Raw genomic sequence first — 121,313 nt, forward strand, 5'->3', positions numbered from 1 at the left:
TCATAGAAAAGATATTCCAGCCCTCTGATCATTTTTGTGGCCTGCTCTGGACCCACTCCAAAAAGCTCACATATGTCTTGTGCTGAGGATCCCAGAGCTGGACATAGTACTGGAGGTGGCATCTTACCAGAGCTGAGCAGAAGAGCAGAATCTCCTGCTTTGACCTGCTGTCCATGCTTCTTTTTATGTGACCCAGGATATGGCTGGCTTTCTGAAGTGGGATGAGGGTAATGGGTGCCTGGGAGGACTAGGCATCTGCTCCCTGCGTCTGGAGGATAGACAAGCAGCAGGCTGCAGTGATGGAGGGGAGCAAGCAAGTATTTCAACCATACTTTCTCTTCCTGGGAAGGCAATGCTGATGGTTAAGAGCTGGAGGGAAGCCAGGTGGCCATATGTCATGAGAGAAACCCCAACAGCAAGATCTGTGGAAAGATCTGGGAAAATTCCTTCTGAAAGAAAAGCCTTATGCTGGAGGACACATCTGGATCCCATTTGCTCTCTGCTGTCTCTGACAATGCATCAGATTGTTCAAAACCTTCCACCAACCCACCCAGACCATGAGAGACAGGGAGCTGGGGCTGGCTGCATTTCTGTAGATAAAGTCTGGAACAGGACCAAGGTCTGAAACTCATCTGGGGGAAGAAGTTCAGAGAGGCTTGTGTGTCCTTCAGAAGGCACTTCACTGGCCTTTGAAAGAAGCTCAGAAGCTCAGCTGAGGGGCAGCTTGGCCATGTCTGCCCCTGAAATGACACAGTTTCAACAAAGGGGTGCTTTTAAGGCTTTGTGATTAAAAGTATGGAGATTTTTTTATCAGGTTTGATTTAATTTCTTTTATTACTGCTTTTTGTGCCTATCCTTCCTCTACTCATCACCCAGGGATAATGCAGTGTGTGGCTGCACTGAAGGAACCAGACCAGGTGACCTTCAGGTCAGATTCCTGCAGGAAACCAAGAGAGGTGCAGTGTTCCCATTGCTCAATGGAGAAACTCGAGCATACATAGGTCTATTGCAGTGCCAAGTGCAGGGCTTTTTGTGGCTCAGCAGGTGCACTTGAGGGACAGTGACAGCTTCACTCTGAGAAATGACAGAGCAGCTCAGGTCACCCTAAGCACAGCACCAGTTCCTAGCAACCTCCAGCATCTACCTATGGAAATGGAGGAAGAGATGGGCCCAGAATGTCTATCTGGACCTCATAAGGGGACATCTTTAGTGCCATGGTGGAGAGAAGTGAGATTTCCAGCCATGAAGCAGATCACCCCAGTGCTGGTACAACACAGTCTGTCGCGTTGCTTTGTGAACTGCAGGCACTTTGGGGCACAACTGCCACCATGATGTCTGACTTCACAGTGACACCAGCCTGAAGTCTCTCTACCTACTGCTCACCAAGCACATATGAAATGACACAAAATACTGCAATGCCTGTTTTCTTTGGTTCATAATATGAAGATGTAAGACACTACATCTCATTAGTATACTGGGTTAATCTTCCCCCTTTGTTCTATTCCTTCAATACTGGTTTCCACCAAATACATTTTCTCCTTCTATTTGGTAGCTTTTAAACTGAGCTCTCCCCAGCTGACAATATTGTATGCTTGTAAAGAGTTAACCCTCTTGGGAGAGTGGTCTTGACCCTGACCCCAGGTCCTTGGGACTCCTCCCCAGGGGTGAGTCCCCACCTTACTCCAGGTGTAGTGCTTAGCCCATTCCCACTTCCTGTCTACTCCCTATAACAACAGAGGAACTTTCTGGTTTGTTCTCTCTTGCCCTGCCTCCCTGCTTGATTGACAGCACCACCCTCCTGCTCTTCTTTGTTTTACCATATGGCCATTAGTCCACAAAGTGGACAAACCCCATTGCCATCAATCTGGTTGTGTATATATATATTGCATCTTACCTTGTTTTCCCTTCCCTATACCTCTTTGTAACTCCCCTACCTCAAATATCTTTTATTTATTGTTAAAGTTTTCTCTTTTAACTTCCAAACTGAAGTGAGACTATTTATTTGGGTGTGTTTTACCTTTTCCTCTCTACATCTAATTCTTTTTCTTTGAAAAAAGGGGGAAGAGGGAAGGGCATCCTATAAATTGTTATTGGTTCTATTAACTATATTTGAGTCTCTGGGAAATTTAAACTAGAACAGAGACAAGGCTGTAGAATTTTCTCTGCTCTGCCAAACTTCTGGTTCTTTCATCTCTTGGTTCTTCTCCGGTGACTCAAAAAAGCTATACAGGTTCACCCTCTTGTTCCATTCTCATTTTCCTCTTCTTTTTCTATGTCTTTTGGGCCATACATTCACCACTAGGCAAAATCCCCATAGTTTTTCAGCAAACCTCAAGACAGAACCCAAGCCTAACACAAAAACACTCACAAAAAATACTGAGATAGTGTCTGGATGACAGATCCTCCCAGGGAAAGGATGCTGAGTGTTCCCTGGGCAACACTGGTCTCAGGCCAGTGGCTTGAGAAAAGCCAGATAATGCACTATAACCCTGGAGAATTTGCTTCTCAGAGCTGTAACACAGAAACAGTGCCATTACCAGCTCGAAGTAACCTGCTGATATTCAAAGTGCTTTTAACAAGTTAATTAGCTACAGCTAATGCATTTCATGGCTAGCTCACTACATCTGCCCCGGACATTTTCAGAGAAGAAAGCCAAAGTTGTTGCCCTTTCTGCACCTTCTTTTTTATGTTCTCTACAAAATAAGGCAGGTATGTTGGTTTTGTATGTGTTCTTTGCTGGGTTACATATCTCCATTTCTGCTTGAAGCTGTACCCAATACAAGACATCTCTATGGCTGCTCATATGTCATGGACATGGATTCATGGTGGTGGAGTCACCATCCCTGGGGCTGTTCAAGGCAAGATTGGACGTGGCACTTGGTGCCATGGTCCAGCCTTGAGCTCTGTGGTAAAGGGTTGGACTTGATGATCTGTGAGGTCTCTTCCAATCCTAATAATACTGTGATACTGTGTGATGGATTCAGGTATTCCTGACAGGAAAGACAGGAGATGGAGATACATTCCTGTGGACAAGTTGAGCTGGTGGACTGATAACTCTTTATTCTGCCTCAGGAAGAATGTGCTGTCATACCTGAGGGAATTCTAGAAAAGGGAACTGGGTTTGTTTCCCAGTCCCATCTCTTTTAAGAAAACCCTCCTGGAGGAAACACCACCCTAGAAAGCCCTTCCAGGGGTCATGCTTTGCATGTGCGATCCAAAGCACACTCAATTGCATGGTAAGTGGGACTCCAGGATGTAAACTTTTCCTTGTAAGCAAAGAAAGCACAAGTGCATTTCTTCTGCACAGGTGCAGTTATGGTAAGATGGTTCCTGTCAAAAGGTTTCAATTTTGAGGGAGCTTCTGCATATGTGCAGCACTTAGCAAAGTGCAGGTCCTAATTCACAGCTACAGCTTCTTTGTGCTATGGACCAAGCCATCATAAATACATACTAGCTTTCTTCTATCCAAACACTGAGCTTGGGCAAAATTACACCTAAGTGACCTGTTGCCAATATCCATGTGTTTATTGGTTTCCACTTAGCTTGGACAGTGAAATGAAGAAGTCAGATTCACTTTGTGCACAGTTACACAACTTGAGCATAGAGTTTTACCCTGTGGGTTCCCAACAAGCCCTGAGCTCTGCTGGGCAAGGTCCTGCATGCTCAAGGAGGTGGTTCCTGCCTCCCAAACAGCTTTGATCTCAAGACAAGGCAGAGACGGGTTTTTAAGTGCACTACAAAAGTACCTCTGGGGGTATCCGGCTCCAGCACAAAAGCATTTCATCTGGATTTCCAGCATGGCAGGGGAATGGTTGTGTTTCAGATACAGGCATGAATAATTCAGTTTTCATTAACTTGCCTGACTTCAGAAGGACTCCTGCTGATTTCAGCCTGATAAACTGTTTTCCTTTCTAACCACTACTGCTTTGAGAGAAAAGGCAATGGCCCTTAGGAGAATCCTCTGACCCGGGGCAGGGGGAGAGTGCTGCAGGGCAGTAGCTGCAGCCCCCGAGAAGTCTCCCCGGTGCTGTACACTGGGTTCTGGTGAGCGCTCAATCGCAGGTGCCTGGGATACAGCCATGAGTGCAGATGGGCACAGGGACCGGAAGAGACACTGCTGAGGAGGGCAGGATTTGTCCCCTCTCCTCAGCTCACTTCCAGCCACAGGCTCCACTCTCTCCCTCGCAACATACCCGACATTTGTCTGACCACAAGCAAAGTTGGTTGATCTCATTCACCTACCCCCAAAATGAGCTTTTCAGCTATTTCAGGTAATCCAACCGTACCGCGATACCCGGCGTGGGCTGCAGGCTGGCTGCCCGCGGCTGGCGTTACGAAATAACTCACTCAGCCCTTCCTCCGCCTCTCCTGCGCAGCCCGGCACAGCTCCGCTGCCTGCGCCGCTTCGCTGCCTGCCGCAGGCGCCGGGGGAACAGGCTGAAGCTACCGAGCGCTTCATAGGGTGGCTACCAGCGCCACCTGCCGGCGCCTCTTTGCTCTGCAAAATCATCGCCATGGCCGGGAGCTGCCGGGCTATCTGATACCCTCAGCCGCAATAGCTGCCTGCGCTTCTTACCCGTGCCTTGGGGACAGCAGCACGGCTGATGCGCACACTCCCGTGACTGAGCTAAGGTTTCAGCCCAAGGCTCTGCACTGCTACAGTTTTCATCTCCCTCCCTGTCCCACCCTGCCTACCTCCCTGCTTGTCAGCCTCACCTGTACTATGGGCATTCCTGATTGCTCTTATCCCATCTTCAGGTCCCCTGAGAAAAGCGTTTTGGCATTGTCTGTGGCTTGGGTTTGGTTTGGTGGGGGATTTTTTGTGTGTTTGTTCTTTGGGGAGGGGTGGGGTGTCTGTTTGTTTTGGGTTGTTGGGGTTTTTTTGCATTGCCAATCTGAGGAATGGTATTTTTTGCACAAAGTGCAAAAACAGGCAGGAGGTTGGGTGAGGTTGGCAGGATAGCCCTTGGGTCAGAGGAGAAAAAAAGCCTTGGTGCTGGGAGGAGACCAAGGTGAGACAATCCATTGGGAATTTGGTACATTTTTAAGGGGAGGGGATTTTTAAGGGAACCAGCGGATTTTTAAGGACCATTTCTGAACCCACAGGGGCTTGGAATCCAGGGAGCACTGAGGGGATGAGTAGTCATCACAGTCTTCTCACCCACAGTCATGTTTGTGCCTGGCACATGAGGAGTCTAGCACAAATTGCTAGCAGGATCCACGCCAAACTTTTCAGCTCACTCCTCAGGACACAGCTCTCCATCTCTTTGGGGTACTGGGGACACCAAGAACCCAAATTCTTATGATATTTTGCAGTATCACCTGAGCACATTCAAATGGATGCTTCACAACCAACCTGCTTTGCACTTTATCACTATGCATGAGGCATAGCTCCTATCTGCATGATGCCCACATGGCCCTGATGGACTGGCATCCATCCGAGGACACCAGAGTGGAGCTCAGCTAGTATGACTGAAAGGAGTGGCCCTTCAGCCAGAATGAAACCCTGCAAGCTCTACATGCTTACAACAGATGACACCTAAAAAGGGCTGCTTGTTCTACAGAGAAAAAAAGATTATTGGCATCATTTGACCCTCCTATTTCCTCTTCAGCAAGATGATTTCCTTTTATTTGCAAATATGAATGAAATAGGCTTCAAAACAGCTCACCAAGGCTTAAGTCTCATTAGCCTCCTTTTAAAAAAAGGAAATAAGATTATTTGCATCATTTGACCTTCCTGTTTTCACTTCAGTGAGATTATTTCCTTTTATTTGCAAATGTGAATGAAACAGGCTTCAAAACAGCTCATCACGGCTTAAGTCTCATTAGCCTCCTTTTAAAAAGAGTGGGATGTGAGTGGAAAGCTGAGAGTGCAGAGCCCTGGAATAAGGTCACACCAAACAGAAAAAGACACCAGGCCAAAGACTGAGAGATACCCAAGGCAGCCATGAATCCCTGATTCAGGAGCTAGGAGCAACAGGGCTCATACTTTCTAGTGAAAATCCATGCTCATTCTAGAGTTGGCTCTTCAGAGGAATCATGACCTGTTGATAAAGTGTGGCAGCCACAGACTAAGCAAGGGGAAAGTGCAAAACAGAATCATAGAATCATCCAGGTTGGAAGAGACTGCTTTGTCTCTTAATGACACAGATGTGCCAAGGAAAATTTAGATTATGCACTAACAGATAGGTCCAGAACATATGGACAGAAAGGAAAGGAATCACTGCTGAACAAACAGCCTTTATTCTGTCATTTCTGAACTTGTGAGCATGTGTCTTTGCTGCTTAGGTGCTGCCCACGCCTAGATTTTGCATAGATAATTCAGACACACGTCAAGCCTTGCCCATACAGAAATTCTCTTTCACTCAGTTTTCATTTTCCCTTTTCTCAGCTCACTCATTTTCTGTCACCTCACTGCACAAAACCCAGGACATAGTCCATGAAATTAAACAATAAGAATTAATGACCAACCTTTAGAGCAAAAAGATGATCATTTATCTGCCAGACACTCAACCTGCAGGGTTCACTGCCTCCGAGGACAAATCTGACATGGTAGCTTGATTCTAAAAATAAATGGACTGTTTCACTGCCCATTAATCTCACTGCTAGCTCATAAGTCTAGGACCACCCATTTATTGCATAGGCCTGGGTCTGCAGCTTGTTTTAGCAAAAAAATGTTTCTTCTGAGGAATGAGTAACGTACGGAAAGACCATGATGGCATTCAACTAACAAGTCAGTAAATGATTAAGTGCAAGATACAGATCTCTCTAAGCTGCTAGACTAAGTCAGTCTGACTTATCCTGATTTCATAGAATCATAGAATCAAGCAGGTTGGAAGAGACCTCCAAGATCATCCAGTCCAACCTAGCACCCAGCCCTAGCCAGTCAACTAGACCATGGCACTAAGTGCCTCATCCAGGCTTTTCTTGAACACCTCCAGGGACGGTGCCTCAACCACCTCCCTGGGCAGCCCATTCCAATGCCAATCACTCTCTCTGGCACAAACTTCCTCCTAACATCCAGCCTATACTTCCCCTGGCACAGCTTGAGACTGTGTCCCCTTGTTCTATTGCTGCTTGCCTGGGAGAAGAGACCAACCCCCACCTGGCTACAGCCTCCCTTCAGGTAGTTGTAGACAGCAGTGAGGTCTGCCCTGAGCCTCCTCTTCTCCAGGCTAAACAACCCCAGCTCCCTCAGCCTCTCCTCATAGGGTTTGTGCTCCAGGCCCCTCACCAGCTTTGTCACCCTTCTCTGGGCACGTTCCAGCACCTCAACATCTCTCTTGAATTGAGGAGCCCAGAACTGGACACAGTACTGAAGGTGTGGCCTGACCAGTGCTGAGTACAGGGGCAGAATAACCTCCCTCGTCCTAGTGGCCACACTGTTCCTGATGCAGGCCAGGATGCCATTGGCTCTCTTGGCCACCTGGGCACATCCAAACTTTCTAATACTAGCACTAACTGCATGAAATGAAGGCTTGCCATTGCCTTCCACTGAGATGAAGCTCTCAGAAGTGAGTGCCTCACATAGCAAGCTAAAGCTACGTCAGTGACTTGACATCTGGTGAGCAGCTGGTACTAAGTGCCACAAGAGTTGAAGCTGAGGCCAGTGTTGTTCAGTATCTCCGTGGCAACCTGGATGATATGACAAAATGTCCTCTCAGCAGATTTGTGAGTGGTACTAAATTAGGGTAAGTGGCTGACATGCGAAATGGTGGAGCTTCAATCCAGAGGCACCTGGAGAAATTTATGGATTAGGCCAGCAGATGCATCCTGCAGCTCGGCACTGAGAAGCATGAGTCCTGCATCTGTGGTGGAATAACCCTATGAGTCAGCACAGGCTGGAAGCTGACTGGCTGTCTACATGGTGGCCCAGATACAAGTGCAGTCAGCAGATCAAGGGACATTAGTCATCCTCTGAACTGGACACCTGTGAGGGCACACGTACAATGTGGCATCCAGTTTTCTGACTCCCATAAGCTCAAAAAGGAGTGGAGGAACTGGGGAGGGTCCAGGGTGATGAAGCTGGTGAGAGGCCTGGAACACAGCCCTGTGAGGAGAGGCTGAGGGAGCTGGGGGTGTGCAGCCTGGAGAAGAGGAGGCTCAGGGCAGACCTCTTTGCTTTCTACAACTACCTGAAGGGAGGCTGTAGTCAGGTGGGAGTTGGTCTCTTCTGCCAGGCAACCAGCAACAGAACAAGGAGACACAATCTCAAGTTGTGACAGGGGAGGTATAGGCTGGATGTTAGGAGAAAGTTCTTCACAGAGAGAGTGATTGGCATTGGAATGGGCTGCCCAGGGAGGTGGTGGAGTCACCATCCCTGGAGGTGTTCAAGGAAAGACTGGATGAGGCACTTAGTGCTATGGTCTAGTTGATTGGATAGGGCTGGGTGCTAGGTTGGACTGGATGATCTTGGAGCTCTCTTCCAACCTCTTGATTCTATGATTCTATGAAGAGAGCTCCTAAGATGGTCAGAGGCCTAGAGAATGTCACCTACCTGAAGAACCTGAGGAAATTTGTCTTGCTGAGTCTGAAGAAAGGATAGGAGGTAATTTAATAGCAGACTACAACTCTACAAAGGCAAGTTATAAAAATGATGGAGCTAGCCTCTTTGGCAGGAGCAGATGGTACAATGAAGGGCAACAGTCACAAGCTGTGACTTGAGAGGCTGGACTTCAGGAAAATTTCTTCAGTGCAGAGAGCTGATGGGCTGTCCATCCTCAGTGTTTCCAAAGACTCGTTGAGACAGTCCCTGGTGATCTGATCTAGTGTGGGGAATAGTCTGGCTCCAAGGAGGGGGTTGGATTAGAGACCTCCAGAGGTCAGTTCCAAACCACACTTTAGTGGTTGATGATTCTCAGAGTTGTCTGTATTTATTTCACCTCTGAAAACAAAAGGACTACAATGCCCTCAGGCCCTACGAGGAGAGGCTGAGGGAGCTGGGATTGTTCAGCCTGGAGAAGAGGAGGCTCAGGGGTGACCTTATTGCTGTCTACAACTACCTGAGGGGTGGTTGTAGCCAGGAGGAGGTTGCTCTCTTCTCTCAGGTGGCCAGCACCAGAACGAGAGGACACAGCCTCAAGCTATGCCAGAGGAAATTTAGGCTCGAGGTGAGGAGAAAGTTCTTCACTGAGAGAGTCATTGGACACTGGAATGGGCTGCCCGGGGAGGTGATGGAGTCGCCGTCCCTGGGGCTGTTCAAGGCAAGATTGGACGTGGCACTTGGTGCCATGGTCTGGCCTTGAGCTCTGTGGTAAAGGGTTGGACTTGATGATCTGTGAGGTCTCTTCCAACCTTGTTGATACTGTGATACTGTGATAATGACCTGGAGAGCAAGTTCGCACTGCTGAGGGGATCTCTGGAGGCCTTGATCACTCCCTGTGTCCCAGGAAAGAGCAGGAGAGACTGAATAGCAAACCTTCTGTACAGTCAGTGAACTGGTATGATAAACCATGCCAATCCAAACAGGTATTTCCATGCAGAGGAACAGTAAAATCATTACAGATTCTGTTGTGACTCATCCGTGAGGGAATTTCTCCTCAGATGACGATCATTTAAACTTGGGTATATAAGCAAGGCTTATCAGCAAATTACCAAAGAAGGATTTTATGTACCCTCTGACACACTGGGCTATCCTTGACTGTCCCCAGGTAGAGCTTATCTCTGATACTCTGAGGAAGTCAGGAAAAGACCGAGAATACATTTGACTTTGTGTACTAAGCTGGTCATGATTCTGACTGGTGGTTGCAGGTTAGCAGCTGAAGTATGGAATTCAATTATACTCAGGGTCTTGAGGTGAAGTGTAAATCTTATGATTAACTTGAGGGCAATGCTTATAGTCCAGTTGTCCTCAGAGCTCACGGAGGAAGGGACTAAGCAGAGGTCACAGGGATCCAGAGCTTCAGAGACAGGACCAACATGATCTTATAGTGCAACACAATGGCAGCTATAAAGCTCTGCCTGCCATCACATTTGTTACTGTGCTGTAGGTGTGGACAGTAAGGGCATGCTGCCTCTTCCTGACACTTGTTTATTATCTTCATAAGTGATCTGGATGATAGGATCAAGTGTAACCTGATGAAGTTTAGTGATGACACCAAACTGAGTGGGCAAGTACACACTTCAAAAGGGACAGCCACCCTGCAGGAAGACCTGGATAGATTGGAAGAGTGGGTTAACAAGAACCTTATGAAGTTCCACAAGGACAAGTATAGAGTATTTCACCTTGGAAAACATAATGCAGCAATGGAGACATCATTATCCTGGTCTGCTCAGCATTGGTCAGGTCACATCTGGAATACTGCATTCAGTTTCGGTCTCTGCCGTACAGACACATTACGGACAGGCTGGAGAGGGCCCACTGAAGGACCACAAAGGTGATCAAAGGATTCAGCAGCTGCTACATGAGGATAGACTGAGAGAATTGGGTTTATTCAGCCTTAAGAAGGCTTAGGGGAGACCTTATTATCACATTCCAGTATGTAAAGAATGTCTATAAAGAAGATGAACCCTCCCTTTTAATAAGGAGTGACATGGAAAGATGAGGCGTAATGGGCACAAGTTACTCCTGGGGAGATTCTTATGGACACTAGAGGAAAATCTTTAGCAATGAGAACAATGGGCCACTGGAATAATCTCCCCAGGGAAGTGGTGGAGTTCCCAGCACTGGGCACTTTGAAGATTTGGCTGGACAAGGGTGCTAGACCAACTAATCTTGTCTAGACTGTGCTTTTGCTAAGAAAAGTTGAACCAGATGATCCTTGAGATATCTTCCAACTTGTTATTCTAAGATTTTACTGCAAATGTCTGAAGAAGGAAAGGGAGATTCTAATTTGCATCTGCTGGAGTTGAAATAGATAAGCAATCACTTTGAAAAACGAGTGCATGCACATGTAAGTGCCCACGCATGTAGTTAAACCTTCCATCCAAGGAGAGATGAGCCTGATGTTGATTGTTTTTCTTCATGCAGTAAGATTTCTATTAAATTGTTTTTTCTTGGATAAAAAAACAGCAACAATCACGTCAACTCACTTCATCTTAATGTCCATTTTATTGTAATTATCTTGCCTTTCTCTTGTTTTGGCATTCTAAACATCTCTGCTTGCAAACCCTAGGCGACATAAATTAAAAGAAGATCTTGTTACAGTAGTATTTATAGAAAGTGAGAATATGATACCTGCAGCCTTTAAGCTCCATTAAATGTATACACAAAACAGTAACATACAAAGGCTACTTACCCAGAGTGTTAAACCTTCAAATGTTCACTATTATTGTTGGTATGTCACAGGTGCTCAGAAAGAAAAGATGGGCTGCATGATAAGGTGCTTGACTGGACCTTGGCAGCAACAGTCACATTCTCCACGCATTTCCCATGTGACTTTGAGCAACTCACTTAATCCTTTCATCTTCTCATCATCTCTGTTATACTACACCCATAATATCAAACTGTCAATAGCTGCTGTTCCACAAGAATTATGTGCAGACAATAACAACCATGATTCTACTTAAGTGCACAAGGATAAAGCGTAAAGCCACAAGTACTGTGCATGTCTAAGCTTTAAATAAGTCTTTAAATTCCCACTCTGTGGATATGGCTTGTAGAGCTTCAGCACAGCACAGTCCCATGTGGTAAACTACATAAATATGTGAAGGAAATAGATAATGTTTTTAAAAAGTTATAATCGGAGAACTAATATCCTAATTTTTAGATTAGTAACTCAGATGGAGCTCCTTCAAGAAGCTTACCTGACATCAGATGAAGAGCCTAGGAAAGCTGTGTGAAGTTAACCCAGAGCTCCTAAACTCATCAGTCTTTAAAGTATACTCTCCATCAGGGTGTACAGGGAGGAAAGAGAAGGTGGCATCTCAAGAATTTTTCATTGTCATAGGATTCAGAAAGGAAAACTACAGAATGAGATTGTAATCAGATACACAGCTCTGAGATGCACTGCAAGAGTCCTGGAGGATCAAGTGACCCTGTTCCAGGCAGCAGTGTTAGGTTCAGATCTGCAGAAGAAATGTGGAAAGAACATTGACCTGAAAAACATTCAGTACTTTGAGACATTTTAGGGACTAACACCTATTTTTAACCTATGGCAGGACAGGTCCCATGTAGGAAAAGTCTGGACCAGTGGAAAGAAAACAGCGTGTAATGTCCTTTTCTCCTCTAGAGCAAGAGAAAAAAAAGTTTGAGCCATAGAGTGATGGGAAACAACAGCCATTGCAGTGTTAGGTGTGGATGAGAACAAAGTCCATTCATGGAAACTGGTAGTAGTGGCTGTGATGGAAAATCTGATGTGGCTGAGGTGTGTGGCTGTGATGGAGATCTGAGATCTCACCACCTTCCCACACACTGCTCCAGTGTTGCACTGCCCACATGGCAAAGAAACTTTTCTGAAGTCCATCCTGAACATCCCAAGCAACAATTTGTGGCTGGTGTCCCTAGCAGCTGCTATTAAGAAGAGCCTGTCTCTGCTGTTTTCACAACTCCCTGCTGAGCAGCAGAGCCCAGTACTGGATGCAGTATTTCAGATGTGTCTTCACCAGAGTGGAGTAAGAGATGGAATCTGTCCTTGATCTCTGAGGCACAATTTTCCTACTCTAGACCAGTATATGGTTTCTTTAATTGACAGTGACAGTATCTTGCTGCCACATATGCTGTAGATTTGGTTTTTCTCACCTTCTCACTAGAGAAATTATTTGTCTCTGAGGAAATTACAGGAAGGGCATTAGGTGGCTGTTGGTACTTGAGTAATACCACCTGGGTCCTTACCATGAAAAGATATCCATTCCTAGTGAGGACACAGGTGACATTACTCACATACCAGATGACAAGTGCATTCTCAATCCAGTAAGCTTGAAGTATTTCTTAATTTATAGAATCATAGAATCAACCAGGTTGGAAGAGACCTCCAAGAGAGGTTTTCCTATGGGCAATATAGGATGATATCTGAGATGAAGAGCTTGCAACTGTGCAGCTGGGACTGGAAGGAGCAATGGAAAATTACAGTCTCAGGTGAATACCTCAGTAGAAAAGGGTTGGGTTTTTGGGTTTTTTTTTGGTTGTTGTGAACATGACATGCCTGTGCTTTATTTATTTGAGAAGATTTGTGGTTATAGTGGGTGGAAATAGGTGCAAATGATTAAAGGCATTGCCAGGAATGGTTTAGGGTCATAGTCTGCTATAACATTTCATTTTCAGGCTTTTCTTGCCTATGGCCTTGAAATAGAATAGCTCTCCTTGGGATGGAAAATGCAAAAGCACATATTCCTTTGGAATCTGTATGTAATCTGCCAAGGCAGAGCTGAAAATGAGGAAAACATGTTCTCAAAATGTTAAGAAAATATGAGGAGTCATGGGCTCTAGTCCCTTTCAGACAAACATTTTAGTGATACTTTCATTCTACTCATTCTCCCTCACAGAAAAATGTTTTCTGAGCCTTGAAAAGCAAGATTCTGGGATCAACTGTGACAGGCAGGCAGTCAGGAGGATGCTATCTCAATTTGCCAGGAGGATGTTATCTCAATTTGCATCCCTGGTGGTTGGAGCAACTTCCAGGAACAACTGGAGATGTAAAGTTAATCTCTGTAAAAAGCGAGGGTGCCACTTGAAGCGAACCAGTGGGAAATAAAGAATGACACCACTGAAAATGAACAGGGCAATGTAGAGGATCTCAATTTCTGGTTGATCAATGATGGGAGCTAACACCAGGTAGACAGCTGCCATCAGCACAATGATTGGGATGATAATTGGGACCTGTGAAAAAAAAACATCAGTATAAAGACTCACATAATCTTGGGCCACTGTGGGCCTGGACAACCCTGAAACTTCTGCAGGAGGCTTTTTAGATGAAACCCTGCTGCAACGTGAGGCATCATCTAAAAATCCCAATTAATCCAGACATCCTGTTTCCCAGCCCACTCCCGCTACAAGGCTGAGCATCCCTGCCAGAGCTACACCACTGCTACAAACCCCTGGTCTCCTCTATCCTCCTAGACCTGAAGACTCAAACTACTACTTTTAGTGCCCTGTGTGTTCTTGCTGTTCCTGTTGCCTTGGATCTAAAAGTTGAACTGTAGACAAAACACACAGTAATGAAGGGGTTTGCATAACTGAACCTTAGCACCCTTGGGCTAAACCCTTCATTCATGTGTTGACAGGCAATCTCAGAGTCTGTTCCTGTAAGCCTGGTCAGTGAGCATTTTAATTTAAATTTGAAGCCATTTTCCCTCAAAGGCTACTGATTGCACAAGACAAAATATTTCACAACAAGGTGAGATTCATTTCACTGCTCAAGCTGAGATTTTCCTTTTGCGCCTTTTGTGCAACACAAGTGATATTGATCAAAGGTGTGAGCATTCACCTGTGAGAGCATGGAGAAGACCTGCTTTTGGCTTCGCCTGTCTTGTGCTCTCCTCTCTCCACTGTGTTCTAACACTTTTGGCAAAGTGGTATTAAGAATTACTGTTTTCAAACCAAGGGAAATCTTTCCATTCAGTATAACCCTGCAACACGCACACAGATCTTGCAGGACATGAGCCATTGTGAGTTGACTTGGAAGCTTCAGCCATGAGATGCTTCTAGTTAAGGAAATTCAGGCCAGCAAGCCAAAGGCTGCAGCAGGCTGACATCCTCGCAGGAGCAGGATTGGAAGATTGTAGGAGTTTTAAACAGTGTATGAAATGCTACTGCAGTGACAAAATTTCTTTTCCTCAAATCCCATTCAGCCAGCAAGTTGGATGATCATTCTCATTCAACATCCTAATTCCAGGACAGAGTCACAGAGGCTAAAAGACTAGACTACTGCTCTTATCATGCTAAGTCCAATAGGATGCTCAATATTGCTTTGCATAGCCTAGCAGTGTCGGCCTGTCCTCTGTCTCCTGGAGGAATCCCGTGAAAACCAGGATATTCAGTCAGCTTGCCTCAGATAAAAGTCACTGTCCTGCATTCTCATAGATATCCTGTTCCCAGAATCTCTTCCATAAAAATAGATTCCTCACTCACTGAGGGAGTGCTGCAGCTCATGTGGTTCATGGCACTGGGGGAAGAATAGGTAGTTCTTGATTTTCTTCAATTCATCTGTTCCGTGGGGAACAAACTGCTCCTTGAGCAGTCTTAAAGGACTTGGGACATTCTGCCTGACCTTTTTGTCTTCTGAAAGGTTTTTACACCAGGGCTACCCTCTGAGGACTGTGACCAAGTTCTGAGAGCATAAACACGGGATTGCATTGTTGATCAGAATCATCCTTAATTTTCCTCTTAAATCTCTCAGAAAGAATGAAAGTATGGTAGATGAATTTTCCAGAGTGAGGAGGCAGTGCATTATTAGCTTATCAAGAGAGAGAACTCAGACGTGACTTACGCCTGTATTTTCACACTATCTTGCCTCTTGTTGACTTTGCTGAGACAAAACATGAAATGAAAAAAAGAAGGATAACCACACTAAATTCATAAGCAGCCAGCCCTAGTGCTCTCTTCCTTCATAATGCTCTCTTGGTCATTTGGGCACTACAGAAAAACGCCTTGAAGGATTAATGTTATTACTTCACCTTGTAAGCTCTTGGAAGTTCTGGTTTCTTGATTTTTAAATACAGGAGACCAGAAATAGTCATGCCATAGAAAAGCCATGCTATAAAACTGGAAGAAAACAACAACAACAAAAGGCAGCATTACACTGGGAGTGAAAACCCCAAAGGATATCAGGCCAAAATCCCAGATGTTCAAATCTCCAATTAAAAAGGAGAATATTGATGCAAATTGAGTAGTTCTCCTATTAGTTTCCTTTGCAGCACAAGCAATGAGAACTTTAGAATTATCTGAATATTATGGATTTCTTGCCATATGAGGATTAAGTATATAGTGACAGAAGCACTCATGTATTGCAAAGATGCTGGTTCCTGAACTCTTTCTTTCTCCCATCCTCCCCCCCCCCCCCCCCCCCCCCCCCAATATTAGAAAGCAATAGCCCAGGCTCAAAACAACAACAACAACAAACAATTTAAAGAAAAGACTTTTAAAAGAATATACTTCTAAAATAATGTCAAAAGCCAGGAGCACAGGGGATGCCAAAAAGAAACACTCTACAGGAACGTTCTGCATACATACCTGAAAAAGTTTACCATGCTGGTGAAGGTTCCTGATGTTATCATAATTAAAGACATAGCTGATGTAAACAGCAGAGCAGGGCAGGGCGTGAGGCATCGCACATGAGCCATAGACAGAATGTCTGGCTGAAAGCCAAAGCAAAACAATATACCATCATGTCATGTACTCAGACATCCTTACTCATCCACCTCAGCTGCTGGTAGGATCTCTGCCTGCAGCCAGAGACCATCTTAGTCATCAAACTAGTATAAAGGCAACTCTGAGGATTGTAAACATGCAAACCTCCCTCAAGAATTTCTTTATTTTGTCTCACTGGTTTCCTATCAAATACACTCAGTTTAGGCAGGCAAAATGAGATTTTCTAAGTGCTAGTGCAGCAGTCTAAGGAATTCTGAGGCAAATTATCTCTCATTGTGCTCGGGCCCTCTGTCATGTCACTCTAGGACTTGACTTCTCTTGGGTTGACTAGAAAATTGGACCCTCTGTCATGTTGCTCTAGGGCTTGACTTCTCTTGGGCTGACTGGAAAATGAGGTAAGGACTAGTCTTGAAACATTTATGCAACTAATCACAAAGCAAATCAGAACATGAAAAGAATTGTCATCTTCTTTATTGTTTGGTTCATTGGGAAGGTTTAATGAGAAAGGGTTTTTTTGGGATTTTTCCCCAAATAAAATATGATGCAAAGATTTCTGCTACAGCTGAATGTTTGAGAAGTGGCATAAATGCTCAGCTTTTAGTCTGGTATGGTCAAATTCAGACCATATGTGAACTGCTAAGAGCTTGCCACAATACAGCAGATACTGTCATCAGTAAGAGGAGCTGTGGAACCAATAACTATTGAAACCAGTAACCACCAACCCAGTCTTCTCCACCAGCCTGGTCATTCATATACATAAAAGATTTCCTCCTATGTACAAGGAGTGGAGCTGGTGCAGAATGGAATCCTTCACACTTGAAATCAGAAATGCCAGGTGGCATGGGGAGAAAGGATCAAGAAATAACAAAGGTCCAGCAGGAACACAGCATACCTGCTCAACACAAAGGAAGGCAAATGCAGCTCAACCCAAGCACTAAGAAGGAGAACGATTGTGGGTAGATGTGGAGGGATGTGCCTGTGAGTAAGGGAGTCCTTACCAGCACTTGCAATTGTGGTAGTGGCCTCAGGAACTTGTATGCCCAGGTACCAGCAACTGGGGAGATTGAGATCCAGGGCAGTTACTGGACTGAATGTGTCTGAGCCCAGCTGCTGGAGGGACTCACACTACATGTATGTTTTTATATATATATATGTTTCCCACTAGCAGCCCCCGATCAGATGGAGAGGAACAAGATGAGGTCCCCAGTGGTGTTTGTGTGAGCAGTGAGTATGTCTGTATCTGCAGATCTGTGTAATCTGCTACCTGTATCTGCATATACACATATAAATATGTATGTGTCAATGTGTATCCATGTTGTATACTTGTGTTTGTGTCTTGGGAATACACACAGAACTTAGCAGTCAGAGCACAGGGCTGCAGCAGTCTGACCTCTGCTTGTCTACCGGTTTTGGCCCCATCTAACAAAACCAGGTGAAAACCCCAGCTAGGGAAGATGTAAAGCTTGGTGTCACCTTGTAATTGCTGTGGATCTTAAAGAGCATAGATCCTGTGCTGTATCTGAACTGGACTGCCCCATGGGAAGGCTGGAACACCTTATCAGCTTACATAGGCAGACTTGCATGCAAAGGCAGCTTGACTGTGCTGGGATACCTTTCCTGTGTGAGCAAAGGTGCCTTATAATATGCAAGCATGGCCAGGTTTATTACTTGAAGCAGGTTTATTGAATAGGTCACCCCAGAGCCTGCGTCAAGTGCTCTGATACAGCAGTATTTCAGTTGTCCATTTTCAAAGCTGTTCTTAAAATGTAATTACGTATCTTCCCAAAATTCCATGACAGAAGAAGAAATTCAGGAGACAACATACACATTATGTGTTAAAAAGATGGGCAAGAAAATCTTTGGGCAAGAAACAAAGTGGCCCTGAACAGCTATCACTCTACTGGTTGAACAAACATTGTGTTTTCCTCTCTGTTTTAGTGTCACAGCAAGGTAAAGTTGCTCAAGGCAAGACAGACACCTTTGTTAATGTCCTTACCATGTGGCCTTCCCTTGCAGCAATGTAGCACACACGACCTCCGCTAAAGAATGTGCCGTTCGATGAGCCAAATGTAGACAGTGCCACCGACAGGGAGATAAGCCATGCCCAGCTGCCCAGGACTTTGTCTCTGAGGTAGGAAAGAGTTCACAGCATAACATCCAAGCCTGTAGGTGCATCGAATACTAATCATAGAACCAGAAAGGTTTCCTCCTCCGTTATTTTCAAGTAATTATTTTCCCCAAAGTCTTTCTAATGTTTTAAAGTCTTCTTTGAGTTTCCATAATATTTAGTCACTGTTAACTTTGTCTTGTACAGACAAGGCAGCTTTTTGCCTATACCTTTCCTGTATACCTTGCAACAGTGTACAAAGCTGTCACAATGGGCAAGCTCCCATCTTTTTGTGTACAGATGTCGCGGTGTGAATCCTGGAGGTACTGATACTACAGTCAACAATATGAGCTTGGAAATAGCTGAAAAATTGTTCCTACCAGACCTTACTCTATGAATAAGAACAGGTGGCTGCAGAAGGACTGTTTACAAGGGTCTGCAGTGATAGGATCACTGAAGATCAGAGAAGGACAAATTGTTTACTTTTTGGCTTTTTCTCCCTGTCAGCAAACCGATGAATGATGTAGACTTGATCATTGTTTTCTTTTTGCAACCAATAATCTAACTTCTCCTCAAAATATTCCAATTGATCTCAAACTAGCACAAGGAGATTTAGATTAGATGTTAGTAACAAGTTCTGCACCATGAGGATGGTGGAACACTGCAACAAGTTGCCAAGGGAAGTAGTCAAGGCCCCATTCCTGGAGATATTGAAGGTCAAGCTCAACAAGGCTCTGAGCAACCTGATCTAATGGAGGATGTCCTTGTTAATTGCAGGGGGGTTGGACTGGATGATCGAGATGCTTGAGCATGTCCAGAGAAGGGCGACGAGGCTGGTGAGAGGCCTGGAGCAGAAGCCCTACGAGGAGAGGCTGAGGGAGCTGGGATTGTTTAGCCTGGAGAAGAGGAGGCTCAGGGGTGACCTTATTGCTGTCTACAACTACCTGAGGGGTGGTTGTGGCCAGGAGGAGGTTGCTCTCTTCTCTCAGGTGGCCAGCACCAGAACAAGAGGACACAGCCTCAGGCTGCACCAGGGGAAATTTAGGCTCGAGGTGAGGAGAAAGTTCTTCACTGAGAGAGTCATTGGACACTGGAATGGGCTGCCTGGGGAGGTGGTGGAGTCGCCGTCCCTGGGGCTGTTCAAGGCAGGATTGGACGTGGCACTTGGTGCCATGGTCTAGCCTTGAGCTCTGTGGTAAAGGGTTGGACTTGATGATCTGTGAGGTCTCTTCCAACCCTGATGATACTGTGATACTGTGATACTGTGATATTTGGAGGTTCCTTCCAACCTAAACCATTCCATGATTCTATGAAGAAATATCCTGCATTATAGCCTCTTTCCCAATACACAGAAGTTGTTAAGCCTTTAACCCTACACGCACATATTTCTGCTACTCTATGAGTCATGATTAAGCCAAAACTATTGTTTGAATCCCAGAATTCTGTTTGAACAACATGTTCAGACATTCATAGTTTGCTTTCTCCATAACAGGTTTACAAGTAGAGTTTGAAGTAAATATTTGAAAGATACATTAATCTTCTCACCTAAAAGTGAAACTTGTCATTCAGAATGAAGCAACATGAAGAATACTAATTGAGTAATGAATTGTGCTAGTTTGAAGCAGGTTAGAATGTTTTGGTGAGAAGAACTATGTTACAGGCTGTGAAAGGAAAACAATGGTGATGTCTGCTTCCCTCAGAAGTCTCGCTGAGGAGTTTGGGAAGAAGAAATGAAAACATTAGATAACACTCTCACCATTTTCTCTCACTCTTGCTTGGGCTGCTGGCTGAGCAACATTTTACACCCTAACCTCACCTTCCATTTGGCCTAACCCACTTTGCTTCTTAACCTCTTGGCCGAACCTCCATTCTTCCTTGGGACTGGGGTAAGGTTAAGAAGGGCAGGGGGAAGGTGCAGGGGTGGTTGAGAGCCCCTCCTGGGGACTCAGGTTTCTGGGAGGGGAGTTATGTTTGTGTATTACCTTTTACCTTGTATATTTCTGTCTATAACTGTATATACTCTAAATATCTGCTTGTATATTGTGCTAAGCTGTAAATATAAGCTTCATTCATATTCCCAGAGCTGGCTGAGTCTATTCTGGGTGATTTCTAAAGTGTGGGGGGGCAGGTAACACCCAAACCATCACATAAATGTAGGTGTTTGGGCTGATTGTCACATACATGTACACACACATACAAAACTAAACACACTAATTGGAAAAAAAAATTATTCAGAAAAAAAATACAAATTCAGAAGTTTTTCTTTATATCAGTACAGAATGTCTTTAAGATGCGTTTCACCTATCCCAAATGTTCATAAAAATCAAGAAATAAGGTTTCCACAACCACAGCAGAGGCTTAACTACCTCAATAATCCTAAAAATGTGTAATTTTTGAAGCTTAATATCTGGTTTACGGTTCTTTAGGATTTGAGTTATTAAGGTACTTGCACTAAACAGAACTGTTTTCCCTTTTTCAGAGTTATGGAGTCTAGGCATCTCCTATGATCATGAGGCTCCATAGTCACAAGATGGCAAGGGAAAACAACATGTGTCACAAAACTTGCAATAAAATCTTTAGCAAGTGTGTATTTTGCATTTTTGAGACTGGTGCTCTGCTGGTTTGACCCTGAAATTGGTACACACTACAGGTGCTAGTGCAAGTTACTTCTTATAAGTAGACAGATCTGTAGCTGCTAAATCACAGTCATCAAAGAAATGCTGGGGGGGAGTTTCATAAGCTCCTTCTATGGCTGCATCTCTCAGCACTGAAGAATGCTTCCCTCTAGCAGTTTTCTTATATGCTGTATGCATTCAGATGTGGTATGTATGTCCTCTTCTGGCTTCTTTATACCACTCCCATCCTTTCTTAATGTCCTGCATAGCTGCGTATCTTGCTCAGGAACCACAGCCACAACACTCTCCTCAGCCTGTGGTTATCTACCTGTCGTCTAGGCTTTTGAATGCCCAGCTTTCTGGTTGCTAGTTCAGTGTATCTTCCTGAATTGCACTCTTGAGGTGAAAAGGTTAATCGGGCAGGGAAAGGAGATGTGTTAAAAAGCAGGAAGCTCACAAATAGCTAGCTAATCAAGAATGAAGGGAAAGGAAGTGCAGGGAAAGTTCATGACACTGCAGCTTAGTGAGGCTTTGTAACGTGTTCAAACAAAGCAGCAGAATTTTGGAAGCTCCTACTTGCAATGACATGAAAGGCTATTAGAGAACACATCCAGCCAGAGCTCAGTCAGATCTTCAAACTGGAGATTTTGTGAAATGCACGCAGAAGCAAAGCTGCTGATGACTTTTTAGGAAGAGGATGAGCAGCAACATAATCTCTGAATATAATGTGTCAGCATTTCTGCCAGACAACTCATTTAGGGCTCTCATGGGTTCTTTGTCTTTGGAAATATTTAGACTAAGGCAAGGTATTCTGGTTAGGAGTCAGTGGTGCCTGTATCTCTCATATCCCTTCCTTCTCTTCCCAGAATCTTTGTCTTGCACAGAACCTATTTAATATCACCAGATATTTCAGGCAACTCTTGAAAAGCACAAGACAAAGATACAGTTACCAATCCATCTATACAATCCTTCTCAAAGGTGCTGCAGAAGTCAGTATCATTTTCCATTTACCCACAGATGGAGAAACTGAACCAAAGTACTCTGGTCTGGTCTGATTTTCAGGTGACAAGTGGACAAGACCAATGCAGTTGTCACCTATCTCATTCCCAAACCACTGTCTCTGCATTAATGAGGCAGCACACTGTCCTCTCCATCCTTTTGGGAATACCTAAAATGTGAACATCTCCTAGTCTCCAGGTCTGGATATGCACCCTTGCTGTATTCTCACCACCTGTGGGGAGACGTTTCTGGTGTGGACTTCACCCCCTCTTTATGACCACTATCCATGGGAAAAATCATGAGCTGGAGTGGAGCCACAGGTTTGTAGTGGGAATGGTAAAAGGTGTGCTGCAGAGCACCCTATCTTGGCAGCCTAGGTGCTCCTTGGAGACCATAGGTCAGATGAGTGTGGTCAGCCTGAGCCTTTGGTTGGGTAAAGCCCTCAAGGCGACAGAGCAGAGACTGGCAACACACTTTCCTACAACAGAGCCTGACCAGTGCAATGCCTCATTCTCAATGGGAATATCATTTGAATCTCCTGAAACACACAAGAGAACTCGTATAATGAACTGGACTTCATTGACTGCATTGCTACATGCATAGCTCACCCCCAAGTGACAGCCACAGCTCCTGAAGACAGCAGTTCAGATGGAGTCATGGCTGCTAAGTAGCTCACATTTACCAGCAAATACAGGCATGTCACCAAAGGAATGGCAATCATGACAGCCCTGGGAAGTGTCACCTGGAAGAGGGATGATAAGAGTGTTAGGTGCAGCACGTTCATGCCTCACTGGCATTTTTTTGTTTTGGTTTGTTTTTTTTCTGTCTTTGCCACCATTCACATCTCTCACTCAAACTCCTTCCTTCACTAAGTTTTTCTACTTAGATCCAGATTCCCAGGTTTTACATCAGTTTCTCAAAGATGTCAGACAAACAGTAAATGTGTACATTTCAAAAGTCAGGGTTTTAGAAAGAAAAGAAACAAGAACAACAAAACAAACAAACAAACAAACAAACTCCAAAAATCTAATTAAAAGTATCTTGGTTAAAAATAGTTGGTTCAGAATGTCTGTTGATTTGTTACCAGTGTATTATGTCTTCTGCAGTGTTGCATCTTCCTACAAATAACCCACTGACATGGATGAAGTATTAGCATGTGTTGCATCACATTTAACTCCTCCACAGGCTAGATCAAAGTATGGCTGAACAAAGAAGATTCACTCCAGGAAGGAATTATTTTTTCTTAAGTGACAGGATGCTATCTTGGAACACCACAGATCACATCAAGGCTCAGTAAAATCAGCAAATACTACTTTATGCAGCTGAAAGATGGGGCAAAAAACAACTGGTAGAGTAATCATAGAATGGTAGAGTTGTTTAGGCTGGAAAACACCTTTAAGATCATTGAGGTCAATCGTTATCCTAACACTACCAAGTCTGCTGCTAAACCATATTCCTAAGCACATGTCTACATGTCTTTTAAACAGCTCCAGGGATGATGGTTTAACCATTTCCCTGGGCAGCTGTTTCAGCGCTTGACAACCCTTTCAGTGAAGAAACTTTTCCAAATATCAAAGAAATCATAGAATCATAGAATCAACCAGGTTGGAAGAGACCTCCAAGATCATCCAGTCCAACCTATCACCCTGCCCTATCCAATCAACTAGACCATGGCACTAAGTGTCTCATCCAGTCTTTTCTTGAAGACCCCCAGGGACGGTGCCTTCTAATGTCAAAAGTAGAAAGACTGTGTATATTTACAGGCCTGAAATATCTGTCTTTGTATTCCACATTTGCACCACAGGACAAGATACAAAGGCCTGTGATGATAGGACAAAGGGCAACGGCTTCAAGCTAGAGAATAGCAGATTTAGATTGAATATTAGGAACAGGTTCTTTACTATGAGGGTGGTGGAACACTGGAACAGGTTGCCCATGGATGTGGCTGGGGTCTCATCCCTGGAGATATTCAAGGTGAGGTTCAACAGCACTCTGGGCAACCTGGTCTAGTTGAGGAGAGTGGGCTGGACTAGATGAACTTTGGAGGTCCCTTCCCACACAGACCATTCTGTGATTCTATGAATTCCTTTACATTGTTGCCTCTACTCTGCAAGAATCTTAATATCAGTGCTCAGGATGCTGTGTTAGGGAGTCCCACATGATCCTAGGATCTTTGCTGCCATTCAGGTTAATATTTAACTGCATGTTTTCATTTATCTATAAAATCTTGGGTGCTATACTGGTAGAAAGCATAATCTATAGCTCTAAAAAGGGATGTTCACTGCTGTAGCATCTAATCTGTGAAGAGGCAATAGGACACAAAGAGGGCTGATACAAGTGAGATATTTCAGGGCATACAGCATATAGAACAATGCCTAAAACCCAGACATTTAAAGATGAGGGTCATTCAGAGTTAGATTCCCTCCCTTAATGTGGTTTGATGTGCTCTGAAGTTCTCCCTTCATGCAATGAGGGGAGGTTAGTGAGGTTTTGATGCATGCATGGTTCAAGTCTTTTAGGGAGTATATGGTGTTAAGAAACCTTTAATGATTATAGAAGCAAGTGCTTTTCTGCATAAATCTAGGTGTCTACAGTGAGATCCTCTAAATACTAAGATGAAACTTTATCTCAAAATAAACCAAGTGCTGCCTAACAGGTTTTTTTTTTCTAGTCAATATGGTACTTCAGCAATTTCTCGTAGTTTGGCTGCTATTTGGCTTCAGTGTTCATTTTTATCCTTTCTGGACACATCCACAGGTTGTCTTGCCACAGAAGACAGAATGAATCAGAAGAAAAGCTCAGCAGTCTTTCTTCAATGCTCTAATTCTATGATTACCCAACTTAACACAGTCCTAGATAGAATCAAAAATATTGGTAGCAGAATTAAATAGAGTAAAACCCAGGTCACTAACTCACCTCAGGCTTTTTCAGTTCCTCAGTTACATAGTTCAGATTGTTCCACCCATCATAGGACCAGAGTCCCTGGTAAAATGCCACTCCAACTGCCCCAATACCTGCAGTGGTGTTTTGAAAAGCATTTTGGAAATTCTGAGTTTGTCCTTTGGCAAGCAGCACCAATCCACCCACCACAATCATCAACAATGCCAAGAGTTTGGCAGCTGTAAAAATGTTCATAATAGACATTGCCAGCCTCACATTGAGACAGTTGATGATAGTTAAAATCAGGATGCAGGCAGCAGCCGTACATTTAACGACAACCTGTGGAGATGAACATCCTGGGTAGAACGGCGCAACAGCATATTCAGCAAAGCTCAGACAGACAGCTGCCAAACCAGCTGGTCTCACCAGGATAACAGAAGTGTAGGCAAAAAGGAAAGCAGGAAAAGAACCAAAAGTCCTCAAGATGTAAATATATTCTCCTCCAGACTCTTTAATTATGGTTCCAAGTTCAGCGTACGACAAGGCTCCAAACATGGCCAGGACACCACACGCTGCCCAGATAAGCAGGCTGCTGGCAGGGCTCCCCATATGATGTAGCACCCACTCAGGGGACATAAAGATCCCTGAGCCTATCATGGTGCCTGCAATTAATGACACTCCACTAATCAGGCCAACCTCTTGCTTCAGTCTTAATTTCTCTTTTCCTTCACTCAGATCTGTGGAAGAATGAGGAGAATCTCTTGTCCTTCTCTTCATTGTGGAATTGTTTGCAGATGTTGTTGTTACTAGATCATGCGGAATAAGACTGAGGCATTTGAATAAGGACTCTATCAGGGTTTTAGGGTTGAGTTAATAATTACAAAAGTCATACTGAACACTGTCAAGAAACATAAACCTACCTCCTGTGTTTTACATTTTCATTACCTGCCTTATCTTGAGAATTTACTGTGGTCAGATTCTGCCAAGGCTAATGATCTTTGAGTCTCACTGCAAGCAACTGTAATGGAAAACATTCATCCCCACCTCAGAATCACTCAGCACCTCACTGGACTGCGTCCCCACTTACCTCACATGTAAGTTGTGCTTTGAATAGTACCTGAAATAAGGATCAGGGAAGCAAAATCCCCATGCAAATATGTACTTTATATATTCCTTGATTAAAAGGCAATGTTCAAACACGTGCTTTAGTGCTCAATCATTTTTGTCATTTCTCACTATAAATTGAACAAACAAACCTGTCTCCCAACATGTTATGGTTTTGCTCAACAAGAACTTTTTCAGTGTCTTAATCAAAGAAACTCTTTTTCTGCACAATAGTAGGGAACAATTCTGGCTTGAAAAAGGAGGAGGAGAAGAGTAAAAAAAAGAATAAAACAGCTTTTTTACAGTCCCTTCTAGGAAATGTATATGAGGCATACACATTCTCATCAGAATGATCTTCAGAGGACTTTGTTGTTATGTACATATAATGCAAAGGCAAGATAAACATACCACAAGCTTTTAGAAATGCCAATGGCCACTACATAGTTATCTAACACCTAAAATTTCAGATTTTGGGGAGGGTTCTGCCATCAATATGAGCAAAAGTGAATTTCCATATGGATTCCTTTGAACTTGAAATAAACTTCACTAATGCAGCTGTAAAGAAGGAGACTTAGTGCAGTCTTTTGCAGACTGCTGTTATGATAGATACCCAAAACCAGGAGTGATATTTTCCTCAGCTCTTTGTGGAAACAGCAGACCTTGAATCTTCAAAACCATCTTTCCTGCTCGACTGAAAAACTATGAGTACAATCAGAGAAGTATTTTTATTGTTTATTATCTTCCAAATATTTTTTATTTCTCTTTACTTTATAAAACAAAACACAAAGGATCTCACTAGTTTTGCAGTTACTGTAAGAGTCCAAGAGTTATCTTTGTAAAATTCATGGGCCCACAAAAAAAACCCAACAAAGCAACACCTATACAAGCAACATAATTTCTTATGCTAAAGCAAATGAAGCTGCATAAATTTTAGCCAGAAGCCTTTAATTTCTTCAAAGACACACAAACCCCCACCCAAACCACCAAATCTCACTAAAGAGTAAAAAGTTTTTAACAGTATAAATCCTATTATTAGATGAAGGATTAATTGGACTAGATGGTCTCTAAAGGTCCCTTCCAACCAAAGCATTCTATAATTCTGTGAAAGAAATAATGATAATGGTTAGGGGTTCATTGTTTTGATTTGATTGTGGAGTGTGTTGGTTGCTGGGGGATGGGGTGCATAATTGATAGTAGAAGCTGTTGCTAAAACCAACTCATAATATTCCTTAGGGACTGATCCCAGCTGGATTCATCCTAATTTCAAAATCACCTATGAAAATTCAGAATTGATCAAGCTGTAGTTTTAACATAAGCAAAAGGTTACTTTATCTGTACCAGGCAGGTTTTTAAGCCTTCCTACCAAAGAGTGAGTTTCGAGATTAAACATGTGCACCTTGCACTGCCAGGGCACAAGTTAATGTGTTTCAAGTTAATGGTTTGCAAAGTACTTGAGAACTTGGAGGGAGGCATTCCAGTAATGCAGAGTATTTCTTTTCACTTGTGTTAAGTGATAGTGCTCTTCTCGTTAGCTGGTTTAGCTATTTGTAGCACATTGTCTTTAAAATGCGTAGTCACAGTGTTAGATGATGCTGGAATCCTTCAGAAGCCTAAGGGTCTGGTTTCTTCTTCACTGTCGACACTCTACTTCTGAGTGCATTCATACATTATTATGTATACCAAAACTAATTGACAATGGATTTGTGGTTAAACTTAAGGAAAACTCGATTTAACTGCAGGCAGTTAAGTATCCTTCCAGTAAGGTAACAAATACACCTCCCTAAGTGTTCTCCTAATGGAGAAGCTTCTTTTCTAAAGTGCAAATAAAAAGTTCTCGGGGAGCTCGAGAGGATCTTCTCAAACCTTTACAGTTCTTCCTCCTGGGGGACTTCAAAAAAAGACTGGATGAGGCACTTAGTGCCATGGTCTAGTTGATTGGTTAGGGCTGGGTGATAGGTTGGACTGGATGATCTTGGAGGTCTCTTCTAACCCGCTTGATTCTATGATTCCATGATTCTAATGTTGGCAAAACAATCAGAATTTCTTTAAATTTAATCACATAAAAAATTCTGTAAGATCATCAGGATTAATTACTTGGTGAACCAGGCAGTCTGATTCAGTCCTGAAAGGAAGATCTGTTCTCAAATCCAAGATCATTGTTACTTAGTTTAACCGCTTCTAGCTAAAGTAATAATGAATCTAATTAATCATGATAAGAACTTGAGGCTATTCCTGTGGAAGTTAAAGCAGTCTGATTGCTTTGGATTTTCTGGACTGGTAAGATATTTTAATCAGTCACCTTTTATAATTTGTCAAAACTGGGTATGTAAAAGGGCATCTCACTGATTCCCTTCAAAAGATGAATATAAGCAAGTGTAAAAATTGAAGTATTGTTTTTTTCCTCTTAATGGAGTAGCAGAGCTTTGTTCTTCAGGCTACCACACCATAAATCCACTAAACAACTCTTACTTTTTCATTTACCTTTGACATTGCAATGGATGGTTGCCATCTGCTGGTGTCTGCTGAAAAAGGCAGCCTTGTCCAGTGAAGCGTGACTCAGTCTGCGATTGACTTTGACATTCTGCATTGCTGATTAAAAAGACACGCTGCAATAAGTATTAGTTCTTTAACATTAAGGTAACACAAATAGATTATACTCGAGTCACAAATGCAAATTCTTCTTAATGTCCTTAGGACTATTTTTATCTCAGAAGTAGCTTCAAGGACTAAAGAAAACTAATTTAAGGTGAAGGTCAATGTCAGAGGTAAGAGCTAGACAAAACATGTGGGCAAATACTTTGCAACATTTATTTATGAGTCCCAGGAGTTGTCTTTAGAAGACAGGTATGGGCCTGGCTTCCCTGACTCATGTTTAGGAAAGAATTATGAATCTCAGAATGGGGATTAAAAATTACCCCCAGTTTGAGGATGGAGTGGCCAAAGATGGCCATGTTGGCCACAACTCTCTTTGAAGGTAGGCACCGATGTTATACTTAAAAAATTGTGCAGGGATCAAGATTTCATTATCAGTATTATCAATAAACCCCCCCAAACAAACCCACAAATGAACAAAAAAAAAAGAAACAAAACAAAACAACAACAACAACAAAAGGGAAACAAACAAAAAGCCTACCAAACAAAACAACATCCAAAAGTTGTCTGAGATGTTCTAATGGTTAAAGAACTAATGCAGGACATAATATGTGGGTTCAATGGCCTCCTTTGCCTGAGGACAGGGAAAACAAATCTAAGTTGAATACCCTCACCTCCAAAAATGCATGACTTGAACTGCAAGTGCAGACAGATTTGGAGCCTGCAGTCATGATATAAGTAGAGGTGCCTGCTTGAAAAGAGGGAGGAAATAAAGGCTAGGGAAGTGGAGCTCTGATGTAAGTCCTGAGCCCAAAAGATTTGAGGCAAAGAAAAAACTCAACTCAGGTGCCCTGTGTAAAAACAGGAAGAGAAGAGGCCTCATTAGAGGTATGTGTTGGTTTTGGCTGGGAGAGAGTCAATTTTCTTCATAGTAGCTGGTATGGGGCTATGTTTTGGATTTGTGCTGAACCAGTGTTGATAACACAGGAATGTTTTTGTTAGTCAAGACTGCTTCTCACAGAGGGTAAACTATAAGTGCAGGAGAAGCTGGGAGGGGACACAGCTGAGACAGCTGACTCCAACTGACCAAAGAGATATTCCATTTCACGTGACATCATGATCAGCATATAAAGCTGGGGAAAGAAGGAGGAATAGGGGGGGATGTTTGGACTGATGGCATTTCTCTTTCTAAGTAGCCGTTACACATGATGAAGCCCTGCTCTCCTAGAGATGGATGAATATCTGATGGGAAATTGTGAATTAATTCCTTGGCTTGCTTTGTTTGTGTGCACAGCTTTCCCTGTACCTCTTAAACTGCCTTTATTTCAGTCCACTTTTTTTTCTCTTTCACTCTCACTCTTCTGATTCTCTCCTCCAACCCACTGTGGGGAATGAGCAAGCAGCTGCATGAGGCTGAGCTGCGGGCCAGGATTATGCCAGGACAGAAAGTCTGCCTGGGGAGATTCTTCTACAGTGTCTGACTCTAAGCTTTTACCTTTCCAGTGCATTCTGGCTCTTCTCACATTTGAGCCCTGAAACCGTTCAGCTTTGGGTCTTCACTCCACTGGAGATGACCTGGAGCCAGAGGTCTCTTCCAAACCCTATCATTCCATGATTCTGTTACCCAACAATACCCCTTGTGGTGCACCCAGGGTCCAGCAGTGCTTGGTTGCCCCCTAAGGACCAGTGCCTCCAGCATTCTTTGCAGCAAAGGAGCTCTGGTTGGGATTGTATAATTGCAAAATGGGGGTGCAGGTAGCAAAAGCCCAGCTGGGGCTACTAGGAGTAGACTGGAGGAGGGGTTGGGGTGGGGCAGGGAAGGGGTGTAGGGAATGGGGAAGGCATTACTGAGAATGTGTGAGAGCCCAAGGCTGCAAAAATGAATAATCATATAAACAGAGCTTGTTTAAGTTTGGACAGTAACTGTCTTTCCCTGTCATGTTACCAGAGCAGATCTGAGCTCAGGGGATTAAGACAGAATCTCAAAACCAAGAATTTACCATCAACTGGATTAGTGCTTCCTGCCTGAGTTTGCAGATAGCCTGCAGCAGAGTTGCAGAGGTGAGCCTGAGGATTCAAGGCTCACTGGTCTTGCTCAGTAAGGACTCAGCACATTCTGGTTCTGCAGCTATTGAACTTTGAAAGATTTGCTTTTGTTTTACGGATGTTCTGCATGAAAGTGTATCTGGTATCCCACAAGCTGCCAATAAGATACTGAATATTTTGTTTAGTTATCTTACTGTATTCAGGAGGAAACTATTGGTGTTGTACTGCATGTTCTCTGGGCTGCTCTACTGAGCAGGACATAGGGCAGTAGCAGTCCCATTCATATGTTTCATACAGGTGCACCCTTGAATAAAAAAACCTGTTACAGAAAATAGGGATAGAACTGTACAAAATAAAAACCACAGCTGAAAAGAAAATTACAACTTTCATGAGTATTGATCCCACTGCTGCTTGCAGTGGTTGAAGAGTTGTGACAAAGTTCAGTTTACAAACATTTTCTTTTTAATGGAAATTTAAAAAGTAATTATTAGCAATGTTTATAATACAACTAGAAAAGATAATATTACTTCTGCTATGATCAGAGTAGCATTCTGAAACTAAAGAAGCATTTTTACCACTAGACACTGCAAATATTAGACACCAGTACGATCACAGAAGATCCTGTCTCCCATTGAGATCCACAGGAGAATATCTGTATGAGGCTTCATACCCCAGGCTGCTGGAGCAGTGACTTAATTAAAACAAAACAAAGCAAAACAAAAGCCTCCAACAACAACAACAACACAACAACAGCAACAAAACACCCAAACAAAACAAACTACAAAAATCAACAGTCTAGCTAGCTCTGCAATTCCTCATTTTGGAACTCCAGGCTATTACTGTATCAAGTGCCACAGCTGTATTTTCTTTCACCCACTAAGAGAATAGTATACAAATGTCCTCTTTCATTCATCTTTGCATACATATTTGCGTATTTCCTGATTTTATTGAGATAGATACACACACACACATATATATTTGTGCATGTATTTAGAGAGAGAGGGAGAGAGAGAGAGAGAGAGAAAGAACATTCCCAACCTGTCCTGTTTTCTTTTTCTTTTCCTATCAGCATTTTAAATTAACCTCGACAACTTCTTTCACAGGATCACAACATCACAGGATGTCAGAGGTTGGAAGGGACCCAAAGAGATCATTGAGTCCAACCCCCCTGCCAGAGCAAGACCATACAATCTAGCTCAGGTCACAGAGGAATGCTTCCAGGCAGGCCTTGAAAGTCTCCAGAGAAGGAAACTCCACAACCTCTCTGGGAAGCCTGCTTCAGTGTTCTGCGACCCTTACAGCAAAGAAGTTCCCCCTTGAGTTGAGGTGGAACCTCCTGCAACTTACATCCCTTGTTCCTAGTCCTATAACAATGAGCAAGTGAGCAGAGCCAGTCACCTCCCTCCTGACACCCAGCCCTCAGATATTTATAGACATTTATTAAATCCCCTCTCAGACTTCTCTTCTCCAGACTAAAAACCCCAGGTCCCTCAGCCTCTCCTCACAAGGCATCTGCTCCAGTCCCCTAATCATCCTTGTAACTCTCCACTGGAACCCTCTCCAGCAGATCCCTGGGGTAAAATACAAAATATGCCAAGCAAAGGGTGAGCTGCTAGTGCAAACTGCAAACACATGGCTGTGGCGATTCCCAGTTAACCAGCCACGAGTGGGGTGCTGCTCCTGGTGGGGGTCAGTGCAGAAAGGTGGGTTTCTAAATCACCCCCTATTAAATACATTGTGAAATGAAACTGGCCAATAGGCACTAGCACCATTGTTCTGGCCAACAAATTCAAAGCTTTGTGCCTCCTGTGGCCACAAGGGCATGTTGAGGGGCAGGACAGGACACCTGACAAGTGGTGCTAAGCCCCTAGCCCTCAAGGCTTTGCTGAGGCCAACTCCTCCATTGTTTACTCATCTACTGAACACCCAGACCCACAACAGAAGGAGAGCAAGGGTTAAACTGCCCTGGCAAAATTTATACTCTACCAGGACAGTAACTGAAGATACTAAACTCAGTGTCTTAAAGGATTTCACCTAAACTGATTACTATTGTTTCATCCTAGACCTGGAGAGACACTTAAGGCCCATGGAAGGCAACTCTATTCTCCTACTTGCCCCACTGCCACAAAACCATCTTCATTCTGAAAAGCTAAAGACCAAAGGAATGACTGCTTGCCTGCCTCTTTTCTTAGTTGCTGGGGCAAAAAGGAAGGGAGCATCCAGCTTTTGTAGGATAGTAGAAGCAGAGGACATGCTCTACAACAAGGGCATTAGAGGAAGCAGAGGACAACAGCCAGAAAGAAAAATAAGGTAACATTGCATGCAGCAGCCATGAAAGTTTTGTGGGCCCCTTCTGCCTGTTTGCTTTTTCTGGGTCACAGTATGGAGTGCAGGGTGGGGCTGGGTAACCTTATCCTGCATCGGACTAACTGCTGTCAACATGTGTGAGGCAGATCACTCTTCCACTGCTCTTCCCCCACACTGGGGTAGGATACGCTTCAGCAGAGAGCCAGGTCCACTACGATGTCAGGCTTTGTCCCTACGTGCCCAAAACATTTCATTTGTGGCTTAGGTATAGGCTGCAAAATTGACTCTGGGATATACTTAGAGCACTGCGAAGTGGGTCTCTTGGAATAAACTTAGTCAGGGACAAGGAGGCTCAGCCTCTTACTGTGCCAGTTGCTGCCTACCTTCTCAAAAAGGTATGACAAGGGATTAATTTTAACACTGTTTTATTACAACTTCACTTTGACTTTTCCAAATAGCGAGGGAAAAAATGCTTTCCTGGAAAAGTCACATAGGTAATGACAGTCTTTCAGATCTCTAGCTGGTGCTTTATGAAATTGCAACAGGTAAGTATTTTGAGGCTAACGCTTCATCAGGTTCAATTTTACCAATAGGGAAACTAATCATGTCAGGAAGAGAGTGATGTGTTGAGATTGTAACTACTCCCACCTGTATGCTTTGATTAAAGTTATAAATAGATACAAATAAAAGGAAGGATGAAGTGGATTACACATCTTTTCCTGGCCTTCCAGGGGAAGTATATGTGTGGGCTGGGGATCAGGTTTTAATTCCATTTGGTAAATTTTGATTTGAGATTGTTTGAATAAAACAATTGTGCTTAAAGTCTTGGAGGACTCTTTCTGGTTCCACATCATAGTTTCCTAATCGCTGTTGTCAGTGATGTAGTCCGCTGATAAATTCATGACATAATGAGGGTATCCAAGAATCACCCTAAATTAGTACTGTTCTCTCAAATGCAAATTGGATGAATCTACAGATGTTGCCTTCTAATTCTTAGCCCTTAGCCAAAATGAGTGGAAAGACTCTCATGTACCCATACAAACTTCCTGTTTACAGTCCACTAACAGGATGCATTACAAAGGAAGAAGTTTCCAGCTGAACTGGATTTCCGTCTGGAGCTAGCTCAAGCCAGCAGGCAAAGTAAAGCCCCAGGCTGTGGGGTGTGGTCTGGTGCCTACTTTTCCTGTGCCAGGGAAATAGGAATTATTCCCATTGGAGTTAATAGGACTGTGCTGCATTTTGCTATTCAAATATGTGTCCACTCATGTGGACATATCTTGTGGCTTGTGGTCAGTCCCCTTGATACTGTGCAAGGAATTGATTATTCCCATCTGAACAGCTAATCTCTGCTTCCCACTAGCAAAACTCTTTGCTTCTAGTGTTACAGGAACAGGAAAGGTATAGCTAAGTGAACAGTGGGTTCCTCCCCAACAGCTCCTGCAGAAAAATGAAATGTTGCCCTTTCTTCTTACACTGCCTTTTCCATTTTCTGCTACAGACTTACCCTTGGGCCCCCACCCAGCACTGGGGTGTGCGGATGCACAAACGGCTGTTGGGCCCTGATAGGAGATTAGCTGAAGACAGGGGTTCTGTATGGCAAGAAAGGGAGAGGACTCAGATGAGAACATTAGAAAAAACATTACCTCAGCTCAGCTAATTTTTTTTTTGCTTTGTTTTGTTTTGCTCTGTGTTTGACTAACTGCCTAGGAAGAGGGATGCACTGGACACAGAAGAGGTACTTCAGAAGTCTGTAAAACCTTCAGATATAATTACAGGTAAGCCCACATATGTATGAATATGCTGTCACTATTATGTAATACTTTATGCAATACATGCATAACATTGACACCTACTTTTCAGTATTACAATGCTCAACCATTTTGTTTATGCTCAGAAAGGAAGCTAGGATTTCCCTTCCTGAATATATCCCTGGCACTGTACACTCACTGTGCTATGCCTTGTTGCTCAGATGGGATGGCTGGCAGAGAATAAAGTTTGGGTTCTCCATGTGGAAGTGGGGGTAACGGATATGTCTCCATGCTGTAATGGTGAGTCAGAATGGGGGTCTTAATTACCTCCTAACTAAATGGCTGTGCTGCATTTTGGTATTCAAATTATGTGTCTGCTCATGTAGACATACCTTGTTGCTTGAGGTGGGTGTCTTTGACACTGTGTAAGAAATTCTGGGGAGCTTCATGTATGGTTATGACAGAAGAAAAACCATATAATCTAGTGATTGCACTAGAAGAGCAAAGATGACTGCAGATGTTCAGTGTTACCCTACACAAAGTCCACTTGGCGTTTGGCTGCCTGGTCAGAACCCTGTGAGAAGAACCTACTGCAGCTGTATGGATCCTCGTTAGGAACAAGTTCTTTACACAAGGGTAATGGAATAGGTTTCCCAAGGAGGTGACTGGGGCCCCATCTCTAGAGATATTCAAGGTGAGGCTTGACAGGGCCCTGGGCAAACAGATCTAGTTGAGGACATCCCTGCTTATTGCAGAGGGGGTTGGACTAGATGACTGTTGGAGATCCCTTCCAACATAGACCACTCTATGATTCTATGATACAGTAATAGGTAAAAAAGTGTTGATGAAACAGGGGCAATATAAATTATATAAGCTGAAGTACTGTTGCACATCTTTCTTATATTTTATCCTCTGTAATATGGCTTCTTATTTTTGAAGATGTGGAGAATTTCTAATTCATGCAATTTGGTGAGACTTTATGCAACAAGATTCAAACTTAAGAATATGCTTTTAGGATTCTTAAAATGTTTTTCTTCTTTAGAGAAAAAATAATAAGAAGAAAAGAAACCAACCAAACTTTTCCCCCACTCTTTCTTTTCCTGATATGGCTGAACTATGTTATTCTAGGCGTTCTTAAAATATGTTGCCTCTTATTCAGAGCTCTTCTGATCACTGCCATTGCCTGGGATATTTCTTTGAATTTTTTTATATTTTCAGAAATTGCAGTGTTTACTTATTACTGCTTACTACACGAAATGAATGAGAATCAACTTTATGTTCTTCTTTGAGGTTTCATTCCCTGTAATGAGTGTAACATGTGATTTTTGGTTCTAAGAGCATATTAAACATGTGAAGAGTTCCTGGAATCTCCACTAGAAAGAAAAATGCATTTCTATTGAGACAGGAAGGCTTTTTTCTTATGATAAGCATTGATAGATACTCAGTTGTGAATGAAGTGAATGTGAAGCCAAAAAACAGCTGGTGTTATTATTGGCTTTGACACTTCAAAGCTCTTCGCATTCATGTACATGAAGAGGTGCCACTCTTGTGTTACAATGATTCTCACTTGTGGTTGTGACTCTAAAGTATGTTTAGGAAATCTGTTTATACCTCATCCAGTTATGAGGGGGTGAATGACTCAGGACAAAAATTATCTTGCTGGTGAAACGAGTCTTCAGCTGACAGCTTCTTGGCCATTCTACCACAGAATTACTTAGTAAAGTACTTCCATGAGCAACACTTTTTTATCAGGACAAGTTCATGAAGATCATGCTGCTGGGCTGCACAATCCATTTGCTGACACCTTGTTGCATGCAGTTCCTTTACACCTGTTGCAGAACAGCTTCTTTGGAAAAGCTAATCAGGTCTACAAGAGCAATGTCCACCACATAACTGAACAGCAAGCCAGCATCCCCACATTTTAGAGCAGTTGGGTAGCATGAGTAAGTCCAATAATGGGATTTGTGACAGTATTACAGTTCAGCTGTGGATTTTCTGTTGGTCCTAAACTGAAGTGTTCTCATGTGCACTAGCTCAGTATGATAACATGCCAGTTGCCAGTTAGTCCAAAAATAACCCAGAATAGATGGTCTTCCTTGACAAAACTTACAGTTGTACAGACACATAGATGAACCAGATGGAAATATTGCCACAGTTTTGTGCAATTGAGAAGACTGGGCTTTTCAGCCCACGGAGAGCCTGGCTGTTGTCAAATGGATTTACAGGAATTATACTAAAAGAAGGTATTTTTGTAACAGTTCTTGTGTTAAACGGGAGATCTGAAAGATGTTAAGGTAACTCAGAAGAGCTCTTCCCACACATGGGAGAAAAAGCTTAAAGATGCTTAAACATTAAAATTGGACAGTGGATGCAGTTGCATTTAGTGGGCTAAATGTTTCTGTATTACAAGTGAGATGGTTGATTAAGACAAGAATGGGCTGTAAAGTTTGTAGCAGTTGAGGCTACAACAGGAGTTGTCCATATCCTACAGAGATGCAGCTAACAAGGGACTTAATTGAGTCTGAGCTGCAGTGCTGCCCTTCTGAGAAGGTGGTAGGAAATTAACTGCAGTTGTTATTTCAGAGAACTGAGTGAGATTCACTCATTTACGACTGCTCCTATTAAGCAGTAAGATTGCAAACTAGGGATTCAGCTCGGGGTAGTTAGACGTGGGAATTGGAGTAGAGGATGATTAAAGATCCCCTCTATGATTCCATAACTGCAAGGCCAGTGAGGCCATTAAGATCTGAGATGAAGATCTTAAATTCTTCCCTGCAGAACAGCCTGGCTACAGCACTGGGCAGATGAAGTAGTTTACTTCCATTCAGCACTCTAAGAAAGTCAGACCAGTGAATTTGGAGTGGAGAACTAAGTCTTCAGCCTAAGGAGTGAAGGGTGTTGTACACCTTATTTTAAAAGAGTGCAATCTTTTGTAGGCACCTTCATGGTTCTTTGAGATGCTTTGAGAAGGTCTACCACATCTAGCTGTTTCATTTCTGTGGAGGAATACTATTTTTTACAGGTTAATTATTTATTACTCTAACATCACTGTCTGCCAAAGCTGCAGGAGGATGTGGACATCACAGCACAGCAGGACAAATTTTATTCATGTTCAGAGTTTTAGGTTCTGAAATTCTTGGCTTTAAAAAATGTAGACATCCTCAGAATTAGACACTAGCTGAGCTGGGAGTGGTTAGGACTCTAGCTTTCAGTTTCTGTGAGTTCTCTTAAGTACCTTGCCAAGGTACTTAAGAGGACTGTGGAGGAAGTCAACATCATTCAGGCGTTCCATACCCTTGGCTACTTTTCTAACTTTCAGACTGTATATTTGTTTTAGTATTTTTCACAGAGGTGTTTATTCATAGAGGAAACAAACATCACAACAAAACAAAGCAAAAGTGTGTTAATGGAGTTTATCTGAAATGGATGGAGTGTAAGCACCTCCTTAAAAATAGAAATAACTAAGAAAAGCATTTTATAATGGAGAGACACCGAGTTAAACTGTTGAAAGTATTGAGTGCTCTTAAAGGTGTCACTCAGGACAAAGGTAAGAGAGAAAGATTTTCCTTGCACTATTTTAGCCTGAGCCAAAAGCTTTAGTACTATTACTAAAATGTGAGGCATGTGGTAGTGGAGGGTTTTTTTTGCCTTGTTTTAGAATATAGAAAACATTTGTATTTCTCAGCTCAAATCCCAAACTGATTGCACTTAAACATTTTTCTCTTTCATACTGAGGGTGGGTTTTCAGTATTGAGAAACAGGCTGACGTAGATGTCATTCAAGCTTATGCTTATCTAATGTATGTTAAGATTTCCTGGACATTTAATGCTTCATACAGACGCTAATTTAGAATTATCCAGGACAAACAGGGATCCCAAAAGGGTCTGAGCAGGAGTGTTGGTCCAGTGCAGACCAGCTGCTTTAAGTGTTCAGGATGCCAATAGCATACCAGGGTTTTCTTCAGTTCCAGCCAGTTTGTGTGAAGGGCTGAATTTGAGGTTGTGACCTAAGGCAGTCTTTGAAAGCCTTCTCTCCTCAAGTAAGCAAAGAAATTGGTTTTTCAGCCCTGCAGCCTCCCTAGAGACAGCCCGAAGGTGGCAGTGGGGCAGGACGCTGGGGATCACAGGGATCAGCCATGCGTGCAGCCAGCAGCCAGCAGCCATCTGGGTACTTTAGCTGACTAGTACCAAGCCAAAGAAATAATTTTCATTTCTTGAGAAAATGTTTCTATCTTTACCAAGAGCTGGGAACTTTCACGTATTTAATCATGTCTATAAATACTGGAAACAGTGAAGGGTTTTTGCTTTGAGACATCTCTATTTTTAAGAATGCAGTTGGTAGTCACAGACATTTCACCCCCACAACTGCAGCTACCAGCAGCAGCACCAGCACACATGGCATTCCTGCACCCTAACTCGCCTACTTTCGTCCTGCTATACTCAGAACAAGTCACTGGCACTGGCAGAGCCTCCTTTCTGCCTACAGAAATACAGTCAGTAGCAGCACTCTGAACGGCCACCACAAGACTGATAACCATATTTCGTCTGAAGGTTTCATCTGTGGATGACATCTGCACGCTGTTTCCTGAAAGGGTCTACTCTCAGACAGACTTCTTTAAGAACTGGCGAAACGGCAAAATTTTCTCGTGAAATCCGTGTTTTAAAATGTCACTGATAAGCAAAGATGTCTCTTTTCCAGGGGCTGCTAAGTAAGCGCAACTGAACCATCACTAACAGCCTTCACTAGCATCCAATACAGTATTTACCTACAGCAGCAACCCAGCTTTATGGGACATCCTGTATTCAACTGTTTCTCTCTCTCAACTCTTTCCCAAAATCATCAGGCAGCAAGTACCGGCACAGTAGTTAATCAATAACTGCGGCGATGCGTCTGTTTATTGTAAAAGCACAGTAACCTGCCCGGGAGGGCGGCGCTTGAAGCGAGGTCCTCAGGAGCCACCGGGCACCCCTTAAAACAGGCCTCTCCTTCTCCTTTGTCTCCCACCCGCCGGCAGGATGGGGAGGAACACTGCTCCAGCTGCCACCTCCCCTCCAAAGAGAAAAACGGAAGTGAGGAAAAGCCTAGCAGGGCACAAAAGCCGCGTTCTGCGCGGACTGCTGGGTGGGACGGAGCCGACGGCTCGCTCGCCGCGTGCCCAGCCGGCACGGCAGCACGGAGCGCCGGCGGCAGCAGCGGAGGGGCGGGGACGCGCCGGGCGCCTGGCAGCGCATGCGCTCTTGCGCTCTGCCTCCCTCCCGGGCTAGGACGCGCATGCGCTGTGGCGGCGGCAGGGGCGAGCGGCGGCGGCGGCGGCGGCGGGGGGAGGTTTGCCGCGCTCTCGCTGTCCCTCTCCCTCCGTACGAGCCGGGCTCGCCCTCCCGCCATGTTGTTGTGAGCCCCTCGCGGCCCAAGGGGGGGAGGGGAGGCGAGGCAGGAAGGCGAGGCAGGAAGGAGAGGCACCGAAAGCGAAGAGGAGAAGGAGAAGGAAGAAGAGGGGCGGCGGGCCAGTGGGCAGGCAGAGGTGTCCCAGGGCCCGCTCCTGGTCCTTCGCAGTGAGCAGCGCCGCCAGCCAGCCCGTGAGTATCCTGTGGGACCGGGGCCGTGCTGACTAGGCCGCGAGCGGGCGGAGCGGGCAGGCGGCCCCCCTTTCCTCCAGCCCCCTTTTGTCTCGGGCCTCGGCTGCGCGCCGAGGGAGGGGAGGGAAGGGAAGAGGGAGGGGAGAAGGAGGGCGGGAGGGGGCCATGTTGTGGCAGGTCACCGGGCGGCGCGGGGCCTGCTCGGCGGCCGCCCGCTCCTCGCCGCCTTTGTGTCCTCCCGGCTCACCGGGGAGCGGCGCCGAGGTGGGGAGGGAGCGCCGTGTGGGGAAGCGGCGGTCGTGTGAGGGGGGCGGGCATCGGCAGTGCTGCGGGTGTGTGTATGTGGGGGGGCAGTATTGTGCTCTAGGCGTGCTGAGGGGAACGGAGGCATGGGGAGCAGTTTGCATCCCAGTGGGGTTTAGGGAGCAAAGTTGTTGCCTAAGAGAAGTCCGAGGTGGGTACGAGAACGGACAGACCCCTCGGACACGGTCAAGGGTTCAAGTGGGAAGAGGGTGCGGAGGCGCGTACACGCGTGAGGGTGACGGGAGTTTGGGGCAGGCCCGGAGAGGCAGACACACGGCGCCGGCTGTTACAATAGGCTTCGGTACAAAGTGCTGTGAGGAGCCGGGAGACGTGGGGCCGCCGTTTCGGCTACGCCACGGACAATTGCATGCGTGCGGAATTTGGGTAAAATGGTGTTTGTTTAAATGCACCGAAAACACGAAAAACTGTATTTTATTCATATTTTTTTTTTAGTACTCTTAAGGATGACTGCTTTCAGAGGGTGGAACAAGAAGGCCAAATGCTTTTAGTAGATGGTACCAAACAATGAAGTGTTAGGTTTTAATTTTTCTTCAAACATGTCTGCACAGACTACAATAACAGAAAGTTGAGAAAAATGCCAGCTGCCCTGTGTGGATCGTCCTTACAACTAACTGTTTGGATTTTAATCTCCTTGGCAGTCGTTGTGAAAAAAATATTTTTCCTTTTTTTTTCAATTTATTGTTTTTTGGCATTGTTCTCCTGTATTTTATAGCCTCATATTCTCATTCCTTGAGAGAACATTAATATACTTGAGATGCTCTCTTTTCTTCTGATCTGCTGTTTTAAACAAGATTACTTAACACCAAAATATACAGCAAGTTTCATATGTAATATGATAAAGAGGTTATATCAGCTGATTTTTCTGAGTAATGTAGGCGAGTGTGAGCTATATAGGTCATTGCAAATGAGAATCAGTAAAACTTAAATCGCTTAATTGTTTGTCACTTATATGCTACATGTTATCAAAAATACTTTCAGATTTATTTCTTTTACTGGAATCTTTGTTGCATCCTGACTGAGAGTTCAGGCGGTTTTAGTTATCTTGAAGTTGATGGTATAGCTCTTCAGGTATGTGGGATATGAGTGAATTTGAAATGTAATTACTATCCCATGTTTCCACTTTTACATATGAAACATAGTATTTTATCTTATGTAGTCATATCTAGCTTTAAAACCTAATGTTAACAGCAGTTGCAGTTCTATTGAGAGGCTGAGAGAACTACTGTCCACCTTTCCCTGGTCTACAACTCAATTTTTGTCACTGTGGATATAAATAGGTACGTTGGAGAAGGAAACTTGAATAAAGAGGGACATGATAACTTAGTACTAATGTAGTTTGGGTTATATGTGTAGAAATCCACTAAATCACCTAACAAGTTTTCTGAAGTGTTTACAGTTGAAAATTAGGATTTTTTTTCACAGGAGAAAGGTTAATAGGCAAATGCCTGTGAGAAACTTCTTGATAGTGAAAACTCTTCACTTTATTAAATAATTACTTCTCCTACATGCAATATTTATTTTTTCTTTTGTTGTATTCATAGAGAGTGGTCCTTTTTTTTCCCTATAGTGTCATTATATAGTACTTAATGTTTTTCTTTGTGTATATTGGCAATTATAATTTTATCTGGTATCATGATTGAGCTAATAGTTCAAGAAACACTTGGCTGAAAAATTTGAACTTGCCTGTCTTTTGATGAGAAGATGCCTGTTACTGTGACAGTATGCATTAAATCTTATTGTGTAGGATCGTAGTGCATGTTGAAAGCTTTATGTACATGTTTTCGTCAAGATTTATATTCTCAAGTGTTTCTTTGCAGTATTCTTCTTTGGCTAGGTATGGCAGATGTTTGGGGCAAGTATGTTAACAAGACACTCATAATATAGCTCTTGACTTGATTATTCCACACAATGCAGCGTTTCCAGTGTTGTCACAAAGCCAGTACCCAGGCTTTTCTCGCAGAAATGGGACAAGAAATTTTTCCCTTAAGAGCTCTCTTTCTGCTTTTATAACAAAAAAATGCCAGTTATGTAGTGCTTCTAATAGTAAAATTGGAGGCACTTCACAGTCATACAGTGGAAAAGAGTTTTAAATTACATCAGAACATGTAAACTTACTCAGTTGTAGTTATTTGAGTGTAATTTCAAACAAGTTGTGTGAAATTTGTTTTGTAGTAACAGCTTGCATACCAAAACTTTATAGCAAGATTTAGTTTGAATCCCACTCAGAATACCTGCTGTGGCTTTTAGAATAGTAGGCAAGAGCTTTTCGAGCTGGTATGTGAAATGTTTAGCTTACAAATAAAGACCAGATGTCATCTCTAGTAATATCTTTAAAGATTATATTTCGTTATTGGGCAACGTGGGTTTTTTTCTTCCTTTCTAAACATGGATTTTTAAGAACAGTTGTAGGCATGTAGAAGACACATGTCTGAAGGAATTATGACCACCATCTTAGGAGTTGAGAAAGAAATGTTGAATTCTGATGTGTAGCAAATGTGTCTTAGTAATAACAACACACTTTTTTCCTAGCTGGTCTGTATGTGCGTCTCTTTCCGCTAAACTTCAGAGCGATCCTTCGCCCTCCACTGGCTGTGCTGAATATCCCGTTTGCAGCCTTTCTAACAGGGAGGTGTTTACATCATGTATCTGTGTGCATTGGGCCAACTAATCTATTGTACATTTAGTAATTCAGATTATTTTTTAGTTCAGTTTTTCATACAATTCTAAGATTATCTTTTGCTTCATCCATGCTACTGAGGTGATGGCAAAACTCAAGAGATCACAGGTCTGGTAATCTTTCTTTTCATTATAAAGCTCTTGTCATGTAAATCCTAATGGAAATAAGGGTTGTGTCAGAACTATGTTCATAATTTTCCTCAAGATTTCATCTTTTATTTCAAGGAAGAATTTTGAGTGATGCATTGAACTAGTTGTATACATTTTTTTTTTAATTGTGTGGCTGGTCTGAAGTTCCATACAGAATTTGTTCACAAATCTCTTCAATGTTAGTTTTTAAAATCTGAGTTAGTGTGTTTAGTTCCCTAGATTTTTACATGTGTTTTCTGATACACACTAGCCAAATACAAAGCTAGACTTCCTGAAGGTGACTTTGTGTAGTTGATCTAAAAGTAACACATTTTTCAAGTTTTATTGTTAATCTTCATTATGTTCCATGTTGCATAAAATTGAGTTCTGGACATGCTACAGTGTTGGTCACCTAGTCTGAAGAAGTTGCAGAACTGATTTTTCTACCCTACTGCAGTAGGGTATTTTGACAAAAAGCAAATGCCTACTGTAATACTACTAATAAGACAGTAACAAACCCAAGACTGTTAAGGGTTATTAAAAAAGTCCTACTGTGTGGCTAGCTGTGTGTTGTGTATCTCCCTAAGGATTGGACATTTAATAATCAGTAATAATAGATGAAGAAGGTGAAATTGTGTAGAGAGATTAAATGACTCTTGGATGTTTTTGTCTACATGAGAGAGAGGATTTTGCTGTTGCTGCTTATACTTCTTCCAAGCCAAGACTTAAGTTTTTCAAGAATGAATTGGCAAACTTCATTTTAATCCGAGTTTGAAGTCTTTATTTTGTGAAAACCCTAAAAAGTACTATCATGTGGGTTAGAGAAGGTTGATGTGAGTTGCTATATTGGAACTTTACATAGTTTAACACATTTGGAAAAAAACCTGAGTGTACAAGAATGAGATGTAGTTCAGTCAGAGAACTTAGTTTTCTGTGCTGCATTTTATGATTCTATGGAATTTAAAAAAATCTGACATGGTATGTAACAGAATTAGTGGTTTTACACATCATGCTTGAGCAATGATGTAAAAGAAACTACTGTTATGATTAAAATAGCTTTTTTATTTTCTTTTTTTTGTTAAGAAATACATGGGCACATTTAAAATATAGGAAACTCTACCATACATTGTCTTGTAAAAATTGTGCATTTTTAAAATCTGTTTGTCTTAAAGGCCTAGTTTAGTCATGATGTTTACATTTTAAAGTTGAAACCAGTAAACATTTTGACAATAAATTTTGTTCTTACAAAGCTCAGACTTCAAAGTAGAAAAGATGTGGGAGATCTGTGTTATCAAAACTTAATGTTTTTAGTTTTCTGTGTGGAATGAGCATTCCATGTGACTTAGGCATGAATGAATTGGCCTTGCAGGAGATTTGAGTGATCTATGTTAACATTGATCATAAAGCCAGTGATGTTGGAGTAGGAGTTAACCTAGCTGGAAAGGTACCTTGATCAATATCAGGGCCAAATTCATCTGGAAACACTCCTCACACCATCTTTACAACTTCAGTATCAAGTCCTTCCAGTGTCCAAGTTCTGCTCAGTTCACTCAGAGCTGGGTATTTCTTCCAGAGGCTGGTTGGAGCACAGCTGAGTGGCTACTCCAGCAAACATTGCAGTACCACATGATTAGATTCATATAAATCATTTGGTAGGTAGTTTATTTACTTTTTCATTGAGACCATTCTTGTGTCTTGTGTTGAATTCACATCTTTATGAAAGAGATGTATGAGGTAAGCTAGTTTTTCAGCTTCCATTTATATTTGTAATTTCAAATGTTCAGTTTAAAACATTCATTTAACTTAGATAATCATTTCAGATTTCTGTGAGTACCTGTTTTTTATCAGAATGCCATAAAATTATTAGATTAGAATTTATGCAAAGCAGTTGGTTCAGTTAGAGAAAAGGCTAGCTTCTGGTAGGCTTTATGTGAAAGTAGTATGAATTTAGCACATCATCTTACTTGTTATTCTTAGAGGTAAAAAAAAAGTTCAAGTGAAATAGGAGTAGTGGAGTTAAGCACAGATAAAAGCAGTGTGCCACGCTTAAATCCATGAGGAACTTTGTGGACCTTCTCAAGGACTTAAGGAATGTGTTCAAAAAATGTAGTAAAAATAGGGGCAAATGTGAGTAAATGAAACTTACTGGTCTTAAATGTGGGAATATCTGTTGTGGTTTTTTTTCTTAATGCATCTGTTGTGGCTTCTTTTTTTCACCTGTTTTTACTCTTTTTTTTTCTTATTATTACATTGCTCTGCATTGCAAAAAAAATTGTTTTCCATGACATCTTGATTTGTGCTATATGACATTCTGCTTTACACTTAAACAGAAAATGTAAAGCAGTTCTGTAAATATAAAATTCCATAATACTCTGCTTGTCTACTTGAACACACTTTCAGAATATGAAAACGTTGGGTTTTTCCTGTCTATTAAACAGGCACTGGTGCAAATTTTTGCTAGCGTTTTCCAAGGCTGATGCATTGTGTAGATAGAATTATTCACAGATAAGTAAATGCTAAGTTGTAGTTTTATCTCACTTCTGCCACCTGCTTTCCATCCCAGTGGGAATCAGAGCCACATCTTAATCAGCAGCTTTGTTTAATTCAGTTAGGCCAATTAAAACATTTCTGCATTCCTCCAGCAGGTTGATGTCATGCACTTCATGTATGTTTTCTGGTAACGTGAATGGAGGATGCAGGGGGAAGTATTCTGGATTTTTTTGTTTTAAGAGCTTTAATGAGGATTTATTAAAGGGGAAGGTGATTTTTACTGTGCATTGTTACCCATGTGAAAATAATGTTTTCCAACTTACTGTAACCAGTACTGCCTTTACGTTCTGCATTTTTCACTGTTCCCATTTTACCTTAGTAATGTGAACTAATGGAAATCAAGTACAGATCAAGAGACTTCTCACTTTCATCTATGTGATTTGATTGCTCTCTGTGTATCTTTTTCTTTTTTAATTTTGTTTTTAATTTTATTAAGACAGAAGTCACTCTTCTGGTCTTTAAAGAACAGACAACTCTTGAGTTAAAAGTACTAAAGAAATGTGTTTTTTAAGTTTATGCACACTGTGGAAAGAGTTGTGACTGTGTTCTCTGTAGATTAATATATGATTTTTTTTAAATGCATTTATAGAAAAATTGAAAAATAATAGAAGCAAATATAGTAGGTAAGTATCACAGAGTGGTTGAAGTTGGAAGGGTCCTCTGGACTATCTAGTCTAGTCGGCTGTCTAGTCCAACACCCTTGCTCCATCAGTACCACCTAGAGCCAATTGCCCAGATTGTTGTATAGATACATATAAGAGGTAGTGAGGGTGCTGAAAGCTTTGATTCAGTGTCCATATGTACGTTGCATACATCCAAACTGTGTATTTTAACATTTCGTGGTACAGTCAAAGAATGCTAGCACAATGCCAAAATAACAAAAAAAAACAATTTAGATAAGCATGGCAAGGCTGAACATTTTTGCAGACAATGGAGTGGGAATTTTCCAAGCAAATATGGTAGCAAAAAGCTATTCCTTGAGGAAACTGAACTAAACTTGCTTAAGCCTGAGACCTTAACAAGTGGATTCAAGTAGAAATGTGAAGTGTGGATAAACATTGTATTCACTTCCTTACTAGAAGATACCTGGTACTTTTGATTGACTCTCCAGTGTTGCATGGAAGCAAGTTGAAAGAGGGGTTGCTGTGAGCAATTTTATTACAAGATGAACAGATCAACTTGGCTGGAATCACTGAAGAATCTTCAAATTAGTTGAAGTGCTAAAGGAGCTGAGTAACAGAATAAGAAGTTAATATACTTGATGAATTTCAAGAAACAAATCCCTGGGAAGACTGGGGAAACATTATTAGCATTTCTGAAAGTCATCTGAAATGTCTTCAAATGAACAAACATCTTACTAGGCATATGGCAAGAAAAAGTCTTTAGTAAAGTTAATTATTTGTCTAAAAAGAGACTTAATTTTTGCTTTGGTTAAAAGACTGAAAGATTGCCTGAGTGCCTCATAAGTGGTCATCAAGAAATTAACTATGGGAATTATCAGTGAAGTGTCAATATTTGGAAGGCAGTTCACACTGTTAATAGCTTGGATTAACTTCTGGTCAGTCACAAAATGCTCAGGCATCTGGACTAGAAGATCCTTTCGAACTGAAATATTCTACTCTACATTCATACACAGTAGCGTTAGAGGCCATGGAGAACACATGGAAAAATCAAGTGGGTTATTCCAGGGTATCACAGTGACACTGATTTGGAAATTACTGAGACTTCAATGGAAGAACTTCAGGTACTGCACACATTTGAGGGAAGAGCAGGAAGTTCAGACAGCACAGTTGGATTGGATCCAACACACAATTGAGATCAAAAATCCTTTTTTGTAAATGTACTCTTGACACTGGTGTCTAAACTAGCCACTCTGACTCATGCCTACTGTCACTGAGAGTTTCAGACTGTGAGGCACAGAAATGTGTGATATTGCTAAGTCACATTCTGTGTTCTTCTGTGGTTGATTAAGCTGTAGCAACAAATATCAAGTGATGGACAGCAGTTAATTATATGGCAATAACTTGGAAAAATTGAACTCCTTACCTTGCAGAGAAAGACACTCTGGAATATTTGGCAGCATAAGGGAGGGCAGAGGCTACAGGAATACTCATTTACATGGGACACGGTCCTCTAAAAAATCTTAGGACACTCATCTGGAAGAATGTGTGTATAGCTCGTCATTATAGGACAGGAAAGCCAGAAGTGTTGAGTCCAGAGACTGCCATTGTCACCTTTCATACTAAAATAGCAGCAAATGTCTAGTCATTGACTTGACAGGACTAAGTGTAATCTTAATCTAGAAATAACTGTCCCTGAGCCTCATTCATCATTTTTTAAATATTTAATATTTGCAGGAGTTATAAAAGATAATGAACTTAAGGACTATCTCACTAGGGGTTCTTACTTTTTTCGTCTTTCAGGCTCTTGGATAGCACAGCATGTGAGGAAGACCACTTTGGCATTATCCTTTTGTTAACATCCCCATGGGGCTGCAGTTAGGGATCTGTTTGTCATTACTTCTCATCACTTCTGTAATTAAAAATTGTCTAGGATACAAAGGCTTAGCGATTAGAAGTAACTCCATAATATGAGACAGTACAGAGATGAGGTTTTTGGGAAGCTCAGGGTATATGTTTTTGGATGTCAGAATACTTGCAAATGTTCTTCCCATGTGCTGAAGCAAAGAGCCCAAGTTATTTGTCCTCCTTTCCTTCCCTGTCTTCCCTATACTCCCTTCCTCATGGCAGAAGTACTTAAACCTGAATCATGTTATTAAATTAAACATCTTTCCTACTTCTGCTTTTTCTGCCTCCACTAGAAGGGGAAAAGGTAGGAACTGATGGTAAAAACATTTGGGTCCCGCAGCTAGGTCTACCAAAGCGTTTGTCAGACTGAAGAGCAAGAAGTGATAAGCACAATAATGCCAGGTCAATGCTCTGATTGTTGTAATCTTTTCAAAGCATCCCAAGGATAGTTGCGCTATAAACAAAAGAATATAAATTGTGACTTTGCACAAAACTTTCCTTGAGCCACAATGACTAGAACTCATCTATTGGAATGTACAGACTTCCAGAGAAGTTTTGTAGAATGGCTGTTGTAACAAAGAAAAAAAAAATGGGAGGGAAGAAAGTGAAGGGAACAAAAAGGTCTGAGTTCAAGAGCTTTTCAGCACTTCTGTGATACAGTACAGAGAAGCTCTGTATTGTTTTTTACTAGTACTCAGCATGATTTCATGTAGATCTATTAATCATAGAATCAGCCAGGTTGCAAAGAACCTCCAAGATTATCCAGTCCGAACTGTCACCCAGCCCTAGCCAATCAACTAAGACCATGGCACTAAGTGCCTCATCCAGGCTTTTTTTGAACATCTCCAGGGACAGTGACTCCACCACCTCCCTGGGCAGCCCATTCCAATGCCAATCACTCCCTCTGGGAAGAACTTCCTCCTAACATCCAGCCTGTACCTTCCCTGGCACAACTTGACACTGTGTCCCCTTGTTCTGTGTCTGATTGCCTCGCAGAAGACACTGACCCCTACCTGGCTACGATCTCCCTTCAGGTAGTTGTAGAGAGCAATGAGGTCACCCCTGAGCCTCCTCTTCTGCAGGCTGCACACCCTCAGCTCCCTCAGCCTCTCCTCATAGGGTTTGTGTTCCAGTCCTCACCAGCTTTGTCACCCTTCTCTGGACATGTTCCGGGATTTCAACATTTCTCTTGAATTGGGGAGCCCAGAACTGGACACAGTACTCAAGGTGTGGCCTGTCCAGTGTTGAGCACAGGAGAAGAATAACCTCCCTCATCCTACTAGCCACACTGTTCCCGATGTGCCATTGGCTCTCTTGGGCACCTGGGCACACTGTTGGCTCATGTTCAGCCCACCATGTACCAGTACCTCCAGGTCCTTTTCTTCCTGGCTGCACTCCACCCACTCTGTCCCCAGTCTGTAGCGCTGCCATGAGAAAATGTGTGGATGTTATTAAAATGTGCAAATGTTTAATGTTGCCTCCAAAATAAAATGGACAATTTCTAGCAGAAATGTTGCCTTGATTTTAAACAATGAAATTTGGTTTGCTCTAATAAGATAGTGGCTAATATGTTGGTACAATAGAAATGGGGAAATTTCCCATATGAGACCTCAGTTATATAGCCATCCCTTTGGAGCAGTGAGCACAGTCTCAGTATTCAAACTGAGCACACTATAGTCTGTTTCTTGAACATATAGTGGGAGATGCATCTCTTGAATCATTAATTCTTTCTTTTATAGATACTACTTTAAATAGTCCCTAGGAATCTAAGTAAGCTTGCAGTCCTTGTTTCCTGACTTTGTTTTCAACTTCTGAAGTTCACAATTTTTATTTTAGCTGCTTTAACTTTCATAATCAGATGCTTTAAGAGCTTTTCAAGTGCTAAGCAACTATGCAGCACATAAATACTTCCTTTTCTTGTTAGTGTGTCGTAGTGAAAGCTCATGTTTTACCGTAGCTAATGCATGGCTCCTCCTCCCTGTAAAGTTAAGATCTATCTGAAGCTGTTCTGAAGATAATTTACTTGTGTTTCTGCAGTCAGTAGGTTCAATAATTACTTTGTGTTTCTGTGTTCCCTTGCAGTGGTTGGTTTTTTGTTTTGTTTTGTTTTGCTATTTTCTTCAATTACATCAGTGTTAGCTTCACTTAACTAGACTCCCAGATTATGAATGTCGAGTTTATGACTTAAGGACCTTTTCAGACACACTTTTCAAGCCTCGTAAACTAGGAAAAGAAATGTTAGAATGCAAACATTTTTCTGTTGTGTTTAGGGGAAGGCATTTGATTCCTATTTTAGGAAATGTACGCTTTATTAGAAAAGCTTTGTTGAACAAGTTGCTTGTGAGATTTTTCCATTATACTAGTGTGTGATTTAGAAGAAGTATCATAAGATTTTTCAGGTGCATTTTAAGAAGTTGCAGCTTTGTGTGTGTTTAAAAAAAAAAATCCGTGTCTTACAACCTGCATACTTTAGAGATCACCTTGCTACCTGGTTGTGACTGTAACACTTCTAGCAGCAGGCATAGCTGCCAGAGGGAACTTAACTTGTCTTTCTCTGATTTGAAGTAGCTAGAAGGGAATATTTTGTGACATACTGCAACGTGTTTTCATGTAATTCAAATGGAAGAAAAGCATTGAGAAATTTTCCATGATGTACTTTAAATCACTTTCCTGGCTGGAGAGAAGAAAATTACAGCTTTGAGCTTTGCAGAGATTTGATTTGTTTGTAGTAATTTCAAGCACGTGGTGTGTGGAGTAGACATCTTAAAGGAAGTGTTGTTTGGACAAAGAGCATAATTGTAGTCACCTAACTGGTGCAAACAGTTTTATTCTGTGTAACTTGTGTTCTTCAGAGGCTCTAATCATCCCTTCCAGTCACATCTGTCAGTTTGTTGTATCTGCATACTTTCTGACCTTTTCACCAGTGTTTTGAACTGCCGTTGATAGTTCAGGCTGGTGATAATTGACTAACTCCCATCTGGTGCATATGTTTATTGTGCTGTCTGTCTGTGAGCTGATACTGCTTCTTTGTGGATTGTAGCATTAGTTGTGTCTTTATGAAGTGTGTTCACAAGTGTGTTTGTGCTTTCTTCATTTTTAATTTTTTTTTTTTACCTATTCCTTGAGATAATCGTTACATCTACACATGCCGTGATGTCTCCAGATACTTGACATTTGTGCGTTGGTGAGTGTATTAATGTAAATGGCTACTTTGTTCTTTGCCAGTTCAGTTTCTCGTTGTATCAGTCTCTGTAATTTGTCTAACACTTAAACTGAGAGCTCTTTGAGGTAGAGTCCTTCACACCTCAGTGCTTATTCAGTAATTATGAAGAGAGTCTGGTTTGACAATACAGCAAAAGAAACAGCATGTGGTCAGCTGTGCATTATCCTTGATTTATATGTAGGTAAATTATTCCAGAAGCTCTGTACAGAATCAGTTCAGATCTGTGAGGAATTACTGGCAGTGAATGGATGTGAATGGTAGCATGGCTTCTGAAAGTAACCTGGGTTGGAAACAGCTAGTGCACATTCCTGCACCTCAGAGCTTGACAAAATAGGAACCAGACACTTGAGCTGGCTGCTCGTGGAGGCAGTTGAAGTTTCTTCACATTTTATTCCCAAAGGCTCCAGCTGAGATTATGTGATCATTGCAAATGTGATTATTATGTGGTTCTGGAATTTTGTCACAAAGCAAAAGCTTGTTTTGGGGATTCTAGGAGAGTTTTTTGTTAGCACAAGGTAAGGTGATGGGAGCCAGTAACCTTGGGAAAAAATGACTGCATATAGTCATTCACGCATTTTGCATTTGTAGTATATTCATATTTTTATTACTTCTATTATTCACGGTGGCAAGAAAATAACAATATTGTAAAATTGGGTCAGTGTTATTTATTTTAATCTAAATTCTAATCTCCATGTGTAGAATGTAGTTTGCTTTCTTTTTTTGTGTGATTAAAATTGAGGCCTATTAAAATGCATGTCCACTCTTTTATTGCTTGGAGGAGCTGCACATTTTTTGAGCTACCTTGGTTTGGTACAGTTTACGTTAAAGTCAGGGTGATGAGGTCCCTTGTGCATCTTTATGAAGAGTTATGTGAAAGCTTTTTCTCTTCAGTGAAAACAATGGAGATTGGAATTCACAGGGAGCAAAGTGAAGAAGTGATTAAATATGTGAAGCGAAGCAGGGGGGACAGCACATAGATAAATAATTTCAGACAATCCTTTGTTTTGGATGTTCTGAAATTCATACATCTAATAAGGAAATTTGCTTGTAAGAGGATGTTTTTCTATTTTGTTAGTTGGTAATTCAGACATGGGGTGGGAGTAGAGAGGGTGTGTGTGGTGTCTACAGTTACTCTTTCTACCTGTCTTTCTGCTGTTCATGTGCTGCTAGGTACATTTCCATATAAGTGCTCTTATTTTTTTGTCTTTTTAAGTGAAAGGTTGAAAATTTTGGCTTTAAATACATCATTGTATGAATACCACTCTTTGAACTAATTTTTATTACAAAGCTTTAATTCAGTTTGAATTGTAAGCGGTCTTCTTTATTTCCAGCAGCTTAATTGTCATCAGTGTAAAGTTTTCAGTGTTACTTGAAACTCTTTAGTACCTTTGAAGAATTGCGCTGGCCAACATTTAATGAGATATTAATGTCCAACGCTAAGCCACTGTTCTTACTGAATTGGAAATGAGGTTTATTGAATTAGAAGCTTCTTTAGCTTTTTCTATGATTTACTGTGTTGGGATTTTTTTCCCTTTTATGCAATTGTCAGAACCTGTGATTAATTTCCATACACGTTATTCAAGGGGAACATTTTTGGAAGACATTTGAAAAAACTGATAACAGCAGCTTCTTGAAGTGTCTATTCTCCTGCTGTAGACAGATAAAGTAGAAAACATACATGCTTCCCTGTAGCAATTCTTCTAAAATACATTAAAAGAAAAACTCTTTACCATTTTCTGGCTGTCCTTGAGGTTATACAGTGTTTAAAGAATCAAGATAGATTTTGAAGCAGGCTAGCATATATTTTAAATTTTTTTTTAACCAGCATTTTGTGCTGGTGATACAGAGAAGTGTGCTTTATCAGCAGCTTTCTTTGAACAACTACTTACTTGTAGTGGAGTGAGACATCTAAAACTTCTGAATTTCTTTTTTATACTTTTTGCAGTTGAGTTCATTGCCTCAAGACTAGGTAGTTTCATTTCTTCATCTCTGGTTTTAGTAACAGTCCAATAAGACCAGACTGTTGGGATTCTCTAGCTTCCTCTTGCCTGTTGGAGGAGAATTCAAAAAAGAAAAAAAAGAAACCACAACAAAACAGAGCTTGTTAAAAGGTTACTGGACTGCAAGGGAGAAGTCATGATGCTAGAAACTTCTAGGCAGGAGAATAACTGGTGGAACTTCAGGTTTTGCATCTATCATTCTTGAAAACTATGTGCTTGGAAAATGAGTGGCATATTGAACATATCTGCTATATTCATGAGTGAAGAAAAAGAAAGTAAGTGAGAAAGGGGATTGCTCTTTATCCAGAATTACTGGGGATGGGAGGAACTTCTCTGATACCAGTGCTGCAATAGCACAAAATAGTTTCCTGGGAATTGTGTGTGATTGACTTCTGTAATTTCCTTTTAATGACGGGGAGATGTGGATGTACATATACATATGTGCAAAATCCTTTTCTTGGTATCAATTACATTGCTTACAAAGCAGTTATATTCCCAGGGGTCCTTTAAAGTTACATTCTTTTCAAGGTAGTATAAAATTACATACATTTTGAAACAAAAAAGCTTGTTTTTTCACTTTTCAAGTGTGAGTGGGATAAGGTCTGTTCTGGGTTTTCTGCTAGCAAATAGAAAAGTGAAAACAATAATTATCTAAGGAAAGCATATCAGTAAAAAAAACAGTCTTCATTGCAATGTCAAAAGTTAATTTGTGGCAATTTTTACTTTAGACTTGTACAATCCTATTGTTCAAATTTTTGTTAACACATTTAAGTAAAGCTTGTTGGCTATTAGAGTGAAAGTTAAATATTGCATTAATCATTGCAGTATGTATTGAGATAAATTGTCCCTAGTTCCTAGTTGTGTGTAGATAAATTTGGAGTTTTTACAGAGTTTCATCTTCAGAAAAAGGCGAAGTTTTAAGCCTTTTAAAAAAATACCATATTGCCTAGAGACCACTCAAGTTTTCAAATTCTTTAAACCTATTAAGTTTTTTTTAAGTGAGAGATAATGATGAAGTAATGAAGTGTGGTCTCAAAACAGCTATGCAGCAAATTAGTGTCACACTTTCTTACAGAAGTAGCTGTATGGCATTACTACTGACAAAGCCTTTCAGTGTAGAGTGGAACAATAATGGGTGTCATGAATACCTTTAAACTTCTGTTATGTCACTGGTAGCACTGTTGAAGGGAGGTGATGCTGACTGACAGGCTTAATTAGGAAAGTGCAGATATTTAAAATTAGAAGAGATTTGTCATGGATGTATATTAAGTAGTTGTCAGCAATTAAAAAATAAGTGTTTATACAAGAACTCCAATTCAGATTTGATTTCATGGCTTTGTTGTCAAGCTTCTGAATTTAGAATCATAGAGTCAACCAGGTTGGAAGTGACCTTCAAGATCATCCAGTCCAACATATCACCCAGCCCTATCCGATCAAGTAGACCATGGCACTGAGTGCCTCATCCAGTCTTTTCTTGAACACCTCCAGGGGCAGCAACTCCACCACCTCTCTGGGCAGCCCATTCCAATGCCAATCACTCTCTCTGTCAAGAACTTCCTCCTAACATCCAGCCTATACCAGCCCCCAGCACAACTTGAGGCTGTGCCCCCTTGTTCTATTGCTGGTTGCCTGGGAGAAGAAACTAAACCCCACCTGGCTACAACCTCCCTTCAGGTAGTTGTAGACATCAATGAGGTCACCCCCCAGCCTCCTCTTCTCCAGGCTAAACACCCCAAGCTCCTGCAGCTTCTCTTTATAGGGTTTGTATTCCAGGCCTCTCAGCCAGCTTTGTTGCCCTTCTCTGGACATGTTCCAGGATCTCAACATCTCTCTTGAATTGAGGAGCCCAGAACTGGACACAATACTCAAGGTGTGGCCTGACCAGTGCTGAGTACAGGAGAAGAATAACCTCCCTCATCCTACTGGCCACACTGTTCTTGATCCAGGCCAGGATGCCCTTGGCTCTCCTGGCCACCTGGGCACACTTCTGGCTCATGTTCAGCCTGCTGTCTACCAGCACCCCTAGGTCCCTTTCTTCCTGGCTGCTCTCCACCCACTCTGTCCCCAGCCTGTAGCTCTGCTTGGGGTTGTTGTGGTCAAAGTGTAGAACCCTGCACTTGGCCTTGCTAAATCTCTTTTCTTTTTGGTACATTTATGGAAGAACTTTGGAGTGATTCAGAATAATATACAGAGGGAAGATTAGTAGGAGTCTCACCAGAGGAGATGAGATTTACACTTAAACTATTTCGTGTTAAAAATTAAACCTATAGATTTTCTTTTATGAAACACAGTGCTTCAGCTTGTTTTAGAAACAGTAAATGGAGCAGTCAACCCATTTGTTAAAAGGTTGCTCAGTTAAATAATAAGCTAAAAAGTGTGTGGGTGTATATTATTTTAGTCAACTGTTTTAATGAATTTTTTGGAAATATTTTCCTGTTGAACTCCAATGAAACAAATTTTTAATGAGATTTTTCTGCTGTTTTATAGAATTACATATTGTTAGCTGTCTCTTCTAGACTTTTATTTGGCAGACTTCTGCAGTGTGCCACTTTGATTTCCTGTACATTTCTTAGAAACGCGAGTGGATAGTTTCTTACATGATTAAAAGACTTTGAAAAGCTTGCTAAGTTTATAACCTCTATGCCCTACTTACGTTGGAATATGTCACTTGAGCTCTTGAAGAAAACGTAACACAGACACATTATTAGTAATTTATGTGAGGCTGATAGTTCTGCCAGTGTTGGATTTCAGGGATTAAAATCCTGAGTTTGAGGACACCAGACAGTAAGTATAGAAACACTTGTGCTAGCAGTTCTAGCCATTCTTTGGGTATAGCTTGAATTTGTGTGGGAAGACATTCGTGAAAGCTTGTGTGGGGAAGACATAAATTTCTTACCTGTGGGAGAGTTTGTGTTCTAGCGGAGTAAGTGTAATTACTTGTTTCCTAAAGCATGTTTTATTCCGTTGCTAGAAACAGTATCCAGAATCTTGCTAGGCCATTGAATCCTCATGTAGCTCTCCAACAGGCAGCAAAATGAGAGTAGGTGGTTTTTTTTCCCCTCCCTTAATAAATACTGAGAAAGCTTGCCTTAAAATCTCCTAGATTCATTTTTTTTTTTTTTGTTGGTGGTGTCTTCAGCACTGGTAGGATTGCTTCTCAAACTTAAAATACAAAATTCACAAGGAAATGAAACAGAAGAACATGTAGAGCCAGAGTGACTGCTGAACCAGGCCAAATAAATTGACAAACTAAATTCGGTTTTGTTAGAGTATTTGAGTGAATGTGTTTTGGGTCATATAGTGCAAAAGTGTAGTTTGATCTCAGAATATGAGTTATGGAGCCTAAAGTACCAAGCTGGACCTGTCCTTGCCTTCAGTTCATGTTGGAAAAAAATTAAGAGTTGATTTTGAAACACTGTATTTTAATGCAGTGAAAAATGGTAAATGTTTATTGAGGCAAATTTTTATGCTTTTGATATTATAACCATGGAAATGTGTATTAGGACTTAAAATTGGTTGCTTTTGTCAGAAATGCATAACATTGTGTTTATTTGGGATGCTTCAGTTTGGAATCTTTGGTTAAGTCTGCAGTTGCTTTATTGTTACATACTGTGCTCAAAACAAGTTACCTCTTTTAGAAAAACCTGGATCAAAAAAGTGGTAAAAACTATTATGGGAATGAGGGAAGGACTGTCCTGTTCATTCATTAGTAGCTGGTTAGATATGCTTAGCTCTGTCATGAGCTCAATTTATGGGCTGAACATTGCAGCAGTCATGATCAAGAACTGCCTTGTGGACATACTGAGCGTTAGTAGTAAAAATACAGAGGAAGTGAGATAACTGATCTTTCTATAAGTATTGACAAAGGAAGACTTTTGTGTTGGCCTTTGGAGTTAAATTATTTTGTAAATTTCAGGGGGAGAGGAAAAGCATAGACACTTTAGGAAGAAAGAGTCTACTAAAAAATATACTTTTCTTTTCCGTGTGTGATAAAATCTTTCCTAATGCTGTGATGGAAAGTGGACACTGCATTGCATCCAGTTTCTGTGTTAGATAAAAAAGATTTGAATTGTCTTACCAGTATTTGTAGAAGTTCATGGATACAGTTAAGCTGTTCTATCTAACGGTAGTGTGTGAGGAGTTGTTATACCTAAAGATTATCTTAGTGTGTAGTATACTTTTGTGCATAATTTGGAGGCTGAGAAGTGATCTGATGTGTGATAGAAGGTTGAAACCATTGCCATCTTCTTTTAGTTGAAAAGCTTATTGATGTTCAATGCCTGAAAACTTAAGATTAGGTCTAGCAGCTAATCCGCAAAGCAGGCACATGGTAAATGGAGAAAGAAGAGTCTTAAGAGTGGTTGTAAGGGAGAAAACAAAACACAAACCAAACAACAACAAAAATATCAACCAGGAAAACAATGTAAATGTTGAGCAGTAAATTTCATAGGCATCTTTTTGAATTATGAATTACTCCAGATGACAGAGAATGACTAAAAAGTGTTATGTATTTTTTTTAAATGGTATGAATAGTTTGATATAAGGAAGGATATAATGTTTATTTCTGGAGCTTATGAATTAGGTGAATGTTGGCATTGAATTAGAGAAAATAAAACTTCCCAAAGATGCAGATGATTCTAACCGAAGTTCTTCCTTGCAGGAGGCCACTTTGTGTGTAGAACATGTAACTTCATTGGAGCTCTGGATGTTTCCTTCTGTTGTGATGATAGGGCTAGCACTGCCGAAAGCAGATCTTCCGAAGGCTTTAGTGCTGCTTGTATGTTTTCCAGTTTCTAAACTGATATGTGAAAAATGTATTCATGATATGGCACAGAATTTTGTGGGTTGCTGTTTTGTATGGGAACAGAAATGGAGACCTCCTTTGCCACAGCAGGAGAATGGTATTGTTACTCTTCCTGCTGCTAGCAATAGATAACAGAAACTTTACATTTTACGTGTTTAAGGAAGAGGCCAGTGAGAAAAATCAAATGTTTAGTGTACTAAAGTTTCTGAAAACATACGTTTCTTATAGTTGACTCTGAACTGCTCAGGAAAAACAGGAGTTAGCTGTGCTGTTACTTTGAGTCTTGGATTGTCTTTTCTTAGAGACTTGGAAGTGTGCATGGCCATGGTTTTGAACTTTACTGTGAGCAAAAAAGCAGTTGGAGTTGGCACCAAAAAAAGCCAAACCACAAAACTACCAGCAGTACACACACACTAAAAAATCCAAACCTAACCAAAAACTCCTCCAAACAAGCAACACTCACATCTCTGCAGACTCTCTTTGAACCAGCAGCTCTAACCCCCAACAAACTGCAACAAAGCACACAAAAGACGCATCTTTCAAGTATGGTGGTTTTTTACCTACCACTGATTTAGGTGGTATTTATGATAAACATAGTTAGATGACCTTTAGTGACAAATGTTGTGTAGAGGTGCTGCTGAGAGCGAAGCATCTTAACTTTTTGTTTGCTTGTAATTGAAACAAAGCCACATGACTTAAGCATGGGCAGTGGCTTAGGGTAAGATAATGAACTCTCAGCCACCTCTAGAAGAAAATCTGTTCTCAGAAGCTGCAGTATCCCCATTCAGAAGTCTTCAATATTTGAGTTTCTGATTTTTTTCCTAAATGATTCCTCTTCTGCAGTTAGATTTTAATACATGCATGCACAGAGATTTTTTTTTATCCCTTGGAGCTGATGAATCAGTTTCATATAAATATTTTCTTATTAATTAGAAAATTACTCAGCTTCTTTTAGAGATGTGTAATCTGCTTTCAGATTTTAAAATAATAAAATCAACCTACTTGACTTAAATATCAGCATCAGTAGAAGAAAGGTCATGGTTCTAATTTGTGCACACATACTCACTGAAATTGTTGGGAATTGCTTTCAGAAGCCATCCACATTAAAATATCATTCATTTTGAGAGAGTATTTCTCTGAGCTGTGAAATACCTTCCTTGAAAGTAGAGTCACTGAACCTCAGAATTTAATGGCTTAGAATGATTATGAGGCAATAACAATATTTTGAGAATAGAATTTTTGAGAATAAAGCATCTCTTGACAGGTTATTAACACTTTTACAATGCTTATAAAGAATTGGAAAGTTGTTTGTGCCAGAATATTAAAATATTCAAAGCACAAGATTGTTTCTTTGCCAAGCATTTGATCCCCCCCTGCTGCCCCCAAAAGAAAAAGTGATCCTAATATATTATCAGCTGCATGGTATCACTTGGTTTTGTTTTATCTGTAATGTAAATAGAAGGCTTTACAAGGCAAAATTAACTCCTCAGGAGAGACTGGTTTGGGGAGGCAAGCTTTAATTTTACTTCAAGCTCAAATGACTTAACCATTTTATCCTGCTGCACTTCATTCTGAGGAGTAGGAGAGGAACAACTCTGGATTTCAGGGTTTTTTTATTTGCTTTTCTAAGCTTGACAAAGCCTTGAAAATTCCTTGTGGAAACCATGTTCTTGGAAAGAGTGCACATGATGCATTGCATCTGCATACTGTAGAAAAGGAGGTGGTTTGTGGCAGCAGCGAGTCTTGTTTTAGTAACATACCTTTTATATTTGCACCCATCAAAAAAAATAAGACAAGAGATGGAGAAGGAAGAGTGCTGTTTTCTGGGAGAAAGCCTGGAAGGTTGTGATAGAACTGTTATGGTTACAGTTACTAGATTTTAAAAGCAATGCATTGCTTGTAGCTTTTGTGACATGTCTTCTGAGCTTTTCTTTGTTTGCTTCTAAGTGCACTCAGCATCCTTGTGTGCAGCAACTCATCTCCTTTTCAAAGGACATAGTACATTCTTTACATTTGTTCCAAATGTAACATTGTTTGTTGTTTCCATAGTAGGTGATGCCCACACAGACCTATACAAAGATGGAAATTTTAAAAGTCTCTTGGAATTTCTCACATATTATTATACTGGCATGGGTCATTAGCTGAATCTGTCACAGATCTAAACTTATGTTCAGCCTGGGTTAGCAAATTTTGTGTGTGCTTTAGTTGTCGGAAATCTTGTAGCATATAACAAACTCAGCTTTTGAAAATACATTTGACTAATGGATCACTCTTTTTTCCCCACAGGTTCGATCTGTGGATGAAATGAATCATGAGTTTCAGGCTCTTGCCCTAGAATCTCGGGGAATGGGAGAGGTAATTATAATGTGTTGATACAATTTAAGAAGTCTTAAATTTCATGACATGAAGCAAAGAGCTTCTCTTAAAAACAAATTGATTTTTCTGGCAGGTGAAGATAAACTAAGCACTTTGCAAGAACACCAGGATGGTTGTTGACTGGATCTGCTGTGTTACTATGTCAGTCTTTTAGACAACTGATAATCTTAGGGAAGTGATGGAGTAATTTATTTGAAAATTTGTGTAGCTCTATGAAATGAGGCATGTTTTCAGTGTCATTGTATCTGAGATGGTGAAACAGTTGCTTACTGCCCCTGAAAAGCAGAGGAGAACGGGATCTGAAAATTATTTGGCTCCCGAAGAGAACGAAACTGGCATACCCTAGCAGAAATGTGTGATATTTTGCTGGTAGTTACTCCTTTAAAGGAGATTTAAAACATGCTGAAGACTGCTATTATATAATTTAGTGGTGAGGGAGAAAGGGCTTTTTGGATTGTTTTGCTTTCTTTGCTTGATTTTTTTTTTTTTAAGTTTGTGTATTATGAGTGGAGGGGGAAGTAAATTCATGGAGGATGACTTAGCTCCTTCAGGGCAGTTCCCTGACCTGTTTGTAGACTGCTGCTTAATGAGACACTCAGGATGACCCAGTAATGTGTACTTGCAGCCTAGAATGCAAACTGTATCCTGGGCTGTATCAAAAGAAGTGTGGCCTGCAGGTTGAGGGAGGAGATTCTCCCTCTCTGTCCGGGTGAAGACCCTACCTAAAGTGCTGTGTCCAGCTATGAAACCCTCAACAGAAGAAGTACATGAAAGTGTTAGACTGTGTTCAGAGGAAGTCCATGAAGATCACCAGAGGCCTGGAGCACCTATCCTATGAGGAGAGGCTGATACATGGGGTTGTTCAGTCTGGAGAAGGCTCCAGGGAGAGCTTAGAGCAGCTTTCCATTGTTTGAAGGAGTCCTACAGCATTAGCTGGAGAGAGACTTTTTAAAAAAGGATGTGTAGTGATGGGATGAGGGGTAATGACTTTGAACTGGAAGAAGCTAGATTTAGATTGAAACACTGGGAAGAAACTCTTCACCGTGAGTGTAGTGAGGCACTGGAACAGGTTACCCAAAGAAACTGTGGAGGCTCCAGCCTTAGAAATGTTTAAAACCAGGCTAGATGGAGACTGGAGCAGCCAGGTCTAGTAGCTGTTCCTGACCATGGCAGAGGGATTTGAACTAGGTAATCTTTGTCACTCCCAACACAAACTATTCCATGATAATCAGTATGCGTTTAGAGCTACTTGCCCTGGCAGGACATAGGAGCGAAATAAATTCACGTTGAACAAAGTTTTCAAATACTGATCTTTTTGTCTTGCTGACTATTTACCTAATTCAGTTGCTAATTGGGCCAGTGACAGTATTTCAGTTTAACTTCCCTTAAATGATGATAGGACTGTGATCTCTACAGAAATTGTAACTTATTAATGAAAACCAAAATGCTCTCTTCTAGTTGCTGAATGTTTCTGGACTGAGATGTGGCTGTTATCACTTGGTTTTCTTCTTTAATGAAGTGCTTAACCAATCTGTTGGCTTATCAGCACTTTATGCATTAGCCAGGAATTCACATTGGAGCCTCCCATTTGAAAAAGCAGTATTAGATGAAGTTGTGTTCTCTAGAAAGCCGAGCAGCCACCATGGTTATACTTGCTTTCCCCCACCATCCCCCAGGTCTTAAAACTCCTTTTGAAATGCATTAGTGTGGTATCTGTGATAGTATCAATAGTCTGGTGGAGTGGATGGGTTTCATATTCTTTTGCCACACACTCAGCACTGTGAAAGACTGAAATCAGTGAATATGAAGGATGACACAAGTGCCTGGAATTGAAATTGAGAGACTGACTGCTCCTACAGATATTTGGTTGGTTTAGATTATCTCAGTTTGAGGGAGATGTTTCTGTATTATTGATTTTTGTTTGTTTTTATGGTATTCTTTGAGTTTCTGAAAATATTTGAAAAACCCACCCCAAAACATACAATCCCCCACAAAAACGAAGAAGCAAACAGTGAACCCCCAGACACAACACCACATGCAAAGCTGGACTTCTGATACACCAATATAGCATCAGAAATTGATACTATCTTGTCACCCTGTGTTTTTAAAGTTATGGCACTGGAAAAGTGGCATCTTTTAGTTATCTTGACATAATGTGGGTTCCCATAGCTGGGTTGACTTAGTAATTGTCTTAATGTATTGTGCAACAATAAAGGGTGAGGGGATTCCATGGCTATTGTAACCTTTCAAAATATTAAATGAAATGTCCTCATAAATAGCCTCGTAAGCTGGCAGTTGTGTCTTCTTCCGTGCCATACGTCTACTGTGAAAGGTGTGAGAGGAAGGCCACGTCAAGTGATCTACTTCAATCTATTGGAAAGTTATTTTATCCAGACAGAGAAATGAAGAAGATACTTTCCTCTGAACTGAATTTTCCTTTTCATAATTCTAATCCTTCCTGGTCTTCCCCCCCACCCCCAACCCTGTGTCTGGAAATGAATGTTTGGCCTTAGGACGCTGCTAAGTATTACTTTTCATGTCATTAAAATCTAGACTGTCTGAATCCTCAGGCAAATCTTTCTTCCATGTGCTAATGTAAAGAAATATAGAATGAAATCTGTTTTCATTGTACCGTATCACATTTTGGAGTGATGTATAGTGGACATCCTTCTGTTAAGTCATCCTTCAGAGCTGCATTCAGATGGAGTCTGTCATCAAGCAATATTGGGAACAGGACGGCGTAATATAAACCACATGTACAGATTTGTTGCTCTGTTTCTCCCTTGCAGTTCTTTGTGAATTTGTTGTCTAAGGAACAGACCAAAGTTGTATTATCCAGAAATCTGCTGTATTGCAGGCATCTTTAAAATTCTAGCTGTTGGACTAATTTCAACACAGATGATACTTCTAGTTACAGCCTCCAGAAGCTCTTATCACGACTCTTAAGGTTGCGATAATATTCTGAAGAAATGCTGACATATGGTGCTATTTCTCTTCTCTAGGCATATGTTGTTTGCTATTTCAGGGCCATTATAGTGGGTTTCAGGACCCTTTAGTGTGACCTAATACAGGCATAAATAAAATTAATTGTCAAACAAAAGATGAAACTAAAACTCACTTTGATAATGTGTATTTTTATGGGAATGTACCTGGTCAAAGCACACACAGATTTCATTTCAGAGGCAATGTAACCGTTTCTGGGGTCAAGACTTCATTCAGACAGATTGTAGAAGGCTCTCTAGGAATAACTTCTGGTCATAAAAAAGTAGAATAATTCTTAATTCAAGGGTCTGTAATCGAGATGGTGCAGTTACTTACCAGAGAGCTAGTTAAGGGGCAGCTTTAGCATAATTAGTTAATATGTGTGCATAGAAAAGGACTTTGTTCACTGGGGAGAGACATAACAGAGATCAGTGCTGGTGCTGGAAAAGACACTTTTTTATTATACTGTTGGAAGAGTTTAGTAAGAAATATGACTAGGATTGGATGAATCTCTAAAATTTCTGTTTTATTGGATTAAGTGCAAGAAATACTGAGCAAAATGCATGTTACCAAAGGGTAAACTGTGATGGTTTTAGATACTTGTATTAATTTATGATGACTTCTCGGGTAAGACTTTTCAGTAGAACTAATCAAGTGGGGTTATTTTTCTTGTCTGTTAAAAAGGAACACATTTGTTTTAGTTTTCTGAAAGAGACTCCTTTTATTTTTCCAGTTCCACAGTGACGTAGTTGACAGCTGCTAGGGCTGCTTATTTATATGGTAATCCAATAGTTAAAACATCTCTTGAAAAAAGCTTAGTATATGTCATATCCATCATCATTCAAAAATAAGTAATTAATCTAAATCATTTGCCTTCATGGAAGTGCAAAATTATAAACTTTAAAATCATTTTGTTTAAAGAGTTCAGAGACTTCTTTGTGTAGAAGTTTTAATGATGTTTTTTTTCTGTAGATCTGTTTGATCTTCAATAGGATACAGTTTGAATTTAACCTGTTGAGGTAGATGGTGCATTATATTCTGTGGTAAAGATACTCTGTATTGTTAGAATCGTAAAATGCTCTATGTTGTTAGAACCAGAGTTTGGAAGCGACTTTTAAAGGTCATCTAGTCAAACTCTAGTTCACATGTCTACCAGAGTACTTGAAGACCATGAGTAAGTGAATGTATCTGTTTGGAATTTGAGAGTATGTAGTTAAAAAGCAACAACAATGAACCAACCAAACAAAAAAACCCACCTAATTAAGCAAACCTAAAGAAACTCCTCTGAGCAAGAACAGAAAATCTCAACAACAAAAATAATAAAATCACCCCCAAACAACCTGCACTTTTTCAGTGAGAATTATTGCAGCTTTCTCTACTAGCACACAGTTGTTTGTTTTCCTGTGATAGAAATGCCAAGAATGCTTTTTTAAATCAAAACCAGTATTACAGTGTGATCTGCTTTAAATGTGCATATTGTTCTAAACATTGTATTGTCTGAACACTTGTGTGGATAGTGGAATGCTAAATTTGACAGTGATACTCATTTTATGACACCCACGATGATACTTGATCTGTCGAACACTGATACAGCTGTGTTATGTTGTGACACCTTCGCTTTTCTGTTTCTCATAACTGATCTAAGCTGGTTGCATTTAAAGTTGTAATAAAATATAAGTCTTTTTGCAAAACCAGGGTTTCACAAATACCACAAAATGCTTGATTTCTGTTCTGTACTATCCTACAAAAGGAAAAATAAGTAGTATTGCAAACTTTTTACAGTATAAAGCCAAAAAGAGGCTCATCTGAAATCTATAATATATTGCTTTTAGTTGAATCATTGTTGCAGAGGGGAAAGTAATTGATGCAAGATTATATTTTCCAAAATTAATCTTGTTTATTAATTTTGCTATTTAGAACTCTCGCCACCCCTGACCACTGATTTTAATAATATTTTGGTTCTAACACAGTTATGTAAACATTGTAAGGCTAGTATATAGATCTAATATAACTTTAAGTGAACTGGAAGAGACTATTCCCACGGTCCAGTTCCATTTGCGGTCAATATACCATTTGCCCAGTAGATGGGCCTAAGCTGTTTCTGCTCTGTGGCAGAAGGCAATATAGAGATTTACGAAGAGACATCTAGCATTTACTCACAGATTATTATTATTACCTTCACAAGGGCTAGCCACAGTCCAGACAGTGCCCAAATGCTTTCAGGGGATTCTGTCTTGTTGGACGTTGAGGTTTGAATCTTGCCGGCTTCTGGGGAAAGGATGCAGACAATCTCTGACCTTGTTCTCCTGGCTTCTTCTGGACGATCTGTGTATATGTCCAGGAATTCTAGGCAGGACCTTCAGGTGCAGAAGGCAGATGTTGTGCAGTCTCAACATGATGTCAGCTGGCCACACAGGCCGATCACGTGGAGACATCCAGGGCCTGCTCCTTGTAACTGATGGCAGTGGAGTTTACCAGGCAAGCAGTAAAGCAGTGTGCAATAGCAGCAGGGCTGGGCACAGCAGAGAGAGCAGGGCAAAGAGCAGGGAAGCAAAGCAGGGGAGCAAAAGCAGGTTGTTCACCTACGTATCTCCTTTTATCAATGTGAGCTGAGATTAATTCCCCTTTGGACACAAGAATAGCCAGTCAGGATGGCAGTTAGCCAAACCGTACCATATTAGGTAAAGCCACAGGCTCGCTTTTCCTTAATTTGGAAAAAGCACAGGCCTTGCACTAGGCAGGCACAGGCTAAGTGTGTGTACCTTACACCACAGAACCCTGGGCAGGCCAGACTCTATGGCTCCTGGTCCTTTTGTTTCTGCTTCCACACTTGCCTCTCTGGTGGAGCAGAAAAACATACCTAGGCAAGGCAGGACATTTATAAGCCTACTTTGGGCCGATGAGGCCTACCACAACAATCATGGTTGCAAGATTCCATTAATCCTTTAGTCCATCCTCTGATGGCTAACTTTATCCCCCATAAATTCAAAATAAAAGTAGTATTTTGGTGCTTCCAGACTATATTTGGTTGAGACCTGTAATGATTCTCTGTCAGAACACCTCACGGTAGTCTGAACACTTCTACCAGCACAATACACTCCTGTAGTATCTGCAGTTCTTTAGTTACTTCAGAGGATCCCTTGTCACCTCTATTTCAGTGGTCTGTGAATGGCAATCATCCTTTTTAAGCTGTTTTCACAAGTTCTTTCAGTGTTACATTAAGAGCTACCTAAAAAAATTGTCAAGGCTCATAATAAGCAGCTGCGAAGTTCAGAAGGACTTCTTTAGCCATTTAAGTAACAGGAGAATGGAAGCTCCAAAACATTCTTGTTTATTGCAAACAAAGCTCTATCAGATGACTTCTTTTTTTTAATTCCCAAAATTTTAAATGGAATGCTACATGTAGCAAAATGAGATGGATTATGATCCTACTATCAGATCTCTTCTCTGTGATTTTTTGCAGGTTGTTTTCTTTGTGGTTTTTGGTTAATGGGCCTTATAAAGTATGCAATATATAGTCTGGGAATACAGCGTGCTAATTATGTGTTCATGAGAAAATGTGATATGCAGAGTTTGGCATAGCAGTTGTACTGCTACTGATGGGAGAAGTTAGAAATTAATTAAAAGTAGTAAAATAAAGGTAATAAGAATGCTGAAGGGGTATTTTTGTTTGTGCAGTGTTTCTGTCATACCGTGCTAAGTCTTCTGTCCTTGAAACCAGTGCAAGAAATTATACTGATACCACTTGTAATGTACTGCTTTAGAAGTAGCAGTGAAAAAAAAAATTCATTGAGCTAAACTAAATCATTGGTGATCTCAGTGGCATGGATTTGTAACAAGCAGATCCCTCTAGTCTCAAGGAGATGCCTTGCCACCACATGCATTAGTCCCTTTCTAAAGTTTGGAACATGATGTGATTCTAAGTGAACAGAACTTCACGGTGTGCTGTTGCTTATAGTGATCATAGAATGGTTTGAGTTGGAAAGGACATTAAAGATCATCTTATTCCAGGCCCCTGCTGTGGGCAAGGAGACATCCTAATAGACCGGATTGCTTAAGGCCCCACCCAGTCTGTCTTTGAGAGTTAAGGGCTAAGCTCTTGAGCGAGTGTGGGAAGAAGGCAGTGTTAAAGTTGGCTTGTTTTAACACAGGGATTCATTTGATTAGCTTCTTTTACAGCTGGTTCTATATCTGTTATGTCTGTCATATAAATTCAGAATCTCAGTCTTGTTGGGGAATAATTTCTTCATACAGCATCATCTTCAAAAGCAGAACCTAACTTTTAAGTGTTTATGATTATTCCTTGGCAATGTGTGCTGCTTTGTGTAAAGTTGGCTTTGGTCTCTAAAATGAATTATTTGCATATTGTTTTAATATTATTGCTATTTCCCTCCCCATTTATAAGCATATTTTAAATAGAGCTGTTTTCTATTTTGAACAGCTTTTACCTGCCAAAAAGTTTTGGGAACCTGATGATTCAGCAAAAGATGGACAAAAAGGGATATTCCTTGGTGATGAGTGGAGAGAGACTGCATGGGGAACTCCTCGTAAGTGACTGATGAATATATATTGAAAGACCAGTCATGTTTACTTAATGGTATTTCAAATTAAATCAGTGTTTTAAATTGTGTATTAAATTAGAATTTATTTTAATTGTGGGAGTGTCTGTTGCACTGGTGATTGTGCCAATAACACTTTTCAAAACTGGGATTTGGTATTTTTTATTTAATATTGGTCCTGTTTAATATTGCCTCTGTAATGAAATGCAAAACTGCTACAAGTTGTATTAAAAAAAAATACAATAGGTTTGTTTGTTTGTTTGTTTTTAACAGACCATTCTATGTCCCAACCTATTATGGTACAGAGAAAGCCTGGACAGGGTTTTCATGGAAACAGTGAAGTAAATGCTGTATTGTCTCCACGATCAGAAAGTGGTGGCCTTGGAGTGAGCATGGTAGAATATGTGTTAAGTTCCTCTCCAGCTGATAAATTGGATTCCCGGTTTAGGAAAGGAGCTTTTGTAAGTAATGCAGTGTGCTAAGCTTGCCTGGTTACATGCTATGGTCATGCTGTCTTATATGGTCGTGTTTTCTACTCTATTTGTCCATTATCCTTTCTCACTTCTTTGCTTTAGAAGGGAGTGTGTAGCAGCTATGTGTCTTTTATCTTCCTTGGTTGGAGGGGGCAGAAGAGGGAAATGGTTTGGGTGTTTTGACTAGATGGTTCTTAAAAGTATTTTTCTGATACCTTTAAGTGAAGATAGGGAAAAAACTGCAAATAGCTCAATATAAAGTGCGATGGGCTTTGTTCTAGTTCTTCCTATTCTGTCTTTCCATTTGGGTTCATGTTGTCCTAGATATTTTAAGTGTGAAAAATGAACTTACCTAAATCAGTGTTACTGCTTTAACAGCACGGCTATAGTTAAGGTTGAGTTAGCTCTTCCATTATAAATCTTGGCGTTCCTTTTCACTTTTTGGCAGTTATTAATTGCATGTGGTTGAAACTTGATGACCAAGTTACCCACCAAATGCAATTTCATTGAAAACAAACTGTTTGTATTGTTTACGTGCACTGTAGTGTAGAATTAGGTCACCTTGTGGTGCTCCTATTGTGTTCTGTTCAATATTCAGAATCAAACAGATTCTTTTTCCTCAGGGCACTAGAGATGCTGAAACAGATGGACCTGAGAAAGGAGATCAGAAAGGAAAGGCTTCTCCATTTGAGGAGGACAAAAACAGAGATCTTAAACAAGGAGATGATGAGGATGTTACTAAAATAAATGGCAGAGGTTTGCCAAATGGAATGGATGCCGATTGCAAAGATTTTAAGTAAGCTTTTAACTGTTTCTCAAGAAGACAAGCATGTCTCTTAAGGGCATTTTTTACAGTTCTGGTTTGTGTGTCAGCTTTAAACATGACCCAGCTGCAGAGTGATTCTTCCTACCTCACGTCCTCCCTTTCTCACTGTGCCACATGTTTCTTAGGATGTCATTAATGTGTGTGTCACTTCTCATGAGACAAATTCATGTTAATATAGTAATTCTTCAAAGTAATTGGGGACCTTCAAAATATGGGGAATGAAAGAGGAGTGAAAAGTAACCCTTTGAATTTCAAACTAAATTGCTTTCTCTCTCTGCTTCTTTTTTAATACTCTATAACTTTTGAATCTGATTGTTGTAGAGAGTTAAGTCCTACAGAATTTCATTTTATTTCTTCTAATTTTGCTAGCAGACACCACAGGCTAACACAGATATTTTCCCACGGAACTCTTTATAGAAGGAGAACTCTTTATGTAAGGAGAAACAATATACTTTTCAGTGCACACAGTTAAATGTCACCTCTTTGCGATATGGGATGGCATTGTGGTTTGTTTGGTTTAATAGGAAAAAATCTGACCAAGCTTGAGCTTCTGAAATGTACACTTCTATGTGACAGCACATCCAGCCTGTCTTCCCTAAACTGCAGTTTAAATTGGGTATTTTAAACTGACTAATTTTTGTTTTTAAATTACTGCAGTGCATTTGTAGCTGTCATACAGTTGAGGTGTTTGAATGTGTCCAGAGAAGGGCAGCAAGGCTGGTGAGGGGACTGGAGCACAGGCCCTATGAGAAGAGGCTGAGGAAGCTGGGGTTGTTCAGTTTGGAGAGGAAGTGGCTCAGGGGAGACCTTATTACTGTCAACAACTACCTGAAAGGAGGCTGTAGGCAAGTGGGGGTTGGTGACAGAACAAGAGGACAGAGTCTCACACTGCACCAGGGCAGGTTTAGGCTGGGTGTTATGAAGATGTTCTTCATGGCAAGAGTGATTTGCCGTTGGAATGAGCTGCCTGCAGAAATGGTGAAGGTGTTTAAAAGGAGGCTGAATAAGGCACTTAGTGCTATGGTTTAGTTAAACAGGAGGTGTTAGACGATAGGTTGGACTCGATGATTTCAGAGGTCTTTTCCAACCTGGTTAATTCTGAATATAATACTTATGAATAAATAACAAAATCAGAAAACTAGAGTGCTACTCAAAAATTTGGATTAATGTGATGAACGTGATCTGATAGTTGTCATTTCATTAGTTCATAATTGAACAAGTGTATTAAAATGCCCATTTGGATCTGTATATAAGTATAGACCTTGGTGCCGGGCAAGGTCATGGAACAGGTTGTCTTGAGTGCCATCACAAAGCACCTACAGGATAGCCAAGGGATCAGGCGCAGCCAGCATGGGTTTAGGAAGGGCAGGTCCTGCCTGACCAACCTCATCTCCTTTTCTGATCAGATTATCTGCCTGGAGAATGCAGGGAATGCTTTCAGGTAGTCTACCTGGACTTCAGCAAAGCCTTTGACACCATTTGCCACAACAAGCTCCTGGCAAAGCTGGCAGCTCATGGCTTGGACAGATTCACTCCAAAAAAGCATCCAAAACCAGTAAACCTCTCACAAAAAAAAAAAAAAGGGAAAAAAAAAACAGCTAATTGAAACGGGCCATATAAAGTGGTTTTATAAAGCCCTCCAGAGGTTTATAATTGAAGTTTTGACACAACTTTAACTATAGCAACAGAATGGCACCAATGTAAAGGAGCAACCTATATTAGGTAAACATTAGTATTAGTAAAAAAAAACTTTGTCATGTCCTCCTCCTTGTATTTTTATTGTACTTTAAAGAAAATGAAAAATGTACAGAAATAACTGCCTTTTTTTCTTTTGTTCTTCACTTTGTTGATACTGTATGTCACTTGGGAAGAATAAGGAACATTAAGTGGCTTCAAACTCATATGTTGAGGGAAATTGATTGCCATGTTAAAAAATATAGTGTAACTGCTTTCTTTCTGCTGTATTCTATCCAAAGTAATAGAACATACATTATTGTTGAATCTACTCACTAGAAGAGTGCTTTCTAGCTATACAGTCTTTATAATGGATATCAGCAAATATATAAGTACTAGCAGATTTCTTTGTGTTAATCTTGTGCTTCAGAAAGAAATACATAGTTCAGTTTCGGAGCCCTGAAGGAGGAGGAGAAAAGGTAGTACTTAGGCTGTGTCTCTATCCTAGAATTAGCAGTATACTATACTGGGCTGGCAGTGTACATTTGGAATAAATGTAGGTTCATCCTGTAAGACAGCATTTGGTATTTGAGTCCAGTTTTAACAAATAAATCAGACTTAACTGGAAGCAAAATGTTTCCTGGGAAATTATTGAGATCTGCAGGCTCAATAAAATTGCTAAAAAATCATAGATTCTCTCACAAAACTCCTTCCTAGTAGTTGACTTAATTTTTTCCCTGTGAAAATTGGTAGCCTAAACAGTATGGCCTGACAAAAAAGATGGAGCACTACTCCAAATTAAGGTATTCTAGATCTAACCATATAGGCATCTGTTTAGGAAGCGAATATGGTGACATCTCACTTCATATGTTTACCTGTAAGTCTTAATAGGTGCACAGGACTTCACCTGTAGTCAGTGGCAATGTACTCAATATGGCTAGAGAAAATGAGAAAACAATTCAGTCATCATCCTCCTAGTGACCAGCTGACTTGCTTTCTAGGCTCTGTCAATGCTATTGATTAGGTTTTCATCCCTTCTGATGGGAATTTAAACACTGGTGGATGTAGAGATGTGTAAAGTGTAGTTCTGTGTACATCTCAATCTCCACCAGCCCTTTGCATTTGCAAAGTGAACTTTCAGGTATTTGACATAATAATAAAGAATTTCTGTCTCTCTCGCTTGCTATCATCAGAAATCAAACATCTACGTTTTACTTCATCCTAAAGATTATCTTCTGGAACAGTAGCCTCTATTTATTGTATTGCTAGGTAAACTGAGGTGAAAACAATGGGATTATGTTAGGAACACTTCTATTCCCTGTACCAATCATCTAATGTAGTCTATTAAATGAATTGTATAGGATAAGGCAGTTGTTAGTCCATTTAACTGAGGGTGAAAAAATTGTTTGCCTTTGAAATGTGAAATATACATGACATTGTATGTTTATCTTTTCCAGTTGAAATTTTATTCTCTCCCCTTTGACATGAGATACAGTTAGATATTTTCTTACATGGTTCATGTTTTTTTTCTCTTCACTATGATTTTCCTCTTAAGTGATTTGAAGAGCTGTATTGGGTTGATTTTTTTTAATTATGGTTTGAAATGAAATGCTCCTTTTATCTTGAGCTGTAAATGCATGCTGGTTAAAATTCTTAAAATCAATCTGTCACTTCACTTTGTAATGTCTCAGAATTCAGAGATTCTTTTGAAATAAAAATGCTGTACTCTGTCCAGGGACAACTTTTTTTAAGCCTCAAGAGTCTGTCTTGAATTATTTCTGAACAGTCGTACCCCTGGAAGTCGACAAGCCTCCCCAACAGAAGTAGCTGAACGCTTGGGCCCCAATCCCAGCACCACAGAAGGATTAGGTCCACTTCCCAATCCTACAGCCCACAAGCCTCTGGTAGAAGAATTTTCAAATCCAGAAAATCAGAGTCTAGATGCCATGGAACAAGTTGGTCTTGATTCTCTACAGTTTGACTACCCTGGCAATCAGGTACAAATGGACTCTTCAGGAGCTACTGTAGGACTTTTTGACTACAATTCTCAGCAGCAGGTTAGTACTGGGCTTGAAAACACCACATTGGTCCTTTAAGTTGTACATTATACTCTTTGATAACTAGTCATTTGAGCATATAGTGCCTTTAGTTTTGTTTCATTTGTGACACAGTCAAATAAATGTATATTTAATCTTGAAGAATATTGATGCAAAAAGTCCTTCTTTAACTTAGGAGGGTAGGAGTTTAGTTAAAAATCTTTTTTTAATAAGTAAATAGCAATTTATTATAGTCCTTGCAATTAAAATGCATCTTTCTTTCTTTCCCAATAGCTTTTCCAGAGGACTAATGCTCTGACTGTTCAGCAGTTAACTGCAGCCCAGCAGCAGCAATACGCACTGGCTGCAGCTCAGCAACCACACATAGGTGAGATTTTTGTGAAGTACAGCAGGTGCCTCTGGCAAAAGTTGGTGTGTTGCTTTGCTATAGTCCTTTCTGTTTTACCCAGAGTATTCTAAATCAAATAGATACTGATCAGTTGGCCCATTTTAGCAGTTGTGAAAGCTGCTCAGAATGACTGCATAAAACTGTGCTGCCCTTCAAGCTGTTCTGTAATTTTTTGCCTGCTTGAAACTTTGTCTACTTTAAAAGAAATAAAAAATATTTTCACTTATGTAGCACAGTGGTTGATGGGAGAAAAGGTAAAAAAAAAACACCAAAAAGTTTTCTACTCTAAGTAATGATAGAAACAGTAGCTTTATTTACTAAAATAAGAAAAAAGGGCTGTTCAGCTCTGTTGCTGTTCAGTATTCTTTATAATCCAGTCAAACTATTGTACAGTAGCATTTTGGAATGAAACTTTTGTATTAATGAATTCGCTCTTCCTTGTTAATGACACCTTTTAAACACATCTTTATTCTTACGGCATCTTTCTTTGTGCTGGGATTTTTTTGTTTCCTCTCTCTTTTATTCAGTAAATTTAATTAAAATCATAAAGTTCTTAGAGTGCTGGCAACTCAACAAGGAGGCTATATTTCAGTGACAGGGTTTATCTACCACTGTGGGGAAGCTGTGTGTTTATGGCATGCTTATAGAAGCAATCAGTTATTTATGGAAGGGAGATCATCAGATTCCAACTGTGGGGAAGAATTAATGAATCCTGCCTTTCCCACCCTCCTCCAATAGGCTGTTGAGGTCTGTACACCTATCTCCTTCCTCTGACAGGAATAACACTCTCTGAATTAGAAGACCAGGCAGAAATGGGAAGCAGCATATCCAAAGGCCTGTGTCCGTGTTATCTTGCAATACAGTGACAGTTGAGTTTTCCCACTGGCTTGTTTAGCTAGTTTGCAAGGTCTTTTTGAACTGGGATCAGTAGCCTATAGCTAGGGTTTAAAAGTACCGTGTTCTTAGTGTTACATAGCTGACTAATGCCATTGTAGAGCTGGGAGTATGGCAGATTGGGATGTTTGTGCAAGTTTGCTTCTGCCTGTCCTTGACTTCTAAACTGCAGAGAAGACCCTGCTTTGTATAAAGTGCTGACTAAACAGTATCACAGTATCACAGTATCACAGTATCACCAAGGTTGGAAGAGACCTCACAGATCATCAAGTCCAACCCTTTACCACAGTGCCCAAGGCTAGACCATGGCACCAAGTGCCACATCCAACCTTGCCTTGAACTGCCCCAGGGACGACGACTCCACCACCTCCCCAGGCAGCCCATTCCAGTGCCTAATGACTCTCTCAGTGAAGAACTTTCTCCTCACCTCGAGCCGAAATTTCCCCTGGCGCAGCCTGAGGCTGTGTCCTCTTGTTCTGGAGCTGGCCACCTGAGAGAAGAGAGCAACCTCCTCCTGGCCACAACCACCCCTCAGGTAGTTGTAGACAGCAATAAGGTCACCCCTGAGCCTCCTCTTCTCCAGGCTAAACAACCCCAGCTCCCTAAGCCTCTCCTCGTAGGGCTTGTGCTCAAGGCCTCTCACCAGCCTCGTCGCCCTTCTCTGGACACGCTCAAGCATCTCAGTGTCCTTCCTAAACTGGGGGGCCCAGAACTGAACGCAGTACTCGAGGTGTGGTCTGACCAGTGCAGAGTACAGGGGCAGAATGACCTCCCTGCTCCTGCTGACCACACCACTCCTGATACAAGCCAGGATGCCACTGGCTCTCTTGGCCACCTGGGCACACTGCTGGCTCATGTTCAGGCGGGTATCAATCAGTACCCCCAGATCCCTCTCTGTCTGGCTGCTCTCCAGCCACTCCGACAGCTGTATCTTGCCACTTCAAAATGCAACCGTTTCTGATTTGCATATTAATAGAAATCTGGCAAGGAGCCTTCTATTTGGAAGGAGGAACATAGTTTCATGTGCTGGACTTAGTTGCTGCCATGGTATCAAAGAAAGTATGTGAATCTGACTGTGAGGGGAACCTTTTGATGTTTTGTTTCAATGACTGAATTTCTTCAGTTGTCTTCTTCCATTACAATTTTTACATGAAATTTGGATTCTTGAATGTAAGATTAGCAGCTCGTAACTGGCTGTTTAAAATCCACGTATCTGATTGAAACTAGATATTTATTTTTTTCCTTTAAGTCAGTGAAAAGAGATTTGTAGCACTAGCAGATGATTCTTGGGCTGGCTGACTTCAGACACCAGATGATTTACCAGATACAGATTTAAATGGAAAACTATTGTAACTTTTTAGATAAAGTTGAGCAAGGTAAATTTCACTTCGAATAGTCCTTTCCATTTAAAAGTGGGTAGATGCATGAACTAAATTTCCTTGGAGTCTGTAGATCCAGCAGAACAAAGCTGTTAGGCCTTAGGAGATCAGTGAGAGAACTGGTGAGAAGACATGAAAGTGTTAATTTCTCTAATGGTATACCTGCTTTTCAAAAACTCCAAAGTAGAAGCAGTTCTGATTTTAGCAGATATGCTTTGTGATTTGATTGGTTTGAATGTGATGATGCTTGCAAATAATGTTAGCTACAATTAAACTCTGTTTATTACTGTAGCAGGTGTATTCTCAGCAGGCTTGGCTCCAGCTGCTTTTGTGCCAAACCCATACATTATCAGTGCTGCTCCTCCAGGTACTGACCCATACACTGCAGCTGGATTAGCTGCAGCAGCTACCCTAGCAGGTAACTGAACACTTTCTAGAGTCTGTCTTGATAATTTTACTGAATGGAATTAGAAAAAAAGCTGAAATCTAACCTACCTGTTTTCTGTAAGTGTATTCTTAGGAAGGAAGGACTTGTAGGAAAATCAGTACTGCTCTTTTTAAAGTTTTCACTAAAATTTAAAGAGGTTCAGTGTCAGTTATGTATGGATTCTAAGTGTTTCTTTACAATGAATTTTTATATGCAACAGTTAGGTTTCCTCCATTCTTAATAACATTTCATCTAACAGTAGTATTAGTATTATTTTCAAGAGACAAGACAGCTAGCCAGACTTCCTTGTGTGTTTTCACTTGGTGCATTAATGTTCTAATTTCAGATGTCCTCATTCTCACTGGGCATGAGAATAAAGATGGTCTCCAGCATATTAAAAGGCCCAGAGAAATAGATGCCACTGTGAAGCAGCACTTCTGAGGATTCATGTTGCAGTTAGTGTTCAGACCTGAGCATAACATTTAGGAAAAGAAGCCTCTATCTCCTCTTGGTAGTTTCACAGGAAAGGCAGTAGAAAGAACTGAAGTATATGTATACATAATGCATTATGTGTACAGTACAGTGATGTAGAAAGCTCATTGTTCCTTTGGTTCGTAGACTAGAAGAGGTAAGTGTTCTCTCTCTGAAGGGTATGATGGGGAGGCAGAGGCAATAGTTGTGTGTAAGCCAGCGAGGCAAACAGAAAGGAGGAATAATAGTGATCAACTGAGACTCTGGTCATCTATCAAGAGAATTAATTAGGTTCATTCTGTCATGTTCTGAAATGATCCCTCTTTTTCCAGCCATGGAAATAGATTTTGATGTTCCTTGGTATAGAAGCTTTGATAACTTCAAGGTTTTTCATTGTCCCTGAGTCGGACAAGGGGATTTTTGTTTTCATAGAGAAAGTCTGGTTTGATGTGAATCCTTTAATGCATTGGCATTCATGTATCACTTTGGCTCATGTGGGAATTGATTTCATTTTAATACTAATTTCTGTTTTGACATGTAGAAGATAGATCAATGAGAGATGCTACGAACAATATAAACAGTTATTTTAACTATAAATTGACTAATCACATTTTCTGGTTTTAGGTCCTGCTGTGGTTCCACCTCAATATTATGGTGTTCCGTGGGGAGTATATCCAGCCAATTTATTTCAGCAGCAAGCTGCAGCAGCAAATACTACACCAAATCAGCAAGCAGCTTCACAGGCACAACAGGGACAGCAACCGGTATGTCTTTCACAAAAAGATGTGCATTTGAAGCCTTACCTTTAACATTCTCACTATAGAAGGATCATCTTCTAAAAAAAAATTGCCTGATTGAGATGCTGTGTTGTACCAAATAATAAATAAATGCTAAAAATTCTCAGTTTGCTCTCATTACTGATTATCGTTGTGTTTAAAAATTAACCTACTGCATACTAAATATTCTGCTTATGCTGCAGTCCACATGTGGAAAAAAAACCAAATAAACCAAACAAATGAATGAAAAGCCACCAACATTAAAAATAATTCCTTCAATCAAGGTTACCATGCTGTGGTGTTTGTCTAGATAATGCTCCCTGTATAACTTAATGAATCACACTTAATCACAAATTAATGTCTGGTTAAAAACTAATCTGGAAAGGTAACATAATAGTATGATACGTGGTATTTCAGTAATTTTAGAAGGATATTTTTTTCTTTTAAGCTTGGAAAAAGATTGATCTGCATGTTTATTAATTAGCTGGGAAATGGAAGTGTACTCAGTTTTCTTTATCTAAAAAAGTAAGGAAGTGTTACCAGTAGTTTTGTTGCTTCATGAAGGAGGAGGATTGCCAAGCATATTTTTCTCCAACAATACTTGTATTGCATCGTCAAAGTAATGCGTTTATGTTAGTTTTCCTTGATATATCAAAAATAAGCAATTGCTACAAGAACTTGTTGACATTTCCATTTCTTTGTGACTTCAAAAGAAATGCTGATTTTCTGTTGTTACTCCAGATACATTTTTAAAACCATTACATGATCATTCAGTATAAACAAATGGCATTTTTCCACAAAGGAAGAACTCAAATCTTGTAATAATCTTATACTTGAATGCATGTAAGTACTTTTTTTTAACTAGCCATGTGGTTAATTTCAATGAAGACCATTCTAATAAATTTAATATGAGAAGTGATTTTCAGTTGCCAGGAAGTTCCAGAGTAGGTTTATCACTGACTGGCTACTCAGGTGGATCTTTCCTCCTACTAACTGTTCATTATTAACAAACTGAACATTTATCACCTCTACAGAGTTTTCTCCATACAGTTATTATCCACTTTATGCAAATTGCATGTAAAATGTGTTGTGGGGATATATTGTAAATTGTTTCTCTCTTATTTTAGACCTGAAAAAGATTATTTTAACCAAGAAGAATAGAGCAATTGCATGAATTTAGATTGCTTTTCAGTCAGATTCCTAGAGAAATGCTGTCAGAATATGATAGAATGAGCCTGTGTGGCGTGGCGATGGAGTGTTACATGAATTTTTAAAACTTAGTGGGTGCGTTTTTTACAGCAGTGTTGGCAGTGTATTGTTAATTATCTAGATTGGTTACTACAAGCTCTAAAATATTCAGATTTTCATCATTTAATTGCTTGGAAATGTAAACAAATGCATTTATCAGGGAGGAACAGTTGTTCAGTTAATAACTAATGCAGATCATAAATGTGCCACACTTACAGATTTTCTTCCTTACTTTCTATTTGTTGCCGTTGATGGAATACACATGGGTTCTGCTGTCCAGAGGAGGGCAGATACTTTAATACCATGTTCATCAGTAAAATAGTTTATACCTTTTATTTGTTTTCAGATACCCTAGATGCCAATAAGGTTGAGTACTCCCGAAGTAAGATTCAGAGCTAAGTGGCTTCAAATAAACAACTGCTTTAGACCTTTCTTAGCATATAATGAGCTTGGGTTTTTCACCTTTTAAGGAAGGGTTGTTGTATCGGTCATTTCTAGGTTCTGCGTGCCGGAGCAACTCAACGCCCACTTACTCCCAATCAGAGTCAGCAAGGGCAACAGGCAGAGTCACTTGCAGCAGCTGCAGCAGCAAATCCTGCTTTGGCTTTTGGTCAGGGTCTTGCTACAGGCATGCCAGGTATGTGTGTTATCTCAGTGGATTAACAAAATCGTAGAATACAGTAAAGTCCTGTTAAGTTTATAATAAGCTGCTTTGAATTGAGTTTTATATGTTTTTTTGTTGTTCTCTTGGCTTGAAATACTGGCACAGGATTCTGAGGGTACAAGAATTTCCTCTTTTTCTATTTGAAGCATTTTCTAGGCATTTGTTGTTAGAAATTATGCAAAAGATTTATTATAGTTTTTTGTGGGGTAATTTCATATATAGTTAAGCACCTATATGCTGTCTTAAAAACTCACAAGTTACCTAGTTACTCAGATGTATTTGTCTTTCTGAAGTACTCTTTGCTTATACTGTATAATGAAGTCTAAATTTCAGAATCCCAAATTAATAAATCTAAAAGAAAAAATCTTTTTAATTGTTTTTGAAGATCACAACATGCTTGGAAGCACTCGAAAGCTTGGAGCCTCAAATCTTTTTATTATGCATGGCTTCTGATTTAGCCAGGGAGTTGTTACTCCGAATCTCAATACATGACATAAATGCAATGTGTTAGCTTGAAGTTCAGCATCACTTCTAAGTGGTACAATTAAAGTATACTTGGCCATTCTTCAGCATGAAAGTTAAGATTTTGCATGGTTAAATAATTTTGATGGTAGCTGCAAATGCATTTGTCTTGTACAGGCGCTCTCTGTCAGCACTACTGTGAAATGCCTCACAACCTGTACAAGCCAAGGTAGAGCATCCAGCATCAGTTGACTGTGTTTTGCACTTGGCCTCACATGATCATATTTTACACCTCTAGCTGCAGAAAGACTGGCTCTTGTGTTTTCCTTGTCTGTTCAGGTTTATAAAGGCCGTTTTTATTTCTTCTCATGCAGTAGTATCTTCAGGTTTTAGCATTTTCCAGTTAAAGTGAGGAATTGGCAGTGTGCTGTGACAGCACCTGTCAAGTGGTGTCTCTGCGCCTCACCAGAGCAGCAGAGAAATGCCTCGCTGTTTGCAGGCTATCAGAGGTGCTATAACTAACTACATTTGCAATAGCCTCAGAGGCTTAGCTATATGTGGTTCTGCGTGTTTTGGGGTGGATGGGTGTGTTTTTTTATACTCATTCTTCTTTGGATATGAAGATCTTAAGACTACAGAGTGGTCCATGCCTTCTAAAAAGCCTAGGATGTTTAGCTTGAGTCCAGTCAACATCTGAGACCTGGACCCAGCCTAAATTTCTCAATTATAGGAAGATGTAAAAAAAGAGTATTAATGTCAAAACAAGAGTACCTATCTGATTTCAAGGGTAATTCTTAAAACTTGCAAAAAGACTCCCCTCTTTCCAAACAGATATTAAGATTCTGAGTGATAACATACAATAACGCAAGAGCCTGTACTGTGAAGATTGGACTTGAAGCCTTGTTTCCTCCTCCACAAGCACCGAGATGTTTTCTGTGAGGGCAGGAATCTTGTTTATTCAGTTTCCATTGTGGTTTGCTTCTTTGGCCCCATATGCTGTGTGCCTGGATGGCCAAAGAAAAACTTCATTCATGTGAATGTTTTTCAGACAGTTCCCTAACAGGAATTGTGTGCACCTGGCTTTCAACCTTATTGACCATACTCTTAGAGGGAATAGGGGTCAAAAATACAAACACAGAAGACATTTATTTTCTCAATCACATGTTTTCATTGTGACTCTTACAGCTCTGGTGATTCCTCCTTTAGGTGAAGGAGAAGACTATGGGATGCTGGAATAAATACAGCTGGTTTAGTTGGGAATCATGATACTGTTTTAGATACCTATATTTTGGATAGATACCTAAGGATCCTTGTGTAGCTATTGAAAATAAACAGGAACCTTTAATCTTGATTTATCTGTCGGTTTTGGTTACCTGGTTTAGAATAAAGTGGATTGTGCTCCAGAGGTGCATTTTTCTATTCACTTATTATAAAGTAGAGTCAAGATCACTAAACTGTGTCTGGATACCACAATGCTATTAAGTGAATCCCAGGTAATAACCACTGAGCAACACATATAATTCATAGATTTGGGCTATGTTATTCAGATAAAGTAATGAACAGGCAAAAGATATCTGAGGTTCTTGTTTCTATGGACTTAGATATTTTACAGGAAGTGTAGGTCAGAACAGTTTCATGTTTCTGGTTATTGTTTATGAAAATAATATTTGTAGTTTGGCTTCACTGCAAGCTAATCAATCATAAATCCGTAGCACTGTCTGGGTTTGAAAGACCTTGAAGATCATCTAGTTCAGGCTTCCTGCTATGGACCCGGACGACTTTCCACTGGACCAGATTGCTCAGGGCGCTATCCAGTCTGGCTTTGAACACTGCCAGGTTTGAAGCCTCCACAACTACCTTGGGCAACTCGTGGTGCCTCACAACCCATGTGGTGAAGAACTACTTCTAATCTAAATTTAGCTTCTTCCAGTTTGGAGACATTACCCCTTGTCCTGTCACTACATGCCTTTTAAAAACATCCCTTTCCAGCTATTCTGTAGACCCCCTTTGAATATGAGAACACTGCTGTAAGGTCTTCCTGGAGATTCCTCCAGGCTGAACAACCCCAATTCTCAGGCTCCTTTCATGGAAAGGTGCTCCAAGGGCATGAGGGTGTTACTCAGCTTATCCATACAACTGTCTTTAAATTGTTTCATCTGCATTCTAGCCACAGCCTTCCTGTTGGATTAAATTATTGAGTTATCCCAGATAAGGGATTGCTTCACTTTTCAAATTTGGTTTTTCAGGTATTTATGGAGGTAAATTAATGTAGCATGTGAGACTTCAACTCTACTTCTAAGTGCAAAGTGAGAGTGTCTGAAGTCCAGCTTACTTTTCAATAAATGTATTTGTTAAGTCTCTTCTGAGAGCAGTTCAGATTCTTTTTTAAAACCACCAGAAATTAAATATATTTTGCATTGGAATTGTATAATTACTGTTCAGATTCTTCCTTTTAGTGACAAGTATTCTTAAAACCCAAACTCTTTTTGATTGAATAAATGTGCAAGACAAAGGGTGCTCCAAGTTTCCTTATAGTATGACCAATATGCATTCTTTTCTAAGGACAAAATCAGTTCTCCTCACAGACAACAGCTGGACTTGGCTTAGTCATCCCAATTGAGGAGTCTGCCCGTGATCTCAGTTGTCTTAAGGAGCTGTTGTGCTCAGTGGATGTCTGCCTTGTGCAGTGGCTGTTCAGAGGGTGCAGAGCTGCTTAGCTTACTCTAAAATAAACATACAGAAGCTGAGTCCCTCTGGAGGCCTCATTGACTGCACTGGTTAAAATATGCAACTCACTTTTACTGAATTTATGCAAGTAAAGCTGCCAGCAGTGACTGTAATGGTCTAGCGTGCAGATAGGTGTGCAAATGGAATTTTCTGAAAACCATGTACAAAACAGTCACATCAACAATTTCCATCTATTTGTATTGCATTCTTTTATTACTTAGGGGAATTATAATTGTGAGATTGCGATGAGTTGTGCATTCCGTGCCTCTGGGTAATATGAAATAGAAATAAAAATTGATTGTGGCTTACATACAAGGAGTTACAGTGGTTATAGAAAGTATTAATGATTTACTGGTAGGATAACACTGAATGTGATTTGTGGGAGAAGTGCACAGATAAAGTTGTGCATGTCTTCATCAGAACACATGAAAAGTTAGAGTGGTTAAGATTTTGGTGAGCTTAGGAGACGTGTGAGAACAGCATCATTGAAGGAAAGAAGGACAGTTAAGAGCTGCATACATTTTCCAGTCTGTGTGCAGAGGGAAATAGTTGTATCTTGGGAATACTGGGAGGGGGAAAGCTGTACACTTTCTACATAGAGGATGCTCTACAGTGACTTGCAGGTTGTGCTCCTGAGTGAGAAGTGTCAGGGTGCTGGTGTTAAAAGGGGCAGATAATTAAGTTGGCAGCAAGAAGTGTCACATCTGTTAACTTAAACTGAACAGAGAGAAGTGACAAACTCTGACATCCCTTTACATGTCATCAGGGAGGGAACTTGCATAGAAGGAATAAAGTAGGAGATCTGGGCAGAGCCTTGTGCTATTACTTATGAAAATGTGAGAAGAGAGTGTGAAGTATCCAGTGAAAGACACTGAAGAAATTATTGGATGGATTAGAACAACACTTAAGAATAGGATGCATGAGCCAAGAGAACAGATTTCCTCTCATTCTTTAAGAACATTTAAGGTTTGTGTGAAAAGAATACAGAAAGTTTCCAGAACCTGTGGTTTTGAAGACATTTAGAAAAATATTTTCAGAAAAGCACAATTTTAGTTCCATGCTGATCTGGAGGCAGTACATGCAGACAGAGTAGTTGAATTCCAAAATAGAAGATATTATTAGGAACTGATTAGGAAGCAAAATTATGGTTTGCTTGGTTTAGGGTTTTTTGTTGTAGTGAAAGACCGTGGTAAACTTGAACACGAAGGCACTAAAATGAGCTTTAATAGTTGTTAATTTGGAGGAAATTGCACAGCCACAGTGAGAAAATATGATGGAGAGCTAATAAAGACTGAAGCAAGAGGGAATTAGGAGAAGGGCTGGCAAGTCACCATATTTTTAAAAGGTTTTATTTTTGTGCTCACCTTCTTGGGATGGAGTGCAAAGTTTGCAGAGTAGCCTGGGGGAAGGGAGAGACAAGTTTTGCTCTGATCTCAGATGGCCTCTGAAATTGTATTTTTTACACCAAAGCAAATAAACTTATATCTTTGAGGCTGCAGATGCACTTAGCAAGGTCTCAGCAATTTCACAAATAATCCTACATTGCTTTGTTTTAGTAGACTTGAGTAGAAAACCAAGGGGCCTCTTATTTTAGAGCAGAATATATTAATTTCAGAATCATTGGAGCATCCATTAGTTCTCATGCATAGCCTGAACCCTCTGTGATGGACATTATCTTGATGCTAATAACCTGCTCTATTATTGCTAACATTAACTGACCTGTTTGTGGGTGCCATCACAGATACTGCCTAGGAAGTATCAAGAGAAACTGAGCATTTTGTGATGCTAAGAGCTAAGTGCTCATTGCTTCCATTTTTTAATTCAGCAGTCTCACTAGTCAGTTATTTTATAAAATCTAAAATTAATTTATTAAACTGCATTAGTATTAATTCCAGTAAAGCTAATTTATACAGTGCTGTGCAAGTTATTTTCTGGGAGGTTTTTTCCACCCAGATGTTTCACATTGGAAACAGGCTTCTTTTCGTTGTAGGCAGATCCACCTGGAAAGCAAAATGAGTAGTAAGCAGTGAGAACAAGGAGTTTTGGAACAGTAGTAATAACAAGATTCCATATCTAGGATAGTGTGTTCATCTCCAGAACTATGAGTTAAACCTAGAGATACTGATTTTCATTGCTCCTTTCAAGTTAAGTTTCTGAGTCTCCTTCATTTCTTGAGATTTTTCTTAGTGTGAGGTAATTAGGACCTTGTCTCCAGCTTTCCTGCAGAGCACCATAACTACTAGGTCAGTAGGCAGATGGTGTTTCCACCTCTATTTTTGGAGCAAAGCATCTAGACAGAAGAGATTACACAGATGTTTTTTGAAATTGAAGAGGAGAAAAAATTGCTTGGAAGTCTAGTGAGATACTCACCTGAAACTAGAGGCCCAGGTCTTTATGAGACCTATGCTAATCCTCATTCTGAACATACATGGAAAGTTGACTTAATGTGCAAATCCTTGTTCTTAGATCTACAAAAATAGATGCATGATTTTTTCAGTCTTGCCTTTTTTTTCCCATAATAATATTAGTATGTATTTGAACATAGGAGGAATATTGACATTCTCTTGGGCTATGTTTTGTTGCTTCTTAAGAATAGTCAACATAAAAATTAAGTGGTATTATGTTTTCATTGTCAGCACCTTTTCTTAGATTGTCCTAGCTTGTCCTCCATTTTTTATGGATTCTTGTTTTCTACTTTGTTATAAAGTGTCAGAGCTTTGAGATTAATTATCTTGCTTTTGTCCTAGAGAGTTTTTTCATTTTAGTCTCTTCTCTCTCTGCTTTTCTTCATTTGTATTTTGTGTCCTCTCCACTACTGGTTGTTTTTCTCCTTTTTATTTTTTCAATTCCTTCTTCTGTTTCTCCCAGAGTTCCTACCTCAGTCAACTGAATTTTACTTGGTTTACAGTCTTTGTTTTTTTGTTGAAAGTGACTAGTCCAAGGTATTCTTGCACATACAACATTCCTTTCCTAACTTCTTTTCTGGAAGGACTTTATTTAGTGCGGCTAGGTCATTTATAGAATTGCAAACTTGCATTTAGTTCAGACCTTTAAATGGTACAGATTTCAGTGTGCTTTGCCTGTGTATAAGGGTACAGTAGAAATGTAGAATACTGTTTGTATAGTTCCTGTACCTCTTCACTGTGGTGTTAGGAACTTAGTTAACCTTGAAAATTCAGACTACTACATTTAGTTGTTATTCTAGTTTTTTAAATTCATGTCGACCATTCCTAAATAAGATTTTGTCACACTGTGTTGTGACAAAATATTCACTGATTTGTCTGTTGTTGTCCTGTTGCTGTTTTAAGGCGATGTTGCAGAAACACTGTTTTCACTCTTGTAGTCTGTTCTCAGATTATTTAAAGGAGAGAAGAAATGCTGACTGTGTGGAAACTATCTGTACTACTACTTGCATTCTGTGTTGTGCAGGCTATCAAGTACTAGCTCCTACTGCCTATTATGATCAGACTGGTGCCTTAGTAGTAGGCCCTGGAGCAAGAACTGGCCTTGGAGCACCAGTCAGATTGGTGGCCTCGACTCCTGTTATAATCAGTTCTGCAGCAGCTCAAGCAGGTAAGTATTTGATTCTCCATGCAGGTTTCTTCCACTTTTGTACGGAATCTTAACAGTAATTTTGTGTAGTGTTTGATATTGTGGACGTGGGCTCTTTGTGCAACTGTGAAGTTCTTTCTAGTCGTGAAGGATAATACCATACATGCTTTTTCATGTTGTCACCTTCCTTCCTCTGAGAGAGGCTGTTTCTCAGAGCTGTAGTTTTCCTTCTCTAATTGAAATGTGCACTCCTCTCCCCATACTTATATATTCAGACATGTTTCTGCAATTGTTGCTTGTCAGATAGGAACATTTTCCCCTTTCCCCTCCCCATGCATGTAACATGCACTTCTCATCAGTCCCCTAAACGTTGTCCTCTAGAAAGCATCATTTCACTGCTTCAGCCTGGCAGAAGATGGAGTGCTCTGGGGCCTTGCTGTGCTTTCCTCCTGAAAGTATTTTTTCCTGAAAGATGTGTGGAAAGCAAGAAAACTGTAGCATGGACAGCAGAAGAGGAGTATTAGTTATATCAAACACCTATAGTTTTCTTTTTCCCTATTTAGCAGTGGTCTGGTACTTCTATATTGAGTCACTATATATTTATTGCATTTGTTAAATTTAAAACTCAAATTACCATTGCTAGATTAATTAAGTTAATCTAGTCAAAAATCAGATTTTTAATTAATCTGCAGGCTTCCTTCCCTATGCGTAACTTGCTTGACATTAGTAGCCAAGGATGTCTTTGAATGACTCTTAGGTGCAACTCTGCTACTGCAACTTTGGATATAAAAGTACATTGCAGTAATGTCTTCCTTGAACTTACTGAAAATTCCCTCAGTTACATGAATGGTTCTATGGCCTTGATTAGCCTATAGCAGATGCTGTCTGCATTTTTTTTTCCTCAGGTAATTAAGAATGTGTAATGCTATAAAGACTCTTACAGTCCTTTAATATGTGAATTTCTGCTTGAAGAAAATACAATTTAGGTCTGAATAGTCAGTTTTCAGTCAGAAATGTTTGAGAGAGTAATTATGATTGAAAACATGTGTTTTACAGCTGCAGCTGCTTCAGCTGGAGGAACAGCAAACAATCTCGCGGGAGCCACGAACGGTCTATTTCGGCCACTTGGTGCCCAGCCACAGCAACAGCAACAGCAAACAAATAGTAGCCTACAATCCAATTCATTTTATGGCAGTAACTCTTTGACCAATAACTCCCAGAGCAGTTCCCTTTTTTCACATGGTCCTGGCCAACCAGGAAGCACATCTCTTGGCTTTGGAAGTAGCAGCTCTTTAGGAGCAGCTATCGGCTCTGCACTTGGTGGATTTGGCTCATCAGGTAGGTTCTTAATATAGTGAGGAAATTGTGAGACTTCTGTGTTAATCCAAAGAAATGTACCTGTATCCAGACATATTTTATACACATGCATTTCTAAAAAGAATACAAAGATAGGTTACTCAAGTTTAAAACACACTGTTACAGGGGAGAAAATGTTCAAAATTCACTTGGGCTGTGTATAAAAGGTGCATTTTTTTTTAAGGAATATCTTATAGTCATAGATATTTGCAAAACACTTTTCCATATTGAGCACTGTATTCTGCCCCAGAAACTTATTAGTTTTTCCGTAAGCTTTTTTAAAACTTAATTTCAAGGAGGTCTCCATTCTCTGTTTAAAATAACAATTGATGACATTTGACACATTCATTCTTTTGTTGTAATTTTTACGTCAGGAAAATTCCTGGTTTAAAAAAAAAAAGTAAATAGCTTATGACTTCATAAATTTGAGTTGTTATTGAATTGAATTGCTTGGTTTTGTAACATGTTTACCAGGATTTGTAAAACATTAGAACTTAATACCAAAGTTAAGACTAAATACTTATGTGCAAGTTTGGGCCTTTAAATTTGTTGAACAGATGCTCCTAAATATGATCAACCTAGTCGTATTAAAAACCTAAAACTTGCCATCATGTTTCTGCTCTATAGCAGAAATTAATGACACAGTTTTTAAACATGTAAGGCAGGTTTTCTTATTTCAGAGCCAGTATTAGAGAAGCAAGGAAAATGTATTTTATAAATAATATTTCCTTTAGCTATGAACATCTATATTATTATTATTATTATTACTACAATTGAGCATATTTATAATCTCATTTATCTGCAGATAGGTAGAAATTGGTGAAGTATATGTACTCTAGGGGTGTTTGCAAAATTGAATGCCCCAAGGGAAATAAAAAAAAAAAATAAAGTAAAAAGGGAAGATTATTACAAGATAGAATAATACATGGAAAATCAAGGAAAAATCGCATCCTTCAGTGTTAAAACATGATACCTGTTAATTGTTAACAAGGTGGAGGTGAATAGTGATATCAGATACACTGCGTAGCAACCCAGTTGTTTTTCATAAAATAATCTGAAAAATTATTTACATTAACAAAACTAATGCTAGGAATTTTTATGCTAATGCACTCGAATATCTGATTTTTAAAGAGTGTAGCAGGAAACTGTAAACATACCATCTTTAATTTGGAAGGGGGGGGGGGAAGTAAAATTAAAGGCTACTCAGTTGTGTAGGAGTTCCAGTTTTTCATAGTATCACAACAGATAAACCTTAACAAAGTAATTGTGCTATCCAGGTGCTGTATTTTGTAATATAATTTGTCCTGAGCTTCTTGTAGGATTTCAGTGAGTTATGAGCAGCTATGTTTCGCTCTAACATTTCATTGACAGCCAGTGATGATATCTGCATATTTAATGCAATGCACTGATTTTAAGTGTCTAGTTAGAGTAGTTTTAAGTCAAAAAAGTATTTTTCCAGCATTATCACAAGGATGTCCACACAATAAACGTTTTAGTTGCGTATCTACTTAAGAATATTCAGCATAGTTCTTCCAGGCACAGGAGATTAAGCCTTTTTCTCCCAGCAAAGGTCAGTTCCAGAGCTTTGTACAAAGCCTTCAATATAGACAGCATATGCTGAAATATTGCAGCTATATCCTAGGTTATGTAATTAGCATGGTAGTTTCCACTGAGAAGTAGGAAGCCTGTGCTTTTGCAGTTGGAGAAATGCTGATGAAAGGTGCTTATTGGAATAAAGTAAATTGGAAGTGCCCTTCTCCCAAGTATAAGTTGTACTTGCCATAATAGCCACTTAAAAAATACTTCCTGATTATTTTTTTTCAAAAGAGCTCCTGAGCTGTATCTATATATGAATTGATTTACACAGAGAATAAATTCTGCAAATGGTGTTGAGGCAAATTGAAACCAAGCTTTATTTTTTTATCTGCCAAAGTTTTGACTTAAGAACTCCCCTCAGTGTGTTGTAAAGGTTGAATTTCAGTTAAAACATAGCCAGACTAACAGATCTTGCCCTTATGTTTTCAGTTGTTGCAGGGGAAAAAAATAGCTCTGCAAAAAATGCAAAGGTGAGCATATTCTAGCTGAATGACTGAACAACAAATTAAGGGCAGATGTAGGCAAGCATAAGATAAATGGCTCTACAATCAGTGCTCTTGTATGTTAAAGTTATTTATACTCCATTTTAATGGTTTGTGTACATTATAAGTTACTGCAGCTTAATAAGTAGCTAAGAATAACATCAACTACAGTGGCTTTCAAGGTGCCTACTCATGGCTTGTAATGTGTGTAATTGCATTATCTTAGCGATGGAGAGGGATACTAAGCAAATTCAAATATCTTCTGTCTTGTGAGCTCTACTTGTGTGTGAGTGAAAATGCAGCTCAGATGGATCATGGTAACTTGTTAAGCTGCAGTAATTTATCTGAGTAAGAAACCTTGAAAGAAAGCTGGTTTGGTTAGCTTTTTTCATGGTTGGAAAAAGAGCAATCCATCATGTAGTACTGCATTAACATTCACATGGTTCTCTAGATGAGCCAGAACTTGCAGAGCTAGACTCAAAATTTCAGGTTTCTTTCAACTGTTGACTCAATTTGCTTCTTTTGATTTCTTTTTCTCAATCTCCTTACCTAGTTAGTCCAGAATCTTTCCCTTCTAGCTTCTCCTCTAGTATGTCTTCCTTCCCAGTTTCCAGGCAACATTTATCTCCTACTTTTCCTCCCCTTCCCAAATATGTTTCTGTTTCTGCTTGTATTGTGTAATGTTCCCATCATCAGCTTACTATTCCAGTACTTTTGCTCCACAGTTACATACACCTTCTACAGCCTAACTTTTCTTCAGATCTACTTTCCTTCCATCCTCAGTCCCACTTGTTTTGAAAATGCTTTTCCTTTTTGACTCCTTTGTCTGGCCTTTCTTTCCTGGTTTTGGTTTGCTTTATTTTTCTCTTTTTCCTTCGTCTATATCTTGTGTTTGGATTTTATCTCCTCTGCATTTGAATTAGAAAACTCCTTTCCCACACTGCCTGATGGGCCTGCTGATCACAAGGTGCGATCTTGGACATCAGTTTTGGAGCCCATTTTTGGCATGGCACTCAGATGCCTAGAAGCTCAATTTCAGGGAGAACCTTTATCGCCCTCTTTGGATGTTCTGTGTCTGGACAGGAGCTTAAGTTTTCAGCTATGAGTCTGTAGCAGATCTGTGCTGAACTTCATGAACGTTGATCTTGCTAAGACTTGTAACTCAACGAAAGAGCATGAAAATGAAGATCTCATCTTGATATCATATTGCTCTGAGTGCAAGAAAGCATTAACTTCTCAAATAAGATGTAGTTGGATTATTTTGTTAAGGACAAAACATCGTTCCATGTCTGTTTTTCTGAAATGGCAGCATTGTTTGGGCAGAACATCTTTGAAAAAATTGATCCAAGCACGTATCTGCCATGAAAATTATTAGCCCAGTTGATAATGTTCTAAGAAAACAAATTGGTACCTTAAAATGAGAAGTATCACAGGACCTTTCTTTTGGGCCAGCTTTATCAGGGTGGTACCTGACAAGAGTAAAGGTTATGGAAGTACAAATTCTGGCCTTTTCCCTTTTAAGTTGAAGTGGAACTGTTTCCCAAATTGAGCTTAACATAATCTTTGTTTTATTAATGACTGTAATAGTTTTCCACTATTTAAAATAGGTGCTCTAGTTTAGTATTTCACTAATATGCAACAGCTGCTAGAATTTAATATTTCTAAAAGTCTTCTATTGTTCTCCTAATTTATCCTAGACTGTTCATCACCCTGTCGAATGATGCTGTGCAGGATAACCAATCCTTCACTAATACACTGTTTTCCAAAGCTTCTAGTCTAATTTGACTTTGAGAAATACTGCAAGCAGTAAAATTACATTTTCAGTTTCTCACCTTACTTTTCCTCTCTCTGCTCTGCTTCTCATCTTCTTCTTAGCCTATTCCCTCTTTATAATATCCTTTCAAAACGCTTGAGAACCGCAATTCTCATAGGGAACTTTAAGTAGTCATTTTTTTTTCTACAGGTGCAGGGTTCACAAACAAGAAAGTTCAGAAACTGCTGAACAACAATGTAGATTATATTCTGAGCCCTTAAACAAGAACAGCCCGTTGTATCTAGCCATTTTTTTGAAATCAATTATTGTTGTCTGACAAAATAATTTATGGTGGAACAAATTTTATCAAAGACTCTAGTGGGAATATTTGTAGAATCATTCTGTGAAGTGACAGTGTAATCTAATCTCATAAATTCCATAGTTATCCAAAGCCTGAAGCCAGGCAGTTAAAACAGTACTGAATATTACTGTGAGAACTCTAGAATGAAATGTTGAAAGACATGGACGTTAGTGAAATTTATCAGTGGTATGTTTATACCCCACTTAGGTTTACTGAAAAGCATGTGTGGTTATCACAGTAATTGTCTTTGTCATAACGATTGCTGTAATTGTTGTGATCGCATCTGTTATTGCCCAGCTGTAGTTGGGGATAGGTTTTATTCAGTTGACACTGTGTAATTAGGGTCTTTTTATTTCTTCTTCAGTTGGCAGTTCTGCAAGTAGTAGTGCCACAAGGAGAGATTCTCTATCTACTAGCTCTGACTTGTACAAAAGATCTAGTAGCAGCCTAGCACCCATAGGGCAGCCATTTTACAATAGTCTGGGATTTTCCTCCTCTCCAAGTCCAATAGGCATGCCTCTGCCAAGCCAAACGCCAGGACATTCACTTACGCCACCGCCATCACTTTCATCACATGGATCCTCATCCAGTTTGCATTTAGGTAAAAACAAAAACAAAACAAAAAAAAACCAAAAAAACACTTTTTGTTTGTATGTGTGTATGTATTTCTATGTGTAAAATATATGTTGCATAAGAGATGTCACATTACCTTTGCTGTTAAACAATTTTGTGATGAAGAGGGGCCATTCCTGAAAGTTGAAGAGCGTGTTCAAATGCTCGTTGATTTGACAGTGGAGGGCATTCAGCTTTTTGCAGTATCAGGCCAAAAACTGATTTTTCCTCCCTTGCAGAAGCCCAGTAGAGCCCAGTAAGACTTACTGGTCCATTTTTGATTATGCTTCAACAGTATGACAAGCAAAGGTGCATTCTTTTGGTTTCTGCGTCTGTGTATTGCTGCCATAAGGACATTTTAAGATCATAATATATTTAAAAGTGAAATGAGTTTTATTACTGTTGCATTCCATGATAAAATATAAAAATGAGCAAAGCTCTCAATGCAAAATGCACTGAAAGGTAATTTTTTTAAAAAAAAATCAGTGAGCCTCCTACATCATGACCCAGATGCTTTGCCAAGAAGACAACAGCTTATCACCAGGCTGGTGGATATAAAGAAAATGCATTTGGGAAAGTAGAGTCAGTGGGGACTCTCTTTTATCAGATTTTTATTAGGAATGATGATGGTAATCCATCAAAAATTTTTTTAGCTATTTAGATGATGTCAGAGCTCACCCTTTAAAAAAAAAAAGGTAAAATAATATGTAAAAATATAAAGAAACCCACCAGAGCCTACACTATGTTTAAAAAACAATGCCTCTAACCTGAGGCTACTTGATAAATTTTCATGGTTTTCCCTGCATATGTTTGTGGTCATTTAATTTGGATGCAAAAATCATTAAGTGAAGCTAGATGTTAAATTCAAGACTGAGTTGCCTGTTGCTTCAGTAACTATTCAGTGAACAGTTTTGTGCATGAAATAGGCAACATAATCCCCTGTGCATAAGTTAGCGTGAGTAAAACATGAAAAAAAATGTCTAAAAGAGTCTACCACAATAACCCTGTAACTGAAAGATGTGTGTGTGATTTGTTTGACAAGGTTAAAAGTAATTTTAATATATTATATTTACAGTTCAGTATCCCCTTCACGGTTAAGTGCTGAATACCCGAAGTAAAACTGGGCATGGGGATATTTCAGCACGTCTTATTTTTTTTTACTTACCTTTTTTCCTTTTTCAGGTCTACAAAGTGCACCTTTGGGCTGAGACCAAGCATGGAAAGTTTCAGCCCAAATGGAGGCTTTTGAGAAAGTTCTGAACATCTGACAATGGGGTTATCATGGAAATCTTTGTCTTTCTTTCTTACCAAAGTACTCTCAACAATAGTTTTCATATTACTGAAAACTATAAACCAAATTTTGGAAGGCATTATCTAAAATTCAAAACATTTGAAGTTTTGTGTTGTTTCACATTTGATAAATGTTAAAAAGACCTTTTTTTTCTTAGTTCTGAGAAAATAAGCTGTGAGCAATATAGAGAGTCATCTCTGTCAGCAGACAAATACTGATTTTTAATGCATTTTGGGCTGTTTGGCAGTGTGAACTAAAACATAATAGTTTGTTAAAGTTGTGTACTAGATCAGTGTGTAAAGGCCAGAATGTTCAGTTGTACTCTGAAAATTGACTCAACCTTGTTGGTTTCCATATGTACTGCCTCTTCATCTTCCAAATGAAGTGGAGCTTGATTATGGTAAACTTCTCGTTACCTTACCAAATCAATCTGAAATTTGGAAATTGAAATCTTAGATTTTTGCTTTCACAAAAACTTAGTGTTTGGGGGTTTGGTGTGGGTTTTATTTATTTATTATTTACCTTTTTAACATCTGCACTCTACCTTGAGTTATCTTTGTGGAGTGACATCCAAGGTGCACCACTGCACAAAGTTCAAGACTTTCTGCAGTTAATTATCCTCTTAAATTTATTCTGGTGTGTTCAACAACCATTCTTGGAAGTATTTGATTTTTTGCGGTATCATATAAAAACTAAAAAGGCAAAACTTTCTCACCAAATGAGAAGTAAACCTGAAATTCTGTCAAAGTGGATATCTTTAAGAAGGATATGATTATCATGTAGTCACTTTTCAGAGTAGAACAACATTGTAAGTTCATGTCTGCATGCAGTTTCCATTTGATACTCTGATAATGCCTGTCAAATGCAGCTCTCCCTCCACTTTCAAAACTTATCCTCCCTGCTTATATCAACAGGTCCAGCTAAGCATAACTATGATTTTATATGGACATCAAACTGGGTTGCTCCTGTTTCAGCCACCACAATACTAGAGCACAATACTGGGAAAGGGTGCATGATTTTATAACCCCTTTGTCAGACACCACTGTAATTTGTAGCTAAATAGACCAATTTCCCTCTTGCAAGAAATTTCTGATATATTACTGGTTTTATCTCTTCTCACCACTGCTTTTCCAACATCCTAAACCGGGAATGTGCTAATTACTTTCTAGTATCAGTTTTCCTGTATTTGAAGGGATTTGTCAGTTGTCTGTAATTGCTTCTATACCATAATCGGTTGGAGAAGTAAGGTCATGAATTTGAACTACCCTTTCACTCCCAGGGACAAAAAAAAATGGAAGCTCAAGTATTTTTCTTGTGTTACCAAAAATCCTTGTAAACTGGTAGTGTTTGCTCTGCTTTGGTACCTTGCAGCATAAGGGTTTGATGTAGGGTAGGATTTTTTAAATCTGGGGTTTTGCAGATAATTCCTGTGCATTTCAAGCCATCTTGTTGTTAGTTTAGATTGATGTTGGTTTAGCTTTAGATGCAGTTACTCTTGGTAAGAGTAAAGGCTTCTTGTCAAGGCAGTGTGGGAAACTTTACATAGCCTTTGCTGTGTACCTGCTCTGTAGGGCTTAGGTAAACCAGGCTTAGTGAGCACTTACATTAATTCATAAAATATGCATACATAGATATGCTTTTCTGGTAATTCATTTTCCCATATGAAGACTGGGGTTTTTTTTAGCTGAGGATGAGATGGAGCTTCTTTTTTACAGATGAGCAAATACTTTGTAGAAAGCAAATGTAAAAGTGTTCTTATGCTTCTGCATATTTTACTAGAAAATAATAATGCTCATTGATTTAAAAAACAGTCACTGTGCAGTAAGTCTGGTTTACATCGTGGTTAGAATCAATTCAAAGAAATACTTTGGTAAGAAGTACTAACCAACTAATGATAGCAAATTAAATATGATGTCTAGATTAATTTTAAATTATTTTTTCATGTTCTCCTTTCCATGAAGTATGCCATCCATGTTGAAAAGTTGATCATTGAACATGCTTTGTGTCCCTGAAGCTCAGTAAGGCTCTGCTGTAGATGGTCCATATCCACTTTATAGCTCTCTGCCTCTTCTTCACTGTGGAATAGCCACAGGGACTTAGGTTCAGTTAAGCTGTAAAAAAGCTTAATGTTACCCATTGTGCCAGAGCTATTTGTAAAAGAAATGATTTGTAAAACAAAGAATGATAGCTGAGTTATTTGAAGAATGAACTGCACACTATGCTGATGCCTGGTAACAGTCTTCTAAAACTTCAGTGTTGCACTGAAACTTCAGTTTAGATTAGGTACTTCACTCAGTAGGGTATATTCCCCAAATAATTTGTAAGACCTAGGCTGTTACTTTTCTAGGTTGCAATTAGAATCTGTAAAATAAGTGTCCTTAGTTCTCAAAGAGCATGTGGATGCTGTAGGCTATCTAGGAGGATTTGGCTCAGTAGAATTCAGATTTCAGTATTTCATTTCAAAATATTCAATGAGTGAGAGCAGGTATCGTCCATGGTAATGCACTGGTGGTTTTGAACTGAGAAAGCAATGGATGCAGTGCTTCAGAAAATAGCATGTCTGCATCTAGTCAGCACCTGTGACAGTGTGCATTTATTTGGGGCATTTTACTGTTTTTCAAACCTGCAAAGTTGCTACTGAGCCGTAACACTGCTGCTGTAATGAGAGGTTACATGAGAAGAAAAGTTAATTACCTATTCAGTTACTTTTTTTTTAACTAATAGTGTCCAGGGTTTTACAAGGTTAAGCATGCTTTGCACTTTTGGAGCAAGACAAGTTCTTGCAGGCATAATGGCTATGTTTTCAGCCTTGCTGTATCACGATCCAGCTTAACATGATTGCGTGAAGTAGTTTCACAGGCTAGAGCCAGGAGTCTCCCAGTTGCAGCACAGTTAGTCATCTTAAAAAGGGATGGTTCCCAAACTAAAATTCAGAAAGACTCGATAATTCTGAGTATGAAATGTATATGTGCAGTTCTACTACATATATAGCATCTTTATTAAAAGCTACTAAGTTTCCATTTTAAATTCGTGCATAAATTGTCACATTTAATTCGCAGTTGCATTGAAGACTTAGTTACCACGTTAAAAAAAGAAAGAAAAGCTGGACCAATTCCTGATTCACATGTACAATTCCGTTATTGTGTTTGCTAATTAGAGGCACGCAGTTTGTGAGCATATAATCAATATTATCCCATTAGTTTCTGGCACAGAATTGTGCCTGTGGTTAGTGCAGCGGTAGAGGCGCTGCAACACGAAAGAAGCCTGCAAGACTTCCTTTGAAACAAGCTTTGCTGCCCTCTGGTGGCTAGAGTGTTACAGGGAGGCCAAGATTTAAGTCCTGTATGTAAACAACCTAGATGAGACATACCCTCATTTCCTACAAGAGGAATGGTTGTAGAGCATCATTCTGCATGCTGCTTCACCTGCAGAATGTTGGGGTTCTTTTCTTTCTTTTTTGTCTTAGTATCATGGCTCTGTCAGCTCTTATATAGCAATATATTAGCAATTGTCCATGGAAAATAAAATTATATATATTTTTTTTTAATTTATTTTTATGGCTGTGAAAAATTAAGAGGCTTTAACTTAAAAGGAAACCTAAAGGTTTTAAAAAGCTATTGCACGGCATAAAGTAGTCCTTAATCCTTCTACGGATTCCTACCACTGAAGTTTGAAAATCAATTGTAAAAGAAACTCTAAATATTTCTATTTGAGGGCACAGTCCTATACAGTACAATAAATGTGATGATTGGTATGTCTTGCAGTGCACTAACAGCTTGGATTCTAGTATTGTAATTTGACTATTCAGCCATTACCAGCCCACTGTAATACTGTTGTTGCCTGGCCAAGTGTTTCTATACTTGGAACCAAAAGGCTTGGCTGGGGCACTGTTAGGTGATTTTTTCTTCTTCTTTTTTTCTTTTTTTTAATTAATTTTGTAATAAAGCACCATTCAAACAACACATACTGCAACTTTTTTTTTTTAATTCAGATGTAGGTATTTCTTCAGCCGACTTTGGCTCTGAAGGGGTTTTCAGTTATTGTGTCACTTTCTAGACAGGGAAATACTGAAATACTTCCCTTTTCTAATTTATACTCAATCATTTCAGGAGGTTGGGTTTTTTCTAAGTAATAAGTGTTGAGTTTTCTGGGTGGAAATTGTCTTACTGTAGTTGGGAAAGATATTTTGTCTGTATGCTTCCTGTGATAATTGCTGCCTGTTGTATAGTGGAGGAGAGAGGGCTACTGGAGGAGTTCAGAGTGATGTAAACTGAATAGAGAGAAGTGTGTGAGGAGAAATTCATGGGACTGTGAGATGATGGAAGCTGTTGGTAACATCACTGGCAAAAAGGAGTAGGACCTAAACAAAGGAAGGCAATTCAGTTGAAAAGACCCAGTGTAGCGAATGATGAATGCTTTCACAACAAGGAAAGACTCTCATGTTTTTAAAGGAAACTTTAATTTGCTATATCTTTGGTTTTAAAATTAAGTAGAACATTCTTAGTTACCTTGTTGTGAAATTTGACATGCTCAGTGCTTACAAGAGGTACCAAATTGAAACCCTGCAATGCTGAAGTCATCAAGTATCCTGCAGAGCAGGTACAGCATGACAAGAGGTACCATGGTTGCCTCCCCAAAAATGCCCTTTCAAAGCACTATAAGTTGGAAAGGTACCTCAATAGGGACTGAAGGGTAGTTCAGATTTCATGGTCTATTTTGAAACAATTGGCTAACTTCAAGACTACTAACAAAAGCTTGTCAGTATTTCTTGTAAAGCTAAGTCCCACCCAGTTTTAAACTTTCTGTAAGTCTGAGTGGGTTCTCACTTTACTCGCTTTGTTATGTTCTTCTAATGACATTTCTTTTCCTGGTGCTCTTCGCATTAAAATAAAAATGAGGAAAATGGTTTTATTTACTGGAAGATAAAGCTATCTAACTCCTCCAACTGTAGTAAGGTAAATATAAATAAAAAGACAGCCCTGTTGTTTTCTTTGGCTCCAAGGTGTATCCGTAGTTCTAGTACACTTGTTGTTTTGCTGTCGCTTATTTTCCTTATGGCTCTTACTGACAGAACTGCTTCCTTGTAGGAGGACTGACAAATGGTAGTGGTCGCTATATTTCTGCAGCACCTGGAGCCGAAGCAAAGTATCGTAGTGCAGCAAGCACCTCCAGTCTTTTTAGCTCCACCAGCCAGCTCTTCCCTCCTTCACGTCTCCGTTACAGTAGGTCTGACATTATGCCTTCTGGACGTAGTCGATTGCTGGAAGATTTCAGAAACAATCGTTTCCCTAATCTTCAACTAAGAGACCTTCTTGGACATATTGTTGAATTTTCCCAGGACCAGCATGGTTCTAGGTAATTATTACAGTAAAGTTAATATTTTACTGCTTTGGTACTGTTAGATTGACATCAAATATTTGAATGAGCTGCTACTCATCTTAATATAAAGCATGCTGTTAATTGGAGTCTGTGCTCTTATGCTGACCTTTTTCTGCTCTAGGAAATTTCATTACAGAAGTAGTAAAAACTCAGATGCATGTAGAAGTTCTCAGTGTAGAAATAGCCTAATAACTAGACTTGTAAAGTCTAGGTTATCAAAAAAGGTGTTGATAAACAAAACAACATATCTGGCATCCGGAAAATAAGACCATTTTTCATTAATACATCATCAGGTACTTAGTGTTATTTTTATCTTTAATCTTTTTGAAAGTTTTTTAATTTAAATTTACTAAACTATATCCTTTTATATGCATAGTCACTAGTTTCATTTTAATACGTTTTATAAATGTTGAATACTTGCTTTAAAACTGTGAGGTGTCTCATTGAAACAGTATTTGAAAGGTTTTCCTGTCGTTTATGTAAAGCGTAACTTGCCCCTTTTGCACTTAGATTTATACAGCAAAAGCTGGAACGAGCTACTCCAGCTGAGCGCCAGATGGTGTTTAATGAGATCCTGCAAGCAGCATATCAGTTGATGACTGATGTGTTTGGAAACTATGTAATACAGAAGTTCTTTGAGGTAAGCATAACTCTAAGTATGTGAGCAGAGATGCAAATGAAATGCTGTAAAATCTGATTAAATTTGGGGTTTTTTCTCAAGAACATGGCAGAATTCTACAGGACTTTTACCGCAGAACACAAGCTTGTAACACTGTGCATATATCCTTGTTCTGTATCCCTTCCCTTTTTTTCTTCATAACACACACAGTTTCTCTTTACACTGGTGCATACATTGGTGAATGCACGGTCTGCACACTCAGGTTTTGCAGATCTTTTCACGTAATTTGCAGAGGCTTTCATCAGATGATAGTGACAGGACAAGGGGTAGTGGTTTCAAACCGAAACAACCTAGATTTAGACTAGATATTAGGAAGAAATCCTTCACCACAAGGGCAGTGAGACACTGGAACAGGTTGCCCAGAGAAGTTGTAGAGACTCCAACACTGTAAACCTTTAGGTTGCTAGAGCTGTGGGGTTTCACAGTTCTCTCTGATGCTGCGTGATTACTGATTCCACCCAGCTGACTGTCCGGGTGATCGTTTCTGTGTGGTTTCGTGTACTGTGCCATCTCAGGAACGTGTCTGGGCATTTGGAAGCATGGTTACACTGGCTTCTACTCTGCTCAACAAAGAGGAACACAGAAATTTGTAGTGGCACTGTGGAAATAATGTGTGTGGGCTTTGGCTACTGCTGAAAAACGAGTGGAATTATACTCTTAACACAGCTAATGTGCAAAATCATTTTGATTTTACTCTGCAAAGCCCAGGTATTTCTGTATTTCTCAAAGTGCTTATGGTAAGAACAGTCCTAGAAGCCACTTCAGCGGTTGCAAATTCCTTCCTCAGCCCCTCCTGTTACCAGTTTGTTTATTGTATACAAGATGTAAGACATGCTGACCCATACAAATTTGAGATATGAGAAAAAAACCTGATTTGAATGAATTACAGTAATTACTAATTACTTCATGTTACATAATTTGTCTAAATAAGTAGGATACTGCACTTATATTCCCACAGTCATAAACTGTATAAAACTAAAGTATAAACTACTTTGATCTTTTCAGTTGTCTTTCAAGGTCATGTATTTAGAATACCAAAAATACAAAGGGAGAAACTATTCAAGGCACACAGTGAACATCATGGAAGTACTTACTCTGGCATGGAAATTTCATGCTGTAGTATGTCTAACAGCGTATTTATTTTCTTCTAGTTTGGAAGCCTGGATCAAAAGTTAGCCCTAGCAACCCGCATTCGTGGTCATGTTCTGCCGTTAGCCCTGCAGATGTATGGTTGTCGTGTTATTCAGAAAGCACTTGAGTCAATCTCACCTGACCAGCAGGTAATTGTAAGTTAGAACAACACCTTTTTTTTAATTTCTTTTTATTACATCCATCTTTTTACTTGCTTAATAATTTGATTGTACCTTCCATCATTAAATGCTCTGAGGACTACAAAATTCAATTAAATTGGTGAGGTACACAAGTAAACCACTAGTGAATGTGAAGACAGGACAGGATGAAATGGGATATTGCTTTGAGGGGGATTGAAACCAATTGTAGTAAAGACAAGGATAATCTATTTTTTTTCCAGAATGAAATGGTGAAAGAATTGGATGGTCATGTTCTGAAATGTGTGAAAGATCAAAACGGAAACCATGTCGTACAAAAATGCATTGAGTGTGTTCAACCCCAGTCACTCCAGTTCATCATCGACGCGTTCAAAGGACAGGTAGCGTCAATAGTTCGTTTCCTTGTCTTTGAGATTGCTTTGATTTGCAGATCTTGTCATTTGCATAGACAGGATAGTTTTTGATACATTGCAGTCAGCCTGGTTTAACTAGAAAAAAGGAGGGATGGTAAAGTGGAAAAGCTGTTGAAAAGACAGTTAACGTGCTGTAGAAAGATTAGTCTGTTGTAGATGGAGCTCTAGAAAGACTTGTTTGGGTGTATTATAAATGCTAGTAGAGGTGTTTGACTTGAGACCAGGCTTTCTGTTTGAGTTTTGTGATGGTTTGGGTTTATTTTCAGATTTCCTTTATACTTTTGCCATGTAGTAATATAAAATACCTGTTCTCTAGCACATATTTTTCATTAACATTGCCATTTTGTTTTGCTGATTATGTTGCAAATAATTTTTTCAGTGTTTCCCAATATATGTCCATCATTAAGGAAATACTTTGAAGAAATACAGTAATGTGTTCCTTACATATAGAGTAGTGTTAAGTGAAGGAGAGAAGTATTTGTTCGTTTAAGGTTGGGGGTTTTGTTTCCAGAAAAGTTGTTAATGTAGGATTGATGTTGTGCCGCAGGCTTGAGAATATGCTGCAGCTAAATAAGATTTTAATACCCTGAGACAAATGGATACTTTTATAGTCTTGAGAAGAATTGTAAAAATCTTAGTAACTTGGCTGTGTTACTAAATATTACTTTAATGACTGGCCAAATGTATTTCTTAACAAAATCTGCAATATCTTTCTCTCCCATTTTACACAACAGCAATACCTGAATTATTGTTGTACATAGTAGTAAATGGCATACCAAGGTTTCTAAGGTCAAGTCTTTTTACATCAAAAAGTGTGTTTGGGTAGATGAGATAAAGTTTCTAAACTGTAAAAAGAGCCCCTTGGCTAAAACTTGACTCTATTTATTGGTCATCCATGCTCACTTCCAAGTGATTGTACATAAAACACATTAACTAACCTGAAATAGCAAATGAAAAACGCCACACTTCAGTCGTGTCATGTAACAGTATGCATATTTTCCACCTGGTTTGGGTCAGTGTCTAATTGGATGTGGTTCTGTGGTCATTTCTGACCAACACTGATTCTTTAATCTTCTGAACTGGTCCCTAAAACACAAACCTGGCTTTTGGAGAAGCAAGCAGAAGAAATAAGCAACATTTTTCATAACTATTTGCAAACTCTGTATCTGTACCAGGGAGCCTGTTGTATGTGCCAGCGTGTGAAATTAGTGAAAATCAGCCGCAGTAATCAATGCTTGAAAATTCTAGTGCAAAGTTTAAAGGCTGAAGGGTTAACAGTGCTTAACAAAGGGTCATGTGGAAAAGTAGGCTAAAAATGTTGTGATGAAAACTTGGGTTCTTAGTTGTACAATAACTGGAGTCCTTGACACACAAACTCTGCGTTTTCATCTTTTCCTGACAACTTCTGGAGAAGGAACTCTGATACTGGCAGGCAAAATGTTTTGTAAAAGTAGTTGATGCATTCTGTTCCATTTTGAATATGATACTCTTACTGTATCTATGAACTTAAGTTGGTTTAACTTCAGTTTGCAATCTTCCTTTAAGGTATTTGTACTTTCAACTCATCCATATGGTTGTAGAGTGATTCAGCGTATTCTGGAACATTGCACTGCTGAGCAGACTTTGCCAATCTTAGAAGAACTGCATCAGCACACAGAGCAGCTAGTGCAGGTAAGTGTGTATTCCCGTAGTTTCAAACACATTTTCAATGGGTAGGTTCAGACTGGATGTGAGGAGGAAATTCTTCACCATGAGAGTGGTGAGAGCCTGGAATGGGTTGCCCAGGGAGGCAGTTGAGGCCCTATCCCTGGAGGTGTTTAAGGCCAGACTGGATGAGGCTCTGGCCAGCCTGATCTAGGCTAGGGTGTCCCTGCCCATGGCAGGGGGGTTGGAACCAGATGATCCTTGTGGTCCCTTCCAACCCTGACTGATTCTACGATTCAGTCTTTTTTTTGTTGTCGTGATTGGTTCCTATTTCTTACTTTAAGAAATAGTTTAAATGCATTTGCCTCTTTTTACTTTTGTAGATGTGGATTTTTGGGGTTTTTTTTGTTTTTCCTTCCATAGTTTTAATGAAAATTAATTTAGAAGTTGGAAAGCAAAGAAGATACAAAAAGCCTGTTTCTTACACTTTTGACTGCAGCTTGACTGTAGTTGTAAATGCACAGATTTCTTTTTATTTATTACAAAGATTGCCTTTTTGCAGTTTATCTTGATTCACTCAAATGTCCTTCAGGTGACTTCTGATGATGTCTAAACACAAATACATTGTTGAAAATAGAAATGTTGCACATTCTTACACAAAAAGGGCATCTTTTCTAGAAGAAGGCAAAAAGACCTTATGCAACATAATTTTCCTGTCTTGGTCTCAGAGGAGCAAAAGGATTGCTACAAATGGCCTTGAAATTTAATCATTTTAAAATGCTGGAAAGGACTTAGTGTTCATTAGGAATTTCCGTGCACTAAAAGGCAAGAACTGCCTTTTACTGCATAGTCACAGTCTAGTTTTTCTCAGTGATTTCTCGTACATCCAAGTCTAATTAAAACATAACTGTCTTGGGGAACCAAGGTTTAGGGAGATACTACAGCTGCTAAAGAACAATAATCTTAAATTTTGAGCACTTCTTTCTTTAAGAGGATAAAAGGTACTCTAGCAAAATGCTGGGCTTGCAGATTATTTACATTTTGCATGTAAATTCTGTGGTCCATGAAGTAATTCCTTATGCAATATTTCTTGCCTCGCTTTGTTTCTATAATGTTGACATTATTGTATGTTGCCTTACGTGCACAAATAGTAATGTGAAAGTGTACACAAATATACCAACATCTGTGTGGATTACCTGATATGAACACAAAATAAATTTGAAGTCATCTTATTTTCAGGATCAATATGGAAATTATGTTATTCAACATGTACTGGAGCATGGTCGTCCTGAAGACAAGAGTAAAATAGTTTCAGAAATACGAGGGAAAGTTCTAGCTCTGAGTCAGCACAAATTTGCAAGGTACTGCACAGCCTTCATTTATTTTGAAGTTCTAGTGTTGGCTTTATTGTGTTACAAAACAGGATGTGATAGGGTTTCTTCTGGTGTGTAACTTGCCTCCTGAAATCTCTTATTTTTATTTATCTCTTATTATGGAGGTGAATGGTAGTAGTATTTTTACACTATACTGGGGAAGGGAAAGGGGAAATGCAGTTCTGTAGCAAAAGAAAAAAGATTCCACAGATTTACTGGGTGTTTTTTGTTCATCATGTACAGAGATAGGGAATGGGCTCTAAGTTTCCATGTGAGGATCCCCAGAGCCAGGTGAAAAGCTGCCTTAGAACTTGCTTGATACGCTGTTGATAAGCCAAGAATCCTGTCTTATTTATCCAGCCAAGCAATTGACAAGTATTAAAAGGCTTAGCTTTGGAAGTAGTGGTTCAGCCTGACAAAGTTTTTATGCATTAAGAAGTCTCAAAGACTATTGTAGGAGTCCATAACTACTCTAAAATTAGAACCTTAAACTCATCCTTTGGTGTTTTTTGCTGAAATACAGATTATGTGCCTTTTGCTAAGAAAAACACACCTCAGAATTCTTCTTGGATGATTTAGTGAGACTTACCTTGTCATTAAGTACAAATGCACTGTGACATCATGGGAGGCATTTATTTTGAAAATTGATTGTAAGCAAACTGGCAAGTTTGAGGGTTTTATCTTTCATCGCCTAAATAGAACTGTTCTTAATCCTCTCAATGGAACTTGCATGATTTTTAAAGGACAAGAATCACTTTGCAGCCTTACAATCATTGATTGCCTTTTCAGCCTCTGAGATATCTGGAGGGTCAGAGATTTCCTAGATCTCTCATTTAGAGCTCTTTCTGAAAAGTGCCTTTATTCAAAATGCAAGAAGCCTCAGATCTCCCTTTCTCTGTTGTGTCTTGAAAGGGCCTACAACCAAAATAGATGTGCTAGAATACACCGGCCACCTGAGGTCCAGGATGTTCACTGTAGGCCCTGCTGAAAATGTCTCCTGCAGGAGAAAAAGTATCAGAAAGTTAGATTTATAATCCTTTAATTCCCTCAATCATTACAGAATAAATATGTGGAAATGAGGATTTAATGTGTTTAGAGTGTGCTCCTTAGTGGTGTTAAGACATGAACTGTTCAGATAAATTTGAAATTCCTGCTTAATAGAATGCTACATCTTAAGTCACAGTATGCATTTGGTTTGTTTTGCAGCAATGTGGTAGAAAAATGTGTAACTCACGCTTCTCGTGCTGAAAGAGCTTTACTTATTGATGAGGTCTGTTGCCAGAATGATGGTCCTCACAGTGCCTTATACACCATGATGAAGGACCAGTATGCCAACTATGTTGTTCAGAAGATGATTGATATGGCTGAACCTGCTCAGAGGAAGATAATTATGCACAAGGTATACTTCTGTCTTGTTTTGTTGGTTCAGAATATTCTCTGTAGTAATTTTTCTGCTAGGATGATGTGGTGGTTTGGGTGTTACCCCACACACACTTTGGAAAATCACCCAGACTACACTCAGCCAGCTCTGGAAATTGAATGAAGCTTATATTTACAGCTTAGCACAATATACAAGCAGATATGTACAATATATACAGTTATATACAGAAATATACAAGGTAAAAGGTAATGCAGAAACGCAACAGCCCTCCCTGAAACCTGAGTCCCCAGGAGGGGCTCTAAACTGCCCTTCTTCTTTCTCACACTCCCCTACCTTACCCCAGATGTTGCCTTGTTCCCCAAGGAAGAATGGAGGGTTGGCTGGGGGGTTAGGAAACAGGTGGATTAATCAGAGAGAGGGAAGGTGAGATTAGAGGAAATGCATCCCACAGCCTGGACAAAGAGTGACTCCCTTATCTATGTTTGGATTCTTGTTCTTATACATTTCAGCAAGCCTATGAGTGAAGTAGACATCACCATTATTTCTCTTTCACAGCCTGTGATCTAATCCTTCTCACCAAAACATTCTAGCTAGCTTCAAAATAGCACAGTTATCTTTCCTTCTAGAGTAAAACCACTTCTATAGTCTAGGACATGACATACAAACATTAAATTCAGGAACTCCTGTAAATCAGAATATATTCAGAAGTTGAATTTCATATGCTCTTTGTGCCAGCTTGTTAGTAAAAATACTTACAATAGGAAAACGTAGTATCTGCCATCTTTATAACTGAAGAAATGCAGGTTTCTCCTTTTATTTGCTGCTTTCTGGTGTAAATCCATTCTGGTTTTTCTTACAGATTCGACCTCACATCACAACTCTGCGTAAATATACCTATGGCAAACACATTCTGGCCAAGCTAGAAAAGTATTACCTGAAGAACAGTGCTGATCTGGGGCCAATTGGTGGACCACCCAATGGGATGCTGTAAAAGAAATGGAAGACAAAAATTGCATTGTGAATGATCAAAACGTACAACTTAACTATAAATGTTCTGATTTTTTTAAATCTATTTATTGACTTTGTTCATCCATTTGTAAAATTTTTATTCTTGTGTATATTTTTGGGGAGTGAATTGTTTAAAAAAAAAAAAGCAGAAAAAAATATCTCCAGCCCTGATCCGGAGACCTATCAGATTGGATGGCTGGCAAAGCACAGAACGCCTGTATATGATGTAATTGTATCAAAATAGCTGTCACATATTTTGTAAATTTTTACCTTGTAAAGTCACTGAAATAGTTTTTAAGGGGAAAAAGTACAGTATTCTTTTAATACACTGGCTCGCAATCTGGTAGGTCTGCCCAGCATCATAGCACAACAGGTTTATAGAGTTGTATATAGGATTAATCTTTATTTTTTTTTTTCCCTTTTGTGTGAAGTCTTTTATACCAGATTACAATTGATCAGCTGCATAAACATTATTTAACACATTGAAAAGTTAAGTTGTGTTTTGGTGGTTCACAACACGCTATCCAGACAACAGATGGCACAGCAGGTCGAAGCAGGGAGCGACGCAAGGGTGGAAACTTAAAAAGCCACCTGGCGTTCGTCCCTTGCTGTGGAGACAGGTTTTTTAAACGGTGCCCTGAGGTTTTCTCTAGCAATGTATTACAAAAAAAAATATGCTGTATATACTTATATATTTAATTGGTGTACGAGGAAGAGGGAGAAAATGATGGTGGTATCTCCATTCAGTAAAGTACGTTGGTGGAAAAGGAGTGAAACCTGTATTAACTTTACAGTCAGTTTTACAATGCAGGAAGAGTAGAGATTTGTATTTTTTTATTTTGCCTATAGAGTGGTAAGGATTTGGAAGTGTTGAGCCTTTATTTTGCTTTCTCACTGTAGATGCAAAAAAAAAAAAAAGCTATGGATGAAGAAGAAAGGGGCCACTGAAAAGTAAACTTGATAGCTCAACATTTAAGCATGATTGACTAAATATTCAGACAGCTTTTTTTGCTTCCTATAAATATATGCATTGTATACGTGTAGTTAATAGGTGTAAGTTTACAGTTTGAAAACAAATCTCTTGTTTCGATGTTTATTACAAGCCTTGCTAATTTAGTAGTGATGCTTACCTTGGTTGTACAGATGTACATTTGTAAACCTTCATGCTGTAAATGTAATTTGTTTTACCCCTTTTTGGGACAAAAATTTGCATTTTAGTGTATATTCATATCCCCAGTTCCCTTTTCTCCCCCTGGCATATAGTGTTGTATAATGTAAATTTATTTCAGCAAAACAAGAGTGATTTTTTTAAATTCTATCTTTATATGGTTTCAGAAATATTGAACCGGCTTTCTTTTTATCTATTGTGAGAAATGTTATGTTTTGTTTATAACATAGCTGTTGATTCTGTTAATATGGACACTTTGGGAAATCAGCCTGTTCAAATTTTAAGTCAGGATAATAATGAGCATAGTAAGAAGTGGACTGAAATATTTGGTTATCACAGAAACCAATGCTTCTTCCATCTTAATAAATGTGGCATGATTTTTTTTGTACAGAAGAGTACTGTATTTTTGAATAGCCTTCTCCCAGCGTAAAGCAAATATGTATGATACTGTCAATTTTTTTCTCTGGACATAAGACATTGTAACAGTAACATAAAGATGATGTACATTTACAAGCGGCCTTATGTACATTTCCCAATGATCTTTTTAAGGCAGAATTGTGACCATATGTGTATAATTAAAATCCTTTTTAATCCTTTGCCTATGGAAATATTTTGGAAAACGCTTACTTTGTATATTCAGTTTCTGAAAGATAAAGAAAGTGCTTTGTATGTTGTTGAAGCAAGTATTTTGTGTAAAGCGTTCATTTAGGTGGCTTAAACCTGACGTTTTGATCAACGAGGTGGTTTGAAAACTATGTCTTGAGTGTTGATCAAATAGAAGGCTGTTATGGTAGGGCTCTGATCATGAGGAAGGAATACAGTAGCGGTGCACACATCTGTAAGGAATTCTGTCTGTTGCTCTTTATACCAGGTATACATAAATCATGTTAAAGCATACATCTGAGTGCTGCTTGATTTTTCGTGGCAGCATTAACTCATCAGCAGGCAAATGGGAAAGTTTGTTCTGGCCTACTTACAGTCTCATTTAGTGCCTGCACTAAGTGGTGTAGTAGACCTAATTATTTTTAGTAAGCACAATTCTAATTGACAAATAGTTTTTGTATGGCAGTTCACGAAATTCCTTTTGGGGGTAGAAGTCCTGGTCTTTCCCATAGTCACACAAAGGAGGACTTTCGTCCCACTTCCTGGGATGCATGAATTCTCCTCAGTGACTATCTTTGCCCTGTGTACAGATGCCCTGTGTTGTAACCACAGCGGCAACATTCCCTTCAATGTGTAAGACAGTAAGTGAGGCTTTTGGAGATGTCCAGACAGAAGCTGGTAATGTCCCAGTATTTTGTCCCTGTAGCGCTCATGCCATGGTTGAATTTCAACAGTCCTGTAACTGTCATCCTTAGTGCTTTCAGTATCTTGAACATGATCTTCCACTTGCTCTCCTAAAATAATTTTGCACATATTCTATCCAGGAAAATGAAAGTCACTGGGTTTCCTTTCAACTATTTCAGGCTTTGGGTAGAACCACTAGACTTTTTGCTCAAGTATTGCTTTTTGATATAGATTGTTTATGGACCAGTTTGATTAGGTTTGACTCCAGGTGGCTCATATTGAATAATGTAATGTTCACATGTATATACTGTAAAAATCAAAATGAAAATGTGTGAATAACACTGTGTGAAATACATCTGGTCTCGTGTTTTTTCCTGTAGGAAACCAGCCATTCCTTTACATTCTCAGTTACATGACTTGTCTGCTCCCTGTGGAGCTCAGCTCTGAAAATGTAACTCATTCCTAAACATCTGATGGGCATCAGTCTATTATTGAAAAACCCTGTATTTGGATCCTGATGTTTCCAGAGGCTGATTCTCAGCACCTAAACCTTCCTCTTGTCTTACAAAAAAAAAGTCTTTACCAGTGCATAGTTAAGGCCTACAGACTGATGACAATTTCATTGTACACCACTGGAACCAGGATGAACCCTTGAGCATTTGAGAGGGCTGAAATGTCAGCTGTCTGCAGCATCCTTGGATCTACACTCATTGCTGTAACTGCCTGGGATTTGGGGGATTTTTTTTCAAAGAACCATTTTTAGCTGAAGGTGTGAAGCAAAGCAGTCAGTCTGTCTGCAGGGAAGTGGGTGCTTTGGGGTGTTAAAATAAGGGGCCACTTAGAGTTATGGACAGAGCAATCCTAACGCTCTTGCCTCCATCGCTGCCTGCTAGATCCACTGATATATTTTCATCAGAGTGGGGAAGATTGAGGTTTCCGGGAACATTATGACTAGATGCTTTAGAGTGCTGGTGGGGATCCAGAAACCAGCTTGGTCACCTTTTCTCCCTCTGCTCTAAGGAAGAAGCATCTGAGGTGATGTTTGTGACTCACTGGGTAGTGGCATGGTAATTAGGTTGATCCGTCATTCAGTTTTGCTCCATGAGAATATTTACTCATATGCTGAACACTAAACAATGGGGTGACAACAACTCTCACTGTGCTCTTGAGGGAAGTAAAGCTGGGAGAATAATTTCAAAAGCATTTTAAGATCCTAGCGACTAGTTGTGAAAATTGCAGATTGTGTACAAGTCTTGCATCTGGGGAGAAAACACAGTGCTGACTCTACAGAATGCTCAATGATTATGCTTGGGTCAGCTTCCATGCTCTGGTGCTGAATTTTGTACAGAGTGGTGGCTGGTGATCCTGTATCCCAAGAGTGGCAGATGGTGATGAAGCTTTGTTCTGTGTTTCTCCTTAAGGAAGGAAAGAGAAGAAACCACACACCTCAGCTGTCCCAGTCTACAGCCCACAGCAGGGTGGTAGGAGTATCTATCAGTTTGTTAAAACCACATGCAGTGTGGTAGCACTTGATGTGATCCCAAGATCTCATTAGTCTACAGGCAACACTAATGATTTGGTGAGTGTGTGCTACAGGGAATGCTTGGCTCCATCTGAAGAGCTTCAGTTTTAAGTACTTCCCGTAGTTGTAAATGTCAGAAACGCTCACAGGCACTGTCTGTGCCCTAAGACTGTTAATTCAAGTGTCTCTTGGCTTGGGGATGAGGAAACTTGGTTCTTATCAGGGCTCTGCTTTGTTCCTCAAGGGCTTCAGTGCAGAATTGGGATAGAAGTTTGGAAGAACTTAGCAAATATAAATCCTGCCACCCAGGAAGAAGCTATTTCAATGATGCTGCAGGATAAGCCTGGGGTGTCAGCACTCCTGTGTGGCAGAGCAACCTCGACCTCCCTCACTCCACCCAAAGAAGGGGTTAGAAACAGTGGTGGTGTCATGAAAAGACCAGGTCACCACCTCCCACGTGGAAAGGATGCTGATGGCACTGCAGAGTCAGTACAGAACATGGGCTTTTCCTTGATGGGGCAGTGCCCACATTATGGAGAGGAGGCAACTTCTTTATCCAGGAAAGTGAATCAAACCCCAGTGGCATGTATTAAGTTTCAGAACATGGAGGCTGTCAGGAAGCTAACACCCTGCAGCAAGGGCAGAGAGCCAGCAGGGAAGACCAAGCTTAACCAAAGGGCCCATATTCCTCAGTCAGGTGATAGAGGAGTGTTTCCTCCAGCCCTTCAGACAGAGCCTGCCCCTTTTGTGTGCTGGCTCTGATGTTTGAATTAGTTTCCTTTTTCAGCCTCAGGGTTTTAAACCCACCTCTCTCACTTCACAGGGGTATGTCTTAACCACCAGTTGCTGGGCGGGTTCACTTTCTACTCCTGAATTTGGGCTGGGCTTTTAGTACGTCTTGAACCATTCCTTGCATCACTAACAGCACAAGATGGAGCATGACTCCTAAAGCATGCTGGTGGGAGTGGATAGTTCTGCTCTCGAGATCCTCATCTCCACCTCAATTCTCCCAGATTCACTTAATGCAAAATATAACTTGGGAGCAGCTTTCCCCCATCATTAAAAAAATGAGAAATGCTCCAAAGGCTTTTTATATAGCAGCTGCAATGTAGGATAACCTAAAGCTTCACATCATTGCATGAGAATGAACATAAGGATAAAGTGGTCACCAGTTCACCAGCATTAGTACTCTGGGCGCAAGAGGCCTTCTGCCCCTTCCTCCTTTTCTTGCACAGCATGCCCACAAGTCCAAGAGCATATATTGGCAATCTAGAGTCAGGGGCAGATGACACACTAGACCATACTAGACAGGGACAAACCCTATGCTAAGCTGAGCTCAGCAGCCCTAGCGAACTTAGTTCACGCTTAAGACCTGCCTGAAGGGCTCAGATTTCCTGTCAGCGACACAGCACCACAACCCTTAGCAAATTCAGCTGTGGATCTTCTCCCACAGAAGAGGGGCACGAAAGGAGACAAACATTCCCCAGCACAACAGTGCTCAAGTGGTGGAGGCTGCTGAGGGAATGCAGCCTGCTCATCACAAGGCAAGTTCACACACTATGGTTTCAGATGCTGGCTACAGAGAGGTTTCACAGCAGTGCAGAGCTGCCATGGTACATAACCACTACTAAGGAGTGTCACCAGTAGGGACTGGTGAGGAATCAGACAAGCCTGCTGAGGTCTTTCTCCTTACAGGCCGAGTTCGCTGTGCCCTTTCAGGCTGCACGCCTGCAGTCTGCTCCTGTCAGAGGGCTTTTCACAGTGCTGGGGAACCACAGCCATTCCAGAGGTCACATAAAGTAGGTCCCAAAGTACATGCAGATTGCCAAAGATACACAACTGAGAGACAATGGAAACTGCAAGAAGGGGCAGTGTTTAGGTTGGACTGGATGATCTTCAAGATCTCTTCCAATCTGGTTGGTTCTATGGTTATGGCAAGGGCAACACATAGGAGAGTGGTAGTAGGAAGCACCACCCAGCCTGACCCACAGGGAAGATGGTGTTAAGAGCACTGGGACAGGCTGCCCAGAGAGGCTGTGGAGTCTCCTTCTCTAGAGTTCTTCAAAACCTGCCTGGATGTGTTCCTGTGTGACCTTGCCCTATGAGATCCTGCTTTGCAAGAGGATTGGACTCAATGATCTCTGGAAGTGCCTTCTAGCCCTACCATTCTATGATTCTAAGATTCTATGACTAAAAGGACATTTACAGCTATATTCTCTTCTCCCATGAGTAGCAGTATAGGCATCCTATTCCTTGTCTGCCTCAGGGGGACCAGAATTTAGAAGATCCCTAGCGGGAATGAAGACTTCTCTTTACTCCAGCATATAATCTTTATCTCCCTTTCTCTAAGAAAGATGAAATACAGCATCAGAAAGTATCTGCAATTCACCCCTCATTAGGCTCAATATGGGAGAAGAGGTGTCAGGGGACCATCTGCTTGCACAAGCTAGGATCCTGGAGAAGGATTCAGCCTAGTTACTTCTCCCTCGGGCTCAGGACTCATGAGTCTGACTCAGTGCTGTTCCCTGCTCCACACCTTTGGATATAAACTGGCTTCCAGAGGTTGGTACAGCAACCAGAACAATCACCCGTTAAACAGGGATTACAGAGGGCTGAAGCTGGGCTGAATTGCTGAGGACAAGCTCAATGCAAGACAGTCAATTCTAACCCCCCACATGGAGGAATGGGGATGAATGGAGCAAGGTTCACCCATCAGAGCTCTGGGCAATACACTGATCTCATTCAAGTGGGCCATGTGGCTTTTCAAAAGCCTTTTTGTTTTAAAACTGACTATTGAAGTACTCCAGAATTCACATGATTTCTCCCATTTCCTTCAAATGTCATGTGTCTCATGAGAACCAAGGGTTTGATTATTCATCCAGGTTTGGGAGTCATAAGAGTTTGCACCCTGCTGGGAAAGGGTCTCTCATCCAGCTCGGCATGCCCCATGTGCCAGTCCCTCCACATGTGAAGAACCAAAACCCCAGAGATTTGATAGGGCATTAAAGGTCACTCTCTCTGCACTTCTGTGAAGGGCTTCACAGCTCTTGCTATCCACTTGAAGGAGGGATACTCCCATGAGGGTCATGCAACTATACTCCATCAGCAAGGCTATGGGGAAGACATCATCCCAGTTTAAAGACACTTGTGTTTAGCATAGACACTTCCTTGCAGACACATGCACTGGGAAGAGACCCTGTTGCCTACTTAGGTATCTGTTGCCATTGGAGGGACCCATGAGCATCCAAGACACTTGGACAGGGCAGGTGAACACTCTCTAGGTGCTTACCTCAGCCTGGCCTCTATCTTCTACTCCAGAAGGGCATCTAAAATGTCACTGGGCACCTTCATATAGACAGAGTCTCTTCACTCAGAAGGTACCAGAATCCTGTAAGCAACTTCTCATAAATCAGTGGTTAAAAGAGGCAGGAAGGGAACAGAAGGCAGGAATAGGCCCAAAGGGTTTGTTGCAGGTGGGAATGAGAATGGCTTTGTATTGCTAGATGCAAGATGGAATGAGAGATGGAGAAACAACATAGAGAGACACACACACATGCTCAAAGCTACTGTAACCACCAAGCAATAAACAACCATAATGACTCTTTGAATTCTAAATACTGGAGAGGGGGAGTGGGAAAGGGAGAAGGGGCACCTTGGGAACCCAATGCTATCTTTAAAAAATGATAGCAGCAGTAGAAAGACACCATTATGCACAGCAAACTTTCATTCCAGGAAACAAAAAAGTGGACAAATGAAGCAGTTAAGATGTCTGTGTTCACCATCGTAGAATTAATACTGCTCAGAGTGGGGCAGGCAGATTGAACATGTCATACAGAGCTTAAACACAAGGTAAAACCCTAGTTCTCTTTCTCCCCTGTCGTCATGGAGGTCACAAACCCACTCCTCAGCCCAACCTGACTTACAGACCTGGCTACCCTTCTTTCTTACAGTTCCTCACCCATGTGTGTCCCTTCCTGTGAACCCCAGTCTCTTCCCTCTGGCCATGCACCCTGTCTCTCACCTGGGCAGATATTCCCATGGTGGTGGTTCATCAGTGTAACAAGTGCTGATGGGCAGACAGCTCAAGCACAGCTGGCTATCTGCTCCAGCCTTGCACCAGCTCCATCCCTGTGGCACAGAAGCACAAACCTACCTGAAGTGGGGGTTACACCAACCCCACTCCCAGGTGTGAAACAACAGGAGCTGGGCAAAGGCATTCTCCTAATGAATGCATGAGAAGGTCCCAAATGAAGGATGGGGCAGGATGGGTGGAGAGTCAATGGATGAATCAACACTATGGAGACAAGGGCTGAGGCACTTGTTCTGCCTCAGGAATGTGGCAGTGGAGTGACACAGCCCTGAGACAGCCAATATCTACGGAAATGGGTAAGTGGCCTCAAAATGCTAAATGAAGGATGATAATTACAGCAAGATGCATCCTTTTGGTTAATCAGGAAGAAAGCCTGTATGTTATATCATATCAAATTCACACCATAGTCATGGTTGATAGCAAGAGCAAATGATAAAACCTGAAGTTAACCCAAGGGCAGCACTTCTCAGATGTGCAGTGAGTCTGGACTCCAGATCACATCAGCTTGATGAAAAAACCAAACATAACCCAAACCAAAACACCAGTATTTTTCACAGTGCTGCAAATGCCTGTTCTAACCATCAGTTACTGAAACTTAACTAAAACTCTGATGCAGCCTAACCCTGCTCTCATGACTGATCTGCCACAGCATCTGCTTCTCCCAAGACCACAGCTTTTTTGCATATGTAGGCGTATGAAACCTGCTTTGGCACAAGTCCTGGAGCTATACATGCTTACTCAAATTCTCCATCCAGCAGAAACACCTAACCCAAGTCGTTAGGCTGCTTGAAAGTGACATTGTTGTAGCACAGAGTTAACATATTTCATGTGGACTTAATGCCCATATGAGTTCAAACTCCTCAGTTTTGTCCTTCATTTGGAACTTTTTAACCATCAGCACAGCACTGCTTCATGCAAAAACTGATAGTTAACTTCAAGACCATATTGTTTGTATGGTCAGAGAGAAACAGGCTCCACATCCCACAAGGAGAGCTTATAATCAAGTTTTATGTGAGTTATTTGAGCACCCAGGAGCCTCTATCACAAACTAGGAGTAAAGCACTACACAAAGAAAATACTGGAGTCCTTTGATAAGAAATTATACCTCATTTAACCAGGAGTCCTCATCTCTCTGAGGCAAATAATGGGTCTCTGTGGCACCGCCAGAGCCAGCTATGGGATTAAAGCTATAAATATTTTTATTCTCACAGCAGACACAACACACTAAAAAGGCACTCAGTATTATAGCCTCTGTTTTGCAGGACAGCAGGCGGCTACAAATGATCCAGCATCTCATCCACAGTCAGAGGGTTTGCAGCTCAAGCATTCAACCTGCAAGTCTGGAATGCACTGAAGAAAGCTCCTGTCCATTGTAGGATCACACGACTGATGGAGCCCCCCCCCCCCCCCCGAAGAGCCAGGCTGGCTGCCAGACAGAAATTCAGTATGTATCAAGCAGGGATTGCTGTGAAAATAGGAAGGCTCTGTCATCCCTCTGCTTCTCTCCTTTTCTCCAATGCTCCCAGCAGCAGCAATTCCTGGGAACTGTAATACTCTTCTCTCCACACTCATTTTCATTCCAGGGCAAACCCCATTCCCTGCTCTAATTATTTAGGGTCACAGAGGTTGAGGGATCCCACACTGCAAACCAGTGTTAGTCACTGTAAGTGAGCTGCTCGGAGTTAACCACATGTGTAAGTGAATCACAGAAATGTAGAAGAGTCTCTCCCTGGGCAAGGCAAAAAAAAAACTAAACCAACAAAAGTGGTTACTCAGATGAGTGCTTTGAGAAATACTGGTCCTGAGACCAGTGGGTTAGAATTGTTGAGCAGTGAAAGCACCAGCATGAGACCTCATTAAGAGAGAGTGAGTCTGTTTTTCTCTCGTGGGCAACATTCATGTAACTTCAGCCAAACCCCACAGAGGCTAATGGGAAACCCCTCTGTAGATTCTGATGCACCATCCCCTAAAATCCTGTTCTGAGGCTCTCTGTAATGAGTGTGCAGGACCTTACAAGGCCCTCACATATAGCATCAAAGAAATGCAGCTGGTTTTATTACAGCCATATACAAAAACTATTACAGAAGTGGTGTGTCATTGCCAGCTGGGCTTTGCCAAAGGAAGCTCTGCTAAATTAGGTTGAGAAATACTTGGTTAGCGGCACAGACACATTTATATATAGTTTTCAATGTCTCAGTAATGCGAAACAGAAGTTCTCACTAGAAAGACACAAGGAAATGGGATGGAAGAGAAGAAACAAAGCTACCAAATTCTTGAGAGAGACAGCCAAGTTGATTTGGTTGATATCCATAAAGCCAACACTGCAGCTGACAGACCATTGGACATTGCATTGTTGAAGCTGACAAAAAACCTGGGCATTTTTTTGAGAAGGCTTAATTCTTATTCAACTAAGTATGGTCATCCCTTCCATCAGAGCATTACACCAGGGAGAAGAAGGGAGATCAGAGCAGACACCCCCCAGGCTAACTTCACAATCCACACCCTGCCATGGGGTTGCTGGAGGAACCTCCTTCAACCTCTCACTTGCTGGAAGTAAAAGCCAGGAGGCAGATGAAGTTGCTCAGAGATGTCTGACTCATTGCAAAGGCAGCCGGACAAAACAAGCAAAATCAGGTACCAGTGTGCAAGCCACGCTGGGCGGGTCCAGGTGATCCTGCTGTAAATCACGCTTGTCATTTGAAAGGGTCAAAAGAAATTACTTCTACACCAGCACAAAAGGACTTCCAGGATTTGCCAAGGCAAGAGAAAAGGCAGGAAGAACAAATCAGGGACAACGTCTGGGCTCCCAGAAGATGAGCCAACACAACTGGATGCCGAGTGTTGCACACTGCAAACTTGGCAATGCAAGGTTGAAGGTTCAGAGTGCTTCCTCTGCAAACTTCTCACACTTGGTATTGATTTAAGGAATGGATGGATTGCACTTTTGTTACTGCATGGAGTTAGAAAAAGGAGGATGTGGTGTCAGCCATGTGTAACAAAGGCACTGGCCAGCAGTACTTTACATGGAAAGGAGTAGAGAAGCTCCAAGATAACAGGGAATGAAACTTTGCAAACCTTCCTGGTCCCTGCAGTCTCCAAACAGAACACCTGCCAGTCTCCTCCTGGCCCTCTCAGGGAAAAAAAAATTTCCTCTTCCATCTCCAGGTTTTCTGCTGCTGATCAAGAACTCTCACTGCCAGCTCACTGTTCTGAGGCACCATCCACAGGAAAAAAACAGATGCCAAAGGGAATGTCAGTGACAGTTCTAGACACCACCACTTGTTTCAGGTGCATCTCCCACCACACTCCAACAAGTTTCTGGGGGAGACTTAATCTGCATGTATTTAACTAAATGTATTTAACACCCTGCAAGTGTCCATGAGTCTGAAGGCACCGTCCTTCCTCTATGTCCTGTGCAGGAACTTCCACACGGGTCCAGGACTTTCACTCACGGCCATCTCTACACATTATAGCTGAGACATGAAATATATGAAGCACTGTGAGTTTCCCACTCTTATAAGCCCCCTTTAATTGACTGAGTTAATGAACAGGGAAAAAAAAAAAAAAAAGAGTTTCCTCTTTAGCACAAAAGCAACCACTGAGAAAATAGCAATCATCATCAGGGAAGCCAACTATCTGAAGTCACCCAGAGGCAGCACCCATTAGCAATGAGCTGTCAATTCCATGAGCAGAGAAGGTGGGTAAGCATTGTTTATACACTTAAAGCAATCTCAATATTTGCATATACTCTAAACTCCCACTGTGTGTTAGGGAATACACTCACCCTGTCTCCATCACAAAGTGTCAAGCTGTAACATCTTGAAACAAGTTTGTCAGCAGATGTCACTGAGATGTGGTGTATGAACCTATCCTGCTTGACGTCACAGGTGCAATCCAGTCCATGTTAAGGATCTGATCCTGCCTTTTCTAACCCAAATCCATTTGATCACAGCTCATTAATAAACCATCCAAAGACACAAAGCATCAGACTTGAGTAGAAGAGGCAGTCATCTGCTCTGAAAGTTCCACTGCTGCTGCTAGGCAAATGCAGAGTCAGGACTCACTGACAGTGGCCACATTCTCACACACTACTCCGGGTAGGTCCAACACCTGGAAAGCCAGGCAGGCAGTTCCTGCTGCTGTGTGCTGCTCACATTCACTAGGAGTAAGCAATGATGACTTCTGCCGCAGAACACAGTGAATGGTGGTGGTTGCCCAAAGGCAGTGGTTGTCATCCTTGCTCCCCCCTTGCTTCTAGTGGTGGCAGAAGCAGCAGGCTGGATTCCTCTACCAGCTGCATTTCCCCTCTTCCCATGACAGGACACAGTTCAAACCAGCCCCTTATCCTCAGGGAAGCTGAGTTCAATTGGGCTACACTGCTGGAAGCCCTTGATCCAGTTCTGGGAAATCCCCACAGCTCCACTGTACTGGGCAGAGGCAACCAACTCCTATCATTCCCTGAACTCAGGGCTGCCAAGAAACTCCTTTCCATACAAGTCTCATCTGGCTTTTCAGCATGGAGCTCTTTTGACTGAAACCACAATTCTTAGCATGCTTCAATGATCAAGCAGAGGGCATGGTAATGTCACTGAAAACACTTGGCTTCCACAAGCAGCATTGTTCTTGCCTTACCCCATTCACAGATCCTGACCAGAATATCCTAATCAAGCTCTAAATGTTTTCTAGCAAGTCCAGTGTTGCACCACAGCACTATTTGATCTGCTGTCTCCCCCAGGCACCCATACTTGCATGAAACCCATACATCACACAACTCCACTGGTGCCTCACCACTGCTCCCAGGGGCAGCCCTTGTGGAAGTGTTTCCTCCCTCTTCTGTGGCTGCAAAGGTCCAGCACATGCAGCCTTGGCCAAACTTGCCTCTGCTACACCAAAATCAGCTGAGAAAGCTGACCATGTCCAGCACACATGTCCTAATTCCCAGTGACACTGTCTCAGTTGAATGTCACAACCTGCCCACCAAGCCTGGGTGACATTTTCAGCCTCGCATTCTGCAGGCCCCAGCACCAAGCATTGCTGTCCCAAGCTGCATTCCAAAAGCCTCAACTCCAGGGTTTGGGCTGTATCAGGTTCAAGATGTGGACCAAAAATGCTGCTCCCACACCATCCCTCAGCAAGATGCAGCCTGCATTCCTATCCAAGTGTTGCTGCTCTAGCACAGCCACCCACCAGACAGGTACCTGCAGCCACCATGAATTTTACTGTGCATCCTTTCCTCATCTCACCTCACATCCCAGCAGCCATCTTGGCTATGGGACTTCATGGATGTCCACTTTCTCCCCATCAGCCTCGTCATGGAGAAAAGAACATGGTGATCATGGCTCATGCAAAGGAAAGGCATCACAGTAGAAGTCATTCCTAGGAAGGCTGCATGAATAACTTGAGAGGGAAAGAAAGCAAGCTAATTAAAGACATGATAAAATCACAGAAGTTTTAGCCACATGTTGAATATCCAATGAGGTCTGTTAAGCCTTTGGGTCATAGCTGTTGGAATGGATCCTGGGTCTGGTAGAGATGGGCCAAGACCCACTGAAAGTCTCCCAAGTGACCAGGAAGCATAAGTTATGGCTCTGTTTTGGATACCCTGTTTTGGATACCCACAGAGAGTCTGCGGGCAGCATTGCGGCATGCCTGCATGCTCAGCCACATCTCTCATCCATCCAGCTGCAATGTGGGCATGTGGTGCCCACTGCCCGTGCAACCAACATGTGCTCCTGCAACTCCCCACAGCAGGGCAATTCTTGAAACGTGCCTTAAAAAAATGCTAATGTTTGTGCACACATCCCGTTGCATTGTTTGTAGCTAACACTTCAACATGCTCTGGCACAGACACACCAGAGGAAAAAAACACAACACAGACAACTGAATGGACTGGAAGTGAACAGAAACACAGGAACTCCAGCCCCGGCCCTGTGAGCAGGGCCATAAAACTCAGCGCCTGTTCTATTCTTGTGGGACTTTTGGCTGCCCCAGTTTTGCTACAGTGACCTGTGCAAAGACCAACCTGCAGTGGCATCAAGGAGTCCTGAACTTGCTCTTAACTCAAGGAAGGGTGATTGGCAAAAGGGAGCTCCTTTCAAAGCAGCGCTTTGTGTTACAAACCTCTGGCAGCATTTTCACGCTACCAGAAAACTTGTTCTGAGCAGCAGAAACCGGGCGCAACTGAATCACAGGTAGGGGGTGCGGGGCCAGCCCCGAGGATACTCGAGCAGGAGAGAAGAT

General features: G+C 40.6%; 2 protein-coding genes across 7 annotated transcripts; one reads left to right on the forward strand and one right to left on the reverse strand.

Annotated features, from left to right (window-relative positions):
* Positions 1-13,522: 13,522 nt before the first annotated feature.
* On the reverse strand, positions 13,523-28,538 carry LOC135177196 (b(0,+)-type amino acid transporter 1-like). The gene is made up of 7 exons (XM_064146848.1): positions 28,433-28,538; positions 24,884-25,695; positions 22,576-22,709; positions 18,243-18,372; positions 16,109-16,233; positions 15,553-15,640; positions 13,523-13,756 (listed from the first exon to the last, which is right to left on the reverse strand). The coding sequence occupies exons 1-7, from the start codon at positions 28,536-28,538 to the stop codon at positions 13,523-13,525; spliced, it is 1,629 nt and encodes a 542-aa protein (XP_064002918.1).
* Positions 28,539-39,929: 11,391 nt separating this feature from the next.
* PUM2 (pumilio RNA binding family member 2) lies at positions 39,930-109,816 on the forward strand. Of its 6 annotated transcripts, none has more exons than XM_064146398.1 (21): positions 39,930-40,220; positions 60,741-60,809; positions 68,254-68,359; positions 68,645-68,832; positions 69,468-69,640; positions 73,131-73,401; positions 73,675-73,768; positions 76,355-76,480; positions 77,585-77,724; positions 79,483-79,621; positions 86,267-86,410; positions 87,446-87,727; positions 92,302-92,538; positions 98,928-99,195; positions 99,730-99,859; positions 101,050-101,184; positions 101,430-101,567; positions 103,146-103,271; positions 104,484-104,605; positions 105,824-106,016; positions 106,858-109,816. In XM_064146398.1, the coding sequence occupies exons 2-21, from the start codon at positions 60,759-60,761 to the stop codon at positions 106,987-106,989; spliced, it is 3,195 nt and encodes a 1,064-aa protein (XP_064002468.1). In that variant the 5' UTR covers positions 39,930-40,220; positions 60,741-60,758; the 3' UTR covers positions 106,990-109,816. The 6 variants fall into 6 exon arrangements, with proteins under 6 accessions (XP_064002468.1, XP_064002464.1, XP_064002463.1 ...); XM_064146394.1 differs by having other exon boundaries at positions 40,137-40,220; positions 101,050-101,178; XM_064146393.1 differs by having other exon boundaries at positions 40,137-40,220; positions 76,358-76,480.
* Positions 109,817-121,313: the final 11,497 nt, after the last annotated feature.

This window comes from Pogoniulus pusillus, chromosome 7 (genome assembly GCF_015220805.1).
Source record: "Pogoniulus pusillus isolate bPogPus1 chromosome 7, bPogPus1.pri, whole genome shotgun sequence".
NCBI lineage: Eukaryota > Metazoa > Chordata > Aves > Piciformes > Lybiidae > Pogoniulus > Pogoniulus pusillus.

What these genes read in the sequence shown, in the direction of transcription:
- LOC135177196 (XM_064146848.1), bottom strand. Translation starts at nt 28,538, where the DNA reads ATGCAGAATGTCAAAGTCAATCGCAGACTGAGTCACGCTTCACTGGAC. An exon ending in AGGAACTGAAAAAGCCTGAG is followed by an intron (nt 22,710 to 24,883) that starts GTGAGTTAGTGA and finishes TCCCTCTTCCAG; the next exon opens with GTGACACTTCCCAGGGCTGT. An exon ending in AACTTCCAAGAGCTTACAAG is followed by an intron (nt 13,757 to 15,552) that starts GTGAAGTAATAA and finishes TTTTTTTCACAG; the next exon opens with GTCCCAATTATCATCCCAAT.
- PUM2 (XM_064146398.1), top strand. Translation starts at nt 60,759, where the DNA reads ATGAATCATGAGTTTCAGGCTCTTGCCCTAGAATCTCGGGGAATGGGA. An exon ending in GACTGCATGGGGAACTCCTC is followed by an intron (nt 68,360 to 68,644) that starts GTAAGTGACTGA and finishes TGTTTTTAACAG; the next exon opens with ACCATTCTATGTCCCAACCT. An exon ending in TGCAGCAGCTACCCTAGCAG is followed by an intron (nt 76,481 to 77,584) that starts GTAACTGAACAC and finishes TTCTGGTTTTAG; the next exon opens with GTCCTGCTGTGGTTCCACCT.